Source organism: Herpailurus yagouaroundi, unplaced genomic scaffold (assembly GCF_014898765.1).
Source record: "Herpailurus yagouaroundi ecotype Mexico unplaced genomic scaffold, PumYag 67080, whole genome shotgun sequence".
Taxonomy (NCBI): Eukaryota; Metazoa; Chordata; class Mammalia; order Carnivora; family Felidae; genus Herpailurus; species Herpailurus yagouaroundi.
Window position 1 is genome coordinate 68,308 of NW_024419932.1, and position 124,160 is coordinate 192,467.

The 124,160-nt window shown below is 38.5% G+C and overlaps 1 protein-coding gene, 2 long non-coding RNA genes and 1 other non-coding gene across 9 annotated transcripts; 1 reads left to right on the forward strand and 3 right to left on the reverse strand.

Annotated features, from left to right (window-relative positions):
* Positions 1–17,850: 17,850 nt before the first annotated feature.
* Positions 17,851–93,059, reverse strand: LOC121024754 (uncharacterized). 3 transcript variants are annotated; one of them, XR_005787805.1, is made up of 7 exons: positions 92,564–93,059; positions 88,138–88,278; positions 62,105–62,193; positions 54,979–55,159; positions 41,956–42,095; positions 37,242–37,392; positions 17,851–17,896 (listed from the first exon to the last, which is right to left on the reverse strand). It is a non-coding gene; the product is annotated as an uncharacterized LOC121024754 (long non-coding RNA). The 3 variants fall into 3 exon arrangements; XR_005787806.1 differs by having other exon boundaries at positions 62,055–62,193; XR_005787807.1 differs by lacking the exon at positions 17,851–17,896 and adding an exon at positions 27,114–27,598.
* TRNAK-CUU (transfer RNA lysine (anticodon CUU)) lies at positions 60,946–61,018 on the forward strand. The gene has a single exon. It is a non-coding gene; the product is annotated as a tRNA-Lys (tRNA).
* A 9,433-nt stretch (positions 93,060–102,492) lies between the features above and the next one.
* On the reverse strand, positions 102,493–111,067 carry LOC121024753 (uncharacterized). The gene is made up of 3 exons (XR_005787804.1): positions 110,925–111,067; positions 104,601–104,715; positions 102,493–103,131 (listed from the first exon to the last, which is right to left on the reverse strand). It is a non-coding gene; the product is annotated as an uncharacterized LOC121024753 (long non-coding RNA).
* Positions 111,068–117,797: 6,730 nt separating this feature from the next.
* Positions 117,798–119,617, reverse strand: BEX3 (brain expressed X-linked 3). Of its 4 annotated transcripts, none has more exons than XM_040466974.1 (3): positions 119,504–119,617; positions 118,763–118,847; positions 117,798–118,360 (listed from the first exon to the last, which is right to left on the reverse strand). In XM_040466974.1, the coding sequence occupies exon 3, from the start codon at positions 118,346–118,348 to the stop codon at positions 118,040–118,042; it is 309 nt and encodes a 102-aa protein (XP_040322908.1). In that variant the 5' UTR covers positions 118,349–118,360; positions 118,763–118,847; positions 119,504–119,617; the 3' UTR covers positions 117,798–118,039. The 4 variants fall into 4 exon arrangements, with proteins under 4 accessions (XP_040322908.1, XP_040322905.1, XP_040322906.1 ...); XM_040466971.1 differs by having other exon boundaries at positions 117,798–118,402; positions 119,504–119,614; XM_040466972.1 differs by lacking the exon at positions 119,504–119,617 and adding an exon at positions 119,236–119,375.
* Positions 119,618–124,160: the final 4,543 nt, after the last annotated feature.

Genomic DNA, 124,160 nt, shown 5'->3' on the forward strand with positions numbered 1-124,160 from the left:
AGAGCATGAATGGGGTAGGGGCAGAGAGAGAGGGAGACACAGAATCGGAAACAGGCTCCAGGCTCCGAGCCATCAGCCCAGAGCCCGACACGGGGCTCGAACTCACGGACCGCGAGATCGTGACCTGGCTGAAGTCGGACGCTTAACCGACTGTGCCACCCAGGCGCCCCGAGATGTTGATGTCTTAACCCTCAGGAATTCAAGATAACTTTATGTGGAACTATGAATTGCAGATGTAATTAAGACGAGGAAGTAATGTAAATGAGGAAGTAATGTAAATGAGGCCGATTGCTTCCTCATTTACAGTAAGGAAGTAATTACAGTAAGACGAGGTCATACTGGAGTAGGGTGCATCCCTAAACCAATGTGACCGGTGTCCTTATAATAGCCATGTGAAGAGAGAACAGGGACAACACCATGTGACAATGAAGGCAGAGATTGGAGTTATACCACTACAAGCCAAGAAATGCAGAGATTTCCAACAAACCAGCACAAGCTAGAAAGAAGCATGGATACTGTCCCCAAACGGATTCTGAGGGAGCATAACCTTAGCAACAATTTGATTTTAAGCTTCTATCCTCCAGAACAGTCAGACAATGAATTTCTATTCTTTAAACCAGCCAGTTTATAGCACTATGTTATGGAAGTCTTAGGAAACTGCTGTGTCACTCCTATATCAAACACTGAATAAGTATGAAGAAAAACATTTTTTTCCCATTTTGATCTACTGGGAGTAAACACAAATGTCTAAAGCTGTGTTGCAGGACAAATTCACACCAATTTTAAGGATTCAAAATTTAAGAACACCTTATTGCAATGCATAGCAGTGACTTTCTAACTTGAATTTATATCACAATACACAAGAAACGTTATTCAAAATGTGGACACCTCCCAACCCACCACCCTCTTTTGGACACAGCAGACATAAGGTGGGCTCATGTACCTGATATTTTAACAATCATCCCTGGCCAATTTTTATGAAGTGGTCCTTAGATCACACTTAGAAACTCCTGACCTAAACATCTGACATTTGTGTACCACTAACTTAATGCCTACCATGCAGAGTTTTTGATATTTGGGTGTCTCTGTTAATATAATTACTCAAAAGAGCATTCATCCTTCCCTCCCACCTGTGACTACAGATTTGTTTCTCACATGGGATCACACCTAATGTCCACATCATTCCTGGGTGGTTGGGAACATTGGGTATTGTTATCCTGTTGTATAGAAGACATTGCAAGAAGGGTAGTAACTTAATCTAAATGGCCCCAATGATGGGACCCCTAGCTCTTCACTCCAGCTTCAGAAAATTGTCTAGCACAGTGGATGTCACACTTGGTTCTTCTATTTTGGCTCCTGTTTCAGAAACTCAGAGTCCACATCCTTCTCTGCTGTTTCACTAGAAGGTAGAGTCAGGGGGTAAGACAGCACATGGAATAGAGGGAAAAGTGAGAGGAAGGGAAAGTACCTGAAATGCAGGGGAAAGAGGTAAGCATGTGCTTGCCTGTCCTCATTCAAGTCACTGGAAGCTGTGTAATGATGCTGTGCTTCTTCCCTAGCTCATCCCACAGTCTCCTCCCTCACACAGCAGTGACAATGAAGCTCTCATACCATGTAAATGGGAGATAATCCCTGCATGCTGTTCCATATACGAGTATTATCTCTGGTAGTCGTGCCATGATGTTCATGTCAGAGGTAGCAAGTGAAGGAGGAAAAGCTGGATTGGGCAACTAACATTTTGAGAGCTTTCTACTTGCCACACACTGTATGTTGCTAGTTTTAAACTTTAAATACTTTAAATCCTTAAAGCATTACTGTGAGGTTGGCAACCCTACTTTTTTTTCTACAGATCCGAAGACACTCAGGCTCATAGAGCAAAGCATATGCATAGAACTTATGGGAGGCAAAAATGGACACAGAAGCCAATTTGAAGGGGCTGATACTGCCCAATTCTTTAACAATGTGAGTATCGAAATATATAATTATAATGTCAGAGGGTAAATCTTTAAGCAAAATAGGAATCCATGAGTCATACTAAGAAAATAAATACATGAATCAATAAGTAAATGATAGGAGAGAATAGAAAAACTCTATCCAACATTTGAATGTCAAATTATTAATCTATAACAAATGACAGCAATATAAAAGCAACACTTAACAACTATTAGAAAAATGAGTGATTCATACAAAAATTATAAATGCATTTTCAGACTGTACCAAGTTCCACAGTGGTCATTGAGTCACCATGGTAACCATGTTGGCCGAGGAAAGCTGAGATAAAACAAACAGCAACCATCCTGACTTGTCTTCTAACAATGTGTTAGAAACTGACAACTGACATAACCCATAGTAATTCATCTCACATATTCCTCACAATATTCCTTACAGCTTCACCAACACACACACACACACACACACACACACACACACACACACAGTTATACATGCTCTCCCCCTCTTTTTCTTGCTGTCCAAAGACCCAGGAATTCATTGAGGGGGATTTGTTTGGGGATAGAGAGAAAACTCCACAATTCAACCTGAACCACACAAATAAAGTTGAAAGCTACTAAGCTATTTCGTTTTAGTGAATGATTTTCTGAAGATGACCTGTAGATTTTTCTGGGGGACATTTTACTCCCCAGGTTCAGTACATTGCCAATCACATCTAAAACTAATATGGAAATCTAGGTAAATGAATATTGTGATCATAAATTGTATGTGTCAATCTGGTGGGACCACCGTGCCCAGATATTTGATCAAATCTTATTCTGGATATATCTGTGAGAGTTATTTTGAATGAGATTTACATTTAAATGGGTAGAATTCCAGTAAAGCAATTAGCTTCCCACAAAGTAGGTGGGCCTTATCCAATTAGGTGGAGGACTGAACAGAACAAAGTGCTAATCAGCCCTGAGCCAGAGAGAGTTTTGCCAATAAAATCCTTTTGACTTCATCTACAACATCAGCACCTTGTGGTTCATTAGCATATTGCATCCAGACTCTACTGTAACTCTTTCCTGAGTCTCCAGTCTTCTGGCTTCCCCCATCAGATTCTCCACAATCTCATGAGTAAATTCCTTAAAATAAATCTCTAAATAAATATCATCATCTTATTGGTTCTGTTCCTCTGGAGAATGCTGAATAATACACGTGTTAAAGATCAATAATCTTTTGCTTCCTAAAATAATTTGTGATGTCAGTGAAAAAGATTTCACAGGAACATTTTGCTATGGACAGTTTAGTGAAAATATAAGAACTGGAAACTGTAATACAAAATACTACATTGACAACAACATCAAAACTGTGAACTATATAGAGATAACTACGTGGCACATGCATGTCAACATATTCAAGGCCTATACTCTGAACACTGCAAAACATCCCTAAGAGAAATTAATAATGCCTAAATAAATGAAGGGATATATCATCTTCTTGGGTCAGAAGACTCAGTATTGTTAAGAGGTCTATTCTCCCCAAATCGATCTATAGATTAAATACAATCCTAATAAATACTAGCAGAAACTTTTGTAAAAGAAGTGGACAAGCTTATCCTAAAAGTCATGTGGAAATGCATAGGTCAAAGACTATGAAAACAACTTTTAAAAAGACGATTAAAGGGAGTCTGACTTCGGCTCAGGTCATGATCTCGTGACCAGTGAGTTCGAGTCCCGCGTTGGGCTCTGTGCTGACAGCTCAGCGCCTGGGGCCTGCTTTGGATTCTGTTTCCCTCTCTCTCTGCCCCTCCCCAGCTCATGCTCTGTTCTGTCTCTCAAAAATGAATAAACATTAAAAAAAAACTTAAAAAAAGATTAAAGTTGGAGGAAAAGTACTACCTTATTTTAAGACTCATTTTAAATCCATAGTATTTAAGATAATGTGGTATTGGGATAAAGGAAAAACTATATATCAAAGGAATATGACGAGTCTAAATATAGACCTACACATATATGGACAAATGATCTTTGATGAAGCTACAAAGGCAATTCAGTGGAGAAAGGATAATATTTTCAACAAAGGGTTCTGGGACACATGGGTCTCCATATACACAAACATCAACTGTGATCCATGTATTGTACCATAAACAAAACCCAACTCAAGATGAATCATAGGCCTAATTATAAAAGCTGAAAGTACAAAACCTCAAAAGGAGGAGAAATGATTGCTACCCTAGACTATCTGAATATTTCCTAGATATGACATCAAAGGCAAAATCAAAACCAGAAATGAACAAATTGAAAGATTAGACTTCCTCAAAATCGAAAGCTTTTGTTCTGCCAAAGATATTGTTGAGAGAATTAAAATATTAAGTCACTGACTTGGAGAAAATATTTGTAAACCATATATCTGATAAAGGACTTAAATCCAGATTAAAAAATATCACACCAGTAAATAATGGAAAAAAAATATTTGAAAAAATACTTCATCAAAAAAAATCAAATAAGGACATGAAATGATGCTGAACATCATTAGTCATTAGGGAAATGTAATCTCTCTGCACCCCTCTGTAAATGGTTTAAATAAACAAATTAACCATACCAAGTCCTACATGGTTGTAAAGGATGCAATTCACACACATTGCTGGTGGCAATGAAAAATTGTGCCAATGCTTTGGAAAACATTCTGTAAGTTTATTTCATTGTTGATCCTCTACCTGCCATATATGATCCATCTGTTGCACTCCAAATGTATCTACTCAAGGGAAATAAAGCATATGTCTAAGTAAAGATTATACACAAATGTTCATAACACCTTTTTCTACAAAAGCTGCAAATTGGAAAACAAACAACAGTATGCATTACCAGGTGAATGGATAGATATAATTGTGGTATACCCACATAATGGAATGTTGGCTAACAATGAAAAAGAAGGAAATGTTCATATACTCAACACACAGATAAATCTGGAAATAGCTTGATGGAAAGCGGAATGATAAAAAAGGAATACACATTGTAGGAGTCTATTCACATAAAATTATAGGAAAAAATGCATAGTGACAGAAGATCAGTGGTCACCTAAAAATGGGATAGGGTGATGTAGAGAGGGAGGCTAGAGTGGTAGATGGAAACATTACAAAGGTATACAAATTAGCTTTTTGAGGTGATGGATATCTTCCTTATCTTGACTGCAGAATTGGATTCACAAATGCATATAGATATAAAAACTTATTAGAGATATATATATATACAGTGTATTGTATGTCAACCACACCTCAGTGAAATATTTGGCATATATATATACATTCATAATTTTTTGATACATTTTAATCAGGTGAAAAACTCCCATGTACCTTCTTACAGTATTAACAGATTTACACTGTCTTATCAAAATGATCATTAGCAATGTAATTTATCCAAATATTAAAGAAATTTGATGTCTATTTCCTTAAGTACAGAAATAAAATATTATGTATTAGGAATAATTATAATGATATTTAAAAGTAACTGCTTATATTACTGAAAGAGGCTGAGTATCATAATAGGGCAAACTCTAGTGTAATAAATATTTTTTAATATATTAAAATCTAGTCACTGAAATTTTGAACACATGAAAATTTTCTAACTCTTTAAAGAATTTCTTTAAAAATTGGGGGAAAATCATGAGGACCAGGGAAGAATCTACATTACAATGTCAAATTGCTAAGAAGATGTAAAAACTGTACATGTCCACACCCATCTAGGAGATACATGTGATTTGCCAATTATTTATACAGCAAGAACAATTTAGGTTATACATTTCAAATGCATATTAAAGACCAATTTCCTTCTACAACTGGACAATGTATTGCTTTTTAGCAAAAAGCCATCCCTAATATGGGCCCCATCAGCTACTACACACTATGTAGCTGCTGATGGAATGAAATTCCACCTGCTAAACCTCTTCTCCCATGATGAGATCAAAGTAGCTCCTCTTCTTTTAGGCTAGTTTGTGAACCTCAAATGAGCTATTCCAAAATATGCTTTTATTCAGATATTTGAATACTCCTGTGACAGATGTTATTACATTAGAGATGTGAAGTGATGGGGTCTCTTGAGGACCGCTGCCCTTGAATCTAGAGTCGAAACTTCAGCAGCTATCAGGACACAGTGCTCAGAACCTACATCCTTCAGGCACCTGATATTAGCTCAGCCACTGGCGTGAATAGCTGCACACTGAGAGACAGAGCCAGCAATCACTACTAACTTAATGGAATAACTTTGTACCCAGCACCATACCAGTCACTGGTTTAGTGACGCTGACACTGATTCAATTGGGTCACGGTGCTAACAACATGTTATAATGGAGTTCTCAAAAGGGCCTTTTTCTTCTCATTTCCTCATCTATCCCCTAACAACCACGTTGAAAAGGTGTAAGAAGTGGCCTGAATTCATACATTCATGATCCTGCAGTAACTACAGAGCCAGGAGCTTGCTCAAATGTATCACTGTTCTCAGCAATCCTGTGGGTGAAGCTTTCTCATCCCCATTTGACAGAGAGGGAAGCTGGGGCTCAGAGTCCTTACCTGTCTTCCCTCCTGTGCTCTTGCCTTTAGAGGAGAGCACCTCCAGAACACCTTTGAAACAGAACCCAAACTCACTGAGGTAGGGCAGGACCCTAGCAGCTTTACCTACGACACAGCCTGTAACACATAATTGTTACAGCCCCGTTATCAAACCCCTAAGTGGGAAACAGAGTTGGATCTGTATTGCTTTGTCTCTCCACACCCCAGGGCGGTTCAGCCCCAACTATGTTGACACACGACCTCAGCTAAGTACCAAACACCTAAGGTCAGTTCTGATTTTCACGCTAGGGTATGTCTGTCTCTGACGACTGAAAAGTCGTCATGGTCGCCATACTGACGTCAGATTTCTATGGCATCCGCGAAGCCCCGGCAGGTTCCCCCACACCAGAAATGTGTTCCTTGAGCAATTCACCCCATGGCGTTTTGCCAAAAGCAAAACACTTTCGTTGTTTAGGCTATTGCGTGAGAAAGCCTTGCAATTAGAGGCACTAGACTGGGACCCATGCTATTGGCGGAACGCTGCCCAGGTTAATGGAACCAAGAATGTTCCTGTAATATGGAAGTTTGTTTGCTTTAAAGAGACAGTAGGGGAGTTTTATCAGAGCCCCAGGGAAGTATCCTAGGATTCTTGGAGATGAGCTGGCCCCTGTAGGTGAAGGGCCAAGGCTATGGTATAAAACCAAGGCTATGGTAAGCAGTTAGTCAGCGGTCTGTGGCAGAATACTAAGGGATTATCTATAATCATGTGACTGAATGATCTAAATAGTACACACACAGTCATTTAAGACGTCTCAGAGTTATTTCAAGGAGGCAAGTCTAAAATATTACAAATTGTACATTTTCATTGTATTTTCTTATTTTTTTTGTTTCTGCTATGTAATTTTTATAATGAAATAAAATACATCGCTCTTTCCCATGTTAAAAACAAAAACAAAGAACCCCAAAATGGTGTTACTTGGACCGTGTTCCCAAACCTGGGCTTAATACATAATCTAATCACAGTTTCAGCCTCCCCCAGAAATGTAGGCTTAACCAGTCAATCAGGAATTTTCAGTCAGTGCTAATCAGTCTGCCACGTGAGCCCTCTCCATTCCCCCAAATAGTTGAAGCAATCAGCATAAGACCACTTGCTTTCCACCCTATAGAAAAGCCAACTTGACTGAAACAATCATTTTCTTTTGCTAATAACTTTCCTGCCCCACCTTCCTTCTATAAAACTTCCCATTTATTACATCTCTTTGGAGGGACCCTCTATTTGTTTGACAGGATGCTGCCAGATTCATAAATCATTTAAAAAATCCAATTAGATCTTTACAATTTACTACTTTAATTTTTGTTATTTCACTCCCTACCTGCTTCTGGATTGTTAGTCATAGCTTTCCTCCACCATCAGGTTATAGAGGAATTTCACTGCCTGTGCTTCTGTGGACAAGAAAAGGGTGGATCATACTAGGGTGTCACACATAAGAGGAACAATTGGGGAGGTGACCATCTTGTGAGAAATGTATGGAAACCATGTCACTAACTCAGGAGAATTAGATGTTGAGATCAGAGTCCTGGTCTTGGGCTTGTCTTTAAGAACTCAGTTTCTCCTCTTTACCCTGTGGATCTGAGTCCAGGCTCCTACAACTGGGAAACAAGGTCTTCAATGAAGCAACAACTCCAAGTCACCTCAGATGGACCCCTCAGAGGACTAAATAGGAGGGATAAACTTCCTAGGATAAGAAAAACACAAAATCATTTCTGAAATCTACCACACAAACTGGCGATGGACTAAAGAGAAAGTAAAACCTCTGGTTTTCACCCACGGGAGATTCAAGACTGAAACCACACAAGTGTTACCTTGTCCTTTTTTCTATCTGGGAGTGAGGTCTCCTCAGGAGAGGGTGGTAGCCTCTGAGTGCTCTTCAAGACAATGGAGGTCTGGGTTACAAGTGGCTTCACATTCTCAAGGAACAATGTCCCCTCTGGACTGAATTATTTCCTGTTAAAATGCTGGGTTTCCAGGACTCATGGTCAGGCTTGATCAAAAATTGCTTAAAATGGAGTCTGGTTTAGGACAACCTCATTACCCCATGGAGTGGCCACTAACATCCATCTTCCCACCTGTGGACATTTCCAGTTACCCAGTCTAGAGATCAGGACAGGGAAGATATGGATGCAGATAAGGAATTGAAGTGACATTTTCTGGCACAGAGTGGACATTTAATTCACATTTAATAAACATGAGATGTAGATGTAGGCATCAATAGGATATAAATAAATTATCTATATGTTCTTCCAGTCTTTTTATTCACATGTGAATTTTTCAAAGAGCATTTGATCACAACAGTTATTGTTTCATAATCTGGTTTGAAGAAAACTTTTTATTTCTTTATCTAAAATTGTCATCTTTTCAGTAAGAAAAAATAAATTGTAGAAAATGAAAAAGATACTTCTAAATAGATGTGTGTGACCTGTTTTTCTTATATTCTAGGCATGTGGTGGATACAGAGGAATTGTTCCAGTTAAGTGAAAATCCAGAAATCTGGCTGATCCCTTGAAGTCAAGCTCCCAAACTCTGTCTTTCCTCTTCCTTGTGGAGCCCCCTGGTCTTAGACTGTCATAGCTGTAATCCTACATCTCACCATTTGGTGACATCACACATTTATCTCCATTTTTGCTGTTATTTCCTAATGAAATATAGTATATTATGCAGAGAGTAAAAAGTATCATGAAATGTTTTACATGATATCAATTTTACCTGGAAACTTCATATGTATATTAAATAAGATCCATTTTCTTTTGACCTCAAACTACATAGAGTTTATTGATTTGTCTCTTTCGTCATCACTGACAGCTGATGTGCAGTGTGGACTGTACATAGAGTCCTTACCAGAGAACAGGGTGTTCATCTTCCATTACACCAACATTTTCCAGGCTGACTAGATCTTCTCCCACCCCCTGTCTGTCATCCCCTATCCATGATACAGGTATCCACACCCCTCTCTGATGCCATATCTTCTCAGTCACCTTCCTCCTGTTATGACCTGCACTGTCCTTTCCAGTCAGGCCATAGACTGCCAAAGTGTGCCACTGACAACTGGTGTTTTATCATCTATAAGCGATGTAGTATGTTTTCCCAATCTTCTTTTACACATAACAGTTTTTCAGACAGAATTAGAGTCATTTTGTATAGATTCAAAGCCCAGGTTTTTGGACATCATTGTTATTTTTTTACTCCTTGTAGACACTTCTTAGTACAGAAGTTTGATGACAGTGGTACGTTGGTGTCATCTAGTGAAAAAACCCGAAACTGCATCTTGAATATTCCCTGGCAGGAAAATGGGAAGGAGGAGCTGTGACCCAAATCAACCAGAGTTTCTGGAAGTCAGGAGGGTAAGGGGGGAATTCCTGGGGTACAACATATTGATAAGCTCTCTCTGGATACTTCACATAAATGCAATCATGCAGTATGTGTTCTTTTGCGTATTAGACTTCTCTTACATGGCTTAACATTTTCAAGTGTCATCCACATAGTAGCATGTTATCGGTACTTCATTCCTTTCTGTTGACATATAATACACCACATTTTATTTATGCATTCATTAAACGCCGAGAATTTAAGTTGTTTCCACTTTCCACTATTATGAATAATGATATACATTTGCATAATATTTTTATGTAGACAAATGTTATCATATCTTCTGGCTTTGTACCTAGTAGTGGTATTGCTTAGTCATATAACTCTTTGTTGAACTGTTTGAGGAACTGCCAGACTGTTTGATAACCCCAACAATCATGAGGAGTGTAGGAATAGTTTGGTATTTTTTCTCCTGATTAGATTGTGGTTATGGGTTTTGGGAAAGAAAGTCAGAGTTGAAGTGCCCTTCTCTTTACCTCATATTTGCAAGAAGGTGATACCCATGTGACATCACTGGGTGACTAGAGATATTGGCCATCATCACAAGGTTAAGGTGATGTTTGTCTAGTTTCTCTAGTGTACAGTAACTATTTTCCATTCACCTACTTTATTCTTTAGACATGAATCATTAAATGTGCCCTGCATTCAGTGGTGGAGACAGAATTAAGGTTCACATCATGGAGGCAGGGTATCTACATCATATATTATTTATAATTATTTAAAACAACTTTTTTCATGGAACCAATCTGTTATTAATTCACTGTTTTATCAGTATGGATTCATATATACTTTGTAGAGCTTTTTAATAGATACATACCAAAAGAAAGACCAAGTACTAGCAGTAAAATTGAATCAGTAATTTAAAAACTACAAACAAGAGTCCAGTACCAGACACCTTCACAGGTGAACTCTACCAAATGTTTAAAGAAGAGCTAATAGAGGAGGTTCAGGAAGATGGCGGCGTAGGAGGACGCTGGGCTCACCCCGTGTCCTGCTGATCACTTAGATTCCACCTACACCTGCCTAACTAACCCAGAAATCCACCAGAAGAGGGGCAGAACGGACTCTCCGGAGCCAAGTGCAGACCAGAGGCCCACGGAAGAGGGTAGGAAGGGCGGCCAGGCTGTGCGTGCTGCACGGACTGGCGGGAGGGAACCGGGGCAGAGGGGCAGCCCGCCGCCAAGCAGAGCCCCCAGTCTGGCTTGCAAAAGTGGAGGGGCTGGATGGAGTGTGTTCTGACAGCAAGCGCGACTTAGCATCTAGGAGGTCATAAGTTAACAGCTCTGCTCAGAAAGCAGGAAGGCTAGAGGACAAAGGGAGGGAGAGTTGCTGAGCCCCAGGAAGACAGAGCTCAGTTTGTTGGGGAACAAAGGTGCTCACCAGCGCCATCGCCCTCGCCCATCCCCCAGCCAAAATCCCAAAGGGAACCAGTTCCTGCCAGGGAACTTGCTTGCTCCGCGCAAACACCCAACGCTGTGCTTCTGTGGAACCAACCCTCAGGCAATGGGTCTGACTCCCTCCCACTGCCACAGGGCCCCTCCTGAAGTGGATCACCTAAGGAGAAGCGAGCTAAGCATGCCACTCCTGCCCCCGTGCACCTTGCGTACCCACCCCAGCTAATACGCCAGATCCCCAGCACCACAAGCCTGGCAGTGTGCACGTAGCCCAGATGGGCCATGACACCCCACAGTGAATCCCGCCCCTAGGAGAGGGGAAGAGAAGGCACACACCAGTCTGACTGTGGACACAGCGGTGGGCTGGGGGCAGACGTCAGGTCTGACTGCGGCTCCGCCCACCAACTCCAGTTATACACCACACAGCACAGGGGAAGTGCCCTGCAGGTCCTCACCACTCCAGGGACTATCCAAAATGACCAAAGGGAAGAATTCCCCTCAAAAGAATCTCCAGGAAATAACAAGAGCTAATGAACTGATCAAAAAGGATTTAAATAACATAACAGAAAGTGAATTTAGAATAATAGTCATAAAATTAATCGTTGGGCTTGAAAACAGTATAGAGGACAGCAGAGAATCTCTTCCTACAGAGATCAAGACACTAAGGAACAGTCAGGAGGAGCTGAAAAACGCTTTAAACGAAATGCAAAACAAAATGGAAATGACGACGGCTCGGATTGAAGAGGCAGAGGAGAGAATAGGTGAACTAGAAGATAAAGTTATGGAAAAAGAGAAAGCTGAGAAAAAGAGACATACAAAAATTCGAGGAGTATAAGGGGAAAATTAGAGAACTAAGTGGTACACTAAAAAGAAATAATATACGCATAATTGGTATCCCAGAGGAGGAAGAGAGGGGGAAGGTGCTGAAGGTGTACTTGAAGAAATAATAGCTGAGAACTTCCCTGAACTGGGGAAGGAAAAAGGCACTGAAATACAAAAGGCACAGAGAACTCCCTTCAGACGTAACTTGACTCGATTTTCTGCATGACATATCATAGTGAAACTGGCAAAATACAAGGATGAAGAGAAAATTCTGAAAGCAGCAAGGGATAAACGTGCTCTATCATATACAGGGAGACCTATAAGACTCATGACTGATGTCACTTCTGAAACTTGGCAGGCCAGAAAGGAATGGCAGGAGATCTTCAATGAGATGAACAGAAAAAATATGCAGCCGAGAATCCTTTCTCCAGCAACTCTGTCATTTAGAATAGAAGGAGAGATAAAGGTCTTCCCAAACAAGCAAAAACTGAAGGCATTCGTCACCACTAAACCAGCCCTACAAGAGATCCCAAGGGGGATCCTGTGAGACAAAGTACCAGAGACATCACTACAAGCATAAAACATACAGACATCACATGACTCTAAACCCGTATCTTTCTATAATAACACTGAATGTAAATGGATTAAATGCGCCAACCAAAAGACATAGGGTATCAGAATGGATAAAAAAACAAGACCTATCTATTTGCTGTCTACAAGAGACTCATTTTAGACCTGAGGACACCTTTAGATTGAGAGTGACGGGATGGAGAAATATTTATCATGCTACTGGAAACCAAAAGAAAACTGGAGTAGCCATACTTAAATCAGAGAAACTAGATTTTAAATTAAAGGCTGTAACAAGAGATGAAGAAAGGAATTATATAATAATTACAGGGCTATCCACCAGGAGACCTAACAATTATAAATGTCTATGTGCCGAATACAGGAGCCCCCAAATATATAAAACAATTACTCATAAACATAAGCAACATTATTGATAAGAATGTGGTAATTGCAGGGGACTTTAACACACCACTTACAGAAATGGATAGATTATCTAGACACACAGTCAATAAAGAAACAAGGGCCCTGAATGAGACATTGGATCAGGTGGACTTGACAGATCTATTTAGAACTCTGCATCCCAAAGCAACAGAATATACTTTCTTCTCGAGTGCACATAGAACATTCTCCAAGATAGATCATATACTGGGTCACAAAACAGCCCTTCATAAGTTTACAAGAATTGAAATCATACCATGCATACTTTCAGACCACAATGCTATGAAGCTTGAAATCAACCACAGAAAAAAGTCTGGAAAACCTCCAAAAGCATGGAGGTTAAAGAAGACCCTACTAAAGAATGAGTGGGTCAACCAGGCAATTAGAAAAGAAATTTAAAAATATATGGAAACAAACGAAAATGAAAAGACAACAATCCAAACGCTTTGGGATGCAGCGAAGGCAGTCCTGAGAGGAAAATACATCGCAATCCAGGCCTATCTCAAGAAACAAGAAAAATCCCAAATACAAAATCTAACAGCACACCTAAAGGAAATAGAAGCAGAACAGCAAAGATAGCCTAAACCCAGCAGAAGAAGAGAAATAATAAAGATCAGAGCAGAAATAAACAATATAGAATCTAAAAAAACTGTAGAGCAGATCAACGAAACCAAGAGTTGGTTTTTTGAAAAAATAAACAAAATTGACAAACCTCTAGCCAGGCTTCTCAAAAAGAAAAGGGAGATGACCCAAATAGATAAAATCATGAATGAAAATGGAATTATTACAACCAATCCCTCAGAGATACAAACAATTATCAGGGAATACTATGAAAAATTATATGCCAACAAATTGGACAACCTGGAAGAAATGGACAAATTCCTAAACACCCACACTCTTCAAAACTCAATCAGGATGAAATAGAAAGCTTGAACAGACCCATAACCAGCGAAGAAATTGAATCAGTTATCAAAAATCTCCCAACAAATAAGGGTCCGGGACCAGATGGCTTCCCAGGGGAGTTATACCAGACATTTAAAGCAGAGAATATACCTATCTTTCTCAAGATATTCCAAGAAATAGAAAGGGAAGGAAAACTTCCAGACTCATTCCAGGAAGCCAGTATTCCTTTGATTTCTAAACCAGACAGAGACCCAGCAAAAAAAGAGAACTACAGGCCAATATCCCTGATGAATATGGATGCAAAAATTCTCAATAAGATACTAGCAAGTCGAATTCAAAAGCATATAAAAAGAATGATTCACCAGGATCAAGTGGGATTCCTTCCTGGGATGCAGGGCTAGTTCAACATTAGCAAATCAATCAACGTGATACATCACATTAATAAAAGAAAAGTGAAGAACCATTTGATCCTGTCAATCGATGCAGAAAAGGCCTTTGACAAAATCCAGCACCCTTTCTTAATAAAAACCCTTGAGAAAGTCGGGATAGAAGGAACATACTTAAACATCATAAAAGCCATTTATGAAAAGCCCACAGCTAACATCATCCTCAATGGGGAAAAACTGAGAGCTTTTCCCCTGAGATCAGGAACAACAGGGATGCCCACTCTCACGCTGTTGTTTAATATAGTGTTGGAAGTTCTAGCATCAGCAATCAGACAACAAAAGGAAATCAAAGGCATCAAAATTGGCAAAGATGAAGTCAAGCTTTCGCTTTTTGAAGATGACATGATATTATACATGGAAAATCCGATAGACTTCACCAAAAGTTTGCTATAACTGATACATGAATTCAGCAAAGTTTCAGGATACAAAATCAATGTACAGAAATCAGTTGCATTCTGATACACTAAAAAGCAACAGAAAGACAAATAAACTGATCCCATTCACAATTGCACCAAGGAGCATAAAACACCTAGGAATAAATCTAACCAAAGATGTAAAGGATCTGTATGCTGAAAACTATAGAAAGCTTATGAAGGTAATTGAAGAAGATTTAAAGAAATGGAAAGACATTCCCTGCTCATGGATTGGAAGAATAAATATTGTCAAAATGTCAATACTACCCAAAGCTATCTAAACATTCAATGCAATCCGAACCAAAATTGCACCAGCATTCTTCTCGAAACTAGAACAAGCCATCCTAAAATTCATATGGAACCACAAAAGGCCCCGAATAGCCAAAGTAATTTTGAAGAAGAAGACCCAAGCAGGAGGCATCACAATCCCAGACTTTAGCCTCTACTACAAAGCTGTCATCATCAAGACAGCATGGTATTGGCACAAAAACAGATACAGAGACCAATGGAATAGAATAGAAACCCCAGAACTAGACCCACAAACGTATGGCCAACTAATCTTTGACAAAGCAGGATAGAACATCCAAAGGAAAAAAGACAGTCTCTTTAACAAATGGTGCTGGGAGAACTGGACAGCAACAGGCAGAAGGTTGAAACTAGACCACTTTCTCACACCATTCACAAAAATAAACTCAAAATGGATAAAGGACCTGAATGTGAGACAGGAAACCAACAAAACCCTAGAGGAGAAAGCAGGAAAAGACCTCTCTGACCTCAGCCTAGCAATTTTTTAGTTGACACATCCCCAAAGGCAAGGGAATTAAAAGCAAAAATGAATTACTGGGACCTTATGAAGATAAAAAGCTTCTGCACAGCAAAGGAAACAATCAACAAAACTAAAAGGCAACCAATGGAATGGGAAAAGATATTTGCAAATGAGATATCAGACAAAGGGTTAGTATCCAAAATCTATAAAGAGCTCACCAAACTCCACACCCGAAAAACAAATAACCCAGTGAAGAAATGGGCAGAAAACATGAATAGACACTTCTCTAAAGAAGACATCCGGATGGCCAACAGGCACATGAAAAGATGCTCAATGTTGCTCCTCATCAGGGAAATACAAATCAAAACCACACTCAGATATCACCTCACGCCTGTCAGAGTGGCCAAAATGAACAAATCAGGAGACTATAGATGCTGGAGAGGATGTGGAGAGACGGGAACCCTCTTGCACTGTTGGTGGGAATGCAAATTGGTGCAGCCGCTCTGGAAAGCAGTGTGGAGGTTCCTCAGAAAATTAAAAATAGACCTACCCTGTGACTCAGCAATAGCACTGCTAGGAATTTACCCAAGGGATACAGGAGTACTGATGTATAGGAACACTTGTACCCCAATATTTATAGCAGCACTCTCAACAATAGCCAAATTATGGAAAGAGCCTAAATGTCCATCAACTGATGAATGGATAAAGAAATTGTGGTTTATATACACAATGGAGTACTACATGGCAATGAGAAAGCACGAATAATGGCCCTTTGTAGCAACGTGGATGGAACTGGAGAGTGTGATGCTAAGTGAAATAAGCCATACAGAGAAAGACAGATACCATATATTTTCACTCTTATGTGGATCCTGAGAAACTTAACAGAAACCCATGGAGAAGGGGAAGGAAAAAAAAAGAAAAAAAAAAGAGGTTAGAGTGGGAGAGAACTAAAGCATAAGAGACTCTTAAAAACTGAGAACAAACTGCGGGATGATGGGGGTGGGAGTGAGGGGAGGGTGGGTGATGGGTATTGAGGAGGGCACCTTTTGGGATGAGCACTGGGTGTTGTATGGAAACCAATTTGACAATAAATTTCATATATTAAAAAAAATAATAATAAAGAAAGAAAAGAAAAAAAAGAAAAAAAAAGAATAAGACTTACAACATATTTGCTCTGCATGTCATTCTGCAAACACAAAATGAACAATACAGGGAGCTTCACTTTGTTCATCCAGAGTTACTACATTTTTGATAATGAAAATGCATTATTTGTATAAATGAAATTATAAAAACACTAACAAAAAATTAAAGGTAAAATTCAGGGTGTTTGTATCCAAAGAAAACAAGAGTTTACTGTGGTGAGAAATCAGCCAAACTGCCCATAATAGTGAGTAATAGTTAACATGTATAGCTCATGTATCCTCCTTTTTATTCTGAGAGGCCCCAGCTCACATGATAGCTACAGGGTTATGCAGTACTCCAAGTTTCTGACAAAGCTGATCCCTTTGGCCTTCAAAAAGTATAAGTCTGTAATTCCTTTCTGAATATGGCTTCAAAGTGGATGTCTTGGCCATGAGCTCCTCTTCGACATTATCTAGTGCCCACTGGTGATCCATAGATTCCCATTCCATCTTGAAAGCTTTGTTGGTGTCTGTGAACATGGCTATGGTGGCTCCACACTTCTGCTCCTGCAACATTCACTAACCATTCAGTCAGTGGCATTATCCTGGCCCAGAATCAGAGCAAATACTCTGAGGCCTGAAGACATTGAGGAAGTACCAGGATGAATAACTCACTTAGGATTCATCTAATGTGAATAAATTCCTTGCTGTAGCATAGGCTTAAAGAGAGAAACAGTGGATCTTGTTTCTGATGAAGCCTGAAGTGACATGTTGATCCATTTACAAATAAGAAACATACAAAGCAGATGGGGTGTGTATGTGTGTGAGTGTGTGTGTGTGTAGAATATGGAATATTACTCAGCCATAAAAAACGAGATCTTATCATTGTGACAACATGGAGGGACCTAGGGGGTATAATGGTAATTGAAATATCTCAGACAGAAAGATGAATACCAGGGGCGCCTGGTTAAGCGTCCAACTTCGGCCCAGGTCATGACCTCGCAGTCCATGAGTTTGAGCCCCGCGTTGAGCTCCGTGCTGACGGCTTGGAGCCTGGAGCCTGCTTTGGGTTCTGTGTCTCCCTCTTTCTCTGCCTCTCCTGAGCTCATGCTCGCACTCTGTCTCTGTCAAAAATAAAGAAACTTAAACAAAATTAAAAAAACAAAATAAAGATGAATACCATATGATTTCAGTCACGTTTAGAATCGTAAAAATAAACAAAACAAAGGAACAAGCAAAAATCAGACTCAATGTAGAGGAGAAACGGTGATTGCCAGAGGGGAAGTGGGTGGAGAAATGGGAAAAACAGATAAAAGGGATTAAGAGGAACAAGCTTCCAGTTATAAAAAAAAAAAAAAAATAGATCACAGAGATGGAAAACACAGCATAGGGAATATTGTCAATAATATTGCATTAATGTCATATGGTGGCTACACTTACCCTGGTGAACATTGAGTAATGCATAGAATTGTCAAATCAATATGTTGCACATATGAATGTAATATAACATTGTATGATAATTATACTTCAATTTAAAAATAAATAAATACATAAGAAAGAAAGAATCATAGAGAGGCTATCTGTAACATTACATTTCATCATGTCTGTGAGCATTGTGGGATGAGTCAGAGAAGAAGTAAGGTACTACATTCCTTTTAGATTTTTTTTGAAAAATCAACTTCCAGTTTGTTGAAGAAATATTTTCTGACTGGTTAAGTGGGAAAAATAATCACTGTACCTGTTATTTAGTTGTACTGCCAAAAGTACGTTCAAGTTTTAAACCCAGATACCTATGAATGAGGACTTGGAAAGAGGGTCTTTGAAGATGTAATCAGGTAAAGTAAAATGAGGTCATTAGTGCAAGCCCTAATCCAATACAATTTATGGCATTATAAGGAACTGGAAATGCCATTGAAGACAAGAATATGTGGGCAGAACATGTGATGACAGAAGCAAAGTCTACAGTGACATTGCTGCAAGCAAGGAACATCAGGGATTGATGGTCACCACCAGAAGCCAGGAAGAGGCACGGATTCTCCATAGTGTACCAATGTGCAAGGCCCTACTGGCACCTTGATTTCAAACTTTTATCATCCAGAACTGTGAGAAACTCAATTTCTGTTATGTTAAGCTACTAGCTTGTATATTTTATTGCACATGGAAACTAATAGAGAACCTTAGTTTTTGTTTCTTTTTTGGATTTGTTGCTTTGCTGTGATTAACAATAAGGCTCTATCTTATGACAGGAGCAGCAGTAGCAGTAGCATTTACTGGTTACATGCACTTACTAAGAAGCTACACAGCGTCAGTTCACATCTAAACCTTAAAATTTAGCAGCGCTGTCAACAATAGCCAAATTATGGACAGGGAATAAATGTCCATCAGCTGATGAATGCATAAAGAAGACGTGGTTTTATATACAATGGAATTCAACTTGCTAATGAGAAAGAATGAAATGATGCCATTTGCAGCAACATAGATAGAACTGGAAGGTATTATGCTAAGTGAAATAAGTCAGTCATAGAAGGACATATATGTTTTCACTCATATGTGGAAGTTGAGAAACTTAGCAGAAGACCATGGAGGAAGGAGGGGTAAAAATAGTTACAGACAGGGAGGGAGGCAAACCATAAGAGACCCTTAAATACAGAAAAAAAAACTGAGGGTTGATGGGGGCAGGTAGGGGAGAGGGAAAAATGGGTGATGGGCATTGAGGAGGGCACTTGTTGGGATGAGCACTGGGTGTTGTGTGTGAGCAATGAATCACGGTAGTCTAACCCCAAAACCAGGAGTACACTGTACACACTGTATGTTAGCCAACTTGACGATAAATTATATTATAAAAAAAGTAAAGTGAAAAAATAACTTGCCAGCCCTGCCTGTGCTGTACCTCAGTTCCCAGATTTTGAAAGTTGGGCCAAAAAAAAAAAAATAGTTATTCCTCATAAATTGTTGTGAAGCTTAATGAGTAAGTATAGCTTTAGCACTAATGCAAGTTTTGGGCAAGGAAAAAGCAACAATAAATGTAAATCATGCTATCATTAATACCACATCAGAATGGACAATTAAAGTTTTGACTGCCATTTTTATTATTGTGTGCATTTATGTTGTATGGCATGGATTGAACTTCATAATATAACATTTATGATAAAAAATGTTTACAAGGCTGTAGGTAAGATATATGTATGTTCTTTTGCAGAACTTCTAACATGGTCACACCATTTTTTCACTTTACATGCTGTAGGAAGCACTCATATAATCAGCAGATACTATGTTCAGTCACTTTTTTATCATCTGTGTTCAGTCTTAGAGTTCCCAGGCTCCACCAACCCAAAACAGTGTTTCAGTGTTTCTTGACTATGAAACATCTTCCCTTTGGGAATAGTTTTCTGGATTTCATTCACAATGTTACTCATCTAGGCCTAAATATCCAGACCCTAATCTGGACCATCCTGGTAAGATAAGGCAGTGATTGTAGGAAGTGCCATTTTCTGTGTCTAGACTAACACCCAAAACCTTAGATCGGTTTAAAGATGCCTCCTAATTTGAACTTGAGCTGATTACTATTAAAAGTGCTGTGCATGTAAATATTTTCCTTTCCTTTTACTATTTTGGTTGCACAAGTAAGATACTTTAAATTAATATTTTAATTCACCTGTGTTTGTTGCTCTGGGCCCTGGGCTAAAGAAGTCTGTGACTAAACTTCCCCCTGAATCCTGCTGTTGAAGCATCCCCCGTCTAGAAGCTGTGGGCTGAGTCCTGGGCCATCTCAGGCACTTGCCTCCCATTCCCTCCTCTGTGGGTTCCCTGCTTGACTAACTGGGAGGTTAAACCCATGAACCTGATTATTTGAAGACAACAGAAAGAATCATGTTGTGAAAGTACTTTTGTCTTATGACCTTCACTAAACCCTGGGGAGTGGAGACATCCTAGGACTGAGGCATGTAAGGTTTATTTGAGAGACATAATTATTCTTCCTTAGACATCTGTAGTGTCCCTGAAGCCACTCACTGGGACTGTTATGTAATAGATTCATAACTTAATGCTGTGGCTACTGTATTACCTAATTCCTTGCTTTAGGAATATTCTATATCTGACCACATTCTTATTGGCATGGATGGGAATACTTATTTTTTTCTTGTTATTTTTTGCTTCTAAACCCAAGTGCTTTTATTACAAATAAAAATGGAAAAGATAAGGGAGGAAAAAAATCATTAGAACCCTTAATGTCTATTACTTACAGATAAGCATTTTTCATTGCAAATTTTTTTTAGAAATTTTACTATGTAAATGTAATTATATTTGATTACAGTAATGAGGAAATATCCTACTGACAGTTTTGTAAACGGCTTTTTATGGTGAGGAAAACAGGCCCCATCTTCAGATGTTTGGGACTCAGCTAAGAATGTGGGTCCCCGTGAAGGGGGCTGAACTACCCTGGGCTGTTGGGAGACTAAGGGATCCAGATTCAAGTCACTTCTTTCCTGTTGTGGGGCTCAATGACCCACCTATCTCATAAGTCAAACCATTGGCATCAGTCTGGCCGCAATGAGCATGGGTCCTGCTTGAAGGGTGTCCTGGAGCTGCTTTCCTCTAAAGGCAGGGGTGCAGGAGTGAAGGCAAGTAAAAACTCTTGAGTCCCAGCCTCTCCCTCTGTAAAATGGGGGTGATCATGCTTCACAAACAGGATCACTAAGAACAGTCAGTGATACACATGAACAAGCCCGTGGCCCTGTGGTTACTGCAGGATTGTGAATGTCTATATGAATTCAGGCCACTTCTTTTTCCTTTTCAACTTTCTTGTTAAGGTGTAGATGAGGACAGGAAGAGAAAAAGGCCCTGGTGGTCCCATGACATGTGGCCCTGGTGGTCCCAGGTCCATTATGACATGCAGCTGTTATAATCACTACTTAATTGTATCAATGTCATTGTTACTAACCTAGTGCCTGGCACATCAGGGAAATACAGTTACACCAGGAAAACGTAGTGATACCTGGATTTATCGCCCCTTGTTCAGCTCTTCATGCTGATAGCCAAACTCATATCAGGTGCCTGATGGAGGCTGATTCTGAGGATCTGTGTCCTGATGGCTGCTGAAGCTTCTACTCCAGATTCAAGGGCAACAGTCCTCGGGAGAACCCAACCCTTCACATACCTGGTGGGATATGAATCCTAGCTCAAGTGAGTTCATAGATATGAATAAAAGTATGCTCTGGAACATCTCCTTTGAGTTTCACTAACTAGCCTAAAAGTAGAGAAGCTACCTTGGTCTCATCATGCGAAAAGAGGTTTAGCAGTTGGAATATCATTCTTCAGCAACTACATGGTTTGTAGTAGCCCTTAAGGCTCATCTTAGAGAAGTCTGCCATTGTCTACAAGCAATGAATGGCTTCCCCCTGCAAGAAATATTCAACAGGACTATTTGAGTGTAAAGAAAAGACCAAAAGTGATGGTATGAAAATAGGGATCACAAAGCAGTAACAATAAATATTTTATAAAATAATTAGTTAAGGAAGTAACAAAATAAAAGGATGCAAAATATCACACCATATACCTAAAATGTGGGAAGGAAAGGATTAAGAGTGGGGTAAAGCTAAAATGACCATCAATTTAATATATACTTTATGTAGAAGAGGTTATATACAAACCTAATAGTGACCACAAATCAAAACCACTAGTATATATGCAAAGAATGAAAAGAAAGAAATCCAAATATATCACTAAAGAAAACCAGCAAACCCTGAAACAAAGAAAGAGAATAAAGGATCAGAGAAAGAGAAGAAACAACCACAACACAGGTGATCAAATGGCAATAAATATATATCTATCAATAATTACTTTGAGTGTAAATGGAATAAATGCTCCAATAAAAAACATAAAGTGAAAGAATGGATAAAAAAACAAGACTTATCTATATGCTGCCTATAGGAGACTAATTTTAGACCTAGAGACAGCTAAAGATTGAAATTTATCATGCAAATGGATGTCAAAAGAAATGCTGAATAGCAATACTTATATTAGACAAAAGAGATTTTAAAACAAAGACTATAATAAGAGACAAAGAAGGACATTGTATAATAAAAAAGAGGACAACCCAACAAGAGAATATAACAATTGTAAATATTTATGCATTGAACATGGAGCACCCAAATACATAAAACAGTTAATATGCATAAAGTAACTAATCCATAGTAATATAATAATAATAGGGGACTTTAACATTCCAACTACAACAATGGACAAATCATCCAAACAGAATATCAAAAAGGAAACTGTGGCTTTGAATGACACACTGGACCATATGGATTTATTTAGAACATTCCATCCTAAAACAGCAGAATACACATTCTTTTCAAGTGCACAAGGAACATTCTCCAGAATAGATTACATATTAGGCCACAAAACATGTCTCAACAATTTTAAAAAGATCCAAGTTATATAGGACATGGATCTTTTCTGCCACAATGCTATGAAACTAGAAATCAACCATATGAAAAAATCTGGAAAGAACACAAACACATGGAGGTTAAATAACATGCTACTAAACAATGAATGGGTCAAGCAGGAAATCAAAGAAGAAATCCAAAAGTACATGGAAAAAAATGAAAATACAATAGTCCAAAACATTTATGATGCAGTAAAAGTGGTTCTAAAAAGGATCGTTTATCACAATACTTTGCCCACCTCAAAAAGCAGGAAAAATATCAAATAAACAACCTAACTTTACACCTTAAGGAGCTAGAAAGAGAACAACAAAGCCCAAAAACAGCAGAAGGAAGGGAAGGAAATAATAAAGATTAGAGCATAAATAAATTATATAGAAACAAACAAACAAACCAAACAGAACAGATCAATGAAATCAGGAGTTGGTTCTTTGAAAAGATCAACAACATTAATAAACCTCTAGTCAGACTCATTAAGAAACAAAGATAAAGATCTCAAATAAATAAAATTACATGCAAAAGAGGATAAACAACAACCTAGACCATGGAAATACAAACAATTAAAACAGAATATTATAAAAACCTATATGCCAACAAACTGGACAACATAGAGGAAATGGATAAATTCCTAGAAACATATAACCGACCAAAACTAAAGCAGGAAAAAATAGAAATTTGAATAGACAAATTACAGGCAGAGAGATTGAATCAATATTCAAAAGCCTTCCAACGAACAAAAGTCCAGGACCAGAAAGCTTCAGAGGCAAATTCTAGCAAACATTCAAAGAAGAGTTAATACCTATTCTTCTCAAACTATTTCAAAAAAATAGAAAAGGAAGGCAAACTTTCAATTTCATTATATGAGGCCAGCATTACACTGATACCAAAATGAGATAAAGACACCACAAAGAAAGAGAACTACAGGCCAATATCTTTGATGTACATAGATGCAAAAATCTTCAATGAAATACTAGCAAACAAAAGTCAACAATATATTTTAAAAAATCATTCACCACAATCTAGTGGGATTTATTCCTGGTATGTCAGGGTGGCTCAATATTCACAAATCAATCAATGTTATACATCACATGATTAAGAAAAAGGATGAAACCCATATGAATATTTCAATAGATGCAAAGTACAACATTTGACAAAGCATGGACAAAGTACAACATCAACTCATTATAAAAGCCCTCAACAAAGTAGGTTTAGAGGAATGTACCTCAACATAAAAAAGGCCGTATATGAAAAACCCACAGCCATCATCACACTCAATGGGGAAAAACTGAGAGCTTTCCCCATAAGGTTAGGAGCAAGACAAGAATGTCCACTCTCACCATAAGAAACAAGTGTTGGAGAGGATGTGGGGAAAAAGGAACCCTCCTCCACTGTTGAGAATGCAAACTGATGCAGCTACTGCATAAAACAGTATGGAGTTTCCTCAAAAGGATAAAAATAGGACTACTGTATGATCCAGTAATTGCATTTCTGGATATCTATCTCCAAAATACAAAACACTAATTCAAAGTGATACATGCACCCCTATGTTTATAGAGGCATTATTTACAATAGCCAAATTATTGAAGCAGTCCAAGTGTCCATTGATAGATGAATGGATAAAGATGTGGTATATATACACAATGGAATATTATTCAGCCATAAAAAGAATGAAAACTTGCCATTTGCAAGAACATGGATGGAGCTAGTGAGTACAATGCTAAGTGAAATGTCAGACAAAGAAAAATATTATATGATTTCACTCATATGTGGCATTTAAGAAACAAAACAAATGAGCAGAGAGAGAGAAATCAAGAAACTTAACTATAGACAACAAACTGATGTTTACCAGAGGGGAAGTGGGAGGGAAAATGGGTGAAATAGGTGATGGGGATTAAGGAGTACACTTGTTGTGATGAGCACTGGGTGACGTATGGAATTGTTGAATTATGATACACCTGAAACTAATATAACACTGTATGTTAATTAAATAAATTAAATAAAATTAAACTTTTAATACAGGAATGACATACTGATTATGTTTGAACCTTGAAAATGTTAAGCCAAGAGAAAGAAGCTGAATATTGAAAAGATAGCATATTGTATGATTCCATTTATATGAAATGCCTAGAGAATTCCATCAATATTCCCAATATACCCAAGAAATTCCACCCTTTCCATCCAGACTTCTAGAAAGCTCAGTCTGAGGTGTTTAGGTCACAGCCCCTCCCTCCCACTTTCCTTCCTGGAGATGTTCAAGCTGCAGTTCAGACTTTTATCACAAGGTGGCACCAAAGCACCATTACCATCAAATATTTCCTTGGTGTCTGCAAGTAGTAATACTAAACACAATAATCTCCCCAAACTCCAGGCTTTGAACCTACACAATATGATTCTACTTCTGTCTGAAATAAACTGGTAGGTTTAAAATAAAATTATGAAAGCATATATTTCAGGGCCTGGCTACATTGAAAAGCTTGATGGCAGTGATGTGATTTGCCCCACTGTGGCAGGTATTCCAGGGGTGGTGCAGTAAGAAGAGGGGGTAGGTGATGAAAGAGAATGGGGCATAAGATTGGGGTCTCGGCAGCCGTCTCTTGTGTCATTGACAGAGGATGAAAGACAGAGAGCGGGAAGAAGGTATGTGCAGCCTATATAAGGGTGGGGTAATAGAGGGTGAACATGCCATTCTCTGGTAAGGACCCTCTGTACAGTCCACACTGTACCTCAGCAGAAAGTGATGAAGAAAGAAGGACATCAATGAACACCATGTAGTCTTGGGTCAACAGCAAATGGATCTGCTAATATATTTATGAATTTTCCTTGTAAAATTGGTATCACAGTATACAAACTCATATTTTTATAGTCTTTGCAAAATGTACTCTTCATTAAAAGAGAGCTACAGAAATGGAAATAAGTGTGATGTTACTCAGTGTTGAGATCCAGGATGGCAACTCTGAGAGTCTCAGCAAAGGAGACTCTGCAAGGGGAGGGAGGATGGAGGTTGGGAGCTTAACTTCATGGAATCAGGCAGCTCTTTGGAATTTCTCTCAACTCAAACAATTCCTCTGTATCTATCACTTTTCTGATACTAAAAAAACACCCACATTTTATGGGGTATCTAATCCTGATATTGGAGGTCCAGCTCTGGTCTGAACTGACAGTAAGCTATAACTGTAAGCGTGTTTTGGAGGTGGTAGAGCTGTAGGAGACAAAGAAGGGCACACAGTCAATTAAAAAAAATTAAAACGAACACAGTATTGTTTAATTTGTAGAGTCAACAGTTGTTTGTTCTTGATTACAGCATTCAACAGGGAAATTACATTCACCTCTTGGTACATAAATGGCATCTGCCACTCCCTTGGGACAGTTGATCCAAAAGGCATTATTCCTGGGAAAGCCTTAACTATATGTTTGCCAGTTTGCTCTCTCTCCCTTCTTAGATATGGAAACTCTCTTACAAAAAATAAAGTCATATCTTCAACCAAGTAGATATATACAGTACAGCACCACTGACTTGTCAATGGATTTGATATATTCTGAACTCCAGATGAAGATCTTGCATTGTTGAATGTGTCTTTGATGATTCCCAAAGCACTTGAAATGTGGCATGTCTCAGGGTCACTGATTTTCACTGAACATTGTTAAACAATATAGCTTTACTAAGTCTGTGCTGACTTGGGGTATTTACTCTGAAAATAACTTATTTGAAAAAAGTTTGACACATTTGTTCTGTATGTCATTCTGTAGGCTCAAAATGAACAACATAGGGAGCTTCAATTTGTTCATCCATAACTACTACATTTTCAGCAATGAAATGCATCATTTGTCTAAAGAAAAAATTAAAAACACTAACAAAAAATTAAAGGTTAAATGCGTGTTTTGATACCAAGGAAAGAAAAGAGTTTTTTGTGTTTAGAAGGCAGGCCGAAAGTACATAATAATTAGGTATAATTGGCAAGGCTTTTTCCACCAATGGAGTTTTTGCTAAGTTTTGTATATTTTCCCTAGCTTTGGGTTTCCCCTTTCTCTTATTTTCACTACTGGACTCACCAGTCTTCATCCATGAGCTCATCTTTGATATCATTTAGTACCCACTAGTGATGTGTCAGTTCTGAAACTTCCTACTCTGTCTTGAAACCTGTGTTGGTGCCTGGGCATGGCCATGGTGGCTCCAGATATCTGTTCCTGCATCATTTGTGATTGGTCAGCAGCATTATCCTGACCCAGAATAAGAGTAAATGCTCTGAAACCGAAAGATACTGAGGAAGTAACAGGATGGAGAACTCACCCAGGGTGCCTCTAATGTAAGTGGTTGAATTCCTTCTTATCACATAGTCTTAAAAGACAGTTTCTGGGGAAACAGTACCTTGCTTGCAACAAAGCCTGAAAATATCATATTGATCCATTTACCAATAAGATTCATAGTGAGTATATGTGGTATATACATAAAATGTAATATTACTCAGCCATAACAAAGGTGAGATCTTGCTATTTGTGATTTGGGAATTATGTTAAGGGAAATAAGTCAGACAGAGAAAGATAAATACCACATGATTTCAATTATATGAATTATATGTCAAAACTAGAAGAACAAATGAACAAGCAAAGAAACAATAACAACATAAAGTAGACTCTTAAGTACCAAGTATAAACTGGTGGTTGCCAGAGGGGGTGGGGTAGGTGAGAGGATAGGTGACATACGTAAAAGGAATGAAGAGTTACCAACTTCCAGTTAAAAAATGAATAAGTCATGGAGAAGAAAAGAACAGCATAAAGAATATAATCAACAATGTTGTAATAATGTGGTATGGTGACTATATTCACCAGGGTGAGCATTGTGTCATGTATAGAATTGTCTAATCAATATGTTGTAAAACTGAAACTAATATAACATTCTATGTCAAATATACTTAAATAAAACAAATAAATAAAATTAATTAATAAAAGAATCATAAGAAGGACCTTTCCTACATTGTCTTTCATCATGTCTGTGAGCATAATGGGATGAGTCAGAGGAGAATAGGTACTCTTAGTTTGTTTTTTTTTTTTAATCCCATCCTCTGGTTATTGAAATAATATTTTCTGCCTAGTTAGATGGGAAAAGTCATTGTACCTGCTATATGATTGTATTTGCTCACAAAAGTTGCTGAGGTTCTAAAACTTATGAATAAGACCCTATTTGGAAATAGTGTCCTTGCAAATGCATCAGGTTAACGTGAGTTCATTAGGTCAGGCCCAATCCAACATGACTTATGGCATTATAAGAAGGTGAAAATGCCATTGAAGAACAAGAATGGGACACACAGGGAAAACATGCAATAACAGAGGTAGAGGTTGGAATATTATTGCCGCAAGCAATGAACATTAAGGACTAATGTTCACCACGAGAGGCCAGAAAGAGGCAAGGAGGATTGTCTCTAATGTCTCAATGTGCAAGACCCCACTGACACTGGATTTCAGACTTTCAGCTTCCAGAACTGCAAGAAAGTCAATTTCTGTTGTTTTAAGTCACCAGTCTGTATACTTTATTACAGAAGTCCATGTAAACTAATACAGTACCTTAGTTTTGTTTCTTTATTTCTGGATTTGTTTCCTTGGTGTGATTAAAATAAGGTGGTATCTTATGATATGAGCAGCAATATCATATACTGATAAGACGTATTTACTCAGGAGCCACACAGCCTGTTTTTGAATTTATGTCTTGAATCTTACCAGGCCTGCTCTTACTGTGCTTCAGTTCCTTGATATTTAAAGTCAGGCAACAATAGCTCCTCCTGATAGGTTGTAGTAAGAATTAATGAGTAAGTATAGGTTTAGCATTTACAGCAGTATTGGACAGGGGACAGCAACAATGAATATTAATCATATTACTAATATCATTTCAGAATGGACCATTAAAGTTTCAACTGCCATTTTTATTATGTGCATTCACATTGTATGGCATTCACTGACTTTCATAATATAATATTTATCATAAAAATCAGTTTACAAAACTGTAGGTAGAATATTATTTCTTTTCTTAAGTATAGTTATATTTGCATAGTAAAATCTCTGAAAAATATATATATGCAAATGGAAACAGTGCTTATCCCTGAGTAATAGACTTTTAAGGGTTTCCAATGATTTATTTTTCCTCATGTCCTGTATTTTACATTTTTATTTACAACAAAAGCACTTGGGTTTAGAAGCGAAAAAATAAGAGAAAAATAAATATCCTCAGCCATTCCCACTGGAGAGTGAGTCTGCATCAGATGTAGAAAATCTCTAAAGCAAGGGTATAGTGTAATAAGGTGTCATAAAATTAATTTTTGAATCTACCACATGACAGTCTTAATTAGGTGGCTTTAGGGACACAACAGATGCCTAAGGGAAAGGCAAGCATGTCTTTCAAATAAACCCTTACATTTCACAGTCCTATGATGTTTCCACTTCCCAGGATTTAGTGAAGGTCATGAGAGAAAATTACTATCAAAATGCTTCTTTCTGTTCTTTACAAATAAAAGTCCCTTGAACTAAAAGCAGGCTCATAGGTTTAAACTTCCAGTTAGCCAATCAGAGAACCCACAGGGGAGGGAAAGGGGGAGGGTGCATGATGGCCCAGCTTCCAGAGGGGAGATGCTTCAACATAGAGATTCAGGGAGAAGTCTAAACAAAAGCTCCTTTAGCCCAGGGTGCAAGTAAGCAAACACACATAGATTGAAACACCTCTGAAGTACCCTCATTGTGTAACTAAAATAGTAAACATAAATTAAAATATTAATGTGCCCAGCAGTTGTAATACAAATCAGCTCAAAACCAAAATGGTATGCATCCCTAAACCAAACTAAGGATTTGGGCGTTAGTCTGGACACAGGAAAATTAACTCCCTACAATCACTGTCCAACCTCACCAGGATATTCCAGAGTAGCTCCACATGTACAGTCCTAGGTAAGTAACAGTGTGAATGAAAGCCAGAAAATTCGGCCTGAACAAATGAAGATGTTTCAGGTTCAGGAAACGTTGAGACACAATTTGGGGCTAGCTGGAGCTTGGGAACTCTAAGTGTGAACACAGCTGATTTAAGTGAGTGAACATAGTATCTGCTCATTCTGTAAGTGTTCCCTACAGCATGTAAAGTGAGAAAATGGGTGTGTCCATGTTAGAAGCTCTGAAAGAGAACACATGTGTCAAGGAGGCAGAAATGGAGATCACTTTTTTGAGATGTGAATTCGTTCTTTTTATATTTCTTCCTTCCTCCTTTTCGATTAAATAGCCAGGCATCTATAAATAACACTTGTAATAAAACAATGTAATATTTCATTCACTGAAGGAGAAATGATAAAGATTTCAAGAGCAAAATCCCCAATTACTGGAACTGGTCATATCTGGGACATCATAGAAGAAGGCAAAGTGAGTGTCACTTCTGTATGTAGTGTTTACTTATGAATATTAGGGCAGAGAAGTCTGATATACTTTTTTTTTTCTATAACTATCTTAAATCTGTAATATTTCAAAACAACCATGGTTTCAATTCTGATTTTGAAAAATCATCTATAGTAATTTAGAGAAAGTGAAAACTATAGCTAATTTCAGGTAAAAATAAATAAACTGCAACCCCACCACTCATTAATTTTTTTTAAGTATCATATTTGTGCATTTCCTTCCTTTATTAGCTTGCTAGGGCTTTCATAACAAAATTACACAGATTACTGGCTAACTTAAACCATAGAAATAAATGTTCTCAAAATTGTGAAAGCTAAAAGTCCAACGTCAATGTGTCAGCAAATTTGGTTTCTTCTGAGGCTTTTCTTCTTGGCTTGTAGATGGTTGCCTATTCACTGTATCCTCACATAGATACCACTAAATCTGTCTTTCTGTGACCTATTCTCCTTTTTATAAAGGCACCATTTATATTGGTATAGGGCCCACCCATACAATTTCATTTTATCTTAATTTCCCTTTGAGTGTCTTGTCTCCAAAAACTATCACATTTTACGGTACTGGGTGTTAGGATTTCAATGCATGAATTTTGTGTGGACACAATTCAGTCCATTACATACCCATAATATTTTCCATGTATGCAAATTTAATGCATATACATTACATGTATGTCTCATATATCTGAAGACTCAAAATTTGCTAAAGATTATGAAACCAGTAATTAAATGTGCCCAATTTTCTCCCACTCTAACCATTGGGATATGCAGTCTTTCTCTGTAAGGCCTGAGGCCAGCACAGCAGAAGTCACTACCCACAGACCTGTAGGTAAGGACCAATCCAGTATTTGAGACTCATGTCTCCATTTTTCAGTCTGTTGTACAGCAGACCCATCTTCACACTCTGTTATTCTGTATGGTCTCCTTTCCAGCAGTCAATGGGAGACTGCTATTGCAATTTCAAAATGGAAATTAAAAAAGAAGACCAGAAATAAAATCAAATAGCTATAATATCTGATAAGAGGTTTATACCCAAAATATATATACAAATGCATGCAACTCAATAGCAAAAAGGAAAAAAACAAACAAACAATGCAATCTACAAATGGACATTAGGTCTGAATAGGCAGTATTCCAAGGAGACATAGAGATGGTAAACAATACATAAAAATATCTCACATCACTAATCATCAGAGAAATGCAAAACAAAACCACAATGAGATTTATCTCTCCCATGTTTAGAATGGCTATCATGAAAACAAAAACAGATAACAAGTGTTGAAGAATGTGAGGAAAATGGCACCCTTGTGTCCTGTTACTAGAAATGGAAACTGGTGTAGCCACTATAAAATACCATTATAGAAGTTCATCAAAAAACAAAACAAAAACAAAAACAAAAATAGAACTACCATATGATCCAGCAATTCTACTTCTGGGTACTTATCTGATGAAAACAAAAACACTAACTTGAAAAGATATATGCACCCTCCACGTTAATTGCAGCATTATTAACAATAGCCATGATATAGAAACAACGTAAGTGTCAATAGACGAGAATGGATTAAAAAAATGTGCTTTATATATACACAAAAGAGTATTATTCAGCCACAAAAAAAGAATAAAATCTTGCCATTTGTGGCAACATGGATGGACTTCCAGCCTAGTGTATTAAATGAGGTAAGTCAGGCAACCACAAGTACCATATGACCTCAGGTACAGAATCTAAACAAACAAACTAAAAACCTGAGCATATAGATATAGAAGAGACATTGCTGGTTTCCTGAAGCCATGGCTGAGGGGTGGGCAAAATGGGTGAGGTGGGTCAAAGGGTACAAACTTCTATTCATACAATAAACAACCCATGAGGACGTCATGTACAGCATGGTGATATAATTAATAATATTTGTATTGCATATTTGAAAGTTGTCAAAATACTAGATCTAAAAAGTCCTCATCACACACACAAAAATCTGTAACTATGTAAGGTGATAAATGTTAACAACACTTACTGTGATGATCATTCCATGATATAGATACAAATAAATAAATTATTATGTTGTGTACACACACACACACACACACACACACACACACCAGTAATGAGGGGGTGATTTGCTTCCTCATTACCCTAATCAGGTAACTCATCTACAAAGAAATGTCACTAAAGCTAATCCAATGTATAAATATGTGTACATTTCCTTTTCTGCTGTGTCAAAGCCCAATGAAATCTATGAGTTGCTTATGGTTAAGTCATCTCTTTTGTTGACGGGAGAACACAGGAGACACCACACATATGTGTGTGGAAGTTTTACAGTATTATGTTTCAAATATGTCCTATTAGTTATTCATTTCTTCTCACAACAACTCTGTGAGGTAAGTATCAACCTACCCATTTTACAGATGACCTACCACAGGGTCCACAAATCTACATAGACACATCATTTTCAATTTCTATAGGTTATCTATTCTAATGAAAAGACATAATTTTTAGAAATGGAAACAAAAAGTTTTCTTCAAACCAGATTATTAAACAATAACTGCTATGTGATCCCAATGTTCCTTGAAAAATTCATATGTGTATTAAAATAATGAAAGAACATATACATACTTTCAGATCCTACTTATCTATATCTTCATATCATGCTTATTAAATGTGAATTAAATGTTTACTATGTGCCAGGCAAAGTCATTCCGATTCCACATCTGCATCCACATCTTCCTTCTCTTAGCACCTAGACTGGATAACTAGAAACGTCTACAAGCAGCAAGATGGTTGTTGGTGCCCACCCCGTGGGGTGGTGGTGATGTTTAACCTCAAAAAGACTCCATTCCAAGCAACATTCATCCAAGCTTGACCCTGAGTCCCGGAAACATGGCATCTAAACAGGAAACAATGTGATTGTAAGGGGAGAGGTTGTACTTGGGAAACTGAGCCAACTTGGAACCCATACCTCCACCCTCTTCAATAGCACTAAGAGGCTACAACCGTCTCCTGAGGAGAACTTACTGCCAGATAGAGAGTGAAGGACAAGGTAACACTTGTATGGTTTCAGTCTTTGTTCTTTCATGGGTACAAACTAGAGGTTTTACTTTCACATTAGTGCAGGAACTGATGGTGTGGTAGATTTTGGAAATGATTTTGTCCCTATCTTATCCCCTCCTCTTCAGTTATGTGAGGGGACCTATGGCATGGCATGGAGTTTCTATTTCATTGAAGAGCTCATGTCCCACTTGTGGAAACCTGAATCCACATCCACAGGGGAAAGAGGAGAGACTGAATTTTCAAAGATGGGCAGAAGATCAAGACCCTAATCTCAACATCAAATTCTCCTGACTTGGTGACATGGTTTTCACAGATTGCTAACAACATGGTCACATCTCCACTGTTCTTCTTATTCCTAACACCCCAAAATGATCCATCTCTTTCTCATCTCTCTCCTGTCCACAGAAGTACATATAGTAAAATTCCTCTATAACTTGGTGGTATAGGAAACTTTTCCAACTATGACTAAAATTCCAGAGGCATTTAGAGAAAACAGTGATGCATTTAATTTTATTTAAAAATTGCATGGCTGCACCAATTTGCATTCCCACCAACAGTGCAAGAGGGTTCCCGTTTCTCCACATCCTCTCCAGCATCTATAGTCTCCTGATTTGTTCATTTTGGCCACTCTGACTGGCGTGAGGTGATATCTGAGTGTGGTTTTGATTTGTATTTCCCTGATAAGGAGCGACGCTGAACATCTTTTCATGTGCCTGTTGGCCATCCGGATGTCTTCTTTAGAGAAGTGTCTATTCATGTTTTCTGCCCATTTCTTCACTGGGTTATTTGCTTTTCGGGTGTGGAGTTTGGTGAGCTCTTTATAGATTTTGGATACTAGCCCTTTGTCTGATATGTCATTGGCAAATATCTTTTCCCATTCCGTTGGTTGCCTTTTAGTTTTGTTGCTTGTTTCCTTTGCTGTGCAGAAGCTTTTTATCTTCATAAGGTCCCAGTAATTCACTTTTGCTTTTATTTCCTTTGCCTTTGGGGATGTGTCAAGTAAGAGATTGCTATGGCTGAGGTCAGAGAGGTCTTTTCCTGCTTTCTCCTCTAAGGTTTTGATGGTTTCCTTTCTCACATTCAGGTCCTTTATCCATTTTGAATTTATTTTTGTGAATGGTGTGAGAAAGTGGTCTAGTTTCAACCTTCTGCATGTTGCTGTCCAGTTCTCCCAGCACCATTTGTTAAAGAGACAAACTCCACACCCGAAAAGCAAATAACCCAGTGAAGAAATGGGCAGAAAACATGAATAGACACTTCTCTAAAGAAGACATCCAGATGGCCAACAGGCACATGAAAAGATGTTCAGCGTCGCTCCTTCTCAGGGAAATACAAATCAAAACCACACTCAGGTATCACCTCACGCCAGTCAGAGTGGCCAAAATGAACAAATCAGGAGACTATAGATGCTGGAGAGGATGTGGAGAAACGGGAACCCTCTTGCACTGTTGGTGGGAATGCAAATTGGTGCAGCCACTCTGGAAAGCAGTGTGGAGGTTCCTCAGAAAATTACAAATAGACCTACCCTATGACCCAGCAATAGCACTGCTAGGAATTTATCCAAGGGACACAGGAGTACTGATGCATAGGGGCACTTGTACCCCAATGTTCATAGCAGCACTCTCAACAATAGCCAAATTATGGAAAGAGCCTAAATGTCCATCAACTGATGAATGGATAAAGAAATTGTGGTTTATATACACAATGGAATACTACGTGGCAATGAGAAAAAATGAAATATGGCCTTTTGTAGCAACGTGGATGGAACTGGAGAGTGTGATGCTAAGTGAAATAAGCCATACAGAGAAAGACAGATACCATATGGTTTCACTCTTATGTGGATCCTGAGAAACTTAACAGGAACCCATGGGGGAGGGGAAGGAAAAAAAAAAAAGAGGTTAGAGTGGGAGAGAGCCAAAGCATAAGAGACTGTTGAGAACTGAGAACAAACTAAGGGTTGATGGGGGGTGGGAGGGAGGAGAGGGTGGGTGATGGGTATTGAGGAGGGCACCTTTTGGGATGAGCACTGGGTGTTGTATGGAAACCAATTTGAAAATAGATTTCATATATAAATAAAAAAAATAAATAAACCACTCAAGTAGATATAAAAAAAATAAAAAATAAATAAATAAAAAAATTGCATGGCAAAAGCAAAAAAAAAAAAAAAACATAAGCACAGTAAAATGAAAAGTTACAAATTGGGGAAAATATTTTCAACTTACATCACAAAGGTTGTATTCCTGATATATCAAGAATCATGAAAAAGTAAAGGGAACAACACCAGGGAAGAAAAAGGGGTGATGAATACAAACAGGTATTTTATCAGAAAAAAAAAGACTCTAAAACATGTAAAAATTGCTCAACCTAATTCATGATAAGACATGCCAAGAAAAAAAAATGTACTTCTTCTTAGTCAGATATTCTGTGAAGAAATGGGAATTTCCATGCATCACTGGAGGAAATGTAAATTGGTAGAAACCCAGTGGATGGGATTTGATGGCTGTTTAGTAAAATCACATATCTGTTTCCTCTTGGAACCAGCAACCTCTCTTTTAAGAATCTATTCCAAAGAAGCAATGCAAAAAATAAAATAGCCAAAGTGTAAAGATATTCATTTATAGAAAAATTCATAACAGCAGAAGACTAGAAAAAAGACAGCTATCTACTAATAAGGGCCTAAATTAAGAAGCTATGACACATCTATGTCCTGGTGTACCATTCAGCTAGAAAACCAATGAAGACTTCACCTCTGTACTGCTATGGAATGATATCCAGGATAATTGTTTGGGAAAAAAGCAAAGTGCAGAAAAATGTGTGGAGCTGCTGTCATCCAATAGCATACCCTCTAGTCATACAGGGCTATTTAAATTTCAGTGAAATTAAACATTAGTTTCTCAGTGGTAGTAGCCATATTTTAGAACCTTAACACCCACGGTAGCTAGTGGCTACCATATTCAGCAGCATGGACACAGAATATTTTCATTTCTGCAGAAATATCTATTTTACAACACTGGTGTAGAATATGCCACCTTTTACCTATGAACAGGGGATAAAACTAAAATACATATTGTATTTTATTATATTTTCTTAACTGAAGGGTTAAAACAAAAACTGAGAAAAATGATTACCTATAACATCACAGAGGAGCAGATCAGGGTTGACAAGGATGAGATGTATTTTCATAAAAATTATAATTCATATCTACAGGCTCCAACGCAAGAAACAGTGACCAAACAAATAGCAATGAGCATTTTTAGTTTCCAGATTGAATCCTCTAAAAACATTTCCCTCTAGATGGAACCAGGATTTCTTGGAGAAATGCCTGATTGCAGAGCTGGATAGGGATTGTACCAAGTGAATCTGGACCAAACTCTCATACCAGAAAGCATATGAAAGACATAAAAGCCAACCCAAAGGAACTCCCACAGGCCAAAGACAGGAAAGTTTAAATATCAAAACTTTTAATGTCTGCAATAAGTTAATTACAATCTCAAATATATAAGCATTTAAAGCTCATTATGACACTATAAAAGAACAACAAAAAGCATAAAACAAACTCACTGTTTACCTTTGAAGTATTCTGGAAAAACAACACATTGTTTTGAAAAGTGGAAATACTGCAAAAGAAGTAAGCATTCATCCTTCCCTTCTATATGGACTATTCTTCAGTACAACCATGTAGTCGCTGAGGGGTACTTTGTTTCACAGAAGAATTCTACCTAATATAAGTGCAGATGAAATTAAAAAATTAAAACATTACTCTTTGTATATGTTAATGAAATGTAGATCTAGGCAACAATCTTTAAGAAGCTACAAAAAACCTGAGTTAAAAAGTGAATGGGAAATTTCATAATGGATGAATCAGGCTGACAAAATCTGAACCCAATGATAAATCTCAACAACACAGGAGGAGAGATAACCAGACATGACAAAGCTCCTGATTTAACACTACAGGAAGTGCAACACCATATCTGAGGTACTCTTTCCTAAGAAACAAAATCTGAACAAGACTCTATATCTTACTACCAATTTAAAAGACCTAAGAGGGGCCAAAGGACCAGAATAAACAACACACTAGAGATACAATCACATCATTCAGAATGGAAAACCATGAGACAAAGATCCAGTTTGTGAATCTAGTCAATGGAACATGAAAGCAATAGGACATTTGAATGAAAAAAAAAAAAAAAACTTAAGAGTTCACAGAAAGTAACTTAAAACCATAATGAGATACCACCACAAGCCTAGAAGAACAAAGTGAACAAAGATAAAAAATAGTAAGTTGTCTAGTATGTAGTAACTGTGAGGATTATTTCATTTTGGTTGTTATAATTATTATCTTCTCATTTTTATTAAACAATACCCTCTTTATATGGATAAATGTGTACTAAAGCATAGTTTCCACTGTAAATATCAAAAATTTGACTGAGTAAATCCATATATGTAATTGGATTTTTAAATTAATTTATGAATCTGATAGCATCCCATCTAACAAGTAGAGAGAGGCTCCAGACAGGGCTAGAGGAAGGAAAAAGATTTTAAAGGAGGACAAGGAAGTCTTTAACAGAAAATAGGATTATTTCAGGAGAGGTCACCTTCATTTTGGTACAAACAGGTTTAATAGGTGGATTACCTCTTCTTCCTTTGGGGGATCCAGAGGCCCATGTGATGGATTATTTTATTGGTTTAGACCAGAATCGTCCTGACTGGCGAGTCAAGATGAAATTTTGGGGGAGGTTAAAAATGTAATTAGGTTAGGTATTAAGCCCAAGTTTGGTGACTTGGCCTAGCATAAGTGACTCCATTTTGACCTGTAGTTTTCTTTTTGACACTACTGAAAGAGATATGGGTCTGGTCTAACATCACCCACCATGGGCTGCCACAGTTCAACAAATGTCTCTTCTTTGTAACTGAACTGGTCAGGAGTATGGACTCTGGAGACAGACTGGTTATAAACCATAGTCCTCTGCTTACAGATGATGTGAGTTTGATTACTTTTACTTCACGTTAGAGTCACTCAATTGCCTGACTTGCAAAATTGCAATTATACAATACTTACCAAAGAATAAAAAAGCTTAAAACAAAAATATATCCTCATGTTTTGCTTTTTACAAGAATGAATAATCATAAATCATATCATTTAAGAACTTCTACTGCAGAGACATTGGGAAATCTAGCTTTCTCTGAACCCTGGGAGAGTGAAAGAAACTCTCTGTGCCTCAGTTTCCTCTTCTGTAAATGAGGAAACAATCTGCCCTTCCTCAAGAATTCTCATTGTAATGACTTAATACGGGAACACAATTAGAGTGAGACACACAGTAACAGTTCAATAAATGTATAATTTTTATAAATATATGCAAGTACAGATTCTAACAGTTTTGGTAGCTTTATAAAAACTTTTCATGTGTTTTTAATGAAGGTCAATAAACTTAAAACTGAATCCTATCAAGTGGTATATGTGTTTTAAATCACTAAATTTCACTATAACTACTATTGGGTGCCTAAATAATTATCATGATAACATCTAAAAAGGGCTTGTAGGGGCGCCTGGGTGGCGCAGTCGGTTAAGCGTCCGACTTCAGCCAGGTCACGATCTCGCGGTCCGTGAGTTCCAGCCCCGCGTCGGGCTCTGGGCTGATGGCTCGGAGCCTGGAGCCTGTTTCCGATTCTGTGTCTCCCTCTCTCTCTGCCCCTCCCCCGTTCATGCTCCGTCTCTCTCTGTCCCAAAAATAAATAAACGTTGAAAAAAAAATTAAAAAAAAATAAATAAAAAGGGCTTGTAGTAACTGATCTCAGGAAACAGTACCACCATTTCTGCACAAATCTGAACAAATAGTCACAGGCTCATCAAGGATCCTGGATTATCCTTGTATACCCTCACCCACAGCCACTACAGGTCCCAAGTGTCCTACCCCCAACATGCCCTGCCCACAGCCACCCTTGCCCCCTGCACACTGCAGCACCATTGGACCAAGCTACCCTCATCCCTCTGCTGGATAGCTGGAAGATTCTCTTAATGATAATCCCCACAGACATCTTGTCCCTGTCCAGAACATTCTCATCACAATAGGAGAGCCACCTTGTGACTCATATGTTGTTGAGCACATGAATCAGATTATGTCATTCTAATACTGTAACTCTCCATTCTCAGAATGACTCCAAATTCCTTACATGACCCAACCACTCTCAGAATGACTCCAAACTCCTTACATGGCCCAAATGATGTAGCTCCTTTCTGCCCTTTTACCTCATGTCCTACCACCCACACTTTGTCTGCCAGGCTCCATGCACTTGAGCTCATTGTTTGCTCCTGAAACAGCTGGTGCCACACATATCACAAACCAAAAGGCCAGCCCCAGCCTGGTTTCCTCTTGTTTTTCGGGACTCAGCTCAAATATCACTTTCTGAGATAGTTTCATGAATCACCCCATCTATAATAATCCCTGTCCCATCATTTTTTTGAGGAAAAAATTTTATTTTATTTTATTTTATTTTATTTTAATTTATTTTATTTTATTTTATTTATTTTATCTTATTTTACTTCACTTTCTTTTCTTTTCTTTTCTTTTCTTTTTAGAACGTAAAGTGTCTATTTTATTTTAGAATTCAGTTCTAGACATGTAATCCATTATAAGTTTTAAAACATTATCCACTTTGGCTTATCATATTCAACAGTCATAAAAAGACTCTTTAATTTTTAAATTTAGAACAATTTTGCCTCATGAAGAAGCATCCTGAATTTACAAGAGATAATACTATTCCACCCCATCCATCACGTAATCCCTCACTACAGCTTCTAATGTCAAAAATGCCACTTCCTCTAAACTCTTCCATAGATTTCTTTCTTTCTTTCTTTCTTTCTTTCTTTCTTTCTTTCTTTCTTTTCTTTCTTAATATGAAATTTATTGCCAAATTGGTTTCCATGCAACACCCAGTGCTCATCCCAACAGGTGTCCTCCTCAATACCCATCACCCATCCTCCCCTCCCTCCCACCCCCCATCAGCCCTCAGTTTATTCTCAGTTTTTAAGAGTCTCTTATGGTTTGCCTCCCTCCCTCTCTAACTTTTTTTTCATTTTCTATTCCAAAAAAAATGTTTTTGAAACATTCTCTTTTTGAAACCGTTAATTCCAATATGAAATTGTCGTGCTTATTCATTTCCTTTCTTGCTTATTACCAGTTTTTTCAAGCTACATACAAAGCACTAGGGACACTCATTCATCTTGTTTGGTGTGTTGCATTCACAGCAGTGCCTGATATGGGGTTGAGGTGTGTCACCACAAAAAAAGATATGTTGAAATCTTAACACTCAGTACCTCAATGTAACCATATTTGAAGTATGGTTGTTGTAGATATAATTAGTTGAGATGAGATCATACTAGAATATAGTCTGTCCCCAAATCAATCAATGTGATCAGAATCTTTATAAGAAGACAGCCATATGAAGACAGAACAGGGATAATACCATGAAAGCAGAGTTTGGAGTCATACAACTGCAAGCCAAAATATGCAGTTTGCCAACAAACCACGAAAAGATATAAAGAGGCATGGGTAGAGTCCCCAAAAGGACGTTGAGAGAACCTGGCTCTGGGAATACCTTCATTACAGGCTTTAGCCCCCAGAAGTATGAAACTATAAATTTCTATAATTTAAGCCATCCAGTTTGTGGTACTTTGTTATGGTACCCTTAGGAAACTACTGTAGCCTCCCTCACATGAAACATTGAATAAGAATGACTGAAGATAAAAAAAAACTGTTCCCTTTTAATACACTGGGAGCAGACACAGATACAAAAAGCTCTGTTGCAGGACAAATCTATAATAAAATAAGACATGAAAGGATTCAAAATTTTAAGAACACCTTGTTGCAATTCACAGTAGTGACTTTCTAACTTGGATAAATACCACAATATACAAAAGAAGCTATTTAAAATTTAGACACCTCCCAACCCACCTTACTCGTTTGGGTACAACAGACCTAGGGTGGACCTATTTACCTGCTCTTTTAACAATCACCTGTTCCAATTTTGATGGACAATACTTGGAAAACTCCTGACATAAACATCTGACGTTTGTGTATCATTAGTTTAATGCTGAGTTCTGTGATATGTGGGATGTCTCTGTTAATAGAATTACTCAAAAGGGCACCAGTTTTTCCCTTACAACTATGACCACATATTCCTTTCCTACATGGGTTCACACTTAATAATACTCCTGGATGGCTGGGAACACTGAATATTGTTACCTTTGTACAGAAGACACTGCAGGAAGGGCAGTGACTTACCTAAAATGTCTCAGTGATGGGATCCTGTTCTCTTCACTCTTGCTCCAGGAAATTGTCAAGCACACTGAACATCATATTTGGTTTTTCTCTTTCAACTCTTCTTTCTGGGGTCAGAGTCCACACACTGCTTTGATGTTCAACTAGAAGGGACAGTCAGGGGATCAGATAGCACATGGAATAGAGAGGAAAGGGAGAGAAAGAGAGAGCACATGAAAGGCAAGGGAAATGGGACAGGATGTGGTTGCCAGTCCCTACTCAGGTCACTGGAAGCTTTGAAATGATGCCGTGCCTCTTCCCCAGCTCCATCCCCTAGACCCCTCCCTCACACAGCAGTGACCCTGAAGCTCTCACATCATGGAAATGTTGGCCCACTCCTGCTTGCTGCTCTCTGTCCAAGTATTCTTTCTAGTAGTCATATTATGATGTTCATACCCAAAGCATCACTTCAACAGAATGAAATAAGCATTGATAAACTTTTTGTCTTTAAATCCTCAGAGGATTGCTCTGAGGTGAAATATTACTTTCTTATTTTAGGGGCTTCTGGGTGGCTCAGTCAGTTGAGTGTTTGACTTCAGTTCAGGTCATAATATCGCAGTTTGTGAGTTCAAGCCCGGCGTCAGGTTCTATGCTGACAGCTAAGAGCCTGGAGCCTGCTTGGGGATCTGTGTCTCCCTCCTTTCTGCCCCTCACCTGCTTGCCTGCTCGCTTTTTCTCTCTCTCTCTCTCTCTCTCTCTCTCAAAAATAAATAAAACTTCAAAAATTTAAAAAATAAACAATAAAAATTAATTTAAAAATAAAGTTTATTTGTTTTTTTAACATGTTTTATTTGTTTTGAGTGACAGAGAGAGAGAGCACAAGCAGGAGAGGGACAGTGAGAGGGAGAAAGAGAAAGAATCCCAAGTAGGCTCTACACTGTCAGTACAGAGCCCAATGCGGGGCTCAAACCCACAAACCATGAGATCATGACCTGAACCATAATCAAGAGTTGGACACTTAACCAACTGAGCCACCCAGGCATCCCTAAAAACATTATAGTAAAACCTTGGTTTGTGAGCATAATTTGTTCTGGAAACATGTTTATAATCCAAAGCATTTGTATATCAAAGTGAATTCCCCCATAAGAAATAATGGAAACTCTGATAATTCATTACAAAACCCAAAAATATTCACATAAAAATTATTACAAGACTGTAACATAATACAAAATAATTAAGAAAATACAAAATATAAAGAAAAATAAACAAATTAACCTGCACTTACCTTTGAAAACCTTCGTGGCTGGTGTGAGGGAGACGAGAGGAGGGTCATTGTGTAGTACAATTTTCACTATCACTAATGAAATCACTGCTATCTCTTGGCTCAATAGAATCTTTTTATTCATGGGGGCCATTGTATACACTCATACAGATGTTGACTACAGTACAGTATTGATAAACTCTTGTCATATACTGGATTTAATGTAACTGGCAATAAGGCAGCAGAGGTAAAGGTCTATACATACAGGCAGCCTAACCTAGAATGAAGCAAAGCATTCCTAAGCTTACTCTTGTGTGGAAAAGAAAAGGACTGTCCATGGGTGCTTTGAAGTGACAAAAAATACACTAGTACCAGTTGTGGGCACCTTCCAACATTCTGAAAACTCACTGATTTCTGCCAAACACCGCGGCCTGAGCCTGAGCATCCGAGCATGGGAGACGATCACCCACAATCCTGCAGACAGAGAGAGAAAGAGAGAGAGAGAACCATTGGCTCAGTTGTGATCATGTGACATTTGGCTTCACATACTACTCATATTGCAAGACATCACTCATTTATCAAGTTAAAATTTATTAGAAATGTTTGCACATCTTGTGGAACACTCACAGAACAAGTTACTAGCAATCCAAGGTTTTAGTGTACTTTCTTTCTACAGATTGGGAGATAATCAGACTCACACAGCAAAGCTCATGTTCAGAGAATTCACAGGAGGCAGCAAGTGGACACAGAAGCCAATTTGAACGGGCTAACACTGCCCAATTCTGTGACAGTGTGACAATCAAAATACATAATTATAATGTCAAAGGGTAACTATTTGAGTAAAATACAAAAATATGATTCATACTAATAAAATAAATACATGACTAAATAGGTCAATGATAGGGGAAAAGGGAAAAGCTCTATCTAAATTTTGAATGTCAATTTCTACATCTACAAGGAATTACAACATTATAAAAGTGACAGTTAACAAATATCATAGTGATGAGTGCTTTAAGCAAAAATCATAAATGCATTTCAGTCTGTACAAAACCCAACAGCAGTTACTGGATCACCATGGTAACCAAGCTGGCCAAAGAGAACTAGGAAAAAACAAACAGCAACAAACCTGACTTGACTCCTAACATGTGCTAGGAACTGAGGAAGATTGACATAGCCCACAGTAATTCGTCTCACACATTCCTCACAATAAATATTCCTCACAGCTTCAAAAATACACACACACACACACACACACACACACACACACACACACACACACTCATACATGATCTCTCCCTGTTTTTTACCACCCAAGAAACCAGGATTCATCAAGGTGAAACCCCAAGAAACTCCATAATTCAATTTGAACCACACAAATAAAGTTGAAAAACACTAAACTATTTTATTTTAGTGAATGATTTTCTGATGAACTGTAGTTTTTTTCTAGGGGACATTTTACTCCCTAGGTTCAGTACATTGCTAATAACATCTCAAATCTAATATGGAAATCTAGGCAAATTAATAATTGTGATAATAGATTGTATGTATCAATTTGGTGGAGCCACAGTGCCCAGATATTTGATCAAACATTATTCTGGATATTTCTTTGAAAGTGTTTTGAATAATATTTACATTTAAGGGGTAGAATTTGAATAAGGCAGTTAGCTTCCCATTAAGTGAGTGGGCCTCATCTAGTCAGGTGAAGGACTGAATAGGACAAAGGGCTGATCTTCCCTGAGCCAGAAGGAGTTTTGTTAGAAAATTCCCCTTGATTTCATTAAAACATCAGTACCTCATGTTTCTCTAGTAGACTCCTTTCAGATTCCAACTGTAACTCTTTCCTGCTGAAACTTCTTTCTATAAAAACTTTCCCTTTTGTGTATCTCCTAAGACCACCTTCCCATTTCTTTGATGGGTTTGTGTATCTCCTAAGACCACCTTTCTATTTCTTTGATGGGGTGCTTCCATAATAATGAATCATTTTAAAAATCCAACTAGATCTTTACAGTTTACACAGCTTATTGAGTTTTTGTTATTTCACTCCCTGATTGTTTCTGGGTTGTTAGTTATAGCTGGAAAAATTTCCTTCACTACTGGTTTATTGAGGAATTTCACTCGGTGTACTTCTGTGGACAGGAGAAAGAGGTGAGTTATACTGGTGTGTCAGGCATAAGTGGAACAATTGTGGAGGTGACTATGTTGTAACCAAACCCATGTCTGTATACCTAAAGCACAGGAAAGCCAATCACTGAGACATCAGGTATGCAGCAAGGAAGAGTTTATTTGAGAGGCAGACAAATGAGATGGGAAGACAAGCCTCAAATCAGCCTCCCCAAAGGGATGAGAATCAGTATTTTATAATCACAGGAGTTGAGATTACATATATATTGATCGGAAGGATGAGGAAAAATGACTATTCATGAGGAAAGATGGAGCATGTGCATTAAGCAAACATATATGTAACATATATCCAATTTTCACTTCTTAATGGAGACTTAACATCAAAATGAGGCAAAATTCAGACCCTGGCATCAGAAGGTTATCTTAGGACAAGATGAAGGAGCTGTGGACATGCTTTGAGAGCCAGTATAAACTTGATAGTGTCTTGGCCTTTTTATCTCTGGTAAAGAATTCAGTCCTGCTTGTTCCTAGACTGGAGCCATATCAGTTGACATTGAGTCCAGGCTTCTGTAGACACAGCTAATGCGTTTGTTAGTGGAGTCTAAGAAGACACAATAGCTGATTATAGAGAAATGGTTCCCTGATACACAAGCTTTAAATTTTCTGCGAGTTTCAGCCTCATTAACCCTATGAAACATGGTTTCAACTCCCCCCGAGTTAAGATAATTCCACAATCTTGAGGAATTGAGATGATGACTACTCTTGCTACTTACTTATCTCCTTGGGTGAGGTAGGTTTTGAATAAAGAGTGGTTTTTGTGAATCTTAGCTGCAAGCAAAATTCCTTCAATTACTAACATGCCTACATGCAGGGCTAAGCAGAAATTTCTAACCTATAGGTCACAGCAGCAAGGGAAATAGAAGCAATAGGAAGTCAGACATGTTAAGTTTCTCTTTGTTATATTGTGAGAGACATATGAAAACTGTGTCACCAAGTCAGGAGATTTAGATGTTGATATCAGGGCTCCAGTCTTATGCTCCAGTCTTTGAGAACTCTATCTCTCCTCTTCCTCCTGTGGATCTGGTCCCACAACTAGGAGACAAGGTCTTAAATGAAGTGGAAACTCCATGTCACCTCAGATGGACCCTCCCCCCAGAGGGCTGAATGGGAGGGGCCACCATCCTAGGGATAAGGCAGACACAAACTCATTTCTGAAATCTACCACACAACCTGGCCATGGACTAAAGAGAAAGTAAAACCTCTAGTTTGCACCCATGAAAGATCTAGGACTGAAACCACACAAGTGTTTGCACTCATGAGAGGTCTAGGACTGAAACCACACAAGTGTTACCTCATCCTTCACTCTCCATCTGGGTGTGAGTCTCCATAGGAGAAGACTGTAGCCTCTCAATGCCAGTTTCCCAGTTACTACCTCCCTCCTCAACCAAATTATTTCCTGTTGAGATACTGGGTTTCCAAGACACAGTGTCAAGCTTTGATAAAACTTGCTTGGAATGGAGTCCATTTGAGGTCAAACCTCAGCACACCATGGGATGGGCACTAACATCCACCGTGCTGCCTATGGAAATTTCCAGTTATCCAGTCTCACTATCAAGACAGGGAAGATATGGATATAGATATAGAATTGGACTGACAGTGACTTACAGCAGACATCTAATTCACATTTAATAAACATGAGATAAAGATGTAGGTATATGTAAGACATAAACTATGTTTTATACGTATTTGTGTTTTTTTTTTTTTTCAGAGATACCTGACTACCTACTGGAAAGGAGGAAGGAAGAAACATAAGGAAAACATATCCACATTCACATCTCAACAGATGATCTGTCATTTATGTCTCCTTGCCATGTGTACTCTCTTTCAGAGCTTCTGACATGGACATGCCCATTTTCTCACTTTACATGCTTTAGGAGCACTAACAGAATCAGCAGATGTGATACTGTTTTCATTCATGTTATTAATCAGCTATGTTATGTCTTACAGTTAGTTCCCAGGCTCCAGTCATAATAAATTATTGTCAGGTACATCCTGAACATGAAACATCTTCCTTTCCCCCAGGCCTAATTTTCTGGCTTTCATTCACACTGTTATTCATCTGGACCTATACCTCCAGAACCTAATCTGAGCCAAACTGGTGAAAGATGACAGTAATTACAGGGAGTTCATTTTCCAGTGTCCAGACTAACACTCAAATCCCTAGGATGGGTAAGGCATGCATCTGGTTTTAAACTTGAACTTCTTTGTATGGTATGTGCTGGGCATATATATATATATATATATATATACATATATATATATATATTTTCCTTTCCTTTTACTATTTTAGTTGCACAAGGAAGGTGCTTCAAACCTGTTTTAATTCCCATGTGTTGGTTGCCCTGGGCCCTGGGCTGAGGGAGCCTGTGACTGAATTTCCCCTTGAATCCCACTGTTGAAGCATCTGCCCTCTGGAAGCTCTGGGGCTAAGCTCTGGGCAGTGTCCTGCAGTCTCCCTCTTTGCCTCCCTTGCGGGATCCCTGTTTGGCTAACTGGAAGGTTAAACCCATGAGACTGCTTTCGGTTCAAAGGGCTTTATTTGGAAAGAAGAGAAAAGTGTTTTCCTCTCATGACCTTCACTAATTCCTGGGAAGTAGAGATACCAGAGGTTTTCTTAATGTAATATTTATTTGTGGGACTTGCTTTCACTTTCCCTGAGTATCTGTATTGACCCTGAGCCACCCAAGTAGGGTTGTCATGAGTAGATTCTAACATTAATATTGTAACCACCTTATTACCTTATACCTTTTCTTTAGGGATATTCTGCATCTGGTGCTGATGCAGACTCACTATCCTACAGGAATGCTGGAGGATATTTATTTTTTCTTGTTCTTTTTTCACTTCTAAACCCATGTACTTTTGTTGTAAAGAGAAATGGAAAATACAGGGAAGGAAAAAAATCATTGGAAACCCTTAAAAGTCTTTTACTCAGGGATAAGCACTGTTTCCATTTGCATATTTTTTTCAGAAATTTTACTTTGAAAATGTAACTATATTTAAGAAAAGAAATGATAAAATCTACTTTCAGCTTTGTAAGCTGCTTTTTATGATAAATATTATATTGTGAAAGTCAATGCAGGCCATATAATATAAATGCACATAATACAAATGGCAGTTGAAAATTAATGGTCCATTCTGTCATGATATTAATAGTAACATGATTAATATTTATTGTTGCCCAATACTGTTTTTTTAGAGACAGAGAGCTGAGGAGAGGGGCAGAGGGAGGCAGAGAGAGAGAGAGAGAGAGAGAGAGAGAGAGAGAGAATCTCAAGGAGGCTCCATGCTGAGCAACTAGGATCATGACCCAAGCCAAAATCAAGAGTCAGACACTTAACGTACTGAGCCACCCAAGCACCCTGCTCAATACTGATGTGAGGGCTAAATCTATCCTTACTCATTAATCCTCACCACAACTTATGAGAAGGAACAGTTTCAATATTAGGAAACTGAGGCACAGCAAGGACAGGGTTAGGACATTTCAAGGCTTATATTTGAACACAAAGTGTGGCTCCTGTGTAAAATCATCTAACCAGCACGTGCTACTGCTGCTCACGTCATAAGATACCACCTTATTGTTAATCACACCAATGCAACAAATCTAAGAGAAAGAAACAAAACTAAAGTACTATATTAGTTTCCATGGACTGTTATAATAAAATACACAAACTAGTAGCTTTACATAACAGAAATTGAGTTTCTCATAGTTTTGGATTCTGAAAGTCTGAAATCAAGGTGTCAGTAGGGCCTTGTACCTTAAGGCACTAGGAAGAATCCTCCTTGTTCTTCCTGGCCTCTGGTGGTGACCATCAGTCCTTGGTGTTCACTGCTTGCAGCAACATTAGTCTCTGCCTCTGTCAATCACATGTTCTCCCTTAGTGTCCTTGCCTTCAGTGGCATTTTCACCTCTTATAATGACATAAATTATATAGATTAGGAGCCACTCTAACGACCTAATCTTAATTTGATTGTGTTTGCAAAGACCCTATTTCTGAATAAAGCACCATTCATAGGTACCTGGAGTTAGAACCTCAACATGCTTTCAGAGAACATTACAATCAAATAATAGGCACAATATTTTTTACAATTAACAATACAGAAAATATTACTTCAACAACATGAGAATGGATTATTTAAAAAAAAAGTAAAATGAAGGACTCATCCCAGTATCCTCATAGACACAATGAACCAAATGCCCTCCTTATGATTCTTATTGGTTAATGGATCAGCATTATATTGTCAGGCTCTATCATAAGGCAAGATCTCTTTTTCACTGACCCATCATTTTAAATCTAGACTACAGCAATGAATCAAGCTATTTTCATTAGATGCATTCTGGATTAGTTCTGCATCCTGGTATTTCCCCAATGTATTTGGGCTTCAGAGCATTTACTCTGATTTTGGGCCAAGATGCTGCTGCTGGCCAATCACATATGACTCAGCAGCAGAAAACTAGAGCCACCAAGAACATGCCCACAGAAAACAACAAAGCTTTCAAGACAGAGTAGGAACCTATAGAACTGGCACATCACCAGCAGGCACTAGATAATGTTGAAGAGGAGCTCATGACCAAAGACCTCCACTTTGAAGGCATGTTCAAAAAGGAATCATAGACCTCTATTTTTGAAGAAAAGGAGTGATTAGTTATATTAGAAACTTGGAGAAATACTTTACCTTGTAATTTTCATGTAAACTGGAGCCTCTCAGAATAAAGAGGAGGATGCATGAGCTGGTGGCTGTATGGCAAAGATCCTTCTTGTCTGAGCTGAGATCTCTTTCATATTTGAAACCAGAGGAAATATAAGGAGTGTGTGTTGGGAAATAGCTGTTACTTGGAATAGTGTTACTTGGAAATAGCTGTTTTTGAGATGTTTTAAATTTTCCTCCTAGTGATGGTAGTAATGAAAATCAGAGAAAAGGGGAAAACTTAAGCTACTGAAAATATACAAACTTGGCAAAAAAAATCTGTGGAAAAGGCATTGTCAATTATACCTAATTATTATGTGCAGTCAGCCTGACTTCTGCCAGAGGAAACTCTTGTTTTCTTGGGATCCAATACCCTGTATTTTACTTTTAATTTTTGGTTAGGGTTTTATAGCTTTCTTTACTCAAATAATGCATTTTCATTACCAAAAATGTAAACCCTAGATGAGCAAATTTAAACTCCTGTTTTTTTTTATTTTAAGCCTACAAAATGACATGCAGAGCAAATGTTCAAAACCTTATTCAAATAAACTGTGTTCAAAGTAAATACCCAGAGCCAGCATAAAATTAGCAAACCCTTTCCATGGCTTAATAACTCTTCAGTGAAAATTGGTGACACTGAGACCCTGCTGGATTCTAAACTTCCCTTTGGATCATAAAAGACAAGGTTAAATAATGTGAGATCTTGACCTGGGGTTCATAATATATCAAATCCATTGACAAATCCGTGGTGCTCTACTGTATATGGCTATTGAATTGAAGAAAATACATTTACCAGGAATTTTTGATAAGAGAGAGTTTACATGTCTATTCAAGGGACAGAGGGAAATTTCTGGCAGACACATAGGTAAGTGTTGGCCAGGAATAATTCTATCTGGATCAACTGTCTCAAGGAAGTGGCAGGGTACCACTTATGTACCAAGATGTGAATGTGACTTACCTGTTGAATGCTGTAATCAAGAACAAACAACTGTTGACTCCACAAATTAAACCATTCAATTTCCTCTTAAAAAATTGAATTGTAGGGTGCCTGGGTGGCTCAGTTCATTAAGGATCCAACTCTTGATATTGGCCCAGTTCGTGATCTCACAGTTGTGAGGTGGAGTCCAGAGTTGGTCTGAGCATGGAAGCTGCTTGGGATTCTTTTTCTCCCTCTCTCTCTGCCTCTTCCCTAGTCACATGCTTTATCTCTCAAAATAAATAAATAAATCTAAAAAATGAATTTATTCTCTGTGTGTGTATGTTTCTATATCCCCTCTAGCTCTATCACCTCCATATACTCTCACAGTTGTGGCTTTCCTTTCTACTCAGACTGGATATGGATATCCAATCTCAGGTAAGGATATTCCAGAAAATCTATTTTTTTTTTATATCCTAGAAAAGCAATGGATACAGACAGAGTGTTCCAGGTAGGTGAAAATCCAGAAATATGGCTGATCCCGTGAAGTCAAGCTCCCAACCTCCATCCTCCCTCCCCTTTGTGGAGCCCCCTGGTCTCACTCTCAGAGCTGTCATCCTGGATATGACTTCCAAAGACATCACATTTATTTTTATTAATTAAAATGAGTACATTTTAGATACAGTAAAAAATATGAGATGGTTGTGTTTACTATGATTTCAATTCTACTTATAAAATTCACATGTATATTAAAGCAAATCCATTCACTGCAGACCCCAAACTTCAACTTGTTCATTGATCTGTCTCTTCCACATCACTATCTGCTGATGTACAGTGTGGACTGTACAGAGGGTCCCTACTAGAGAACAAGGTGCTCACCCTCCATTGCTCCATTGTTGCGCAGGCTGCCCAGATCTTCTCCCACTTGGTTTGTCATCCTTTTTCCATAACACAAGGCACTGCTGCCCACTCCTCATTCTGATGCTCATTCTCTGTCAGTCACAGCCCTTCTGTTCTGACTTGTACTGAGCTTGCACACAGGCCAGACTGCCAATGTGTGCTAGTGTCACCTGGTGTTTTATCGTCTGCAGACACAAGACTACATATTTTCACAATCTTATTTTATACCTATCAATTTCATCAGACAGGATTAGAACCATTCTTTATATGTTCAAAGCCAGGGTGTTCCAGAGATTTTTTTTTTTTTTTTTCTCTTTGCAGACCATTCTCAGTAGAGAACTTTGATGATGCTGGTAAGTTGGTGTCATCTAGTGAACAAAAACCTGAACTGCAGCTTGAACATTATGGGTCAGGAAAGTGGGTGGGGCTGTTACCCAAATCCACCAGAAAGAGCTTTCAGCAAGTCAGAATGTAAAGAACGGAATGGCTTGGGTACAGCATGTTGATGGGTTCTCTCTGGACACTTCATGTAAAAGGAACCATATAACATGTGGTCTTTTACATATTAGACTTCTTTCACTAGGCTTAACATTTTCAAGGTTCATCCATATTGTGGTATGTATTCACTCCTACATCATTCCTTTTAATTGCCAAATATTATATGACAATTTATATTATATGACAATTTATCCATGTATTAACTGATGGACATTTGAGTTGTTTCCACTTTTGACTTTATGAATGATGCTATGTACATTCATGTACAACTTTTTATGTTGACATATGTTGGTATTTCTCCTGGCTGTGTACCTAGGAGTGGAATATCTGGGTCACATGGTAACTCTATGGTGAACATTTTGAGGAAGTACCAGATTGTTTTCATGACCTGATGGTGTTGAAGAGTGCAAGCATACTCTGTTATTTTTATGATTAGTCTGTGGAATAAATTTTGGGAAAGAAAGCCTTTCCCCGATGGTCAGGAACAAGACAAAGATGTCCACTCTCACCATTACTATTTGACATAGCAGTGGAAGTCTTAGCCTCAAAAATCAGACAACAAAAAAAGATAAAAGGCGTCCAAATTGGAAAGGAAGAAGTTAAGCTTCCACTATTTGTAAATGACACAATACTCTATATAGAAAACCCAAAAGACTCAAGCAAAAAATTTCCTAGCACTAATACATGAATTCAGCAAAGTCACAGAATTCAAAATCAATATGCAGAAATCTGTTGCAATTACAAAATAACCAAGCAGCAAAGAAATCAAGTAATCATTCCCATTTGCAATTGCATCAAAAACAATAAGATATCTAGGAATAAACATAACCAAAGATGTAAAAGACCTGTACTCTGAAAACTATAGAACACTTGTGAAAGAAATGTTATGAAAGAAACACTTATGAAAGAAATATATATAATGGAATATTACTCAGCCATCAAAAAGCATGAAATCTTGCCATTTGCAATGATGTGGATGGAGCTAAAGTGTACTTTGTATTCACTCATATGTGGAATTTAAGAAACAGATGATAACATGGGAAGGGGAAAAAAAGAGAAAGGGAAACAAACCATGAGAAATTCTTAAAGTTAGAGAACAAACTGAGGGCTCATGGAGGGAGTGAGGTGGGGTATGGGCTAGATGAGTGATGGGCACTTAGGAGGGCATTTGTTATGATGAGCAATGGGTGATATATGTATGTGATGAATTACTGAATTCTAATCCTAAAACCAGTATTGTGCTGTATGTTAACTAACTGGAATTTAGATAAAATTTTGAAAAAAAAAAGGGCTTTACTTCAAGCAGTGGACTTTGAGGTATTATGATTTCCCTTTCCATGTCATCTACTTTTAATTGTAATAAACATCCATTGCTCTTGCAATTACACAAAATATTGAAACGGCTGAAAAACAAAAGTATTTTCTGCCCCAACCACAGGTAAGCCATTCACTTTAGAATCAGAATATCCCTCGGTCCGAGGAAGGGAGACAAGATACTGGAGGAGGATTTTCCACGGTATAAGACGATACCATTTTCCAAATTCCAAGCCACACTAATGATCAATATTTTAAATGTTTTCCTAGTTAACTGAAGAAAAAAAAAAAACATAGGACCTTAATTAGTTTTCTTTTGCTGTACCCTGTCAACAGTAAGTTTGAGGGTCTTATAAAATGAAAAGCAGAAGTGGACACTGGCTAAATGTAGGTGCTTAGCAGCCCAAAAAAATCTGTTGAAATCTTAATTTTGTGACTTTCTAGCCCTGACTTCACTGTGCCTCAGTTCCCTGCTGTGTAAATTTGAGCAACAACAGCTCCTCGTCATAGGTTGAAATGAGTAGGTATGGATTTAGCACTTACAACAGTGTGGGGCATGGGGAAATCAGCAATAATATTAACTTTTCTTATCATTATTATCATACCAGACCATTAGTGTTTCTACTACCATTTTTGTTATACGGGCTTATATTAAATGGCATGGATTGACCTTCATAGTATGTTTGTTGTAAAAAAGTTTACAAAGTTGTCAGTAGGATATCATTTCATTGCTATTAAATATACATGGCTATATTTTCATGGTAAATTTATGAAAATTACAAATTTATTCAACTGCTAGTACCTATCCATAAGTAATAGACTTTTAAACATTTGTAATGAGTTTTATTTTGTTTTCATGTATTTTCTGTTTTTATCTACAATGAAAGTGCCTTGGATTTGAAACTTAAAAAAAGTAATCAGAAAACTTAAATATCCCCAGCCTTTCCTATAGGAAATGGGCTCAGTGTTAGAATGGGGACATCCCTAAATCAAAGAAATTAGATAATAGGATGGTTCCAGAACTAATTTATGAATCTACTACATGACAGTCTTAACTGAGCAGCTACAGGGACATACAAATGCCTAGGGGAAGGACAAGCATATCTCTCAAATAAACCTTATATTCTGTAGTGCTATGATTTCTCTACTTCCTAGGATTTAGTGAAGGTTATGAGACAAAAGTATTTTCACAATATGCTTTTTTTTGTTCTCTCCAAAGAAATGTACCTTGACCTTTAACTGAAAGCAGGCTTATGGGTTTAACCTCCCAGTTAGCCAAGCAGAGACCCACCTGAGAGAGAAAGGTAAAAGCTGCATGAGGTTGCCCAGCACTCAGCCCACAGCAGCCAGAGGGGAAAATGCTTCAACGCTTAGATTCAGGGAGAACTTCAGTCATAGGCTCCTTCAGACCAGGGCCCAGGGTAATCAACACACGTGGATTAAAACAGCTTTGAAGTATTTTCCTTGTACAACTAAAATAGTAAAAGGAAAGGAAAATATACATGTGCAGAGTACTTATAATACAAATCAGCTAACAATAACATGGATGGACCTTGAAGGCATTATCCTAAATTAAATAAGACAGAAAAAGACAAATACTGTATGATTTCATTTATATACAGAATCTAAACAAATAAACAAAATAAAACCTACAGAAAAAGAGATCAGATTTTTGGTTACCAAGGATGGAGGCTACGGGGAGGGGGAACTGGATAAAATTACAAACTTCCAGTTATAAGATAGGGAAGTAGTGGTGACAGATGGTAGCTATACTTCTGGTCAGTACAGCATAATATATACAATTTTGAATCACTATGTTCTATACCTGAAACTAATGTTACATTGTATATCAACTATACACAAATTAAAAAAAAATAGATTGAGTGGGGCATCTGGGGTGGCTTAGTCTGTTAAGCATCAGACTCTTGACCTCGGCTCAGGTCATGATCTCACCGTTCATGGGTTTGAGCCCCACAAGGAGCTGTGTGTTGATGGTGTGGAGTCTGCTTGGGATTCTGTCTCTCCTTCTCTCTGCCCCTCCCCTGTTTGTGTGCTCTCACTCTCTTGCTCTCTCTCTCTCTCTCACTCTATTTTTCTCTATCAAAATAAATAAACTTAAAAAAACTAAAAATAGATAAGTAGTAGGGATGTAATGTACAAAATGATGACTATAGTTAACGTTGTACGGTATATTTGAAAGTTGTTAATAGAATAGATCCTAAAACTTTTCATCACAATGAAAAAACTTTTCTTTTTTTGTGTGTCTTTTTGAGATGATAGATCTTAACTAAAATTATTGTAACTGTTTCACAATATATATAAATCAATCATTATGCTGTATTACCCTTAAACCTATACAATAGTATGTCAATTGTATATCAATAAAACTAGAACAAAAATTTAAAAAGAAAAAAAGTATAAAAAATCAGCTGAACTTCAAAATGGAATGCATGCCTAAACCAACCTAGGGATTTGGATGTTAGTCTGGACACAGGACAACAAAATCTCTGCAATCACTGTCATCTTCACCAGGATGGCCCATATTAGCACATAAAAATCGATCATGAACTTATAGTTTATTCTAAAAATGCAAAGGTGTTTCAATATCAAGAAACTTATTGAATATAACCTAGTGTATTCACAGAGCCAAGGAAACAATTACATGACACAATCATATGCAGGAAGGTATTTAATAGCATCAACACTCATGTTTTTAAAAAACTCAATAAAATTGGATTTAGTAGGTAATTTCTTAATGTGAAAATATGTGTACATGCCTCAGACAAAAAACTAGCATTCTACTAAATGGATAAACACTAAAGGCATTCCTACGAAAGCCCAAGAAACTAAAAACAAATAATAATAATGATCTTGAAATCAAAGAAAGAATGCATTACTTACAGGATGTATATGGTATGAAGGACAGCATATTTCTTTGAAAAATTGTGAAGCCCAGAAGGAAATGGCACATTTTTCAAGTGCTGAAATAAAGGAACTGTCAACCTCAAATTCTATCTCCAATTGAATTATCCTTGAAAAATTAATAGCAGTAAAAAAGACATTCTTTTTTTGGCAATTCACTATTCTATTTTATTTTGTTTTATTTTATTTATTTATATTTTAATTTTTTTAAATTTGCATCCAAATTAGTTAGCATATAGTGCAACAATGATTTCAGGAGTAGATTCCTTAATGCCCTTTACCCATTTAGCTCATCCCCCCTCCTAAACAACCCTTCCAGTAACCTTTTGTTTGTTCTTCATATTTATGAGTCTCTTATGCTTTGTCCCCCCTCCCTGTTTTTATATTATTTTTGTTTCCCTTCCATTATGTTCATCTCTTTTGTCTCTTAAAGTCCTCATATGAGTGAAGTCGTACGATATTTGTCTTTCTCTAGTTTCACTTAATACCCTCCAGTTCCATCCACGTTGTTGCAAATGGCAAGATTTCATTCTTTTCGATTGCCAAGTAATACTCCATTGTATGTATATACCACATCTTCTTTATCCATACATCCATTGATGGACATTTGGGCTCTTTCCATACTTTGGCTATTGTTGATAATGCTGCTATAAACATTGGGGTGCATGTGTCCCTTTGAAACAGCACACCTGTATCCCTTGGATAAATTCCTAGTAGTGCAATTGCTGGGTGATAGGGTAGTTCTATTTTTAGTTTTTTGAGGAACCTCCATACTGTTTTCCAGAGTGGCTGCACCAGCTTGCATTCCCACCAGCAATGCAAAAAAGATCCTCTTTCTCCGCATCCTTGCCAACATCTATTGTTGCCTGAGTTGTTAATGTTAGCCATTCTGACAGGTGTGAGGTGGTATCTCATGGTGGAATAGCAGTAAAAAAGACATTCTTAAATGAAGTAAAACTAAAATAATTTGTCACCATCAGATACACCCTAAAGAATGGGTAAAAGAAACAGAAAGGCATCGATATAAGAAGAAATCTAGAAAAATATGGAAGGACAAAAAACAACAGAAAGCACAAAGTATGGTTAAATATTTTCCTTTTCCTCTTGACATTTCCAAATTTTGTTTGCTGGTTGAAACAAAAAGTATAACACTATTTGATGTGGTTCTAAATATATGTAAAAGAAATACTGAAGACTATACCACTATAAATGGTAGGTGGCAACAGGATTTTATTGACCACACCAATGGAAAGTGCTGAGCATGCAGGTATTTACCAATAGGTTTGGGGCACCTATTATTCATGAATGTATAAATCAATGAATGAATGGCAGATATACTGAGATAAGGGTACACATTTCCCCCATATTTTAAATAGATGGTTAAGAACTAAATATCACTTCTTAAGGTATTTGGCTACTTTGGCCTCAGTGATCTTTTCTCTTTCCTTAAAAGTATCTTTATTGGAATGCAATGCTTCCCAGATGTTCCAAATTGTGCAAATGTACCTATCTTATTTCATCAGATCCATTCCTTGGTTATTAGATACTTCTGCTGTAAGGTAAAAGGACTCAAGATGGACTAGGAATCATCCTTTGTATCTTTGTTAATCTCAACCTTTGGTAAATTGGCAGAAATATGAATTTAGAGATAAATGAAAGGAGCATTGTGGGTCCACATAATAAAACACTGAAACTACCCAAAAAGAATAAAGTGATAGAGCCAATTATGTATGTGGCAACATGTGCAGATAACATGATTAAAATCCAGAAACAAACCATCACATACCAGGTGAAATCCTGTGCAGAGATTCTACTGAACACAATTAAAAAGATCAGGTAGTGTGAACACATTTGAAAAGGTCAGATAGTATGGACAATAGTAAAATGCACATTTGAGTAAAGTATGCAGAGCTATGTGTCTACCACAACACAGTGACCCAACAATAAGTGGGTGTTTGGTCAAAAAATCCATTCCAGTTGTGGTCATGGTGCCACATTTAACCCTGCAGAAATAAGTGTGCAAAGTGTCTTTCACATGTAAAGGACAGTGAAGGTAAATGCTAAATTTTGCCTAAACTTGTCCAGTATTGTGCTCTGATATAACCCACTGAACTCATGAAAGGAGTTGAGGCAACAAAAGAGGAGAAAAGTCTCACTGAGTGATCTCTGGTAGGATGCAGAGATGAAACAAATGAAAGCATGGAGAGAGAGCTAACAGGTGGAGAAAATGTTCTGGTTAAGAATGCGGCTGCAGGGGGCACCTGGGTGGCTCAGTCAGTTGAGTGTCTGATACTTGATTTCAGCTCAGGTCATGATCCCAGGGTCGTGGGATGGAGCCAGCATTGGGCTCTGCACTGAACGTGGAGCCAGTTTGAGATTCTCTCTCTCTCTCCACCCCTCCACCCCCCATCCCTCTCACCTGCTGGAAGTCTCTCAAAAAAAAAAAAAAAAAAAAAAAAAAAAAGAATGACACTGAAGAAGCAGGCAGAAACTTGCTGACAAGATGGGATTCTATAGAATGTGGGGTCAGTGAGAATATCATTTCCAGACACCGTAGGGATCCATTAACAGTAAATCCTTCCCCTTGATATCTGCTTCTGCTTTAATGAAGGTTTAGGGAGCTAAACATCAACTCAGCTTTACTACTGTCAGTGATCCTGGTTCTTTCCTGCCCCCACGGACTAGTGAGACATGTACTTTACTTCTTACCAACAGTTGTGTCATTTCAGTGTGTAAGGGGGCTATGTAGCATCCCATTGAAGTAAATGTGTCCTTTTAAGATCTCTAATCGATACCAAATCAGAATGGCCTCAGCCCCCTGGAGTATCCAATCAGTTACCTCTGAGGCCTGTCTGCTCATCTGGGAGCCCCCACACTTCACCAGTTACTCTGGACTCCTTGTCACTTCCCTCCTATTCATAATCCACAAGTCCTGATCACTGTGCCAGGCCCACCTCCTCTTTGAAGAGTCTCTGACTACTCCAGTGAGCCATTCCTTCTCTTTATACATTAAGAAGATTCTACAAGGTTCACTATAACTTCTAAAGGACGAGGACCCTGTGAAACCATTACCATGACCTCTGTAGCCCCTGGGCCACTGAAGGTATAAAGAGTGATGGATGCTCAGTGAACACCTGCATCATGGTGCAGGTCACAGCAGAGGAAGGAACTCACCCTGGGATGGCTCCAGTACTGAGACCCAGGAAGAGCTCCTGACTCTCACTGCAGTATCGCTCCTTGCCAACCCCCAACCACCTCTTCCTAGAGCTTCCAATAGGTCCCAGACTCAAGATTACATGCAATTCTGATGTGAGTAAAGAAGGCATCAACAGAGAAGAAACGCACAATTGTTCCCATATGAGGGGTGAGGAATTTTCCCTCAGCCCAGCTCCTTTACACTGCATATCACAGAGATGGCACCAAATTTCCCATAAAATGTGTGTGTGTGTGTGTGTGTGTGTTTCCCTTCTTACATTCCCAAATGCTCACTAAAATATAGTAATTTTATTGAAACTAAGAAACAACTTCCCTGTTAAAGATCAGAAGAGCTGGAATGGGAAGGCTGCAAACATTGGCATTATGCATGATGTACCAAATACTGCACTGGAATCTTGAAGAGCTTTTCTTCTTGAATTCCTCACAATACTCCCTGAGTGTAAGGACCAGGAGGGACATATGCAACATGTAATTTTAATAAACAGGTATAAAGTTAAATTATATACATATGTAATAATTAATATATAGTAAATACATTACATATTATAATATTCATTTTAAATTACATAACATATATCATCATATATATTTATTAATTGTATATAGTTATTGCATAATATTCTATATTATAAGTAATTATGTATAATAAATATATAGAATATTAGATATATTTAATGTATAATATATTATGTAAAATATATATGACATATTATGTATATATTAAAGATGTCAGCAAACTGGAAAATAGCTGTGTGTTTATATAGTTAAAATGTGTAAAACAATATTTTATTTTGTTCAGGGAAACTAAGAGAATATATATTAAAAGTTCTCATCACAAGAAAAAAAATTTGTACTTATGTGTGGTGATCAATGCTAACTAGACTTATTGTAGTGATCATTTTGTAATATATACAGGTATTGAATTATTATTTTGTATACCTGAAACTAATATAATGTTATATATCAACTATATCTCAATAGAAAAAAGAGAGAGAGAATGCACATAAAAAACAATACAAATCCCCAACAAATACTTAGAAACACACCACAAATAAATAAATAATATGAAAAAGAATCATCTTTAATCAGTCAGACAAGTCAAAAATATAATGTAGGGGGTGCCTGGCTGGCTCAGTTGGTAGAGCATGTGACTCTTGATCTTAGGGTTGTGAGTTCAAGCCCCACGTTGGGCCTAGAGCTTATCGTTAAAAAATAATAAAAATGAAGACAGTCAAAAAAAGAAAAATATAAAAAATAATATAGAATATGGGTCTCATTATGCAAAGAATATATCAACGTGGGTTTATAGATGTCTGTGTGTGGTTAAAATTAGTGTATTAGATATAGAGAAAAAGAATCTGAGAATAGTTTTGAATAAACTAACAGTGACTATCTTTGTATTATGTGGGTGGAGAAGGTGGAGACAGAAAGAACATACAGAATAATTTTAATTTCTAATGCAAATTTTGATATTGCTTTATGTATCTTAAACAACAAAACCATTAACTGGTGATGTGACAAATACCGAAAGGTGGGGGTGTGCCTAAGGGCCATTGCCAAACAATCTTAAGCAAAACAAAGGAGTACTGACTGAATCTGAAACAGAGAAAGATATTCCCACACAAGGCAAAAACCCAGCACAGGCTATGTGCACTCTTTATCTCTTGATAGATATGTGTTCCAGGCCCAAGGCCCACTCTTATGTGACTGAGTGGGGTTAAAAGACTGTGCACATAAGAATTCCTTTATCAACAACAAAGAATACAGCAGAATCACAACTAGTGCGTAGAAAATTCCAGAAAGCTTTGCCTATACAATAAAATCCATACACAAGCCTCACTCTCTCCCATTACCTCATCCTTTTCCAAGTTCCCTAGAAGAGGCTTTTACACCTGCAACTCTGACTCTGATCGTTAGGTGGCATCTTTCTCCATTTTCTACACGTTATTTTTACCAATGAAAAAGCATAATTTTTTATAATCAGACATAAAATGTTTCCTCAAAGGAGATTATTAAACAGTAAGTACTTAGTGATCACAACTCTCTTTTGAAAATTCATATGTTTATAAAAAATATTGAGAGAACATATACATAATTTCCTATTCTGCTTATTCCTACATCTACATCTCATTAATTTATTAATGTGTATTGGGTGTTTACTTTGCGCCAGGCACTGTCAGTTCAATTCAATATCTGTATCCTACACTTTGTCTCCCTTGATCTCCATACCTGCATAAGTGGAAAGGTCCACAGGCAGCAAAATGGATGTTAATGCTCACCCTATGAGGTGTTGAGGCTTGACCTCAAATGGACTCTATTTCAAGCAAGTTTAGTCCAATTTTCATCCTGAGTCCCAGAAATTCAGCATCTAAACAGAAAATCACAGTGTTTAGAGGTCAGAATTTTAACCCTAGAAGACGGTTGCACCTTGTAACTGACACCTTTTTTGCATATTGCGAACAGGCTCCTACTTCCTTCTCCAAGGTCTCACTCACAGAAAGTAAAGAACAACGTCAATCTTGTTTCTCCTCATAAAACTACCTATAGATTTTGCTTTCTCCTCTAGCCTTTTGTTAGGTGAGTATGATTTATTTCTGAACTGGATTTTTTGCCTGCCTTATCACTAAAGGGAAGATCTTCCATTTAGTATTCTCAGATAAACATGAAGTTTCTGCTTCATGTTAAGGCCTCCTCTGTCAGTTGGAGGGGCCTGGACCTAGAACCATAGGAGACAAAAAAGGATAGAGCAAGAGTATCAAAGACAAGGAGGACTAAGACCCTTGTCCAAACATCTAATTTTCCTGATTTGTGAAATAGTTTTCATAGATTTCTCACATCATATTCACCTTCCCTCAGAGTTCATCTTAGATACTCTGTGAGGAAACAGGATTCTGATGCATTGCTAGAGATAATGTAAAATCTCTGTGGTGGGGATTTGATGCTATCTAGTAAAATTACACAGGTATTTATTCTTGGAACCAGAAATCATTCTTCTAAGAATCTACCCCAAAGAAAAAAATGCAAAAAGACAAAAAAGCATAAGCATAAAACCATCCCTTGAAGAACAATTCATAGTAGCATAAGACTAGACACATGACAGATATCAATCAATAAGGGATTGGTTGAATAATCTAAGGTAAACCTACATCCTAGAGTACTATACAGCTATAAAAACCAGTGGGTGCTCCCTTTCTATACTACTATGAAGTGATCTCCAGGATACATTGTTCGGTGAAAAACAAGGTGTAGAAAAGTATGTAAAGTATTCAAAGTTGCTCCTGTCCAATACAGAAACCACTAGCCACACGTGGCATTTAAACTTAATAAACCATATTTAAATAACACTATAAACTCAGTTCCTCACTAACATTCACTGTGTTAATATTGAGCAACAGAGATACAGAAAATTTTCATTTCCACAGCAATTTCTATTGGACTGCACTGTTGTAGAATAAGCCACATTTTACCTATGAACAGGGGTAAAAACTAACATACATGTTAAATTTGCTTATATTTTTAAAAACTGAAAGGATAGGGGTGCCTGGGTGGTTCAGTCGATTAAGTGTCCTACTTTGGCTCAGGTCATGATTTCACGGTTTGTGAGCTCGAGCCCTGCATCAGGCTCTGTGTTGACAGCTCAGAGCCTGAAGCCTGCTTCAGATCCTGTGTCTCCCTCTCTCTCTGCCCCTCCCCCACTCCCACTCTGTCTCTGTCTCTCAAAAATAAATAAAATGATAAAATTTTTTAAAAAGAAGTTCGAAGTTACTACTCCATTCTTAAAAGTTAAAAAGCTGAATGAACTGAAAAAAAAATCAAGAACTCTTCTTAGATCCATAAGAGATATGAGATACTAACTACCAACCTAGAATTCTGTACCCTATAAAATTATCCTTCAAAAACTGAATAAAGACTTCCTCAGAAATAGAAAATGAAGGAATTTGTTGCCAGTAGATGTGCCTTGCATTAAGTGTTAGAAGTTCTTTAGAGACAGGGAAAATGCTATAGGTAGAAAACTCAGATCTACGTAAAAAAGGAAGAGCATTAAAGGAATAAGTGAAGGTAAAATAAAAAGTTTTCTTTCTTTATTCTTAATTGATCTAACAAGTTTATTCAAATTAATGATAGCAATACTGTCTTTGACTATCTATATGCTTATATCTAAGTAAAATGAATGCCAGCAATGAGACTAGGATATGAGGGAGGAATTAGGATTATTTGGTTATTATTAAGTACTTACTCATGAAGCTGTATAATGTTATTGGAATGTAGATTTGGATTAAATATAAATAGAGGGATTGTAGATTTGGATTAAATATAAATATTGCAACTTCTAGAACAACCACTAAGCAAAGTTTTTTTGCTGTTTTTTTTTTTTAATGTAATGGAAAGGGGTGCCTAGTTGGCTCAGTCAGTAGATTTGCAACTCTTGATCTCAGGCTTGTGAGTTTGAGCCCCACATTGGGTGTAAAAGTTACTTTAAAAATATAAAATCTTAAAAAAATATATAATTGATATACTCCAAGAAAGAAGATAAAATGGAGTCATATAAAATTCTCAATTAAAACTACAAAATGCAGGGGCACCTGGGTGGTTCACTTGGTTGAGCATCTGACTTCAGCTCAGCTCATGATCTCACAGTTGTGAGTTCAAACTCCACATTGGTCTCTGTGCTGACAGCTCAGAGCCTAGGGCCTGCTTCAGATTCTGTCTCCCTCTCTCTGCCTTTCCCATGCTCATGCTCTGTCTCTCTCTCTCTCTCAAAACTAAACTTTAAAAAATTAAAAAAAAATAAAATTAAAAATACAGAAAAAGGATAGGAGAAAAACAGAAGTAGAGAACAAGGGCAATAAACAGAAAGCAGTGCCAACTATATTAGATATTAATCTAACTATATCAATAATCACTAAATGTATCAATTAAAAGACAGAGATTATCAAAGCAGACCAAAAAGTAAGACCCAACAATATGATATCTACAAGAAACCCTCTTTATGTATAATGACATAATATGATACCTACAAGAAACCCTGTTTAAGTATAATGACACATATAGATTAAAAGTAAATGGATGGACACCCCATGTTCATTGAAGAATTATTTACAAAAGCCAAAATATCAAAGCAACCTAAGTGTCCACTGATAGATGAATGGATAAAGAAGATTTGCTATATATGTGTTTGCATGTGTGTATGTGTGTAATGAAATATTACTTAGACATAAAAAAGAATGAAACCTTGCCACTTATGACAACATGAATGGACACAGAAATTATTATGCTAAGTGAAATAGGTCAGTCAGAAAAAGACAAATACCATATGATTTCACTTATAGTTGGAATCCAAAAAATAAAACAAACATAAAGATAGAAATAGACTCATAAACATGGAGAACAAACTGGTAGTTGCCACATAGGAGGAGAGTGGGGGGATGGGCAAAGTAGGTGAAAGGGATAAAGAGGTACAAACTTCCAGTTATAAAATAAGCAAGTCATGGGGATGAGAAGTACAGCATAGAGAATATACTCAATAATATTGCAATAATTCTATATGGAGACAGATGATAACTACACTTATTGTGGTGAGCATTTTGTAATGTATATAACTGAAAAATCACTATGTTGTACACCTGAAACTAATATAATATTGTGTGTCAACTATACTTAAATAAAAAAAAATTGAAAAAGTAAATGGATGGAGAAAGACATACCATACTAACACTAATCAAAAGAAGGCAGGAATGGCTATATTAATATTAAACATAGTACACATCAAAGTAGAGGAAGTTATTAGGAATAAAAAAAAGGCATCATATAATGATAAAGGGATCAGTTCACCAAGAAGACATAATGATTCTTAACATGTATGTGCCTAACAACATAGTGTCACAACATATAAAGCAGAGGTGCCTGGGTGGCTCAGTCGGTTGAGTGTCTGACTCTTGACTTTGGCTCAGGTCATGATCTCACAGTTCATTAGTTCAAGCCCTACACTGGGCTTGGTGCTGCCAGTGCAGAGCCTGCTTGGGATTCTGTGTCTCTTCCCCTCTCTCAACTCCTCCCCTGCTCACTCACTCTCTCTCAAAATAAATAAGTAAACTTAAAAATATTTTTTAAAAGTATATAAAGGAAAAACTGATAAAACTGCAAAACTTTGAGAAATATATAAATCTATTATAGTTGGACATTTCAACAGCCCTCTATCAAAAATTGGCATATCTAGCAAGCAAAAAAATTAGTAAAACAAGTTTAACTCAACAGCACCATCAATCAATTGGATATAATGGACATCTATAGACTACTTCATCTAACAACAGCAGGGTACACAGTCTTCTTAACCTCACATGTAACATTCACCAAGACAGATCACATTCTGGGCCATAAAACATGCTGAACAAATTTTAAAAGAGAGAAATCATGCAATGTCTGCTCTCAGACCACAATGGGATTGAAGAGAAATCGATAAAGAAAGATAGCTGGAAAATACCACAATACTTGGAGGTTAAATGACACATCTATAAATAAAGTATGAGTCAAAAAAGAAATCTCAAGAGAATTTTTTTTAATTTTTTAACGTTTATTTATTATTGAGAGACAGAGAGACACAGAGCATGAGCAGTGGAGGGGCAGAGAGAGAGAGAATCTGAAGCATGCTCCAGGCTCTGAGCTGTCAGCACAGAGCCCGACACGGGGCTCGAACTCACGACCTGCGATATCATGACCTGAGCCGAAGTCGGTCACTTAACCAACTGAGCCACCCAGGTGCTCCGAGAGACATTTTTAAATATTTAAAAACTAAACAAACATTACAACTTACCAGGATTTGTAGGATGCAATGAAATCAGTGCTTAGAAAGAAATATATAGCAGTTAATGAATATATTAGAAAGAAGAAAGATCCAAAATCAATAATATAAGCTTCTGCCTTAGAAAATTAGAAAAAAATAAGGGCACCTGGGCCGCTCAGTCAGTTGAGAACCCGACACTTGGTTTCAGCTCCGGTCACGATCCCAGGGTTGTGGGATTGAGCCCCATGTCAAACTCAGCACTGAGTGTGGAGCCTGCTTAGGATTCTCAATCTCTCTCTCTCTCTCTCTCTCTCTCACTCTCTCCGTCTCTCGTTCTGTCCCTCTCACCTGCTTGTGTAATCTCTCTAAAAAAAAAAAAAAATAGAAAAAAGAAGAGCAAATTAAATCCAAAGTGAAAGAAAAGAAAGAATAAAGTTTAGAGCAGAAATCCATGAAATTAAAACCAAGAAATCAATACAGAAAATCGATGAAACAAAAAGCTGGTTCTTTGAGAAGACCCCTCACAAAAAAATAACTTTAGGTGGATGATAAACCTAAATGAAAAGAAGGTGACACAGGAAAAAATCAAGATGACCTTGGATATAACTGTTTAGATACAATACCAAAAGCATGATCCATGAAAGAAATAATTGATAAGCTGATTTCATTAAAATAAAAATCTTCTGCTCTAAGAAAAACAGCATCAAGAGAATGAAAAGACAAGACACGGACTGGGGAAAAAAAAATTTGTAGAAGACATATCTAATAAAGAACTATTATCAAAAATACAAAAGGAACTCTTAAAATTTAACAATAAGAAAACAAGCAACCCAATTAAAAAATGTGCCAAAGACCTTAACAGACACCTCACCAAAGAAGATATACAGATGTAAAGTAGGCATATGAAAAAATGCTCTATGAGTTTAGTTTAAAATGGCAGAGTAGCAAGGGGGTCCTATGCTTGCCTCATCCCTTCAACTCAGCCAGATAAATATCAAATCATTCTGAACAACCAAGAAATTGATCTGAGGACTGAGAGAACGAACTACATAACTAGAGGGAGACAAGAGGTCCCACATCCTGGAAGGAAGGAGGTGCAGAGATGTGATTTGGGGGAGAAAAAGATCATTGGTGCTGCGGAGGGGAGAAGGCCCTCATCACAGAGAAATGTGAGAGAGAGAGAGAGAGCAGCACACAGGGGATCGCACAAGAAAAACACTTCCCCAAAACCATTGGGAAAATAAGAAAGGATGATTATCTTGAGTTTTTACAACCAGTGGAGCTCGAAAACTGGAGTTCTAGATGTCTGCACCATGGTTGGTATGGAGCCTAGTGGATGCAGCAGTGCTTCTGTGGAGAACGAGGGCAGAGGACCAGAAGAAGAGTGTGCAATCTGAGGATACCCTGGGATGCACTGGAATAGAAAGTTTTTTATTATTGGAGAGCCTCTGAGAGAGGTAGCATTACCTCTCAGGGGACAAAAGATTCAACAGGCACTATCGCTGCCTCATTTCTTAGCAGAGGGGTAAAGACACCTGCTGAAGGCACCTAACATGGTTGCCAGCTTTTTGCTACACTCTACTCTGAACTCGAAGCTCCTGAACCTTAGTGTGACTGTCCTTCTGAACAAATGGCACCCGCCCCAATGAAGCAAGACCCTCCCCCAGAAGACCAGCTTGGGTCCACGGCCCATCAGTCCTTAAAGTTTGGATTTTTGAAACTCAGCTGCATGTCTAAGATAAAAAACAAGAACACTGCACCACCAGGGAGGCATATGGCCTGGACACAGACAAGGTGAAGGTATGGATCTGTGGGATGTCTGGGACACACAAATGGAGATTGTTCACTATTCTGTGAGGGTTTCTGGGAAGAAGTGGTGTGAACTCCCCTCTCTGGGGATGAAGGAGATGGCTGGCACCATTATTTTTCTCCCCCTCTCCCCCACCCATCACCACGGACTGACTTCAGTGAGCAGAACACCACAAATACTGAAGGCCTCACCACCTACACCAAGCCCTGCCCCCCCTGTGCTCTGCAGGTGCTTCTTTACTAGTACAAGTGTGCCCGAGAACTACGGTGGTAGCAGGCTCCTCCCCCAGAAGACCAGCACAAACACCTGCACACACCAAACCTACTGACCATAGAGTGCTATCAAGCTTCACCTCTAGTGGAAATAGGATCTGGTCTCTTTTAACAAGCAGACCAGAGCACATCTAGTTAAAACTCTCCTCTCTCTGGACAAGGTGAAAACACTCCCCACTGCAGACAAGGAGAAACTCTGAAGGGGATTAACCTCAGGGAAAGAGCAGCTAAAACACACAAGCAGAGTGCCTACAACATACACCAGAAACACTTCCTGAAGCACCAGATCCTAGATAGTATAAGACCACGTCTTCATAAAGTCACTACTGTCAGGAGCAGTAAACATAGCAAGATTTCCTAACACACAGAAGACAGAGACATGACAAAATGCCAAGATGGAAAAATTAATCCCAAAAGAAAGAACGAGAAAAGATCACAGCCGGGGATCTAATTGAAACAAATATAAGTAATATGCCTGATCCAGAATTTAAAACAACAATCATAAGGATACTGTCCAGGCCTGAGAAAACCATAGAAGTCAGCAGGGAGTCCTTTACCACCAAGACAAAAGACCTAAAAACTAGCCAGGTTGAAATAAAAAATGGTATAACCACCATGTGAAACCAGTTGTATGTAATGACCACAAGGATGGAAAAAGCAGAAAAGCACATAAGTGATAGATATATAGAAGATAAAATGATGGAAAATAGTGAAGCTGAAAAGGAGAGAGAAAGAAACATATTGGATCATAACGTAGACTTAAGGAACTCAGTTATTCCATAAGGTGTAATAGCATTTATATCATAGGAGTCCCAGAATAAGAAGAGAGGGTAAAGGGGGCAGAAGGTTTATTTCAACAAATTATACCTGAAAACTTCCCTAATTGGGGGAAGGAACCAGATAACCAAATGCAGGAGGCACAGAGACCACACATCAAAATCAACAAAAGTCAGGCAACCAAGACATATTGTAGTAAAATTTTCCAAATACAGAGATAAGGAAAAAGTCTTAAAAGCAGCAAGTGAAAAGAAATCCTTCACTTACAAGGGAAGACAAAGTGGAAAGAAATCCTTGACTTACAAGGGAAGACAAATCAGGTTAGCAGAATCCACAGAAACTTAGTAACCAAGAAAGGAATGGCAAGATATATTCAACATGCTGAATGGGAAAAATATGTAGCCAAGAATACTTCAAACCAGCAAGGCTGTCATTCAGATTAGAAGAAAAGAGAAAGAGTTTCCCAGGCAAACAAACTAAAGGAACTCATGACCATTAAACCAACCTTGCAAGAAGTATTAAAGGGGACTCTGAGTAGAAAGGAGGACCAAAAGTGACAAAAACTAGAAAGAAACAGAGAAAATCTCCAGAAATAACAACGTAACAGGTAATACAATGGAATTAAATTCATATCTATTAATAATCACTTTGACTGTAAAATGGATTAAATGCTCCAATCAAAAGGCATAGCATACCAAGATGGATTAAAAAAAAGAACTTTCTATATGTTGCCTACAAAAAAGATTCATTTTAGACATAAAGACACATGCAGATTGAAAGTGAGGGGATGAAGAACCATTTACCATGCTAAAGGACATCAAAAGTAAGCCAGAATAGCCATAATTACATCAAACTAGAATTTAAACTAAAGGCCGTAACAAAAGATGAAGAAGGGCACTATATCATAATGAAGGAGTCTATCCATCAAGAAGATCTAACAGTTGTAAACATTTATGCCCACAACTTGAAGCACACAAATATATAAAACAATTAATAACAAAGATAAAGAAACCCATTGTGAACAATACAGTAATAGTAGTGGACTTTTATCCCCACTTTCAGCAATGGACAGATCATCTAAGCAGAAAATCAACAAGGAAACAATGGGTTTCAATGACACGCTGGCCCAGATGGACTTACCAGATATATTCAGAACATTTCATCATACAGCAACAGAATACACATTCTTTCTGAGTGCACATGGGACATTCTCCAGAATATATCAGATACAGGTCAAAACTCAGACCTCAACAAACACAAAAAGACTGAGATCATACCACGCATAATTTCCAACTACAATGCTATGAAACTAGAATGCAACCACAAGAAAAAAAATTGCAAACACCACGAATATATGAAGGTGAGAGACATCTTACTAAAGAAAGAGAGGATTGACCAGGAAATCAAAGATGAAATTAAAATTACATGGAAATATGGGGGCCTGGGTGGCTCAGTCGGTTAAGGGTCAAACTCTTAATTTCAGCTCAGGTCATTATCTCACAGTTTGTGGGTTCGAGCACCACATTGAGCTCTGCACTGGCAGCACAGCATCTGCTTGGGATTCTCTGTCTCCCTGTCTCTTTCGCTCCCCTGCTCTTGCTCTCACTCTATCTCTCATAAATAAATAAATAAATAAATAAATAAATAAATAAATAAACATTTAAAAAAAAATACATGAAGCTTTCCCCCTAAGGTCAAGAACAAGACAGGGATGTCCACTCTCACCACTGTTACTCAACATAGTATTGGAAGTCTTAGCTTCTGCAATCAGACAACACAAAGAAATAAAAGGCATCCAAATCAGCCAGGAGGAGGTCAAACACTCACTCTTCGCAGATGACACGATACTCCAAGTGGAAAACCCAAAGGATTACACCAAAACTGCTAGAACTGATTCATGAATTCAGCAAAGTTGCAGGATATAAAATCACATAGAAATCGGTTGCATTCCTATACACCAACAATGAAGCAACAGAAAGAGAAATCAAGGAATTGATCCCATTTATAATTGCACCAAAACCCATAAAATATCTAGGAATAAATCTAACCAAAGAAGTGAAACATCTATCCACTGAAATCCATAGAAAGCTTATGAAAGAAATTAAAGAAGACACACAAAAAATGGAAAAAGATTCCATGCTCCTGTATAGGAAGAACAAATATTGATAAAATGTCAATACTACCCAAAGCAATCTACATATTCAATGCAATCCTTATCAAAATAACACCAGCATTCTTCACAGAGCCAGAACAAAGATTCCTAAAATTTGTATGGAACCAGAAAAGACCCCAAATAGCCAAAGCAATCTTGAAAAAGAAAACCAAAGCAGGAGGCATCACAATCCCAGACTTCAAGCTACACTACAAAGCTGTAAGCATCAAGACAGTATGGTACTGGCACAAGAACAGACACTGAGATCAAAGTAACAGAATAGAGAACCCAGAAATGGACCCACAAACGTATGGCCAACTAATTTTTGACAAAGCAGGAAAGAATATCCAGTGGAATAAAGACAGTCTCTTCAGCAAGTGGTGCTGGTAAAACTGGACAGTGACATGCAGAAGAATGAACCTGGACCACTTTCTTACACCATACACAAAAATAAACTCAAAATGGATGAGTGAAAGACCTCAGTGTAAGACAGGAAGCCATAAAAATCCTCGAGGAGAAGCAGACAAAAACCTCTTTGATCTTGACCACAGCAACTTCTGACACAACATGTCTCTTGAAGCAAGGGGAGTAAAGAAAAAATGAACTACTGGGACCTCATCAAAATAAAAACTTCTGCACAGCAAAGGAAACAATCAGCAAAACTAAAAGGCAACCAACAGAATGGTAGAACATATTTGCAAACGAGATATCAGATAAAGGGTTAGTATCCAAAACTATAAAGAACTTATCAAACTCAACAACCAAAAATCATCATCATCATCATCATCATCATCATCAACCAGTGAAGAAATGGGCAAAAGACATGAATAGACACTTCTCCAAAGAAGACACCCAGATGGCCAATCGACATGAAAAAATGCACATCACTCATCGTCAGGGAAATACAAATGAAAACCACAATGAGATACCACCTTACACCTTTTATAATGGCTAACATTAACAACTCAAGCAATAACAGATGTTGCCAAGAATGTGGAGAAAGAGGATCTCTTTTGCATTGTTGGTGGGAAAGCACACTGGTGCAGCCACTCTGGAAAACAGTATGGAGGTTCCTCAAAAAACTAAAAATAGAACTACCCTCTCACCCAGCAATTGCACTACTAGGTATTTATCCAAGGGATACAGGTATGCTGTTTCAAAGGGACACATGCACCCCCATGTTTATAGCAGCACTATCAACAATAGCCACAGTATGGAAAGAGCCCAAATGTCCATCAATGGATGAATGGATAAAGAAAATGTGGTACATATATACAATGGAGTATTACTCAGCAATCAAAAAGAATGAAATCTTGCCATTTGCAACAATGTGGATGGAACCAGAGGGTATCATGCTAAGTGAAATTAGTCAGAGAAAGACAAATATCATATGACTTCACTCATATGAGGACTTTAAGAGACAAAGCAGATGAACATAAGGGAAGGGAAGCAAAAATAATATAAAAGAGGGAGGGGAACGAAGCACAAGAGACTCACAAATATGGAGAACAAAACAGAGGGTTACTGGAGGGGTTCTGGGAGGGGGGGATGGGCTAAATGCGTAGGGGGCATTAGGGAATCTACTCCTGAAATCATTGTTGCACTATATGCTAACTAATTTGGATGTAAATTTTTAAAAAGACACTAAAAAATACATGAAGCAAATGAAAATATGGCAGTCTAAAATCTTTGGGATGCCACAAAACACTCATAGGAGGGAAGTATATACAATACAGGCCTACTTCAAGAAGGAAGAAAAATTTCAAATACATGTGGGAGATGCAGGAGAGAAGCATCAAAGGAAAATACTTCAAAAGGGAAGGGCTGGAGAAGGTTCAAGGCCTTAGGACATGTTTGCATAGCTGAACAGCTGGGCTGAGGCTCATAAGGACTGCCTAGAGCCATTAACATTGTCCAAGGCCAGATCCTCCTTCACACCCTGACCCTTCCTAGTGTTATAGAAACGAATTAACTCAAAATTCAACCTTGAAAAGCTAAACTATTAGATTGATTAACACACTTGCTTAGCTGAATTTATACACGTAGTCTTTAGCAATTATCCTAACAAAAAGAAGCTTCATTCTGGAGTCAGGGCCTCATTTGGACTCGAGTATGAGGACCTTCACTTACTGCACTTTGTTTGCAGACTCATCTTATGCAACTCCCGCCGTACTCCCTGCAACACATACACAACCTAAATTTACACCTAACAGAGCTAGAAAAAAGATAACAAATGAAGCCTAAAGCCATCATAAGGGAAATAATAAAGATTAGAGCAGAAGGGAACCTGGGTGGCTCAATTAAGCATCTGACTTCATTTTGGCTAAGGTCATAATCTTGCAGTCCGTGGTAATAAATCTTGTGTCAGGCTCCTCACTGAAAGCACGGAGCCTGCTTGAGACTCTCTCTGCCCCTCCCCTGTGCATACTCTCTCTCTCAAAACAAATAAATAAACTTAAAAAAAGGTTAGAGCAGAAATAAATGACACAGAAACAGAAAACAAACAAATAAACAAAAAACTCAGTAGAAGAGAACAATGAAACAAGGAGCTGCTTCTTTAAAAGAATTAATAAAATTGATAAACCCTTAGCCAGACTTATCAAAAAGAAAAGAGAAAGGACCCTAATAAATAAAATCACAAATAAAAGAGGAGAGATCACAGCCAACACCACAGAAATACAAACAATTATGAGAATATTGTGAAAAATTGGGCAATCTGGAAGAAATGCATAAATTCCTAGAAATGTATAAACTACCAAAACTGAAACAGGAAGAAATAGAAATTTTTTACAGATTCATAACCACCAAAGAAATTGAATCAGTAATCCCAAATCTCCCAACACACAAACTTCCAGGGCCAGAAGGCTTCCCAAAAAAATTCTACCAAACATTTGAAGAAGAGTTCATAACTATAATTCTCAAATTGTGCCAAAAACGAGGAATGGAAAGAAAATTTCCAAACTCATTCTACAAGGGCAGCATTACTTTGATTCCAAAACTAGACAAAGACGCCACTAAAAAGGAGAATTACAGGCCAATATCCCTGATGAACATGGATGCAAAAATTCTCAACAAGATACTAGTAAATCTATTTTCAACAGTATATTAAAAAAATTATTCACCATGATCAAGTGGGATTTATTCCTGGGCTGCAGAGCTCGTTCAATTTTCACAAATCAATGTAATGCACCATGTTAATAAAAGAAAGTGTAAGAACCATATGATCCTGTCAATAGATGTAGAAAAAGCATGTGACAAAATACAGGATCCATTCTTGATAAAAACCCTCCACACAAAAAAGTTAAAAAATAAAAAAAATAAAAAAAAACTTTCCACAAAGTAAAGATAGATGGGACATACCTCAACATCATAAAGGACATATAAGAAAGACCCACAGTTAATATCATCCTCAATGGAGAACAACTGAGAGCTTTTTGCCTAAGGTCAGGAACAGGACAGGGATGTCCACTCTCACTACTGTTGTTAAACATAGTACTGGAAGTCCTAGCCTCAGCAATCAGACAACAAAAGAAATAAAAAGCATCCAAAATGGCAAAGAAGAGGTAAAACTTTCACTATTCATAGATGCCATGATTTTTTATGTAGAAAACCCACAAGACTCCACCATAATATTGCTAGAACTAATATATAAATTCAGTAAAGTCTCAGGTTACAAAATCAACATACAGAAATCTGTTGCAATTCTATATGACAACAAAGAAGCAGCAGAAAGAGAAATCAAGGAACCAATCCCATTTACAATTGCACCAAAAAACATAAGATACATAGGAATAAACCTAACCAAAGAGGTAAAAACCTGTACTCTGAAAACTATAGAACACTTATGAAAGAAATTGAAGGTGACACAAAGAAATGGAAATACATTCCATACTCGTGAATTGGAAGAACAAACATTGTTAAAATGTCTATACTATCCAAAGCAATCTACACATTAAATGTAATCCCCATCAAAATACCGCCAGCATTTTTTACAGAGCTAGAAGAAACAGTGCTAAAGTCTGTATGGAACCACAAAAGACCTCGAATAGCCAAAGCAATCTTGAAAAAGGAAACCAAAGCTGGAGGCATCACAATTTTGGACCTCAAGCTATATTACAAAGCTGCAGTCATCAAGACAGTATGGTACTGGCACAACAACAGACACAAGGATCAATGGAACAGAATAGAAAACCCAGAAATGGACCCACAATTTATATGGTCAATGCATCTTCGAGAAAGCTGAAAGAATATCCAATGGAAAAAAGACAGTCTCTTCAACAAATGGTGCTGAGAAAACTGAACAGCAACATGCAGAAGAATGAAACTGGACCACCTTTTCATCCTATACACAAAACTAAGTTTTAAATGGATGAAAGACCTAAATGTGAGACAGGAAACCATAAAAATCCTAGAGGAGAACATAGGCAGCAACCTCTTTGACCTCAGCCATACCAACTACTTACTAGATACATCTCTGGAGGCAAGGGAAACAAAAGCAAAAATAAACTATTGGGACTTCAAGATAAAAATCTCCACAGGGAAGGAAACAATCAACAAAACTAAACGGCATTCTACAGAATGGGAGAAGATATTTGCAAATAACATATCTGATAAAGGGTTAGTATCTAAAATCTATAAAGAACTTCTCAAGACTAGCAGAACAGATTCTCTGGAGCCAAGCATAGATGAGAGGCCCACAGAAGAGGGTAGGAAGGGCGAAGAGGCGGTGCATGCTACACGGACTGGTGGGAGGGAGCCAGGGCAGAGGGGCAGCCTGCCTGCAAAGCAGAGCCCCCAAGTCTGGCTTGCAAAAGCAGAGGGGCCAGACGGAGTGTGTTCTGACAGCAAGCGGGACTTAACATCTGGAAGATATAAGTTAAAAGCCCTGCTCAGAGAGCGGGAAGGCTGGAGGACAATGGGAGGGAGAGTTGTTGAGCCCTGGACAACAGATTTCAGCTTGGCAGGGAACAAAGGCGCTTGCCAGCACCATCTCCCTCGCCCATCCTCCAGCCAAAATCCCAAAGGGAACCAGTTCCTGCCAAGGAACTTGCTTGCACCGAACAAACACCCAACGCTGTGCTTCTGAGGATCCATTCCTCCAGCGGCGGGTCTGACTCCCTCCCGGTGCTGCAGGGCCCCTCCCAAAGCAGATCACCAAAGGAAAAGTGACCTGAGCCTGCCCCTCCCACCTCTGTGCACCTCACGGATCCACCCTTTTATGGAAAAAGAGGAAGCTGAGAAAAAGAGAGATTAAAAAAGCCAGGAGTATGAGAAGAGAATTAGAGAACTGAGTGATGCAATCAAACGGAACACTATCCGTATTATAGGAATTCCAGAAGAAGAAGAAGAAAGAGAGAAAGGGGCTGAAGGTGTAATTGAAGAAATAATAGTTGAGAACTTCCCTGAACTGGGGAAGGAAAAAGGCATTGAAATCCAAGAGGCACAGAGAACTCCCTTCAGACGTAACTTGAATCGATCTTCTGCACGACATATCATAGTGAAACTGTCAAAATACAAGGATAAAGAGAAAATTCTGAAAGCAGCTAGGGATAAACATGCTCTAACTTATAAAGGGAGACCGATAAGACCCATGATGGATCTCTCTACTGAAACTTGGCAGGCCAGAAAGGAATGGCAGGAAATCTTCAATGTGATGAACAGAAAAAATATGCAGCCGAGAATCCTTTCTCCAGCAAGTCTGTCATTTAGAATAAAAGGAGAGATAAAGGTCTTCCCAAACAAACAAAACTGAAGGAATTTGTCACCACTAAACCAGCTCTACAAGAGAACCTAAGGGGGATCCTGTGAGACAAAGTACCAGAGACATCGCTACAAGCATGAAAACTACAGACATCACAATGACTCTAAACCCATATCTTTCTATAATAACACTGAATGTAAATGGACTAAATGCTCCAACCAAAAGACATAGGGTATCAGAATGGATAAAAAAAATAAGACCCATCTATTTGCTGTCTACAAGAGACTCATTTTAGACGTTAGGACACCTTCAGATTGAAAGTGAAGTGATGGAGAACTATTTATCATGCTCCTGGAAGTCAAAAGAAAGCTGGAGTAGCGATACTTATATCAGACAAACTAGACTTTAAATTAAAGGCTGGAACAAGAGATGAATAAGGGCATTATATAACCATTTACAGGGTCTATCCATCAGGAAGAGCTAACAATTATAAACGTCTATGCACCGAACATGGAAGCCCCCAAATATATAAAACAATTAGTCACGAACATACACAATCTTATTGATAAGAATGTGGTAATTGCAGGGGACTTTAATACTCCACTTACAACAATGGATAGATCATCTAGACACATGGTCAATACAGAAACAAGGGCCCTGAATGATACATTGGATCAGATGGACTTGACGGATACATTTAGAACTCTGCATCCCAAAGCAACAGAATATACTTTTTTCTCGAGTGCACATGGAACATTCTCCAAGATAGATCACATACTGGGTCACAAAACAGTCTTTCATAAGTATACAAGAATTGAGATCAAAACATGCATACTTTCAGACCACAAGGCTATGAAGCTTGAAATCAACCACAGGAAAAAGTCTGGAAAACCTCCAAAAACATGGAGGTTAAAGAACAACCCACTAAAGAATGAATGGGTCAACCAGGCAATTAGAGAAGAAATTTAAAAATATATGGAAACAAATGAAAATGAAAATACAACAATCCAAACGCTTTGGGATACAGCGAAGGCAGTCCTGAGAGGAAAATACATTGCAATTCAGGCCTATCTCAAGTAACAAGAAAAATCCCAATTACAAGATCTAACAGCACACCTAAAGGAAATAGAAGCAGAACAGCAAAGACACCCTAAACCAGCAGAAGAAGAAAATACTAAAGATCAGAGCAGAAATAAACAATATAGAATCTAAAAAAACTGTAGAGCAGATCAATGAACCAAGAGTTGTTTTTTTTTTGAAAAAAGAAACAAAATTGATAAACCTCTAGCCAGGCGTCTCAAAAAGAAAAGGGAGAACCCAAATAGATAAAATCATGAATGAAAATGGAAGTATTACAACCAATCCCTCAGAAATACAAGCAATTATCAGGGAATAATATGAAAAATTATATTCCAACAAATTGGACAACCTGGAAGAAAAAGACAAATTCCTAAACACCCACACACTTCCAAAACTCAAACAGGAGGGAATAGAAAGCTTGAACAGACCCATAACCAGCGAAGAAATGGAATCGGTTATCAAAAATCTCCCAACAAATAAGAGTCCAGGACCACATGGCTTCCCAGGGGAGTTCTACCAGACGTTTAAAGCAGAGATAATACCTATCCTTCTCAAGCTATTCCAAGAAATAGAAAGGGAAGGAAAACTTCCAGACTCATTCTAGGAAGCCAGTATTACTTTCATTCCTAAACCAGACAGAGACCCAGTAAAAAAAGAGAATTACAGGCCGATGTCCCTGATGAATATGGACGCAAATATTCTCAATAAGGAACTCGCAAATCGAATTCAACGGCATATAAAAAGAATTATTCACCATGATCAAGTGGGATTCATTCCTGGGCTGCAGGGCTGGTTCAACATTTGCAAATCAATCAACGCAATACATCACATTAATAAAAGAAAAGATAAGAACCATATGATCCTGTCAATTGATGCCGAAAAAGCTTTTGACAAAATTTGACAAAATTCAGCATGCTTTCTTAATAAAAACCCTGGAGAAAGTCAGGATAGAAGGAATATACTAACGCCATTATAAACGCCATTTATGAAACGCCCACAGCTAACATCATCCTCAATGGGGAAAAACTGAGAGCTTTTTCCCTGAGGTCAGGAACTCGACAGGGATGTCCACTATCACTGCTGTTGTTTAACATAGTGTTGGAAGTTCTAGCATCAACAATTAGACAACAAAAGGAAATAAAAGGCATCAAAATTAGCAGTGATGATGTCAACCTTTCACTTTTTGCAGATGACATGATATTATACATGGAAAATCTGATAGACTCCACCAGAAGTCTGCTAGAACTGATACATGAATTCACCAAAGTGACAGGATACAAAATTAATGTACAGAAATCAGTTGCATTCTTATACACTAATATGAAGCAACAGAAAGACAAATAAAGAAACTGATCCCATTCACAATTGCACCAAGAAGCATAAAATACCTAGGGATAAATCTAACCAAAGATGTAAAAGATCTGTATGCTGAAAACTATAGAAAGCTTATGAAGGAAATTGACGAAGATATAAAGAAATGGAAAAACATTCTGTGCTCATGTGTTGGAAGAATAAATATTGTTAAAATTTCAATACTACCCAAAGCTATCTACACATTCAATGCAATCCCAATCAAAATTGCACCAGCATTCTTCTCGAAACTAGAACAAGCAATCCTAAAATTTGTATGGAACCACAAAAGGCCCCGAATAGCCAAAGTAATTTTGAAGAGAAGACCAAAGCAGGAGGCATTACAATCTGCGACTTTAGCCTCTACTACAAAGCTGTAATCATCAATACAGCATGGTATTGGCACAAAAACAGACACATAGACCAATGGAATAGAATAGAAACCCCAGAACTAGACCCACAAAAGTATGGCCAACTAATCTTTGACAAAGCAGGAAAGAATATCCAATGGAAAAAAGACAGTGTCTTTAACAAATGGTGCTGGGAGAACTGGACAGCAACATGCAGAAGGTTGAAAGTAGACCACTTTCTCACACCATTCACAAAAATAAACTGAAAATGGATAAAGGACCTGAATATGAGATAGGAAACCATCAAAACCCTAGAGGAGAAAGCAGGAAAAGACCTTTCTGACCTCAGCGGCAGCAATTTCTTACTTGACACATCCCCAAAGGCAAGGGAATTAAAAGCAAAAATGAACTATTGGGACCTCATGAAGATAAAAATCTTCTACACAGTAAAGGAAACAATCTACAAAACTAAAAGGCAACCAATGGAATGGGAAAAGATATTTGCAAATGACATATTGGACAAAGGGCGAGTATCCAAAATCTATAAAGAGCTCACCAAACTCCACACCTGAAAAACAAATAATCCAGTGAAGAAATGGACAGAAAACATGAATAGACACTTCTCTAAAGAAGACATCTGGATGGCCAACAAGTACATGAAAAGATGCTCAACGTCGCTCCTCATCAGCGAGATACAAATCAAAACCACACTCAGATATCACCTCACGCCAGTCAGAGTGGCCAAAATGAACAAATTGGGAGGCTATAGATGCTGGAGAGGATGTGGAGAAACAGGAACCCTCTTGCACTGTTGGTGGGAATGCAAATTGGTGCAGCCACTCTGGAAAACAGTATGGAGGTTCCTCAAAAAATTAAAAATAGACCTACCCTATGACCCAGCAATAGCACTGCTAGGAATTTACCCAAGGGATACAGGAGTACTGATGCATAGGGGCACTTGTACCCCAATGTTCATAGCAGCAGTCTCAACACTAGCCCAATTATGGAAAGAACCTAAATGTCCATCAACTAATGAATGGATAAAGAAATTGTGGTTTATATACACAATGGAGTACTACGTGGCCATGAGAAAGAATGAAATATGGTCCTTTGTAGCAACGTGGATGGAACTGGAGAGTGTGATGCTAAGTGAAATAAGCCATGCAGAGTAAGACAGATACCATATGTTTTCACTCTGATGTGGATCCTGAGAAACTTAACAGAAACTCATGGGGGAGGAGACGGAAAAAAAAAAAAAAAGAGGTTAGAGTGGGAGAGAGCCAAAGCATAATAGACTCTTAAAAACTGAGAACAAACTGAGGGTTGATGGGGGGTGGGAGGGAGGGGAGGGTGGGGGATGGGTATTGAAGAGGGCACCTTTTGGGATGAGCACTGGGTGTTGTATGGAAACCAATTTGACAATAAATTTCATATATTAAAAAAATGGGAAGAAGACATTAATAGACAATTTTTCAAAGAAGACATACAGATGGCTAACAGACCCATGGGGAAAAAAAAGCTCAATATCACACATCATCAGGGAAATACAAATTAAAACCATGATGATGAGATATCACCTCACACCTGTCAGTATGACTAAAATTAAGAACACAGGAAACAACAGATATTGGGGAAGGTGTGGAGAAGGGAGAGCCCTCTTACACTGTTTATGGGAGTGCAAACTGGTGCAACCCCTCTGGAAAACAGTATACTGTTTCCTCAAATAGTTAAAAATAAAACTACCCTATGACCCAGCAATTCACCACTGGGTATTTCCCATAAGATACAAAAATACTGACCAAAGGGGCATGTGGACCCCGATATTTATAGCAGCATTATCACCATTAGCCAAATTACAGAAATATCCCAGATGCCCATCAACTGATGAATGGATAAATAAGATATGATAGGTGTATATACACATACATATACATACCAATGTATAATGGGGTATTACTCAGCCATGAAAAAGAATGAAATCTTGCCATTTGCAAAGAAGTGGATGGAGCTTGAGTGTGTTATGCTAAGCAAAATAAGTCAGTCAGAGAAAGACAGATATCATATGTGGATTTTAAGAAACAAAAGAGATGAACATAGGGGAAAGAAAAAAAAAGAGTGGGAAGCAAATCATAACAGACTCGGTTTTCTTTTTTTTAACTATTTATTTATTTTTGAGAGAGCTCCAGTGACAGAGAGGCAGAAAGAGAGGGGTAAATATGATCCAAACTGGGCTCTGCACTGACAGCAGGGAGCCCAATGTAGGGCTCAAACTTGCGAACCATGAGATCATGACCTGAGCTGAAGTTGGACGCTCAACTGACTGAGCCAGCAGGCGCCCCAAGAGACTCTTAAGTATAGAGAAAAAACTGAGGGGATATGGGCAGGGGGATGGGCTAAATGGGTGAGGGGTGTTAAGGAGGGCACTTGTGATGAGCACTATGTCTTATATGTAAGTGTTGAATCACTAAACTATACTCCTGAAACTAATATTATACTATATGTTAATCAACTAGAATTTAAAATGAAACTTGAAACATTAAAAAAAAGATGCTCCACATCATATGTCACCAAAGAAATGCAAACTAAAACAAGAAACCACTACACACCTATTAGAATGACCAAAATCCAGAACACTGACAACACCAAAAGATGTCATGAATGTAGCACATAAGAATTCTCATTCATTGGTAATGGGAATACAAAATAGTACAGTCACCTTTGTAGACAGTTTGGCAGTTTCTTACAAAACTAAACATCCTCTTACCATGTGATCCAACAATCATGCTCCCCACTGTGTACTCAAAGGAGTTGAAAAGTTTTGTACTCACAAAAACCTGCACACAAATGTTTACAGCAGCTTTATTCATAATGGCCAAAACCTGAAATAATCCAAGATGTCCTTACAAAATAATGGATAAATAAACTGTGGTACATAAAGACAATGGAATATTTTCAGTGATAACAAGCAATGAAGAATCAAGGCATGAAAACACGGAAGAACCTTAAATACATGTTATTAGGTGTAAGAAGCGAATCTGAAAAAGCTACACACTATATGATTCCAACCATATGACATTTTGAAATAGGCAAAACTATGGTGACAGTAAAAGATCAGTGGTTGCCAGGGATTAGAGTGGGAAAAGCGATGAATTCATGAAACACAGAGGATTTTTAGGGCAGTGAAAGTACAGAGTACTTTCTGTGTAGATACAGATAGATACATATCATTATACACTTTCCAAACCCATAAAATGCACAACACCAAGAATGAACCATATAGTAAACTGTGGACTTTGGGTGATAATGACGTGTTAAAATAGCTTCACCAATGATAACAAATGTACTACTTTGATAATGGGAGAGGCTATGTATGTGCAGGGCAAGGCATATATGGGAAATCTCTATACTTTCCACTCAGTTTTGCTATGTGCCTAAAACTGCTCTATAAAATAACATCTATTTTAAAATAATATCTTAAAATATATATAATAAGTATTTACAGGCTGCATGCATTAAAATGGTCAAGAAACAATGGCTAACCAAGTGGCAATGAGCACTTCTAGTACCCTGATTGAACCCTCTAAAATCATTTCCCACTAAAAGGAACCAGGCTTCCTTGGAAAAATGGCTGATTCCAGGTCTGCGGTAGGAGTTGTATCAGATGAATTATGCCAAACTATATTACCAGAAAGCATGTTAAATAAGCCTCAGAAGCCAGTGGTATCTGGGTGGCTCAGTCAGTTAAGTGTCTAACTCTTAATTTTGGCTCAGGTCATGATCTCACAGTCATGAGATTAAGCTGTAAGATTGGAGCTGTATGCTGAGCATGGAGCCTGCTTGAGATTCTCTCTCTCCCTCTGTGCCTTTCCCCCACTCGTGCACTCTCTCTCTCTCTCAAAAATAAAAAAAAAAGAAAAAAAAGAAAAGAAAGGAAAAGACTCAAAAGTCAATCTGAAGGAACCTCCACTGGCCAAACATAGAACATTTTGAAGATCAAAATGATTCATGACCATAATGGATTAAAACATATCAAATATAAAGATCTATGAGTTCATGTTGACACTGTAACCAAAATGCAAAACAAAATAAAATGAACTCACTGCTCACCTTTGGAGGATTCTAGTGAAACAAATCATTATTTTGAAAAGTGGAAATAGGTGCGCCTGGGTGGCTCAGTCAGTTGAGCATCTGACTTTGGCTCAGGTCATGTTCTCACTGTCCCTGAGTTCGAGCCTCACATCGGGCTCTGTGCTGACAGCTCAGAGCCTGGAGCTTGCTTTGTATTCTGTGTCTCCCTCTCTCTCTTCCCCTGCCCCATTCATACTCTGTCTCTCTCTCTGTGTCAAAAATAAATAAACATTAAAAATAATAAAAAAAAAAGAAAAGTGGAAATACTGCAAAAGAATTACACATTCATCCTTCTCTTCATGTGCAAACCAAGCTCAGCACAACCTAAAGGTTAATTAGGTTAGGGTTTTTTTTCAATAAAAAAAATTTAGCTAATGAATGCAGAAGAAATCAGAATTAGAACACTATTTTGTAGTCTTTAATGAAATGCAGACCCAGACAACAATCTTCAAAAATTGTATAAACCATAAGGTGAAAAGCACATGGGTAATTTTATACTTAATGGATTAGGTTAAGAATACTCAAATTAAGTGATCAATCTTAGTGTCACAACAGGAGACAACTAGACAAAATCAGCTTCATGGTGTAATACTATAGAACTAAACAACACCACATCTAAGGTACTCTTGCAAAAAACCTGAATCTTAACAAGCCTCTAAACCTAATTATCAACTTAAAGTCAATAGAAAGGGGGCACCTAGATGGCTTAGTCGGTTAGGCATCCAACTCTTGATTTTGGCTTGGGTCATAATCTCAGGGTCGTGAGATTGAGCCCAACATTGAATTATGAGCTGGGTGTGGAGTCTGTTTTAGATTCTCTCTCTCCCTCTCCTTCTGCCCCTCTGCTGCTTGTGCTCTCTAAAAAAATAATAAATAAATAAACAAATAAGTAAGTAAGTAAATAAAGGCATAAATAAATAAAGGCAATGGGAGGAACCGGAGGAATATAACAAATAACACAATAAGGATATAATTAGCAAAACCCAAAATTTAAACTCCACAGGACAAATGATCCAGTTTTTTCAGCAAATAAATTAGAAGGTTAAGAAAATGGACCTTCTTTAGATTAAAAAAAAATTAAATATTTTAGAGACAGTTAAAGAAAAATTAAAACAGAGAAATTAAAGTTAAAATCAAAATGACATAACACTACATGCCCACCAGAATAACAAAATGAAAAAGGTGGAATATACCAAGTATTGTCGAAAATTTGGAAAAAGTGGAACTCTCACATACTGCTGGTAGGAACATAGACTGGAACAACCACTTGAAAAACTGCTTGGCACTGTCTGATGTACTCAACATATGCATACTCTATGACTTAGAAGTGCCACTCTTTGGTATATGTCCAAGAGAAATGAAAATATATATCCATCAAAAAATATGTAGAAGAACATTAATAGTACCATTACTCAAAATAAGTCAAAAATGTAAAAATACATAAATTCCCAAAACAGATACATATATTGTAAAATACCCACATAATGTACTACTTGCTATACAACCAATGAAAATTAAAAATCTAAAACTATGGACAATGATAATGTAAATATACTTTATGTTGACTGAAAGAAGCCAGACACAGAAAAGTACATGCTGCATGTATGATTCCAGGAATTTTTCTTCTAACCTCCCAATAGAGATTAGGGAAGGAGAGGATAATCAATACTCTATTTCTTTTTATTTGAAGAGACTCAGTGTCTTTGTATATTACTTGCAGGTTAACTTTAAAGAGAACATATCCTGTGAGCTCTTAAAGTGATTCACTACGTATAAGAACAAGGCTAGTGCTATATTTGATGTACAGAAAACTGAGTACCAGTCAAGAGACATACTTGGATCCATAGGCGAACCTAACCCACTAACTCTAGGTGACCCTGGGTGAAATACCACACCTCCTCTGGCCTCACCTATCAAGAGTGGTCACATCAGCCCTGCCTCCCATCCAACAAAGCCTAGAACACAGAGCAATGTGATTCCCATCTGAAAAGCACTTTGGGTTCATAAGAGGGAAAAAAAATTACCATGAAAGTCCAAGGAATTATTTTAACAGAATTTGTCTAATTCATAGTAATTTTCATGATTATTCTCTTTTTTATAATTATCACCTTTGATGAAGATTCTCTCCTGGACAAAACTCTAGGCATACTCCTCTTAGCACTCTTCTTGACTACACCTCAACCCTGGACAATTAAGTCTTGATCTAAACACTACCATAGTTTCTAACAGCTGAAGGCTGCATCTCTAAGATGAGCCTAAACCCCTTTAAAGTGATCGCCTGAGAAAACGCAAGGCTTCCAGAACAATTTACTGTTTGTTACAGCTAGCACCTGAAGATACGGCCCCTGCCTCCAGCCTCTGTGGGAGAATAGAAATCTAACTTGAATAAAGGCCAGTTAACAAACTCAGATGGGTTTCACCTGGATGAAACCTACTTCATTATTTTTGTAATTTTTCACTTCCTTGAATCTACTTAACTCCTACTCACTCCTCTCCCTATTCCCTCATGTTCCCTTTAAACTTCTCAGTCACCTCTAGACAAATTGAAGTTGAGATGAGTTCATACTGGACTCTTCCCTGTCGCAAAAGTATATTGCTGATTAAAATCTGTCCTTACCACTTTAACCAGGGTCTAGCTTTGTTCATCTTTGACACATTTTTTTTTGTCTATAATTACTACCTTTTCGTTTTTCTTAAATAAATACCATTTGGTACACTGCAAACGCCTACTGAAACATAGTTTCCACCCAAAGAGATACAGATGGTCCTGACCTAACATCACCCATAGTAGGCTGACATAGTGCAACAAATGTCTTTTTCTTCCTACCTAAGGGTACTGGTTAGGAATGTGGCTTCTGGAGACAGACCAGGTCCAAATCCTAGTTCTGTATGAGTCTGAATTCTTTTTCTTCACCTTACAGTCACTCGATTGCCTCATGTAGAAAACTGGGGTTGTGCGTTACTATAGAAGACACAGCAGTTTTAAATAAACATTGCTTTGAATTTTGGTCTTTACAAGAATAAATAGTCCACAATCCTATTATTTAAAAAATTCTGCAAAGACTTTGGGATACCTAGCTCTCTGTGATCTTTGGAGATTAAAAAACCTGTGCCTCAGTTTCCTCTTCTGTAAAATGGAAAATACAATCACCCCTATGTCATGGGTTATTGTTTTGAGGATTGAGTTAATACACTATTAGAACACTGCTGGGTGCACAGTAACAGCTCAAAAATGCTAGCTACTTTAAATACTTACAATATGATATTTATATAGTTTTATAGTCTGCATGTGTGTTTAATAAAGTGTAATAGTTTTACAACTAAATCCTATTCATTAAATGATCCATTTTGTAAATCGCTTTTACCATAACCACTTTTGCTTACCTAATTATCATGAGAATGTCTCAAAAGTGCATGGAACAACCGATCTCAGGAAACACCACCACCGTGTCTGCACTTGGCTGAACAAAAGCCAAGTGCTCATCCTTCATTCAGACTTATCATCATGTACCCCCACGCACAGCCACCTCAGGCCCCACCTGTCCTATCACCAACACATCCTGTCCAAGGCTATCCCTTGTCACTTGCACACTGTGGCAGTACTGGGTCAATCCACCCTCATCCCTCCCCTGGACTTCTGCAAGACTACATTTGGAGAAATCCTGACCTAAGCATCTGATGTTTGTGTACCATTAATTTTATGTCTCCCATTCAGAGTTCAATGATATCTGTGGTGTCTCTGTTAATGTAATTACTCAAAAGCACACTGGTCCTTCCCTCACACATATGACCACAGATTGCTTTCCCACATGGGATCACACTTAAATTTCATAATACTCCCAGGTGGTTGGGAGAATTGGGTACTGTTATCCTGTTGTATAGACAAGGCTGGTGGAAGCATAGTGACTTACCTAAAGTGTCCCAATGATGGGACCCTGATCTCTTCATTCTTGCTCTAGGAACCAGTCTAGCACACTCTACATCACACTTTGTTCTTCTCTATCGGTTCCTGTTTTCAGGGCTCAGAATTCACATGCCTGTCTGTTGTTCCACTAGAAAGGAAGAGTCAGGGGTTCAGACATCACATGGAATAGAACAGAAAGTGAAAGGAAGGGAAAACACATGAAACACAACAGCAGTTAGTGAGCTTGTGCTTGCCTGTCCCCACCCAGTTCACAGGAAGCTATGCAATGACGCTGTGCCTCTTCTCTACCTCCATCCCACAGCCTCCTTACACACACAGCAGTGACACTGAAGCTCTCACATCATGTGAATGGGGGCTCATCACTGCTTGCTGCTCCATGTCCAAATATTCTCTCTGGTAGTCCTGCTATCATGTTCATGTCAGAGGTAACATATTGACAGAGTGAAGAAGGCAAAATTGGAATGGAGAATTAGCACCCACTGAGAGCCTACTAGATGCCACACACCGGAGGTTGTTATTTTCAGACTTTTTCTCTTCAATTCCTCAAAATGATTATCTGAGGTGATTTCCCTTCTATAGATTAGAAGATAGCCTCAGGAGACAAAGTAAATGTTGAAAGAATTCTAAGCAGTTGTCAAATAGACATAGAAGTCAACTTGAAGGGGCTTCCATTGGCCAATTCTGAGACATTTAAGCATAAAAATAAATAACTGTAGTACCAAATGGTAACTCTTTCTGCAAAATAGAAATCTATTATTCATAGTGATGTAAATTTTAAAAACATATAAAACAGGGAGAAGAGAAATCTCTACTTTCAGTCAAATTTCAATGGATAATGCAGGAAGGAATGAGGAAATCAGAAAAGCAACACTTGACAACCATGTTACTAATAAGCAATTTGGGCTAGAATTATAAAACAATGCTCCATCTGCACCAAATCTCACAGCAGTCACAGAGTCACCATGGTAACCATGCTGGCCAACTAAAGCTGGAGAAAAAACAACCACTGTGATTTACTTCCTATTATATGCTAGGAAGTGAACAGGACTGACACAACCACAGTAAAGTAATTAACCTGAAGTATTCTTCACAATAAAGATTCCTGGCAGCTTCAGCAACATACACATACATACAAACATACATACTCATATATGTACATGCTCTCTCCTTCCCCTATCTCACCATTCAAGTACCCAGAATTCATCAATTCAAGGGACAAAAAAGAAAAACCCCACAATTTAACTGGTTCAATTCTAACCACACATAACTACTTCATTTTAGTGACTGATTTTTCTGGAGATGACCTGTAGAGTTGTCTCTGTGACATTTTTCTCCCTAGTTTCAGTACATTGCCAATGATGTCAAAAAGCTGATACAGAAACAGTCAAATGCATGTTATCCATCAGGTAACTTTTTCATCCTAGAGTGGTCTGTGCTTTCAACCAAAAAGATCCTGTAACAGTTATTATTAAATATTTGGCTGCTGACAGCTTAGTGAAAATAAAATAATTGGGAATAGTATTTATAAAACAATGTATTTTACAATAACATCAAAAAGTATGAAATAGTTATGGATCATCTGTCCACATATGTGCAAAGCTTGTTCACTGAACACTACAAAATATTGCTTAGAAAAATTAAAGACCTAAATGAATGGAGAGACAACTATCTTCACAGGTTGGAAGATTCAGTATTATTTCAATGTTACTTCTCCTTAAATACATCCATATATTCAATGCAATCCAAATAAAAATACTAGCAAATATTTTTAAAGAAATTGGCAGGCCAATTCTGAAGTTTATATGGAAATTCAGAGGATCTAGACCATGAAAAACAACTGAAAAAGAATCAAGTTGGAGGATGAACACTCTCAGATTTTAAGACTCATTTAAAACATATAGTAATCAAGCAGTATGGTATTAGAATCAAGGTAGACAAGTAGATTGAAGAAAAAGATTAAAGAGTCCAGAAACAGACCCACACATATATGGACAACTGATTTTTGAAAAGTGGGCAAAAACAATTTAGTGAAGAAATGGGAGTCTTATCAACAAATGGTACTAGGACAAGTGCATATCATATACACAAATATAAATTGTTACCCATGTATCACACTATATACAAAAGTCCACTCAAAATGGATCACAGACTTAAGTATATAACCTAAAGCTATCAATCTTTTAGAAGAAACATAGGAAAAAGTCCTTGTGACCTTGGATTAGGTGAAAATTTCATACAGGAGATACCAAAACTATAATCTGTAAGTGAAGTAATATATAAATTGGACTTCCTCCAAGTCAAAAACTGCTCTTCCTAAGACACTGTTAAAATAATTAAAAAACAAGGCGCTTATTGGCAGAATATACATGCAAATTACACATCTGACAAAGGACCTGTATCTAGAATATAGAAAATCTATAAAGTCAATTAGAAAAAAAAAACGACACTACAATAAAAAAATGGAGGAAAATTTTGAATAGACACTTCATCAAAGATGTAGAAATGGCAAAAAAAAAAAAAACACACATGAAAATATGCTCAACATCATTAGGGAATTGTAAATTAAAACTCTAATTTCATACCACTACATCCCCATGAGAATGGCTATAATTAAAAAGATTGACCATACCATTCATTAGCAGGGTTGTAGAGGACACTCCCATACACTGCTGGTGACAAGGGAAAAATGGTACAACCAGTTTGGTAGTTTCTTAACAATGTTAGTCTTACATCTACTACATGATCCAGCCATTGCATTCTTAAGTATATACTCTGGGGAAATACTAGAGAAAGAAACCATATTTCCATGCAAAAAGTTATACACAAATGTTCATTGGAGGTTTAATTAAAAAAAAACAAATTTCAAACAAATTGTAACATATCCATATACTGGGATGCTACTCATCAATTAAAAAAGTATAAACTATTTAGTCGCCTGGGTGGCTCAGTCAGTTAAGAGCCTGACTTCAGCTCAGGTCATGATCTCATGGTTCATGAGTTTGAGCCTCCCATCCCAATCCCTCCTTGGGATTCTTTCTCTCTGCCCCTCCCCACCACCTCAAAATAAATAAAGTTAAAAAAAGAGAATGAATTATTGATACATGCAAAAAAAAAAGGTAAATCTAAATAAATAGGCTCAGTGAACGAAGCCAGACCAAAACCAAAAAAGCAAAAAAACCCTTTATGATTCCATTTAAATAAAATTCTAGGACATGAAAATTAATCTACAGTGAGAGAAGATAAGTGCTTGCTTGGATACATAGTGGGCAGGGGGTGGGGTGGAGGCCAGGTAACAAAGAACTGAAACTGTTATATACTGGGAAAGTAAACATAACTATATTTAAGAGTACCTGGTTATTATAGGATATAAGGCTCAGTATAATAAGTATATAATAATAAAACACAGAAGTATTTTTTAAAATATAAATTCTTATAACTGACATGTTTAATATTTGTAAAATTTCTGGTTTCCTAAAATGTTTCATTATAAAATGGATAAAAACACAGCAGCCAGGGAACTATATTACATTCTCAAATTACTAGGAATACTTTAACCAAATGCATTTTTCAACACACATCTGTGAGAAATATGAGAATCACTGAATAATATTTACCCAGGGAGAACAACTTAGGTAAATTTATTCCAAATGCATGTTAAAGATCACATTCCTTCCTCAAGCTGGATAATTCAGTGCTTTCAGACAAAACACTTCCCTAAAATGAGCCTCAGGGGCTACTACAAACCATATAGCTACTGAAGGAATGACATTCCACCTGCTAAACCTCTTCTCTCAAGATGAGATCAACGCAGCTTGTCTACTTTTAGGCTAGTTTGTGAACTTCATAGGAGCTATTCTAAAACATGCTTTTGTTCATATCAATAAAGTCATTGATCCAGGCCTCATATTCCACCAGGAATGCAAGGTTTTGGGCTCTCCTGAGGACTGCTGCCCTTGAACCTGGAGTAGAAACTTCAGTAGCCATCAGGACTCAGATCCTCAAAACCTGCCTTCTTCAGGCACCTGATATGAGCTGGGCCGCTGATATGAAGAGCTCCACAGGAAAAGACAGATCCAGCTATCACAATCCCTTACTGGTGTGACTATGTGGCCAGTACCAAGCCAGGCACTAGGTTACTGACAATGACATACAACCAGGTCGTGGTCATAGCAACCACATGTTTTAATGGGCTTCTCACCAGAGCCTTTTTTCTCCTCTTTATCTCCTAACAACAAAATTGGAAAGGGATAAGAAATGGCCTGAATTCATGCAGGCATTTATGACCCCACAATAACCACAGGGCTATGGGTTTGCTCAGTCCAATTGCTGACTGTTCTCAGCGATCCTGAGTGAAGCATTCTCATATCCACTGTACAGAGGGGGGAAGCTGGTGCACAGAGAGGTTAAGTTACCTGTCTTAACCTCCCGCATCCTTGTCTTTAGAGGAAAGCAGCTCCAGGACACCCCAGCAGGAACACTTACACTCACTGGAGCTGGGAGGGACCACAATGGCTTTACATACAAGACAGCCGGGGCACTGAGCCCCAAATCGGGAAAAGCTGGATCTGGATTCTTCTGTCTCCTCACACTCCAAGGCGGTTCAGCCCCCTCAGCGGGACCCCACACTCTCAGCTGAGTCCCAAACTTCTGAGGTCGAGACCTGCTCTCCAAACCAGGGCTTATTAAAAATTCGTCACGGTCGCCCTATGACGTCAGGTTTCTATGGCAACTGCGAAGCATAGGCTTTTTTAGTCCATACTAGAAATGCTTCTGCAAGACTCACGCACCCCTTGGAATCTCGCTGAACGCAAAATACCTTTGCTCTTCAGGCCACCACAGGAGAAATCATAGTAATTAGAGGCTCTAGACTGAAACTAGGACAGTTGTCGGAACTTGGCCTAGGTTGATGGAACAAAGAATTCCCCTGCTGTGAGGATTTTTGTTTGCTTTAAAGAGACAGTAGGGGAGTATTATCAGTACATTCAGCCCCAGGGAAGTGTCCTAGCGTTCTTGAAGATGAGCTAGCACTGAGAGGGTGGGCACGTAAAATTCCACACCATGCTAAGCAGTTAACCATCTGTAGTGGAAAACTAAAAGATCATCTATAATCATGTGACTGAATGATCTAGATACATACACGAAATGTCATTTCAGCAATTTGAAATTATTTCAAGGAAGCAGGCCTAGAATATTATAGTAATTTAGTAGGCAGAAACTTAGTCAGTTGAACAGTACATTTATTTGTACTTGAGGATTCTGATCATTCATTCCTGATAATTTCTTCCATATGGAGCGGCATCGATACTTAACCAAAATACTTCTATCTTCTGTATATACCAGGCCTTGTCCCTTCAAACCTTTGGTGGTAAATTGCTCTTATGAAGCAAATTTTCTGCTCTTCCCTCAGGAGTGGGTCCTACAATTATCCCACAGCTCTTCTCCCCTTTCTGTGACTTGCTAGCTCTCAGCTATTTCTATGGTCTTGATCCAAAATGCTTGAGCTTTTAAGCCCCCACCCACCCACCATACATCCCTGCTCCACATCTGAGCTGTAAAACAACTAAAAATATGAAAAAAAATAATGAGGAGAACAATATATCAACTTTCTTATAAAAGTTGTATTAGAGAAAGGGCTTAGAATCTGCAGGAAAGACCTTTACTATTAATAAACCCCAGAGTTGGACACAGTTATCCACTCAGCAGTGCTGCATTGACACAATAGCAAAGGCCAAGGGCTGTAATGCTTATCTATCTGCTGTCTTGTCAAAGATCCCTGTCCACATGTATCCAAAAGAAGTTCCCTTTCAATAGACATTTTTATCTCTCAGGATTCTGTGGGTTAACTGGGCTCCACTGGGTATCTTTCTGCTCTATTTGGTATCTCCCACCTGGGGCTGCAGTCATCTGGAAGCTCCACTTAGCTGGAACATCCAAGAGAGCTCGCTCAACATGGATGATGATCCATGTGGCATCTGCTGGGGGGTTGGCTGAGGCTATTGACTGGAGCATCTTGGTTCTACCCCACAGAGCCCCCCATATGTAACATTGCCAAACTAAATTTAACTCATATATATTTGAATTTCAGATAAACAGCAAAAACTTTCTAGTGTAAATACATCTTATGCAATATTATTTTGTTTGTCTGAAATTCAAATTCAACTGGGCATCCTGTATGTTTATTTACTAAATCTGACAACTCTAGGGGACAAGCCTGTGAATCTGTAAGTTTAACAACCATCTGAGAAGACTCTTCCAATGGTGAAAGTCTGGGGAACACAAATAGATTGAAAATAGAGATAAGATCATAATACCTGGTATTGAGGAATGAAAGGGCAACAGATATTCACATATACCGTTGGTGTTAAATAGGGTATCTGTTTTCTGAGACCTGTATTATTATAACTTAATCATTTGAATGGCCTTTGATAGGGGAGAGAGGGAAGATGGCGGCGTAGGAGGACGCTGGGCTCACCGTGCATCCTGCTGATCACTTAGATTCCACCTACACCTGCCTAAATAACCCAGAAAACCGCCAGAGGAATAGCAGAACAGAGTCGCCGGAGCCAAGCGCAGACGAGAGGCCCACGGAAGAGGGTAGGAAGGGCGGCCAGGCGGTGTGTGCTCCACGGACTGGCAGGAAGGAGCCGGGGTGGAGGGGCGGCTCGCCAGCCAGGCAGAGCCCCCGAGTCTGGCTTGCAAAAAGCGGAGGGGCCTGACGGACTGTGTTCCGACAGCAAGCGCGACTTAGCGGCTGGAAGGTCATAAATTAACAGCTCTGCTCAGAAAGCGGGAAGGCTGGAGGACAAAGGGAAGGAGAGCTGCTGAGCCCCCGGACGACAGAGCTCAGTTTGGTGGGGAACAAAGGCGCTCGCCAGCGCCATCTCCCCCACCCATCCCCCAGCCAAAATCCCAAAGAGAACCAGTTCCTGCCAGGGAACTTGCTCCCTCTGCGCAAACACCCAACTCTGCGCTTCTGCGGAGCCAAACCTCCGGCAGCGGATCTGACTCCCTCCTGCTGCCACAGGGCCCCTCCTGAAGTGGATCACCTAAGGAGAAGCAAGCTAAGCCTGCCCCTCCTGCCCCTGTGCACATTGCCTACCCACCCCAGCTAAGACGCCAGATCCCCAGCATCACAAGCCTGGCAGTGTGCAAGTAGCCCAGACAGGCCACCCCACCCCACAGTGAATCCCGCCCCTAGGAGAGGGGAAGAGAAGGCACGCACCAGTCTGACTGTGGCCCCAGCGGTGGGCTGGGGGCAGACATCAGGTCTGACTGTGGCTCCGCCCACCAACTCCAGCTATACACCACAGCACAGGGAAAGTGCCCTGCAGGTCCTCACCACTCCAGGGACTATCCAAAATGACCAAGCGGAAGAATTCCCCTCAGAAGAATCTCCAGGAAATAACAACAGCTAATGATCTGATCAAAAAGGATTTAAATAATATAACAGAAAGTGAATTTAGAATAATAGTCATAAAATTAATCGCTGGGCTTGAAAACAGTATAGCTGACAGCAGACAATCTCTTGTTACAGAGATCAAGGGACTAAGGAACAGTCACGAGGAGCTGAAAAACGCTTTAAACGAAATGCATAACAAAATGGAAACCACCACGGCTCAGATTGAAGAGGCAGAGGAGAGAATAGGTGAACTAGAAGACAAAGTGATGGAAAAAGAGGAAGCTGAGAAAAAGAGAGAGAAAAAAATCCAGGAGTATGAGGGGAAAATTAGAGAACTAAGTGATACACTAAAAAGAAATAATCTACGCATAATTGGTATCCCAGAGGAGGAAGAGAGAGGGAAAGGTGCTGAAGGGGTACTTGAAGAAATAATAGCTGAGAACTTCCCTGAAGTGGGGAAGGAAAAAGGCATTGAAATCCAAGAGGCACAGAGAACTCCCTTCAGACGTAACTTGAATCGATCTTCTCCACGACATATCATAGTGAAACTGGCAAAATACAAGGATAAAGAGAAAATTCTGAAAGCAGCAAGGGGTAAACGTACCCTCACATATAAAGGGAGACCTATAAGACTCGTGACTGATCTCTCTTTTGAAACTTGGCAGGCCAGAAAGAGTTGGCACGAGATTTTCAGTGTGTTAGACAGAAAAAATATGCAGCCGAGAATCCTTTATCCAGCAAGCCTGTCATTTAGAATAGAAGGAGAGATAAAGGTCTTCCCAAACAAACAAAAACTGAAGGAATTTGTCACCACTAAACCAGCCCTACAAGAGATCCTAAGCAGACCCTGTGAAACAAAGTACCAGAGATATCACTACAAGCATAAAACATACAGACATCACAATGACTCTAAACCCATATCTTTCTATAATAACACTGAATGTAAATGGATTAAATGCGCCAACCAAAAGACAGAGGGTATCAGAATGGATAAAAAAACAAGACCCATCTATTTGCTGTCTACAAGAGACTCATTTTAGACCTGAGGACACCTTTAGATTGAGAGTGAGGGGATGGAGAACTATTTATCATGCTACTGGAAGCCAAAAGAAAGCTGGAGTAGCCATACTTATATCAGACAAACTAGACTTTAAATTAAAGGCTGTAACAAGAGATGAAGAAGGACATTATATAATAGTGACAGGGTCTATCCATCAGGAAGAGCTAACAATTATAAATGTCTATGCGCCGAATACCGGAGTGCCCAAATATATAAAACAATTACTCATAAACATAAGCAACCTTATTGATAAGAATGTGGTAATTGCAGGGGACTTTAATACCCCACTTACAGAAATGGATAGATCATTTAGACACACGGTCAATAAAGAAACAAGGGCCCTGAATGAGACATTGGATCAGATGGACTTGACAGATATATTTAGAACTCTGCATCCCAAAGCAACAGAATAGACTTTCGTCTCGAGTGCACATGGAAAATTCTCCAAGATAGATCATATACTGGGTCACAAAACAGCCCTTCATAAGTTCACAAGAATTGAAATCATACCATGCATACTTTCAGACCACAATGCTATGAAGCTTGAAATCAACCACAGAAAAAAGTCTGGAAAACCTCCAAAAGCATGGAGGTTAAAGAACACCCTACTAACGAATGAGTGGGTCAACCAGGCAATTAGAGAAGAAATTAAAAAATATATGGAAACAAACGAAAATGAAAAGACAACAATCCAAATGCTTTGGGACGCAGCCAAGGCAGTCCTGAGAGGAAAATACATTGCAATCCAGGCCTATCTCAAGAAACAAGAAAAATCCCAAATACAAAATCTAACAGCACACCTAAAGGAAATAGAAGCAGAACAGCAAAGGCAGCCTAAACCCAGCAGAAGAAGAGAAATAATAAATATCAGAGCAGAAATAAACAATATAGAATCTAAAAAAACTGTAGAGCAGATCAACGAAACCAAGAGTTGGTTTTTTGAAAAAATAAACAAAATTGAGAACCTCTAGCCAGGCTTCTCAAAAAGAAAAGGGAGATGACCCAAATAGATAAAATCATGAATGAAAATGGAATTATTACAACCAATCCCTCAGAGATACAAACAATTATCAGGGAATACTATGAAAAATTATATGCCAACAAATTGGACAACCTGGAAGAAATGGACAAATTCCTGAACGCCCACACTCTTCCAAAACTCAATCAGGATGAAATAGAAAGCTTGAACAGACCCATAACCAGCGAAGAAATTGAATCAGTTATCAAAAATCTCCCAACAAATAAGAGTCCAGGACCAGATGGCTTCCCAGGGGAGTTCTACCAGACATTTAAAGCAGAGATAATACCTATCCTTCTCAAGCTATTCCAAGAAATAGAAAGGGAAGGAAAACTTCCAGACTCATTCTATGAAGCCAGGATTCCTTTGATTCCTAAACCAGACAGAGACCCAGTAAAAAAAGAGAACTACAGGCCAATCTCCCTGATGAATATGGATGCCAAAATTCTCAATAAGATACTAGCAAATCGAATTCAACGGCATATAAAAAGAATTATTCACCATGATCAAGTGGGATTCACTCCTGGGATGCAGGACTGGTTCAACATTCGCAAATCAATCAACGTGATACATCACATTAACAAAAAAAAAGAGAAATGATCCTGTCAATCGATGCAGAAAAGGCCTTTGACAAAATCCAGCACCCTTTCTTAATAAAAACCCTTGAGAAAGTCGGGATAGAAGGAACATACTTAAAGATCATAAAAGCCATTTATGAAAAGCCCACAGCCAACATCATCCTCAACGGGGAAAAACTGAAAGCTTTTTCCCTGAGAACAGGAACACGACAGGGATGCCCACTCTCACCACTGTTGTTTAACATAGTGCTGGAAGGTCTAGCATCAGCAATGAGACAACAAAAGGAAATCAAAGGCATCAAAATTGGCAAAGATGAAGTCAAGCTTTTGCTTTTTGCAGATGACATGATATTATACATGGAAAATCCGATAGACTCCACCAAAAGTCTGCTAGAACTGATACATGAATTCAGCAAAGTTGCAGGATACAAAATCAATGTACAGAAATCAGTTGCATTCTTATACACTAACAATGAAGCAACAGAAAGACAGATAAAGAAACTGATCCCATTCACCATTGCACCAAGAAGCATAAAATACCTAGGAATAAATCTAACCAAAGATGTAAAGGATCTGTATGCTGAAAACTATAGAAAGCTTATGAAGGTAATTGAAGAAGATTTAAAGAAATGGAAAGACATTCCCTGCTCATGGATTGGAAGAATAAATATTGTCAAAATGTCAATACTACCCAAAGCTATCTACACATTCAATGCAATCCCAATCAAAATTGCACCAGCATTCTTCTCGAAACTAGAACAAGCAATCCTAAAATTCATATGGAACCACAAAAGGCCCCGAATAGCCAAAGTAATTTTGAAGAAGAAGACCAAAGCAGGAGGCATCACAATCCCAGACTTTAGCCTCTACTACAAAGCTGTCATCATCAAGACAGCATGGTATTGGCACAAAAACAGACACATAGACCAATGGAATAGAATAGAAACCCCAGAACTAGACCCACAAACGTATGGCCAACTCATCTTTGACAAAGCAGGAAAGAACATCCAATGGAAAAAAGACAGTCTCTTTAACAAATGGTGCTGGGAGAACTGGACAGCAACATGCAGAAGGTTGAAACTAGACCACTTTCTCACACCATTCACAAAAATAAACTCAAAATGGATAAAGGACCTGAATGTGAGACAGGAAACCATCAAAACCCTAGAGGAGAAAGCAGGAAAAGACCTCTCTGACCTCAGCCGTAGCAATCTCTTACTCGACACATCCCCAAAGGCAAGGGAATTAAAAGCAAAAGTGAATTACTGGGACCTTATGAAGATCAAAAGCTTCTGCACAGCAAAGGAAACAACCAACAAAACTAAAAGGCAACCAACGGAATGGGAAAAGATATTTGCAAATGACATATCGGACAAAGGGCTAGTATCCAAAATCTATAAAGAGCTCACCAAACTCCACACCCGAAAAGCAAATAACCCAGTGAAGAAATGGGCAGAAAACATGAATAGACACTTCTCTAAAGAAGACATCCGGATGGCCAACAGGCACATGAAAAGATGTTCAGCGTCGCTCCTTATCAGGGAAATACAAATCAAAACCACACTCAGGTATCACCTCACGCCAGTCAGAGTGGCCAAAATGAACAAATCAGGAGACTATAGATGCTGGCGAGGATGTGGAGAAACGGGAACCCTCTTGCACTGTTGGTGGGAATGCAAATTGGTGCAGCCGCTCTGGAAAGCAGTGTGGAGGTTCCTCAGAAAATTAAAAATAGACCTACCCTATGACCCAGCAATAGCACTGCTAGGAATTTATCCAAGAGACACAGGAGTACTGATGCATAGGGGCACTTGTACCCCAATGTTCATAGCAGCACTCTCAACAATAGCCAAATTATGGAAAGAGCCTAAATGTCCATCAACTGATGAATGGATAAAGAAATTGTGGTTTATATACACAATAGAATACTACGTGGCAATGAGAAAAAATGAAATATGGCCTTTTGTAGCAACGTGGATGGAACTGGAGAGTGTGATGCTAAGTGAAATAAGCCATATAGAGAAAGACAGATACCTTATGGTTTCACTCTTATGTGGATCCTGAGAAACTTAACAGGAACCCATGGGGGAGGGGAAGGAAAAAAAAAAAAGAGGTTAGAGTGGGAGAGAGCCAAAGCATAAGATACTGTTGAGAACTGAGAACAAACTAAGGGTTGATGGGGGGTGGGAGGGAGGAGAGGGTGGGTGATGGGTATTGAGGAGGGCACCTTTTGGGATGAGCACTGGGTGTTGTGTGGAAACCAATTTGACAATAAATTTCATATATAAATAAAAAAAAATAAAGAAAAAAAAATAAAATTGAAAAAAAAAATGAATGGCCTTTGATAGAAGCCCTATTTCCACCAACAAGGAAATTTCAGGTGAGGGTTTAGAAAAGGATCCCGAAGTTGATTCTGACCTGCATTCAGGTTAACATGGATATATCCATGCATATATGCATGGATATATGCTAAGGGAGCAATTCAAGGAGCTGTATGAGTTTCCTGCTCTGGGGAGGAAAGACAGCTATAATTTATGGATCAGATGGTTGAGCTGAGCCCAAGTCCAATGTTCTTCACTTAGTGGCTGGATTTAATCCTCATGACAACCCTGGTAGTGAGGTATCACTATCCTCTCTCCATGAATATATATTAGTACAAAGCACGTGCTCCTGAACACAGACACAGACAGAAAAGAGGTTTCTCCCCACACCCACTGGCAGAGCCAGGGATGGACCTGGGCATTCTGGGAACCTTTAGTTGCTGGTGGCAGAGCTTTAGCAAAGGAATCAGGACACATACTGCTGAGGTGATTAATCACTGTTCTTTTTTACCCTCCCTGCACCAGGGAGACAGGCTTGGTGCTTCGTCCTCTTACCTCAGGGGAGGTTTGTGCCAGGGTGGGAAGTAAAAGATGTCTGAAGCCCATGTTTCTTCCATGCTTTGTGAAAAGTTAAACTTGTGGAAAGGATTGGGCTTCTTGTACCTAGTAGGGAGAGGAGGGCATCTGAGGACCCAAGGGTAAGAGGATGGAAGATTTTACTTAGGGGTTAGATCAGAGGTCAATACATTATTCCAGGAGGAACCAGAGTGCTGTTCCATATCAATGCTTGAGATGGCTCCATGGATGGTCCATCAAGGCTGCATCCAGCTATAAGACAGATTTTCCTGTTTCAATTGAAGGCTGGATGGCACAGGGTCTGGACGACTGAAGATACAGAACCAGCTAGGGCAATGCACAGCTCAGCCCTGAGCAGTGTGGATAGATGAATAATGATGTAGGGGCCTCACCAACTGCATCAGGAGGATAGATAGCATAAGTGAGACTCTTTTGTCAAAGAGCATGAGCATCTAATATTTTTTAGTACTATCTGGCTTAACTTTGAAATTTCTTTACTAATGTGTATCTCAACCCACAACAAGATGAGAACACTCATCTTTCCAGATCTGTGCAAACAATGAGTTTCATGGCATTTTTAATATTTGCTAATCGGATACCTTGTTAGAATGTTGATGACACTTTTTCTCTATTTCTCTATAAATGGTACATTTCACCTGTCCATTTCTAAATGTTCAGCTTTATGTTAACTTTATGCTTCAGAATATATATTGAAATAATTATTAAGTTTCAAAAGAAAACTTGGTCATTGGCTTTGTATTTATTCTGCACACTGCTTCCATACACTGCTGGGGGAGGACACATTGTTACAACCTCTTTACAGAGACATTTGGCAATATCTATGACAAAAGGAGATAAGGTGAGGCACCTGGGTGGCTCAGTCAGTTAAGCGTCTGACTCATGATTTCAGCTCAGATCATGATCTCATGGCTCATGATATCAAGCCCCATGTTCAGCTCTGTTGCAGTGCAGAGCCTGCTTGGGATCCTCTCTCTCCTTCTCTCTTTACCCCTCCCTCACTTTTGCACTCTTTCTCTCTCTCTCTCTCTCTCAAAATAAATAAACTTTTTTTTTTTAAAGAAAAAGTCATGAGGTCCTGTCAGTTGCTACACTCTTAAGTCTGTACTGCAGAGTCCTGGGCACAAGTGCAAGTATGCTCATAGCAGCATGCCTAAAAATATGACCAGTCCCAAGGTCACTTCATTAGAGAAATCTTAGAAAAACTATTTTCAGAGAGAAAATTTTCAATAAGAAATATATAAATATATTACTTACGTAATTAGAACTAAAAATACATAAAGCAGCTATGTGTTTTGTTTAGGGATGTATTCACATCCCTAGATAGTGGGTCTCTCTGGGGTAATGCATTCAGAGTAACACGGAGGCATCTACTTTCTGTAATGTTTTACTTCATAACTTTGGTTATATACATGTTTGCCTATTGTAGTATTTACTATAACTTTTTTAAAGTCTGAAATATAACATATTTTACATGAATAAATTCTAAGGGCTTTATTTCTAATTAGCAAGTAACCCATAATCCATTTAGAAATGTAGAAAGTACATCAAAATGCTAGTGTGAATATATTCATAACCTTCAACCCCACCATGCACTATAAAAACTGTTATCATGGTAATGCATTTTCTCTAGTTACCATCTACACCCAAACTTCATGGCTGAAAGCTATACCCATGTATTAGCTCATAAGCCTGTAGGTCAGAAGTCTAGCACAGCATGATCATGTTCTCTCCTCAGGAGTTCACAAGGCTGGAATCAAGGTGTCCATGTAGGTTGGATTGAGGTCTTTGGAGATTCTGGGGCAAATCTGCTTCCAAGATTATTCTTGTTCCTCGTGAGTATTGGACTACAGTCCCAATTTCCTTGATGGCTGTCAGCTAGGGGTGCTCTCAGATCCTAGAGGTGCTCTCCGATCCTACTCTAATTTCTTGCCACATGAATTCATCCATCTTTGACCCAGCAATAGTGAAGTTAATTTTTCTTGTGCCTTGAGTCTCTCACTTCCTCTTCTGTAAACAAAGAAAATTCCATGATTTTAAATAACTTGTTTGATTAGGTGAGGCCCACGTAGATACTATCCATTTTATCATATAACATAATTACAGAAGTGATATCTCTTCATATTCATTGGTTCCACCTACACTCAAAGGGGGAGAGAATTATCCAAGGATGAAGATCATTGGAGATTGTCTTAGAATTCTGCCTAGCACATGTAGTTTCAGACCAAAAACAAAACAAGACAAAACAAAAAAATCTCTCAACCTTCAACTAATGATATCCATGTTTAAACTGAATTTTCTGACCCAAATCTCAGGCCACTGTTATAGAGCATCATTGTGTTAGGGCTGAGGTCAGCACAAGGGGAGTGATTTATCCAACGTTCTATAGTCGGGGATGTGTCTTTGTCCTGATTCCAGTTTTCCATCTGGTATCCATGTTATTTTGTTGTGTACTGTCTCTTCTGCCTGAGGATCAATGGTAACTTCCTCCAGTATCAAACTAGATGACAAACTAAAGGGACAGGAAAGCATATGCTTTAACAGGAAATGGTGTAGTGATATTTTTCTCTCTCCCCAACTTCCACTGGAAACTCATTCCATAAACTCAGAACTGACATCAAAGCAAATACATTATGGGGACATATTTCAGCTCTTGCTACTACCTTTCCAGATGCTCTCTATGCCAATAATGTTCTTTGATTAGGCCAACATCATCTCCTCTCTGGGAGGAAGGAGGAAGGTGGGCCAAGAATAATATGTGTTGAAGTCCTACTACAGCTCATATGTATTTGACAGGTTTTCTCATTTGTTCCTCAAGACAGCATTGTGAGAAAGATATCATGGGTTCCACATCACAGATAACCAAGTTCAGACTCATAGAGTCTAAGTTACCTCTCCAGATAAGTAACAAGATTGGATGAGGTTCTATCCCTTGCCCTCCCACAATATAACCAACAGCTTCCCATTTAGAAAATATTAGATTTACACTTCCCCAGTATTGTGCCCTCATGTGTATGTACTCAACAACCTCTCTTGTTGAGGAAGCTGAGGGTGATTAAATTCTTCTCTTTAGGGTAAGAAGTATAGCTATGGGGTCACAAGGATTAGCTGGTCCCTGATGTCCCTCCCAGGGCCACTGATCCCACTCCATTGACATCAGGCTTGGCCATGTGACTGGATGTGGCCACTGAAATATAAGAGGAAATTGAATATGCCCCTTCCAAGAAGAAGTGTTAAGAACCACTGAAGGGCTCCACCAGTACTTTTTTTCCCTCTGCCTCAGAAATGCCACAGATTATTTACAAGTTTAGTTTAATTCACCTCATTTTCCAGTAACACTAGAATGTGAGAATTTAAATAACAGGAATGCTTGGGAATGGAAATTAAATAGCTTATACACAAATTTGGCCTCTGGATGACCAATTCAAATCTCATGCTCTAAAACTGAGTCAGTAGTCAAGAGAAAGTACACACCTTACCCAACATCATGCAGAAAACAGTCAGTTGGGGACAAACAGTTCCTTCCTTTTGCTCCATTGCATTCTTCAGAGGACCCATCATCATTCTTTGTGCTTCTCTGAGAATTTGTCTTTACTGAGTGACAAGATGAATGCAGATACCCAGTTAGCGGGCACCCCTGATGTTAACTCTCCAAAAGGACCCCGAAGAGGTCAGTAAAGGTACATTGATTTTATTAAAATGAGATAACAAGTTTTCCCCTGTCCCACCTCCACCAAACAATTTTACAACACAGAGGTGGCATTGACTCTTACACACAATGTGGGTCTGTGTGAATTTAATTTCCTTCATCACATTTTCAGAAGCTCTTTAGGGCACATTTATGCTGTTTAGGATTATGTAGTTTAGGTTAAAGTCATGTCAGAAGCAGAAGCTAAGAAGTGGGGTTGGAAAGGAAACTAACACTTCAATGTCCTGTTACTTGTTAGATATTGTGTTAGGAATGTTACATGCTGTTTCTCTAACTCCTTACAGCTGTTCTAAAGTTAGGTGTCATTATTCCTGTTATAGCTCATTCCTCCTCTAGCACATGCTCTACTAAGGGTCATAGGGGTTAAATACATTTTGCAAGGTCATATGCCTGGTAACAGGCAGCATGGTTATTCTAATCCAGGGTTGTTGGACTCCAAAGTTGGGTCCTACCATAAATCTATACATATAGGATGGGTAGTGACATTTACTTTACTCTAGGACAGGTTTTCTCAAACTCAGCACTCCTGACATTGTGGCTCTTTGTTATGAAAGTTATTCTATGCATTGTGGGGTGTTTAGCCACTACCCACAAGATTTTAGTAGTACTCCCAGTTGTGACTACCAAAAATGTCTCCAGACATTTCTACATGTCTCCTGATGTGGGAAGCAAAATCACCACCATTTGAAAACCACTGCTCTAGATATACATTTCTGACAGGCAGTTGAATACATAGGTCTGGAGTCTAGGAGAAAGTTCTCAGATGAATATATGTTTTGTGGGCTTCTGGCACCTGGCATGCAATAGATGTCCCATAAATATTTGTTAAATAAATGCAATTGGCTTATAGAATTTAGAGCCATCAATTCTTTTTCCATCTTTATATCAGTTCTACAAACTGAAGTAGAGTCATTCTTATAAACTTTATCAAAATCTGCATTTTCAACACAACTTATTAATGCTTAGGTTTTGCTTCCCTTCATAAAAGGAATGCATTTGTTTTTTGTTGTTGCTGTTTTTTTAAGTTTTATTTATGTTTTTAATATGAAATTTATTATCAAATTGGTTTCCATACAACACCCAGTGCTCATCCCAACAGGTGCCCTCCTCAATACCCATCACCCACCCACCCCTCTCTCCCACCCCCCATCAACCCTCAGTTTCTTCTCAGTTTTTAAGAGTCTCTTATGTTTTGAATCCCTCCATCTCTAACCTATTTTTTTTTCCTTCCCCTCCCCCATGGTCTTCTGTTAAGTTCCTCAGGATCCACATAAGAGTGAAAACGTATGGTATCTGTCTTTCTCTGTATGACTTATTTCACTTAGCATAACACTATCCATTTCCATCCACGTTGCTACAAAAGGCCATATTTCATTCTTTCTCATTGCCACGTGTATTCCACTGTGTATATAAACCACAATTTCTTTATCCATTCATCAGTTGATGGACATTTAGGCTGTTAAGGAATACATTTGAAATGGTAGAACATGTTGACACTGATTACACTACCACCAGGTATAGCCAGAACCAGAGTAGTTTCAACATCAAGATGGCTGAATAAAAAGAGTGAAGGTCCATTGTAGCTTGCATTTCTATGCCAGATACCATACTAAGTACTTCAATGACATTGACATATTTGATTTTCACAAGAGCCCTTTAAGGTTTTTATCATCATTTATGTACCAGAAATTCAAGGTACAGAGAGGATAAGAAAGCTGTCAAGTGTTACAAGGCTAGTAGGTAGCAGAGGCAGAACCCTACCCAGGACTGTGTGGTATCAAAGTCCACTGGTCCTCACCATGAAGGTATCCTACTATGTAACAACAAATATCTCTAGAGCCCACACAAAGCCTGGAACTCAGTGAACTTTTGTTTAACCGAATTATAGTGATTGAAAGAAGAATACTAGTGAGCCTGAAGCATGGCACTTAAAATTATTCCTTGGACTTACATGGAAATTTATTTCCCTTCTAGAAACTCAGTGTTTTTTTCTGGATGGAGATGGCTTCATTCTATGGCCAAAATACATCCAGTCTAGCTGGGTGGGAGAAAAGGCCTCTGACAGGAAAGACCACATAGAGTGAGGTCACTAATATAAGGTCATCCCAGAGTAATCAAATGCAGTCTGCCACCAGGACCCAAGAAGATCTGACTGGTACTGCAGGGTCCTGTCCAAAAGACACAGAAATAGCTTTTTTGTTTGCTTATTGTTTTTTTTTTTTAATGTTTATTTTTGAGAGAGAGGTAGAGAGCAAGCAGGTGGAGGGGCAGAGAGAGGAAGATAGAGTCCCAAGCAGACTCTGCACCATCAGCACAGAGCATGACACAGGGCTCAAACTCACAAACCAGGAGACCATGACCTAAGCCGAAACCAAGAGTTCAATGCTTAACCAACTGAGCCACCAGGCGCCCCCACAGAAATAACTTTTGATACTATGTAGTACCTCATCTTTCAAGTATTCAATGGACAAGTGCTCCTCTGAAGCTATCCACAGGGAAAAGGAAGGGAACATGACCACGTGGAACAAGAAAAAACAGGGTGATTATTTTCTTCCTTTTCCCCAGTTCCTCCAGGGGAATAAAGTAGAAAACAGTGGGTTTTCCAGGGTTCCCTCTCTTTGTCCCCTTTCCTACCCTTTTGCCCCCATGCTTTGAGATAATAGAGATATGTAAACAACAGTCAGGAATATGGGGTGCCCTGAGAAGGTCACAGAAAAATGGGAGGTGCCTGACAACCAGAATGCTAAATCAGGAAACACAAGCTCTCAGTCCCCATCTGTTTCCATTTGCCGGGTCATCACTCTACCACATAGCAATGAAGTGCACACATGACACAAATATCTATTTTCAAGAGAGGCTAAGAGGGGTGAGGAGACTAATCCTTGAGAGGTAAACATCACAGAGTTACTATTTTGAGTCTGGCATCGGGAACCCTGGAGATCTGTCTTTCTTGCTCCAGTGTCCTGTCTAACACAGTATTAGGCTTTGATCTTGCCCATTCAGGAGCTCAAAGGAAACACTCTTATTTAAAACAAGAGGGTAAGGTAAGGGACTAAGAAAACACTGGGATGGAGTGGGTGGTGACTTCATTTCCTTACCCTAAATTCCATGTATGGTGTACATGACTCAATTGAATGAAAATGTTGTAATTGTCTTATTCCCTTCCCCCAACCCCATCAGAGCACTCATTCTACCACATAGAAACGACATGGACTCACAGTCAAAATAGAAACATGCATTATTTTTCTTCTTTTCTCCATATTCTCCACATTATGCTGCCCCTCAAATATATTCACACCTGTAGTTCACAGTCTCCTGTCTCCTCCACTGCCAGTGGTGTAAATCTCTGCCAGATTCCTGATTATCAGCAGATCCACCCTCAGAAAATATGAGTCCCTCTTCCTTTTCCTTTCCAGTGTACCAATCAGCTTCTGTATTAACTGGCCTACTAAGGCTAGAAGGGAAAGTGGTTAAGGCCCCAAGTCAGAAAGTGACTGCACCATCCCCACTGGACCACAGGAAGACATTGGGTGCTTCCTGATGAGCATTGTTCTGAATCTGGTGAGACAATCCAGAAGAGCAGGGAGGTGGAAGAATCCACCTTTGGGAGAAGGCTGTTTCTGGGAAAGAAGTGGAAATCACAAGTTCTGTTCAGTCCAGCAGTTTGAGACATGGAAAGAGTTAGTCATAGAGTAAGGTGATTCATGGGGTAGATTGTTTTTTTTTTTTCTAAAAGAATTAATTTAAGGCCTTTAAGATCCTAAAAGAATTAATTTAAGGACTCCTGGAAAAGTGAGGGGAGTTGTCCTTATTGAGGGATGGGCAAAGGGCTTCTGAGAAATTACTCCCTGCTCCCTATGAATAGTTGGGGAAGAGGATGGAAAGAGGGTCCTTGGATGAAGTCTCTCCTGGAAGATCCTGGGGCAAGAGGAACCCCCACACACATCTGGCCAGCATAATCTGCCCAAATCGAGTGTAAGAATTTGTGGTAAAAGCCCATAATGAGATACACATGTGGTAAAAGCAGTGGCTGGACACTTTTTTTTAATACTTATTTGTTTTTGAGAGAGCATGAGCAGAGGAGGGATAGAGAGAAAGGGACAGAGGATCTGAAGCAGGCTCTACGTGGACATCAGCAAGCCTGATGTGGGGCTTGAACTCACAAACTGCCAGATCATGACCTGAGCTGAAGCTGAATGCTTAAACCAACTGAGCCACCCCAGTGGCTAGACACTTTTGATGAAAGCTGCAGTACTTCTCTTCCCTCCTGATGTGCTGGCAGAAAAGAATCACAACTCATTTCTCATTTCAAAATTAGGAACATTGGGGTGCCTGGATGGCTCAGTTGGTTAAGCATTTGATTTAGGCTCAGGTCATGATCTCACGGTTCCTGAGTTTGAGGCCCTCTCCCCCTTTGGTCTCTGTGCTGACAGCTCAGAGCCTGGATCCTGCTTCGGATTCTGTGTCTCCCCCTCTCACTGCCCCTCCCCCATTCACGCTCTGTCTCTCTCTCAAAAATAATAAATAAAAATCATCCAGTGAACAAATATCCTAGGAAAACTAACAGTATCTCCTCCACCCAAGACTTAACTGTAAGCCCAGACTCTGAGACTAGGCCTGAATGCTAGGGTAATAATGGAGGTTTCAGAGTGAACACTATAAGCAGGTAATGAGCTGCCACACTGCCAGGCCAACAGACATTGAACTCCTCTAGTTAGACTCTCTTTAAACCTCTGGCCCAAGTCACCCATCACTGTGAGTTTAGACTGAGTGAAAGGAGACAACAACCTGGAGGGCTTGTGGCTGTGGGGAGGCTCCTCTTCCAACACAAAATGATGAACTGTCTGATGTTGGCAAAGTGAAGAGAGCACTCTCTTTGAAAGACCCGTCCATCACAATGGGTGGTTGGTCAGATATGATTCCCTATCACTGTTTCATGTTGCAACTAATTCTCTCTTCTGCTCCTCATCACATTAGCATCACGCATGGTCTTTCATATTTGGAAACAACTTCGGACAACTTAATTCAAGGAGATGCAGCCTCTCTAAGATGAAAGATTCTCAAACTCAGTTGTTACCTCCAGCTCTCAGAAGAAAAGAACAAAGAACATGCTACAAGGGAGAAGATTATATATTTCATTACCGTCACCTTTTGGTATTCTGGCTTTGCTCATAGAACCATGAATCTCCATGCCATTTTACATAAGAGCAGAAAACATAAAGGTACAGCAAATTTCTTTGTCTCTGCCTCTGCATATTTTTGTCATGATCTTCCTAAAAGTTTCTCATTTTGTACAGGTTTTGTAAGTAACTTTTATAGTAAAAAGTAAGTAATAGAGCAAAGTTATTTATACTGTGTGACAAAGAGTGTGTTAAATGCTCTTCTTGCATCATCTAATCCTCACCACAAACCTATGAGGTAGGTACCACTTTTATGCCTACTTTACCAAAGAGTACATGGAGGCTGCAGGGGTTTGTTCACAACACCAGCTAATTTTAAGTGGCAAGGCTGGGACTCATACCCAGGCCATATAACCCCCAGACACAAATTGCAATCCTTAGGATATTCCCTAGTGGACAGAGAATGTGACAGTCTTCTTTAGTCCTGGGTGTACAACTTGGGGACATGGGATGATTTCTCTGGTTGCCTCTACTTTCCCTTAGCTTAACATGAACTCCTTTGGGGCTATAGCCTGGTGCAGTCAACACAACCAAGCCTCTTAGCATTTCATAAGTAGCCTCATGACACTTACAGATAAGACTATACTCAATGGTAAAAGACTGAATGCTGTCTGTCTCTCTAAGATAGGGAGCAAGACAATGTCTGCTCTCTTAACTCTTATTCAACATAGTGTTGGAAGGTCTAGCCATTGCAGGAAGGCAAGAACATGAAATGAAAGGCATACAAATTGGAAAAGAAGAAATAGAGGAAGAAAGAAAACTGTCCCTATTTGCAGATGAGATGATTGCCTATGTAGAAAATCCCCAAAACCTACATTTTGTTATCTTTTAAATAACTCCCACAGGAACTTGCAAAAGAATGTGCCCCAAAGAACATCTTATAAAACTAATAAAATAAAACATCATCTGCTAACATGTAAAGGATTCCTCTGCTGTATATGTTTCTCCAATAGATATTCAAGTTTGTCTTAAGAGGAAAATAAATCTGGGTTCCTGGGTGACACAGTCAGTTAAGCGTCTGAGGTTAAGCATCTGAGTCTTGATTTCCGCTCAGGTCATGATCTCAGGTTCTCGTGAGGTCGAGCCCTGCATTGAACGTGGGATTCTCATTCTCTCCCTCTCTCTCTCTCTTCCTCCACCTGAATATAAATAAGTACATTTAAAAAAAAAGTTTAAATAAATAAAGAGGAAAATAAATCCAGTCATTATTTTTAAAACAAGTTAGGAGACATTATTTACCACATAATACCTATTCATTTTGAAAATGTGTATGGATCAAAAACATTGAAGGGAATCCGCTTGTCTTTTTTCTTTCTCATAAAATATGCATTCATACAGCAAATGCCTATCTTCTCCCATTACTGAGAGGTGTGTTAATTTTCTACTGGATAGCTTTTCTCTGTGTTTTTACTTCTTCTTCAGAGTTTCTGCTCCCTCCTAATTTCAACTTTTTCATAAAAGATGGATTTACTATGATGACCTCTCAAGTCCTTAATATCAGAGACTACATTTTTTTTTCCTTCGCTTCTTTCCTTTTTGGTTTCCAACATCAATTGCCTGATTTTGTCTATTATGCTCAGTTTTATTTAGTTTGAGAGAAAATATTTCCTTTTAGCAGAAACAATGGGTTTGGGATTTGCCACTACTAAAATATCTAGAAAAAACACATATTTTTTAAATTATATTTCAGAACATAGGTAAATGTCTCCAGTTGTTCCAATGAAAATTTTAATGGATTTATTACTTGTTTTGTTAAGAGGCTGAGAGCACTGATTCTAGAGCCCAAGAGTTTTGGCTATCTCCAAGTTTTGCAACTTACTAAATGTACAATCAGGGAATTTGCTTCATCTCCATGTGCCTTAATTCCCTCCTATATAAAGTGGGGACATTAGTGGTGTAGCCCTCACAGGTTCTTTGGGGGAATAAAGTGATTAGCACCTATAAACAGCTTAGAACACTCTGGAATATGGTGCACACTAAAAGTATGTCATAAGTATTGTTATTATTACCATTATTTTCTGCATATTCTGCATTAACATGATGACATATATATTCAGAATTGTTTTAGTGGCAATAAGATGGAAGTGTAAAAAAATTTAAAATAACAGACATCGAAGTAAATAACAAAAAAATCGTTTTAAATCACACAATCATTTTCAAAATCTATCAGTGATGAATTCTTTTATGTCTTTTCTATTTGTATATGCACATTCCCATATATATTTATACACCTTTACTTACTTGATCAGATTACAACATCTGTAACATACACCGTTCTGCTCCTGACCAGGATAGAGTAACAGAGACTAGAATTACCTTCCAATCTGAAATAACTAAAAAGCTGAATAAAAATCTATGAACCAACTATTCTGAAGTCAGTGGACACTGAGCAACAAGATCTATGATCCCTGAGAGACTGGGAAGAAATAAGGTTATTCTTATGATTGCTCCAGCCTACTTCCTAGAGAAAGTTTTCAGGCCACAGTGCAAGGAGTGAGAATCCAGGGAGAGCCCAGGGGTATTCCATAGATTAGGAGAAGAAATTAGGACCTAGGGAGGCCAAGGCAGCTAGAGTTTTCAGGTAAGAGTACCAAAAAAAAAAAAGAGCTCACAGAGAAAGAATTTTGATGACTTGAAGAGGGTCCTCTTTGAATAATTATCTGAATAGTCTATGGCCATACCACCCAGAGCACACCTGATCTCATATGAATAATTATCTGAGTACTGAGTACTGATCATTAAATGCTTGTGAGGAAACTACCCCAAACCAAGAAAAGAACACCACAAAAGGATTAAAGGGAACAATTTAAGTTTACACATGTTTAGGAATAATAGCTAGAGTTGAAGACCTCATAATTCATGGGATATCAGAAAGAGTACTCAGGAGGATTTTTCCTCATTAGTGGAGTACAATTAACCCTAAAATACACACTACTATGGTCCAGCCTTACAAAGATTAAAATCAAGAACCTAAAATATCAAACTGTTTACATGTAACTTAACTGTGTCCCAGAATAAAAACCAATATATTTACAGGGATCCCAAAATATCTAGCACTCAAAAGTTAAAATTACAATGTGTGGCATCCAAACAACAATTATGAGGCCTGCAAAGAAGCAGGAAAATCTAACCCACCATGAGGAGAAAAATTAATCAAAACTGACCAAGATATGAAAAAGATGGTAGAATTAGAGAAGGACATTAAAACAAACAGTATAACTGCGTTGCATACATTCAAGAAGCTGAAGGAAAGACTGAACATGTTTAGTAGAGACATGGAATATAAAAAATTTGAGATACTCAAATTGAACACCTAGAGATAACAATTACAATGTCTGAAATGAAATACATGTTAGACAGGGTTAATGGCATATTAGACATTACAGAAGAAAAGAGTAGTGAACATGAAGACATAGCAATAGAAATAATTCAAAATGAAATACACAGGGGAAAAAAGACTGAAAAAATGAAGAGAGGATTACCAAGTTGTTGGACAACAATATTAATGATTACTTTAAATGGAAATGGTCTAAGCCCTCTAATCACATGACAGAAATCATCAGAATAGATAAAAATCAAGACTCAGCCCCTAATATCTGAATATTATGGAGAAAATAGGGCTGGCTGCACACAAAACCACAAACAAACACTGGAAAAAAGGCCTCTTTGCTAAAAATATAAACATAACATAGTCCAAGAATCACCAAAATAGTACCTACATAAACTAGTGCTCTAAATCAGGTAGAAGGTCTTCACGCAAACCTCTGTAGTAGACAAACTGGAACACTGGCACATTTAGGTGTCCGTAGAAATCTGTAGTGATGTGGCAGGTGGGGCGGGGGGGTTGGTTCACCACAGTAGAGGAATGAAGTTGGCTTGTGGCATAGTTTGTATGCTACTTCCAACAACTGAGGGGAATCTGAAGGCCTTTTATCCTGCATGTGCTGATGAACATAAACAATTAAAACACAGCTTACGTGTTCTTTACCTCTTTTAGTTCTCACAGCAGCCCTGGAAATTATCTCCATTTTACCAATGAATAGAGTAAAATGAACTGAGGCATTGTCATGATAATAGCTACTAAGTTTATATTACTAGCTAAATAATTCCAAAGTAATTTGAAATTTATTGTTTGTTTTTTCAACAAGTTTTCATAAAGTTCTTCACTGTCTTTGACACATTTAGTTTGTTTCCTCTTTTAAAAATCAAACTTTAATATAAAAGGAAATTAAGTAATACTTATGAAATTAGGAGAAATACATAAACAATCTAAAATTAATTTATACTCATGTGAGCTCAGTAAAAGAAACAGGGTGTTGAAAATAAGATTAAAATTTTTCTTAAGGGGGAGCCTGGGTGGCCCAGCCAGTTGAGCATCTGACTCTTGATTTTGGCTCAGGTCATGATCTCACAGTTGTGAGATTAACCCCTGCGTGGGGGCTCCACACTGGGCATGGAGACTGCTTGAGAATCTCTCTCCCTTTGCCTCTGCTTCTCCCCCACTCATACTCCTTCCCTCTAAATTTTTTTCTTAATACATTTTTTCTTCTGTTCCAAAGCAACAACAAATGCCACTTTAGCATGCATAATTTACAATTAAACACAATAACGTTCTTTTCATTTGTGCGAAAATGATTATTTTTATTGTCATATATGTGAGGATTTCTCTCTTCATATGAAATTCACTAAATAAAAAATATTTTCTGTCAGCTTCTAAGAGTAAATCTCTAAACAGGAAATAATTGAATTGATAGGGATGCCTATACATATTTGCTTATGTAGATTTATATCACTTAGAAAGCATTACAACTGATCACACATGAGATAGCAACTACATTACATGCAATCTGCTTGAAAATTTTAAAATGGAGTATTTCTAATCAAAATCAGCATGTTTATTACATGATATATGTGATGTCAGGAAAGGTGACAGAAAACAGACATGGTATTTTGTCCATTTCATTCATGCAATCTAGTCCTTTTTCTACTTATGAGACTTTTAAGTTTCATAAACAAATAATTCTGTTCAGTTTTATTAAATGTATTCACTTAATGGTCCCAATCTGCCAACTGAGAATTGACCTTAGAAAACATGAAGACTTATTTTCACAGTTTTAAAAAACAGAAGCTAATGGAAAGTTGTTCAAATGTGATCCAATTTGTTTTGATGAGAGAAGATTAAAAAAATAAATATAACAAACTAAATGTGTTTCATTGGAGGGTTTTGAAAAAGGAAGTATTCCTCCTAAGAAGCTGAGCCTGGCTTTATCATGACTAAATATAATAGTAAAAAAAACAAAAAAAACAAAAAAAACAAGTATTTTCTTTGGACAATTAACTTATGGTTTTGTTTATATTCTTCCTTATATTTTCTACATAACCCAAATATGTGTAATAACCTTGTATTACAAAAATAATTATGGAAGTATTACACTTTTAAATGTTCCACACAGAAACTTTTAAAACGTGAGGGTGTAAAGGAATAAACCACCCACAAGGGCGCCGCCTGGGTGGCTCAGTTGGTTAGGCATCCAACTTTGGCTCAGGTCAGGATCTACCGGTTTGTGAGTTCAGCCCACGTCCAGCTCTGTGCTAACAGCTCAGAGCCTGGAGCCTGCTTCAGATTCTGTGTCTCCTCCTCTCTTCGCCCCTCCCATGCTCATGCTCTGTCTCTGTCTCTCAATAATAAATAAATGGTAAAAAGATAAATAAATAAATAAGTAAATCACCCACAAAGACCCACTAATTGTTGCTACATATTATTTTAGGTAAATTACAGTTGTTAAGAAATTTAATATTAATAATTAACAAAAGTATAAATGATTATGTTATTGAATATTTACTGTACCAGGTACTGTACTAGAAACTGAGCTCCAGGGTGATTAAAACAAAATCATTGGTGTAAAAGGGTACAGGCTTGCATAGAAATGATAATGCCTAACTTATTTAATTAATAATTATTACATAATTATTAATAATAGATTCATGATAATGCATTAGCTTTATAAGATATTTGGAAAGATAAAAAGCAGTATTGGTTTATAAATATATATTGATGTTTTAATGCAATCTAATTTTAGAAATACTATATTTTGGAAAGGCATATTTATTGTATTATCAAATAAGCAAGGTAATTGAGATGATACTGTAAAATGGTGTAATTACCATTATGCCTATGTTGTCATAACTCAGATGCATCAGAATCACCTCAGGAACTGTCACAACAGTAGTTCCTGATCAGGTGATTCAAGAGATGATAAGGGGAAGAGGGTTAAAAGTGGGAAGAGTATGCAAATGTCACCATTTTTAACATTTTCCCTAGGTAATTATGATGCAAATAAGGGATCTGTGTTTACATAAGCACAGATACATTCCAGGTCTAAAAAAAAATTAGATTTTGGGTTAGAGACTTGCCATGTTCCTTTGGAAATTAAAATACTTTCCAAATAAACAGTTACTTGCCTTAGGACATTTAATTAAGGACAGGAACAATATTAAGCTGGGTTCGTAACTCCATTATAGTTAATTAACCAATGAAAATGATTACTAATTGAATATCTACTATGTCAGGCACTACACTAGAAACTAAGCTCCAAGATGATTAAGACAAAATTAGTCACAAGAAGGGCATACACTCATGTAAAAATTATGCCAAATATTTAATATAGTTTTTAAGAATTTACAAAGCAATTTCATTTTTCCAGGGTGGAAGGGATATAAACGGAAGTGTGTTTTAGGTTTAAAATGTGTCCCCCTAATGTGATTTAGAGGTCTTCCGGGTAAGTCTGTTAAACTGGTTGAGTTGGCCTTCCCAGGCTCTCTTTTGAGAAAATCCCCACGAAGGGTAGAAACACAGGCAAAACAAAGCTTTTGATCTGTTTTGGAGGTTTGAAGCAGTGCAATTCTGGACACACTGTGGTGAGACATCTAGATATGTCTCCTGAGGTAGGCCCTAGTTTATTCATGTCTGAGTCCTTGGAAGAAGATCATGAAAATAATACCAAAAAGGGCTATTTTGTTAAGAACCAACAAAAGACCATGAACCATTGAATCGTACTCACTTGGATAAATATAACTTTAAAGTGGGGAGAAAGACATTCTTCAGACTTTTATAGGAGTCAAGAGGGCAGGGATTAGCAGCAAACTGGGGACTGGAGAGAAATCAGTGGGATTCTGTTACCTTGAGGACACACATCAGCAACAGAAACAGAATCAGGACCCAGCAGGAAGGAAAGTATACCCAACAGGAATGGCAGTGATCAGGGGAGCAGTATTGCAAATATCAGAGGAATGACAAGGTGGAAGCCACCTATTTTTGCCCTCTGGACTTGTGAGCATAGGTGAACACTCCCTTTAGTCCTTCCCAAGTACCAGATCGAGTTCCATAGGAGCAGCCCAAGTTTCACACCTCATCTATTCCACTCAAAAGCCCTGTAAGCCAAGCATTATTCCCCATTCCACAGAAGAGAAAACTGACTCTTTAAAGGAATACATCTGTAATAAAGAGAGGCTTTATACTTCCAAGTAAAACCGGAAAATACTTAAGAGTTTACTTTAAGGTTTATTGAACCAGTATTACATACCTGTACTACATTCAGACTCATTGAAAAACTGTTTTCACTTCTAAAACTCCAGGTAATAAAAGGAAAAAAGTCACATATTACCCAACTACAGAGAAATGTGACCCAATTAACACCATGGGGCATCTGATTTCTGTTTTTTTATATGGGGGGGGGTCATATAATATATACATATGCTTTTAAATGAGACAATAATGAATGTATAGATTGCTTTTTAATTGCTTTATTACTTTATACTTTTCCATGCAAATAGGTGACTCTACTGTTGACAGAAACTTAGACTGGGGTGCCAAGGCAATTTCCAATTGGAATCTGGTAACACAGAACCCACCTGACACATGGAAATTACGTAAGGTTCACAGCAAACGGATCAGTAAAGGTGTTATCAGGAAAATGCAAGAAGAAAACAGTGTGAATCACAGTATTAATCTCATGGAAAATGGCAGGAGTCAAGGCATAAGGCAAAATTCATCATGATGGTCATGGTGATTAGAGAGCTCCCCCATCAGGATACGCAGACAATTCCTCAACTGCAGCTCCCTAAGTTTTCTCCTGATTTCTCTCATCTCCTCCATGAACATTTCCATATCATCTCCATCTCCACCCATCCCATCATTGACCTGCCTATTGGGTATGGCCCATCGAAAATTAGGAGCAAGTCGGCGAGCCTGTCCCCGTCTATTATTTCCTGCAGGTTGGTGGCCTTCGCCCCCTGCCAAAGGGCGGTCTTCCTCTCCATTCTGCATGGGCTGCTCCATTTCTTGGTTTTCCTGGTGGATATTTGCCATGAGATTTTTTTCCTGGTTGTTTTTCTTTGAACACAAGTAAAACAAAGGCAAGGAGAGAGACTGAATGCTTGGTGTACTGACCAGCAGGATTCAGAGTTCTGATAGCAAAGGTGTTTTTTGTTTTGTTTTGGTTTTGTTTTTGTTAATTTCCCCCACCTTAGGAGCTTCAGGCGTCCTCTAGGGGGCCTCCAATTCGAGCCTCTCCCTCCAGCTCTCTCCTTTCTCCCTCCCTCCCCTAAAGCCCACCATTTTTCCTTTCCCAGGATTCTTTCCCCGAGCTCCGCAGGCACCAAAATGGAGGACAGGGGACAGGGATGGGGGAATTGGGAGGGGATCTCAAACTGGGCTCTGCACGCGCCCCCCACGCTGTCCCCCCGCACCGACCTGGGCCTATCCTTGCAGTCTCCTCTTTCACCCGATTCTCGCCGTGCGTGCGCCGCCGCGACACTTGACACCTAGACCCTCAGACCTGCAGAGGGCCGGGGTGGAGGGATCTTGGACTGTGGCGAAGCGTTTGGCGCCGACCAGCCACCACCTGGTCCCTTCAGGGTCCCGGACCGCCTGGCCACCCCCCATCCGCATCTCCAGCCCCAACCCCTAGCCTCCCCCAGCCCGCCTCAGAGGTTCACCATTTTACTGTACGAACTCGGAGGTGATTTCCCATCACTCTTAGTGGCTTGGCTGCCCTCCCGGCCGCTCCAGCACCCCCACCCCAGGGAGCCACTACTGATGTTCCCAAGAATGCTGGGTGTGGAGAAACCTGGCCGGGACCCGCTGCGCTGATCCTTTACGCCTCCCTGAGGGGTAGGCCTGCTGTTGTCGCCCTGGCGTTAGCGCGCGGGCCCTGGAGCCCTCACCTGCTCCGCTTTCCTTGGGCCCAGTGCCAGCCAGTCCGGCGCAGGGCAGCGGGGAGCTGGTACCCAGGTGGGAGTGACGACTGCACCAAAGTCTGCGTCGCTCTGCAGCTCCAGGTCACGTGAGGGCCCCGCGTCACCTATGAGCTACCCCCCACCCCCCCCCACTCCGGCGGCTAGTGCGGCGGGAGTGCCCGCCCCCACCCCTCGCCGAATGCACACGCACACGCAATCCCCTCCGTCTGCTTGTGCGCAGAGCCCCAGCGCGCACCTTCCTGTCGCTCAGCTTGGTCCTCTCCAATCTGAAGGCCCACTAGTGCCTCATCTTCCAGCGGTTGGAGTCAACCATTCTCAGGTTACCCTGGCGGGTCTGCAACACTCTCGCCCTTCCCACTCCCGACTTGGCCAGGATTTATGCACTTTCCGCCTGTTCCCTTCCCCTCACTGACCACGCCCCCACTTCCCCCACCTGCATCCCAGCAGTTGCAACTCCGCCGGGGGCCATCGCGCCCCCTGAATTCACACCTTTCCAGGAAATTTAGAAAGTGGTCTGGGGTGGGGAGGGAGCAAGGGACTCGTCAGAAAGAGAGGCAAATAGTGAATTCTTCGGGAGAATTTCTCTTTATTTCCATTTGTAAAAAGTCAGCATACCACAAAAAATTAAAAATTGTAAGATTTCAGTTTTGGAAAAAAAAATGCTTCATCGTGCAGAATGAAAAAGCCCCATTCATTATATTCACCTGCATCACACAAAATATTTTATCTGCGTTCCATACAACATTAACATCCGCTTTGAAACATACTACCTTGTTTCAAATTTTTACTTTGAAATAAGTGGCATCAGTTGGTATTTTCAAAATGATCTGTAAATATTTAGGGAGAAGTCCAGTTGTCAGATATTGGTCATTTAATGTAAATTTGTGACGTTTTTGATACCATAGTCTTTGGAGAAAAGAAGCCTTTTAACTCCTTTCTTTTCTTTACAAACTTTCCAAACCATCCCTACAAATACCTCCTTAGAATAATCAGTAGTATACAATATGCAGAAACTACTTCCAAAGCCATCTGCCTTTTGATGTAAGTGTTTCAAAAAATATTAGAAATAAACAGAGGGTTATGTGAAGCAACTAAACTTTAGACTGAAACTCACCTTGAGTGTAAATGTTCCTTTCTCTACCTTGAAGTAACTAAATAAATTTTATCACAGTTAGAAAGCAGATATCTTTAGGAAAGCTGCATTTATTATAAAAAATATTTAGTAGGTGTTAGTTGTGATAAAGGAACCAAAAGTTATGTGCATTGAGGCAAGACAGGTCAGACAAGTGCTTACTGCCTCTGGTTTTGGTTCCAAACTCCTATGTAATCTCCTAGCCTGCTAAGCTAGTTGGGATATTGAATAAAGGAAGAGTATATGCCTAGTGCATACATAGTTTGAGGTTTTAGAGATATATACAATTACACATATGTACTTTTGGAGATATTTTTATATATAGCTTGTTGAAAAACAAAATTCAACCAAGTACATTTGAAGATTTAATTGGTTTTATTAAATAATTAAGAAGCATCTCAGCTAGCAAACAGAGGGGGGCTCCAATAGGCTACAGGAAAAGAAAGGTTTTTGAGGGCAGGATGGGGAGTCCTAAACAGAAAAGAGGATTATTTTACTTGAACCCACCTTCATTTGGAGACAAAAGGGTCTTAGTACGTGGATTACCTGATTTTACTTTGGGAGGATGAAGAGGGTCCATGTGATGGATTACGTTATTGGTACTCACCAGAAAATTCCTGACAGACTGGTTAAAGGTTACATTCCTAGGGAGTCAAAACTGCAGTTAGGTTAGGTATTAATTCTTGGTTTACTGACTTGGGGCCTTAATCTAAGTGATGCCATTTGTGGCTTGTGGTTTTCTTTTTAACAAGTTCCAAAAGCTTAAATTACATAATCACACCCAAAAATGTCTTTTAAAGGAATGCTAGTGATTCCTGGATTCTGTTTAACAGTTCATAACTCTTCATACAGATAGGTCTATTAACGACATTGGCTGAATTGATGCTGATTGAAAACATGAGCTGTGTGGTAAATCATATCTGCTACTTACTTGAAGTGTGACTTTTGATCAATTACTTATTAAGGTCTCTGTGCTTCCTCTGTGAAACAGGGATTGTTGGAAGTAAACCACATATATCAAGTACTTACACAGAGCCTAATAAATCTTCAATAAAACTTGGCTTTTTTTTTTACCATTATTAGATAGTTTCTAACAAGATTTGAAGAGTAGGCAGAGCATAATTCTTTCCTTAGCTAAATCCATTTGTCTTTAAAATCCACGAGGGCCCAAAACATGTCTTGCTTTATTCTACTTTGCATACCCAATGGCTTATAGGGTTCCTTGTACAAAGTAGGTGATTAGTGAATATTTGCTGACTGAATGCATCCACTACTGAGGCTAAGTAGTTGTTTTTCATTCAGGGGACTGTATTTAGAGCAACACAAAAAAGCTTTTATGAAAATTAGGAATTACCTAGAATGAATTCCTTGAAATAACTATTGACAATAAAGTTTAAAAAGAGGATTTTTATTTATCTCAGTGGCTAAATGCTGTGCTGCTGTCTTTTTGATCCATCTTGAATGCCTTTTGTTTGAAACTACCAAATTTTCTTAGATGAAAATATACATTTATGTATTTTTCCAGATCAGATATTAAGCTACATGGGAGATTGGTTATAATGAAGTGATTTTTTTAAACAATGCTTTTTTTTGTTTATTTATTTATTTTGGTGGGGAGGGATAGGAAGGGAGGGAGAGAGAGAGAGAGAATCCCAAGCAGTGACAATGCAGAGCCTAATGCAGGGCTCAAACTCCTAAACCATGAGATCATGACCTGAGCCAAAATAAAGAATCAGATGCTTAACCCTTAACCAACTGAGCCACCCAGCGCCCCATAATGAACTGATGTTTTAAAGATAGGTGAAAAATGTCCTGGAAATGATGTTATCTTTACTAACATGTTGTGAGGTGTTGATTGAGATCTTTTCTTGTCCTTGGAATTGTCTTAGAATTTGGAGATAGCTAACAGCCTGCTGAGAACAAAATTTAAAATTTCCCAAGGCTGAGTTAGAAGGACACAAGAGTCTTAGTTAAAACTGAGACTCATGTGCCCTCAAGGACAGAGGGAGAATGAACTAGTTTTATCGCTCTTACCCTGAAATAATAGAAAGGTAGTATTGTGCTGGGAAAGAGGAGACTGGGTTCACATTTTGGGAAGTGCAATGTTTGTGGAAAGAACCTATCCCCTCTCCTAGGTTCTGATAGATGGTAGATGGTAAGGGAATGGAATCCCAAAAGAATTGCACATAAAGTTTAGGGATATCTACAAGATGGTAAGGTTTATTTCTCATTCCTCTGCTTTACTACTGGGATTTTGAGCTACCTACAAGCTACAAGGATACTGGAAATAACATTTTGGAAAGATGATGTGGTGGTATTGCCAGGTAGAAAAAGAGCTAGGATTGACCCCCTACCTAACTTCTCAATTCTGGAGAGGCATGAGAAATAAATCCTATCATGCCTACAGGCTCTGGGATTGGAACTAGGGAGGGGAATTATTTAGATAAAGGCTTACCATAAACTGTTACAGAGTAAGGCAAAGAGACCTATGAATCACAGTAATGCCTTTCCAGGGTCATCAGCTAGGAGTCACATGCAAGGTGTGTCCCAGTCTTCCAAGGTGCCAACAAAACCTAAGGAAGCTGCTTGGGTGTGAGTCCTCATCATAAGGCTCTATAGAAATTAAACTTGAGGGGCACCGGGGTGACTCAGTCACTTAATTGTCAGACTCTTGATTTCGGCTCAGGTCATGATCTCACAGTTAGTGAGTTCAAGCCCCAGTTCAAGCCCCAGTGCAGAGCCTGCTTGGGATTCTGTCTCTCTCCCTCTCTCTACCCATCCCTCACTGCTTGTGCACCTGTGTAGTCTCTCTCTCTCTCTCTCAAAATAAACAAACTTAAGAAAAAATCCTTGAACCTCAGTGATGATTAATCACATAGGGACAGCAGTCTTACTAACTAGGTAGCCAGATAAAGAGTTGTCTTTGTATCCCCATCCTTCAAACTCATCTGAGTAAACACAAGGAGGGAGGGTGGTGATGGTTAATTTTATGTGTCATGACTTAGCCACAGGATGTCCATATACCTGGTTAAACATTATTTCTGGGCATGTCTGTGAGGGTGTTTCTGGAAGAGGTTTGTAATTGAACTGGCGAACTGAGTAAAGCAGGTGGCCCTCCCCAATGTGGGTGAGGACCAGCCAATCCACTGAGAGCCTGAATAGAACAGAAAGGAAGAGGAAGATTGAATTTGTTCTCTATCTGAATGCTTGAGCTGTGACACTGATCTTCTGCCCTTGGTATTCCTGGTTCTGAGGACTTCTAATTCAGACTGGTATCTACACCTCAGCTCTCCAGATTTCAAGCCTTTGAACTACACTATTGGCTTTCCTGGCTCTCCAGGTTACAGACAGCACACTGTGGGACTTCACAGCCTCCATAATCGTTGGAGTCAAGAACTTGTAATCAATCAATCAATCTCTATATCTACAGATATAACTGTAGAGAGATATAGAAGATATAGATAGATAGATAGATAGATAGATCTCCTACAGGGATGAGAAGGATTCTGAATTAAAACTGAGATTGGTATTTCAAAATACTTAGAGCCAAATTAAAAAAAAAATAATGTTTGTTTATTTTTGAGACAGCAAGAGACAGAGTGCGAGTGGGGGAGGGGAAGAGAGAGAGGGAGACAGAATCTGAAGCAGGCTCCAGGCTCTGAGCTGTCAGCAGAGAACCTGACACAGGGCTGGAACTCACAAAGAATGAGATCGTGACATAAACTGAAGTTGGACGCTTAACCAACCGAGCCACCCACAC

Coding starts and splice junctions, on each gene's coding strand:
- BEX3 (XM_040466971.1), bottom strand. CDS start 118,378: ATGGCAAATATCCACCAGGAAAACCAAGAAATGGAGCAGCCCATGCAG.